A 144,179-nucleotide genomic window follows, 5' to 3' on the forward strand; every position below is an offset into this window, starting at 1 on the left:
TCATTTTTGTTTCACTTTCATCTTTTCTATGTCAGGGGTCACCACAGTGAGTCAACTGTATGATTACTATTTATTAATAGTTACTATTAATTTTAAATATGACATTGACACTGGGTTGACATTAGGTCAAAATGAGGTATAGTTACCCGTAAGTCAAGTGCTGTGACAGTGTTAAGGCTAAATGGTAGTTTTTCACTTGCACAGATGATGGCGAGCATGTAGCTAAAATGCACAGGCCGAAACGCTTGCATGTTTGTGCTGTATAGCGGGGAAAAGTTAGGACAAGTTCAAGGGTCCCTGGCTGACAGGGGCTCCCCAAAAAACAGAGCTGTGGAGACAAAAGCTTCCCAGGAGAGGCCCAATGTGATTTTTTTCATGCAGCCCAGAATGCCTGGGAGCACCCCTGTTTGGTTGTACTTCACCTCGTAAGATGCAGACTCAGCTATACTGTACTTGCATGAAGTGCTTGAAGGTGATATTCTGCACATACCGTTTTATAAGTAACTAAAATTTTGCTAATTTAATACATGACTCTTGCGTGTAGGATTAATTAGCAAAGACCCTTTTAACCGTAGTCTAACCCTGCCACAATTGTGTATCAATTATCAATGTCTGCTCGAATTGTGTGGAATGTATGCACTTAAAGAATTGTAAAAGCTTGCACATTTTTTGCACATTCCCTGTGTTCTGTGTTCTGTATTGTTGCTGTTTTTTTATTTTTTTCTGCTGATGATTATGACAGTTTCTTGTGAATTTTATTTCATGTTGGTGGATGTATTAGTTAGTTATCATTTTATTTATATTATTGAAATTGAAGTACTATTCTGTTCAACTTGCATGTCACAAAATTAAGTGAGAAATCTTAAAAGGAGTTGTTTTTGAACATGATTTGTATGTTATTCTTGACGCAACCTTGGCTGGGAATTAAACCCGTTCCCTTTGCCATTACAGGGTCTACCAGAGATAAAAATAGTAATATAGCAACGTTAATACGTGGTGTATCTGGTCATCCAGTCTATAGTATTTACAAAGCAATGTTTGACTTTGTTTTATCATTAATAACTGTATGAAAGTGGATCTTATTTATTCTTCTGAAGTATCTAGTTGAATCCAAATAAATACATCCATTACGGACTCCAAAATATGGTTTAATTGCTATAGATTTACACATTAATCATAATCAGCTAGGTAGTCAAAGATATAAGACGCCGACAACACTTGCATTTTGATTAAAAAACAGTTATCAACAGTAAAGCAAAAAATTGATCTGGGTTAATTTTGAGTTTAAGCGAATCAATTCATTTAGAACAAAACAATAATACTAGCAAATAAAAGAGTCGCCGTCAAGATCATTTCAAACAAAATAGCGATACTAAAAACAAGAGTCATCCGAAGAAAAAAAAAACTAACGAAATAAAATAAGCCATGTGTCCGAAAAGGAGCAGGAAGAATTAAAATCTTATGGTGCCCTGTCCAATCACTCAGATTACTTTTTTCCTCATAAAAACCCCAAAATATATTTATTAATGACTCTTGTCTGAGTCATAATAATATACAAAACACAATACATAATCACATGATACACAACGATACACACTGTATAGCTACAAAATACATAATACATACTGTAATTACACCCTCACGTGACCACAACAACACATTTTATTCATCATTTCACTGATTAAAGACAAATTAAGAAATGACACCGCCATTACATACAATACACTACACAATTTGTACTTGGTAAATAGATATCTTTTAGTGAGAAATAACAAAGATGTCCAAAATGCACGATTAATCCTGTTTCTAAACACACACAATGCAATACTAACACAACTTGCAGTCTTGCATGACAACTTTATGAATCATTTCCACACAAGAATTCAAAATATCTTTTAAGATTGCTACATTCAAGTGTTAAAAAGTAAAGGCTGAGTAAATTCCTAAAACCCTCTTTGGCAAGAAGACAAATAGTACGCCACCAAATTTGGTGCATTAATTGTAATCTTAGACCTGTAATATGACACTTTTTAAATCTGGGTTCCACTTTTTCCCCACTTGATGTCATGGGGTCAGCTGATGAAAGCTGACCTTTTTGTTTCAAACCGATTGAATCCACATGTGGAAAGCATAATTGCTGTGATCTGCACAGGAGGCCAGAGGTAAAGGCTCTTGAGGAGCATTAACCTTGAGATCTTACTTAACTACACGTTCCCGAGAAATATGTGCAGTAGAAGTCAAATGGAGAATTGAGATAAAATGTTATCAGCTAACACAGCGTCTCTTTTTACTTCATACACATCATTTGCAATTAGATTGTTATACTGTCTTGATAGAACACTGAAACTTGGCCATTCAGCAAGTCACGTCATCACACAAAATATTATGGCCACAATTAGCAATTAGTGTGCATTTCAATTAATTTGAAACATCAGAATCATGTTAAAGCCTTTTTAGAGAATGTTTCATTTCTATTTTTCCAGCTGTGAAATGTGTGTCTCAGTCATGTACAGGATTAATGCACACCACATGAGCCTTTTCCTGTGATTTTCCTTATCTTTTAAGGTCATGTGGCTTTAACAGGAGCCACAAGTAAGGCTCATTTCATAAATCCTGTATCGTCATCAGGGAAAAGTCTGCACTAAATGTCACAAAACCAGTGGGTCATCTCAGCCTTTTGCTTTAACAAAATGCAGTGAAATAAGAACAAAACAGGAGCAAGTAACACACGGCGCATTGTTGGAGGGCTTCACCGTACTAAAATACTTTGAAGGCTACAAATATATTCCACTATGTCAACAACAAATGAATGAAGCTGACTGTTGAGATGTGCTGGACAGACGCAGGAACATTCATTGGGCTCTTTGCTTGACAGTTTATTTGCAGAACTTCAATGTATCTTTGAAGCCCAGAGGTCGTCCACTGTCAGAGAAAGGATGGACAGGCGACGCCCAGCAAGACGCGTCATGATGAAAAGATACAACAATTGTTTCTTGATCAAGAGCATGAAGCCCGTATTGTGCAATGGCTTTTAAGATCAAATATCTTGGCTGAAAATTGGCTGCAGCGCAGACGTGTTCAGCAGCACGCTTCATAAATATTGGACTGTATGTTTCCTGTGAATGGGACATATTCACCCGAAGGTGTTTGAAGGAAGCTGACAATAAAAGTGCTATCTTGTGACTTCACTGAAGCTAAAAATAAAGGAATTGCTTTTTGCATTTATTAAAATGCTCCTTATTACATGTACAAGTTTGACTGCTGAGACACACCTGATCTTTCTCTGGCTTTGCTATCATTTTCAGGTTTATTTTCACATAACACATACGCACACACACAGTACACACACACACACACACACAAGACAGTTACTGCTGAGTGCAGTCGCATTCATAACAACACTTGTCACAACTCCGAGTTTTGGACTTGCTATTAGAATTTTTTTTAAGGACATGACATGTTTTTATGCGAAAGGGTACATGTATAGGGTAATAGGGTAAATATATATACACACATGCACCTACACATTGTGTATATACAGTATACATACATATATATATATGTATGTATACTGTATATACACAATGTGTAGGTGTACTATATATATATATATATATATATATATATATATATATATATATATATATATATATATATATATATATATATATACTGTATATATATACAGTATGTTGTGGTGGACACTAGGGGGCATGTCTCTCACCTAGTCGGGAGTCGACCTGGGGGCGTGGCTGGTAGTCCAGGTTTGGGCGCGTAAGTGTTAGCGCTATAAAGAGATGTTCCATCTTTGTCATGTAGTTGTTGTGTGCAGTTGGAGAATAAAGCTCTGCATGAGACCAAACCTTGAGTCTTTCTTGCAACTGCCTCATCGGTGACCCTGACGTGATAATAATTGCAGGCAATAACGGATTAGCATTGAGGAATTTAATTGAAAAAAACAGTATTACATTTTACCACAGCTATACTTGCATCACAGAGATCAATAGACTTGATGTCTCGGATCAATCAATAATCAGTAAAATTCTGGGTGTGACAGAGACAAATTATCGCATAAAGGGTGAAGGGACTGCAGAATGTGATTTGACCCTATTTCAAGAATGAAACACAAATAGGCATGTTACATATTATATCATTATATCATTTATATTATTTTTTTAATGCTACAGTGCCCCACCAAATGCTGTTATTATTTATACTTCTCTGACACTTTTTTATATTTAAGAACATCCATCCATCCATTTTCTATACCGCTTCTCCTCATTAGGGTCGCGATAGATTTAAAATATTGCATTACGAGAACTGAGCCTATGAACCTACAACTAAATTACTGTAAATTCTGGTGTATAAGCGCACCCACTTTGTTTGAGCAAAGCATTTCATTTGAGGACAAGCAGTATAGAAAATGGATGGAATGCAATGCTGCCTCTGTCCACCAGAGAGAGCCAGAGGAGCCCGGACCCCAGAGGCGGACGTCACTGCAGCGCCCCAATGAATGCGTTGCTCAGACGCAATGCATTATGGTAAAACTTTAAAGAAGTTATTTTTTTCATTTTAAACTCGTATTGGTATAAGTTTGTATATTGCACAGGTATACCTTTTGAGTGTTAAGTTGCTGTGTGATGAGTTTAGTTCTTTGTAAGACACCATCAGTCAGACTGTTGTATTGTTATACTATAATGACCTGCTGCAATTTCCAATGGGTTGTTGACAAGCTCCTTTTTAGTGCGCTGATAAGTTATGATTGGCTCCTGCCAAAGAAAGAGCTGCTGTTTCCTCACTGACTTACGAGTGGCACAGTATTTAAACAGTAGTAGTTCTGAAGTAAAAAAGATGTCGCAAGATTTGAATTTAGCTATAAATTAGCCGCACCGCTGTGTCAGCTGCAGGGTTCAAATTCTAACAAAAAGTAGCAGCTTATACATCGGAATTTGCTGTAGCTATCCAAAAACATTCTCTGCTTTTGTTCTAAACTTAATTAGGCAGTTGCTGGTTCATATTTGTCATTCAAGTATTGATTTGTTTCATGCACATACCCTATATCTATAAATTCTTAATTTTTGTAATGTTTAGTATACTGTGGGGAAAATTCTAAGTGCATCTCATAGGCATACCTGTCAACCCTCCCGTTTTCTGCCCTTTTTTCCAGTCGCTCACCCTTTTACTTTCCCGTAAATTTCCTGCATCCTCTCCAGTTCCTTATTTCCCTCATTTTCAAATGCAAAAATTGACATGTATGCTCATAGGATGAATAAAACTGGCATGCCTGTAACTTTTCCTATTTGCAGCCGCACTGCAGAGGAAGTGTGTGTCACCAAAGCAACAAAGTCATCACTATCCACAGCACATGCTGGCCTTATGCTGATGAATGGAAAGCCCTGCCAGATTACTTGATTTGATAAGCAGTACAACCCATCGGAAACATAATACATCACAAATTGTTTTGTCAACAATTTATGATACCATTTATCAAATGACCATCGCAGTGGGCTGAGTTATGGTGTCATAGCTGGCATAATGTCAATACTCAAGCTGAGCGGAGGGCAGTCTGGCCGCAGTGATTTAGACACTGTACACGGTGACCTCTTCGCAGGTTTTTTCTTCATTAGTGTGCTAGGAAGTCATATGATTGGAAAATGAGTTGTACAATTTGATGTCAAACTTTTTACATTTATAAGTCACAAATGTTATTATTGTTTCATAGCTAAAGAACAATCCCACAGATTTAGTAATATGCAAGGAGGTTCATGGCTGGTGAGGCACGGACTCCTTTGGAGCTGTTTTTATGTTAATACAGGTTGCTCATTAAGAGGATTGCAAGAAAAAGAAGAGAATACTGTATTTCACCTTTGTTAAAAAATGTGATTTCAAATACTTCTCAGTGCCTTCGGGGCCTCAGGGCCTTACCTTTTATTTGTACATAAAGTACATGTGCCCTATCCTTCTCCAGGAAAAGCTCAATTACTTTGTTGTAAAAGTCTGATCACCTTCTGTCTTGTCTGAAATTTCAGATTGGACAAGTCCTTTAGCTTGGCTATCTGTATAACCCTCCATCTTGGCGTCGCTCAAATTCGTTGATTCATTCAACAGAGCATAAAAATATATTTAATGCACTGACTTATTGCTAAATCTACCTTTAACTGGCACTGCTATATGTATATGTGAATGAAGTAAAAAAAAAAAAACACTTGCTGAGTACTGTGCGCCTCATCCCTCAGCATATGTCATTTCTGTGTATTTTATTGTCTGATTAGCAAGAATAATGATGTCACACTTCCATTAAAGACATCACACAGGCTGTAGACAGACATGGCGTATAATAAATGTTTCTGCAAACATTGCAGTCGTCCGACAGCAGTAATGACAGAAAACATTAATGAAAAATTACCTTACATTACATTACCTTAACACTGCATGAAGTCATGAAGCCACCCACGGCATGTCTGACATGATAAAGTGAAAAAAAAACTTCTCCTCGCATTCCATGTGGAAGCGGTACGTTTTTGGCTTCTTAATTTTAGAAGAAATAAATTCAAGGCTAACTGGTTAGCTCACTAGCGATCGACCATCTTGAGTCCCTGAAGCATGAGAGTTCCGCAATGTGATATACCGTAAACAAAGAGTAATAGTGGTGTAAAGGTGACTATAAGTGTGTTATTTCATGTCTACAGGGCTCTAATAATGTTAAAAAACATATTTAGAAAATCCTGAACAGGTTTTCTATGCTGTATCTCCGAAAAATATCCCATTTATTAACACTGAATTCTATACTGCGGAAATTCATTTATCGCAGTCGGGTCTGGAACCAATTAACCGCTATAAACGAGGGAGGACCGTTTATTGGTGACATGCTGATAACGCACCATCCGCCATCCAGTACACTCAGTGCAGTGAGTCGGTGCCTCACCAGTTAAGAACTTCACTACATGTTCTCTGACTATACATTTTATTTGATTCAAATTGCATTAGTTCGCTGGGATCAAAAGTCAAATGAGCTTTTTTGTCACTAATCAATTGCAGTTTCCCCCACTTCAAATCAGTGCTCACTCTTCTGGTTGTCGCCAACATTGGTGCATTTTCCACACTTTGCAATGACAGCCATGTAATTAATGATTTCATTGATTCATCAGCACATGGGAATCAATTTCAGCTTGGGCTCCATTGACAGTAAGAATGTAAGGCCTCCGCCAGTCAGTCTAGCTCTAGTATTGACCAGAATATATAGTGCGTGTCCAGACCACCACCGCTGGCCAATCTTAAAGGTTACGGTAACCATGACACGGTCCCACATTAACAGAACACTCACCTCTGCAGGTTTATGGCCTGTGTGATAATTTTAAGCAAAGGGAGGATCATTTAGCGAAGACAGTAACAAAAAAGTGGAGGGAGGACAAGTAGAGTATGATTGATCGTAGTGAGCAGTGCAGCAGTGAAGCTCTCACCCCCCCAATTCCAGCTCATGATCGCTCACATCTGTCTTGACAGCTCCTAAAAAAAGACTCCCCAAATATGTTACTTTCTATGCTTTTCACGTTCAATTTCTAATGGAAACAATTTTAAACACATGCACCCATCTTTGCAATATCCAACAGAGAAGGCAACATGTTCATTGTTTTATACATTCTGAAAATTAATTCACTTGTTTTTCTCCCCTCAAGTCTCTTTTTTTCTCTGCAAAATGACCCAAAATGGAACCAAAGAAAGTTGCAAATGCCAGAATTAGATAAAGAAGGCAAGAAACACTACTGAACTTAAGAAATAACTCGAAGGTGGCGTCCTTGCTCATCTCGCTGCAATATTGTGTCTGTTGCAAGAGTCACTGTACGTCTTCAACAAAGGTAAAATTAACCTTTATTCCTTATATTCATCATTTATATGTATTTATATGCATTCTGAATTGTTTTCAGCAAGTAAATCTAAAATTAAAATAAAAACATGCTTTTGTGTTGACTTTTTGGATGAATTGGATTGAAATGATTTCTTATGGGAAACATTTATTTTGTTATTTAGTTGGACATTTGGGCTGAAAAGCTCCTGTTTGGTTTGTGATGCATTATGTAAGGTGTAAATATCAAGCTGATTCACTGCATATAAAGAACACGCCCTCAGGCAAGTTTCTCTCTGACTACTTTCTGTACAAGTCAAGCTTTACCACTGTAGGGCAGTAAACGATAAACAGCCTAATTATGGAGATTATTAGCACAAAATGGTGGGTTTTTCAACAAATGAAAAAAGAATGTTATGATATTTTTTTTTAAATCTGCAAATTTGTGGGGTCACAAATGCTGAATTACGAATATGTAGCGATTCACTGTATATTTAGCTATTATAATATCAAAAACAGCACACGGTTTTATATTAAAATATACTTCTGCACTCATAGCTAAATAAGATCAGACTGTGAGGTGCTTACACGATGTGTTGGCTTGCTTTCACCAACATCTTTCATCATCATCTGCTCAGTTTCTAAGTGAAGAAAAGACAAACATCATCTTCAACACAGAACCAAATCTTCACAGAATAATTTGTGACCCCTTTGTGGACAGTTAAACAGTGTGACATTATACACCCTTAACTTACCACTTAATCTGCATTACTCTCATCACAACAGAGCAAGCCACTCTATCAGTAAATGCTAATCGGCTAATTAACAAGCTAATTAGGCAATTACAGCTTTGCTGAAGGATGCCTAAATGAAATATGACAACACAGTCACTTTGTACAGCACCTGTGGGTCTTTTCAGATGTGACGATGAGAAGCATGATGACAAAGTGTCGTCTCTACACTCCTGCATGCTCACTCCTATGCCTGCTCAGCTCGTTTCAGACATAATATCATTCGCTCTCATTTAACGTACAGTCAGCATGGAAACAGCTTGTCAAATTATCTTTAACATTCTGTATTTTTTTTTTTTTGTCTGCGCCGCTGACCTGCAGCATTTAAATGACATTTGCGAATAGTGATGTGGTCTTGGAAATTACGTGTAAGAAGGCATAGCTGTAACCGTTGAAGGGCACAGACCCACAGTGAACATTTGAACCGCTAGTGTTGTAGGAGCTGTCACATACAGAAATGAATTATGTTGACACTTGGCTGAAAACAATAGTGAACAGGCCCGCAATGCAATGCAATGAAGAATCATGCACTGCAACAGAAGAGAGGAGCCGGCTCTGTACCTTTGAGCCCTCCGTGACAGGTATGTGGTGTGACTTGACAGCTCAGTATTTCAATGATAAATGCAGCAGTCTTGGGACTCCTGTTCACTAAACTCTAGAGTGCCTTGTTCTTGTACTTCAAGGTCAAACAAATGAGCCGAAGCACACAAAGTGCCAAAGACCTAAGAGTACTCTTTTTTTTTTTTTACAAAAGAATTTTAAAAATTTGGTTTTATCGAGATTTTCAATTTTTGATATCAATCACATGAGCTGGCATTTAAAGTTGAATAGACTGCACAAGTGACCAATACTCACGCGACAAATAAAACTGTTTAAAATCCTTGAGTAATTTATAATATGCCAAACTGTACTTTCAATAATTATTTTAATAGACATGCTCACTGCTTGACCTCAAGTTTGGCTTGAAAGTTAAACAGGGTACTGTATATTTTTCACATTTTACATAAGCATTAAAGCAAAACCTCGATAATGTAATGTCCCAAAAGTTTCACAATTTGAAAGTCAACCTCACATTTCTGGAAAAATGCGCCTCAAAAGAAAAAATATAACATGTAATTTACCATCATCAAGTAATTTCATGCAAGACGTGAGCAAATCTTGTGAGACTTCGACTAACTGAGCATCTAAAACATTTAAGGGATAGTTAGGATTTTTTGACATGAAGTTGTGTGACATTCCATCAGCGCTGTAGTCCAATAACAGAGACTTACCTCCCACTCGGTCTCCTAATTCCAGTTGTCGCTGTGGAACACGTACGTTAACAAGATGGCCGCGGCGGAGTAGATGTACAAGAATGCACAGAAGACAGTGGACAGAAATACGGCAGGAGACGCTGAACGCTGAACGTTTTGTGAGGTCTGATTTTTTTGAGAAGGCATTTTTGTGATGCAAATGTATTAATCTTTCAAACGCATAGTTTTCAGAAGCCAAACTCTTTACTTAATTGTCCCCAACCACTAAGCAGAACTATGTTCTTCATCACAGAAATCTGACCAGAACTGGACTTAGGAAACCAAGCGGAGGGTAAGTCGCTGTTAATGGACTACGGTGCTGATGGGGATGTCATACAACTTCATGTCAAAAAATCCTAACTCTCTCTTTAACATGTGTGTTTCACTTTTCCTATAGCTTTTTTTTTTATAGCCAGACAATCAGCACAAAATTTGGAGTACTTGTACTTGATTAAAATTGTATTATACAACGGGTATGTATTTATTATTATATTTTTACACTTTTATGACAGATAAGAATGTTTAAATGTTAAAACATTGTCTGTACTGTCAATAAAGGCTTTATGACGGCAACCGCTTTAGTTTGGAACAAATTAGTTCACTTGAAAATGCAGTGTCAACCGGCGTCACAGAACATATTGTGTTTGGCTTTGGAGTTTGTTGTTGCTTCCTCCAATTAAGATGAAATCACTGACAAAAATGTCTGATTTACCATTTTTTGACACTATATTTTCTTGGACTAATTATATGTGAATAATTCCTCCTTAATTTCTCCATTATATAACATAAATAAACTAAAAAGATGTCAGTTATTACCACATCTGTCTATCTGTCCGTGTTTATTAGAGCATCACTATACCAGAATAAAACATACAGTATGTGTGATTCCCATTAAGCATTCAAAACAACAACATTAATTGCAGTCATATTGTTTGTGCATCAAAATTAAATGATGTTGTTTTTGAGTTTCAAATTCCTACCAAATTCCTTTTTTATGTTAATTGGCCCATCAGATGTGTCAAATTTGATCATATACAACACAGAGGTACTGAGTTACATATATCCATGTACTTTCTTTTATGGTTGATTATAGAGCGTCATTGATTTAAGCCTTTTCTGTTGTTTGTTTTTGTGTCTTCGCTTGTACTCACAGGTCTGTTGGAGCACTACATTTTCTTGCTTTTGAATCAATATAGCCATAACAATTTAAGTAAAAATTAGGGCTGTCAAAGTTAACACACTAAAAGCGTGGTAAAGCAGAAAACTTTAAAACGCCCCATTTGTGTGTAAGAGGATGAAACACCACTCCTTAGTTAGACATGGCTACAGAAAACGGCATTATCAATGCCAGTTTTAGCGTTAAAGTCCTGGCAGATGGGTATACTGACAAAAACAATGTTATTTGTATTTATTTATTGTTGCTCTAAACCAGTGACATTAAGAGGAGAACAAGAAAAAAAAGAAAATAACTCACTTCTGTTTAAAAAACAAAGTCTTAAAATAGTTTTCAAATACATCTTAGTCCCATTTCTTTAATTTTTATATTAACTGGAAAACATTTATGTTCTTACCGTTTAGCTATATATGAGCCTTTCCTTCTCCAGGAAAACTTTTGATACTTTGCAGTAAAAGTCTGATCACTGGTGAGTTTGGGTATATAATCCTCCACCTTGGCAGTGAAATTCATTCATTCATTCAGCAGAGCATAAAAATATTTGGAGTGCATTCTGCTAGCTAGAGCTGCTGCGTTAAAAAAAGCTGTCTTTTCCTCTTTGGAAGAACGGCAGCGATAAGCACCTTCCTGCTCACGCACGGCTGACTACTTCAGGATGCAGCGGTACTGCACGAGCCTCCCGTATGACATTTCTATGTATTTTATTTTCTGATTAGCAACAATAATGATGTCACTGTTACATTCCATGTCCTCGTCTGGTTCCTGCCTTCTCCTTGTTTTCCCTCTTTCTTCAGACCCCACACTCCCAGCGGGAGGCGGAGCTGCTGGACGCACCTGACTCCAATTTACACCGACCTACTTAGGCCCAGTGCTGCCAGCTGTGAGGCGTCGGATTATTGTACCTGCTGCTACACCAAACGCCTGAGCCTTGTTCTCACCTGTTTACTTTTTGCCTCCAGCAGCTACCGGCCTCTGCCAGGGTAACTTGTGTTTTCCTTCTCATGGTACGTTTTTTCACCATCGCCTTTTGTTCAAGTTTTGTCCATTAAAGACTCTGGCAAAAAACCTGCGCCTCTTCTCGCCTCTGCATCTGGGGTCCAGACAAACACACGCCACACCGTAACAGTCACACTTACATTAAAAACATTACACTTGTTGTAGAAAGTCATGGTGGAAAAAGGGGATTGTACATTGTACAGGAGAAACCTGTACAATGCTATGTCAAATGACTACTGCACTGACTCTTTATTCTTCATTTCTTATAAGACTATCTGTAGCACATTGTCTGTACTCACTCATCAACCAACAATATTTCTGTCAACTGTTAACATCATCATTTATTATGATATATTTCTTATTTATTATGAATGCTATACAATTTATTCATATCGATTTACAAGCCTTAACTTTATTGTAACACGTGTAATCACATTGTGCATTGTAACATGTGATGTATTCCAAAGTAACACATATGTATGTTCAGATAAATTAAACCATAACCATGGTGTATAATAAATGTTTCTGTAACATTGTATTATTATTGACATGCTGGCAAACACAAACTGACAAACACAAACTGGCAGGCGGCATGATCCAACTCACTGTGCAGTGTGCAGTGTGACAGTATGCACTTGATCCGGAAATGTGCAAATTCATCGATTTTTACTTAAGAAAATGTTAAAAACCATTGGACTCATACAGAAATTACATTTAGAAATGTAATAAATTTACTCATTTACTAAAATGAACAAATATTCATGTTAGTTTGATGTTATCCTTATCATTATTAGTTTTTTTTCTTCATCATGTCTGCCTCACTTGACGGCATGTCACTGCTCTAAACTAAGCAACCACCAAAGTACTTATTAGTAGTCTTGTAGCGTGTCTTACATGAGTGTGCTTGTGCCATCACTACATTGTACAGCATGGTATTGCTGCAATTCTTCTGACTTTATCCATCTAATTTCGAGTCATTCCGTTTATTGTGGAAGTTTTGCAATGACTGTTTGCATTCTCAACCCGCCTGGCTCCAGCATACCCCCGTGACCCTCGTGAGGATAAGCGGCATAGAAAATAGATGGATGGTTGTGTTCTCAACCCACTAACAATAATGCAGTAATCCATAGGTATGAATATGAGTGTGAATGGTTGTTTTTCTATATGTGCCCTGCAATTGGCTGGCGACCAGTCCAATGTGTACGCTGTAGCGTACCTCTCGCCTGCAGTCAGCTGGGATAGGTTCCAGCATACCCCCGCAACCCTAGTGAGGACAAGCAGCATAGAAAATGGATGAAGTATTTATGTACCCTAATTTCCAGCGTATAAGATGCACCAGTGTTTCAATTTAGAGAGAAAAACAGATTTGTTCAGATATAAGCCGCACCGGACTATAAGCCGCACATATTCACATCATAAAATGGCATATTGTGGTGCGGGCCTAACCCTTACTCAAACCCTAATCCTAACCCTGATCCCTAAAACGAACCCTTTCCCCAACCCTTACTCCAACCCAGTTAGGGCCAGCAAGGCCTCTGCTGGCCTAACCACTACCAGAAGCACTGACCTACATTTACAACTTGAATTCTAGTATTTGTTCCTTAAAATTGTATTAATTGATTTTTTTAAACAGTTAATTACTTTGATTTCGTAGCATGTTTCTTGGCTGCGGTGCTTCCAGGTCAGTCTGATCTGCTTCTTCGAAGTCACTGTCACAGAGTTGGCAAAATTCTAGCACTTCATTATTTCCAAAAGCTCTTCTTTCTCCAAAGATAATTTTTACGCCCTTCTGAGCAAAAAAATTTTTACTCAGTTGTGTTTAACTATTTGTTGTGTCTGTCTCACAATTTTTAAATGACCAAGAGTGTGAGAAAATGTAGGCTGCTTTAGGCCCCGTCCACACAAGAACGCACGTGCCTGGATTTTGTTTTGGCGGGTTGAAAAAAAATTGCGGCCGCACAGCGTTGGATCAGTCACATCCACACGGGAACCTTTTCGGGTCAGACGGGTGAAAACAATGTAACACACAAGGCACACCTACCTTTGGCCCTGTAAACAGACACAAACAAAACCACATAACACCAAAACTATAGAAGAAAAAAGAAGGCATGTGCATAAAGTCCGTCATCATCCAGTGCTTGTCGAGAAAAAAATAAAACAAAAACAAAAAAGTATCAGGAGAATGTTGACTGGGAGTCATGCCAGTCGATATATTCACCTATCATGGTGGCTTGTCAGCAGCGATCATCACCTTTTTCAGAAAGTAGCAGTTTGCTTGTCTACACAGCAATGGCAAGAGGGTGTTATCAGATTTTCGCACTCTGCAAGCCGTTTGAAAAAAAAAAAGTTTACCCAGATTGCCGTTGCCGTGTGGATGAAAGGCTGAAATGATAAAATACTTTGCCTTTTCGTCCTGAAAACATTCCCATGTGGACAGCCCCCTATATGCTATCAACTGAAATTTGCAGCTGCCCATATGGACAAGCCAAGTGGCTTCTGACAAAAGTTTGACAAGACAAAAATTTATGTTTGGAACAATCATGGTGAGGCTTTCAACCCTAAGAACACTGTACCGACTGTCAAGGATGGTGGTGGTAGCGTCATTCTCTGAGAGATGGGACAGTTATACCAAACACACATCAAAGCTGGTTTTGGAATGGAAAATGCAGACTAACATTAAGCTTCTGGAATGACCTTCCCAAAGCCCTCACATCAACCCTATAGAACCTTAGTGGGCTATTCTTAAAAGCTGGGTCTGTCAGAAAACCAACCAGTTTAAATGGGCTGTTTCAATTCTGCCAAGAAGAGTGGTCAAATATTCAGTGCACATAATTGCTATATTATGAAAAACACATATCACATTTAGTTTTTTTTTTTATAAACTGAAAGCAGGATTCGGTCAATTGCTGGAGAATTCTAAACCATTTAGCAACATGCTTTAATATGAAGGTTTTGTCTGTGGCTACATTTTGGGAGCAATGACATTCACAGTGAGTTTCTGCTTGTGCAGAGTGTGTGCTGCCAGTTTTATGACTGTCTGGTTTGTATCAAACACATAACACTCTGGAAAATGTCAAAAGAACACGCTGAGTGTTTAAGTGTCTGTTGGATTCCTTAAAAAGCCTACCTCATTTTATATAGTCATGGGATTAGGCGGTCACGTTAAATGTTTTTTTTAAAGGAAAAAATTAGTGTTTATCAACATTCTCTGTGGTCATACCTGACTAGATGGTTTTAAAAAAGTTATGTAGAAATTAGGCAGAAGATTTGACTGAATAGAAAAAATGTGTCCAAGTTTCCCTTTCCCTGCCAAAAGAACACTAATTCAACCTTGCCTTTCAATCTTTAAAACGTCCTTCTGGCTTATTTTATTGAAACATAATGACAAGTTGGGCAGTAACAGTTGTCGCTCACCACCTTGCGGTTTGTATTTCACGGCTTCACTCTTTTCATTCGTTTTTCAAAATAAATAAATTAATAAATTACTGTTGTTTTGTGGTTGACTACCGCCTATGATAAGTAAGTAAAAATAACATGTTCTTGGCCTAAATCAAGAATTTTCAAGCATAAAAATAGTTAAATGAACAAAAATACTAATATAAGGCATTCAGAAGATGCAATCAAAGATGTGGGTTGTAGTATTGTACACTGGTCACTAGGTGTCAGTAATGTACATTGATGAGCCAATAGCCACCAAGAAGTATGCTATCCAGAAAAAAAACAACAAACTCTAGCAATGCTAACGTGTGAGTCTATGTTATTTCTTATTTATGTCTAATATGTATTATTTTCTGTTATTATATCAATTATATTGGATAATACGAATGTAATGTTGACTATAGGGTTGTTATTTCATATTTAGAGGGATCTAATAATGTTAAAAATTGTCTTTAGAAGGTCGTAAAATAAGGAATCGTACTTTGGAAATGTACTCATCACAGTCAGGTCTGGAAAAAATTAAATGCGCTAAATGAGAGATTACTATATCATACAAATGAGTGCAATGCACACATCAGGAATAGCCACTGAGGCTCCATCTGCTGGATCTTGTGGGACACTGCCCCACTATTACCCTCTAAGGAGGGGTAAATTTATGATCTGAAATGTAAGGATGCTCAGCCCCCAACCTTGAATGTTACTCATACTTTATCTTGCAATCAGTACATTAATTAAGCAAGACTCATTAATAAATAATGAAATAACATTAGGTGCATTTAGTTGCACCAGAAATAGACAAATGTACAGTCAGCACTACTGGCACAGATAATGTTGGTGGTGCAACAAGATTGTATTACTCACAAATTCTAACAAGTTTGACTGTTAAAATGGAGCACTTTGCCCAAAAGCATTTTACCCTTAAAGGGTTTCATACCTTCTGTTCGGGCTAAGAGCTCCATATAAATATAGCTACAGTATATGTGACAATACATTTGATCTTGATTACGATATGTTTCATAAAATTACCTTAAAAAATAGAGTCAGATGCTGTACATGAATGCTAACGAGTGACTGTCCTGCCAACAGAGAGGCAGAAGAGCTATGTGACATTAGTTATTGCAGTGCAATGTGGAACTTGTAGTTTCAGGGTTACATGCCCTGTGCTCACATTAGACATTACAATATATACATATATATATATATATGTATATATATATATATATATATATATATATATATATATATATATATATATATATATATATATATATATATATATATATATATATATACATATAGCAGTCCAAATTCATATAATATATATTTATATATTCTGTATTTCCATTACAGTTTGTCACAATCTAAGAGTTTAAAATCAATTATTAATTAGGAATTAAGAATAAAAACACTATAATTAATACAATCAGCAGTGATATTTTAGGGATGCTGGTATAATATCTAAGGGTATTTGAGCAAAATGAAACATTTTGCAGGAAATAAGTAGTAATGTATAAAGGGTATTTATGTGTGACCACTACAATGACCACACCGTTCTATTGTAATTTATCCTGAATTCAGTCATTTATTATTTAATGAGGTACAGTCTATCTCTATTCCTCATTTCAATGTTTCTTTTAGCTTCATCTTTTATATATTCTGTAACAATTTACGTATTATACAATGTTTATCAGCTTTTTATACTTCTGTATTTACTTGTTCATTACTTGTTATATAAGTTATTTCTCATTGTTATTTAATAATGTGAATGTATTTGTCTATTATATACTATCCATCCATCCATTCATTTTCCTCCGCTTATCTGGGTCCGGTTGGCGGGGACAGCAGTCTCAGTAGGGAAGCCCAGACTTCCCGGTCCTCGGCCACCTACTCCAGTTCTACCGGGAGGACACCAAGGCGTTCCCAGGCCAGCTGTGAGACATATTCCCGGCAGCGTGTCCTAGGTCTGCCCCCAGGCCTTCTCCCGGCTGTGCATGCCCGGAACACCTCACCAGGGAGGCGTCCGGGAGGCATCCGGACGAGATGCCCGAGCCACCTCAACTGGCTCCTGTCGATGTGAAGGAGCAGCGGCTCTACTCTGAGCACCTCCCGGATGACTGAGCTCTTCACCCTATCTCTTAGGGTGAGTCCAGCCACCCTACGGAGGAAACTCATTTCAGTCGCTTGTATCGGCGATCTCATTCTTTCAGACCTCATGACCATAGGTGAGTGTGGAAACATAGATTGACCGGTAAATTGAAAGGTTTGCCTTCCGGCTCAGCTCTCTCGTCACCTCAACGGTGCGGTACAGTGACCACGTGACTGCAGACGCTGAGACCTTCTGCCTATCAACCTCACGCTGCAACCTTCCGTCACTCGTGAACAAGACCCCGAAATACTTGAACACCTCCACTTGGGGCAGGACCTCATTCCAAACCCGGAGGAAGCAGTCCACTCTTTTCCGACTCAGAACCATAGTCTCGGATTTGGAGGTGCTGAGTCTCATCGTAGAAGCTTCACACTCAGATGCAAACCGCCCCAGTAAACACTGAAGGTCACAGCTCGATGAGGCCATCAGGATCACATCAGTTGCAAATAGCAGGGACGAGATCTTAAAGCCCCCAAACTGGAATCCCTCGACGCCGTGGCTGCACCTAGAAATTCAGCACTAGAAACAGGCTTGACTTACTACTGGCAATGCGAACCAGGCTCCTGGTCCGGTCGTTCAAGGACGGAATGGCACGTAGTAGCGTGCCACCAATCCTGTACTCCCAGAGCACCCCCCATGGACACCACAAGGGACACCGTCGAATGCCTTTTCCAAGTCCACAAAGCACATGTAGACCGGTTGGGCAAACTCCCAAGTATCCTTCAGTACCCTCGCAAGGGTGTAGAGCGGGTCCAGTGTTCTGCGACTGGGACGAAAACCACATTGCACCTCCTGTAGCTGAGGTTTGACTAAAGGTCGTACCCTTCTCTCCAGCACCCCGGAATACACTTTCCCAGGGAGGCTGAGGAGTGTGATTCCCCTATAGTTGGAACCGTTCACCCTACTTGAAAAGTGGGACCACCACCCCGGTCTGCCAATCCAGAGGTACTGTTCCCGACTTCCACGCAATGTTGAAGAGACGTGTCAGTCAAGACAGCCCCTCAACATCCAGAGCCTTGAGGAATTCATGGCGAAACTCGTCCACTCCTGGAGCTTTGCCACTGGGGAGCGTTTTGACTCCCCCAGATTCCCTCCACCGTCCAACTATGTCCTCTATGTATGAACTTGACTGCCATGATGGAGGATTGAAAAAATGTATACAGTAACCCCCGCATGTATCATGATTAACTGGTTCCAGACCCGACCGTTATAAGTGAATTTCCGCAAAGTAGGATTTATTATTTATAAATAGAATATTTTTGTAGTTAGAGCATAGAAAACTTGTTTGCAGCCTTTTAAATGTGGGTTTTAATGTTATTAGAGCCCTCGAGCCCTCTAGAACTAACAACCCCATAGTCACTCTCGTATTACCAAATACGGGAGACATAATGAATGAGCTGAGTTTTAGCTTGGTTTGGGCTACGGCCACAACAATAGCCAATTTTTAATTAGGGATTACTGTGCCTTGTGACCTGTATAGAATACTACATATCACCACAATGCGTCTGAATTCCTTATATTTGTATTGTTGTTCATGAAGTAATTGTTATGCTTGAAATTGCCTAATTTAGGCAAAACATACCTACAAATTGCTTCTGTATATACATTTTTTAACCAAAAATAGGCCGCAGTCAACCACGAAACAGCATGTTTTATTAACAAATATATTTAGAAAAAACGTGACACAGTGAAGCCTTAAAATTCAAACTGCAAAGTGGTGAGGGACGAATGCATGGGAATAAAACATATTTGAAAACAATTTGTTAAAATGAATTAGTTTCTTCTTTTTCTTGTTATCCTTTTAATGAGCGACCTGTATTAACATTAAAAAAAACTGAGTCCGTGCCTCACCAGCCATGAACCTCACCGCACATCCTTTCCACAAACTCTGTTCATTATACTGTCACACTTTCTTATTCTTTTCTGACCTCATTAAAAATGGTAATATGTGAACACATTATACACAGGACGTGAACAGATTCCTCCGATTCCTTTTTGGACATGCTGAATTGTGCAAATGTAAACATGTGAAAAGAATTACCATTACCATGACAACGCAAACCATAACAAAGCACTGTTGATGAAAGTTCATGTTCATGACAAGGCCTTTCTTCTACGTCCATTGTCTTTTTCAAAACTTCTTTCCTAATCCAGCTCCAAAAAGTCCTCTCTATGAAGGGCTGTACAGTATATTTGCTGCCTTGCATCCTGCAGCCCAACAATGTGTCTGCTGCCATAGCAACTGCGGAGGAGCACCGAGCAGCGCCGCCTGCTTTGTGCAATGGATGTCGCTCGTAGCAACGACCAATCACAAGTTGCCATCCTTTTTTTCTTGTGTAGGGGCAGTGTGAAGATGGAGGGATTGAGTGGGTGGGCTTTGGGCATCATGCATCTGCCAAGCAATAGGACGCGCGCGTCGTCACTCTTGCTCCTTCTAGACGTGGATTGGTGGAGCCAGCTTGACTTTGCAATCATATAAACATGTCTGCCGCTCGCCTATAGTGTGAGCCAAGCCTTCGCAGGAGAGCACGCTGCTCTACATCAAACTGCATAAAAGTCTCATTATGTATTTGCCTGCCTTCCTTGCAGAAGTAAATCTTGATTACTGCGCGGGGATATGCACATAGCTGCACGTGCACGCGCGAGGACACGCACGAGGACGCTTTCCTGCAGAGGCTGTGCTTTCATCACTATAATCAGCAGCCTAACTACTCGCTCGTAACATTTTGGGCTTTTTCGCTGCTCCGTTGAGAAGTGACAGGAGTGTATAGACCCCTCCTCTGCAGGGCGGGGCGTGCATTTTCATTTTCTATTTTTTTGGCGTGTGTATTTTTTTTGCCTACTCTGACACGTCTGCACTGAGTGAGTGGCATTGGCACACTGTCAATCGCTCACTATCAAACAACATAAAACACACACAGGCACACAGGCTGCACCTCATAAATTTTAGCAAGGCGAGATATTTTTTAGTTTTATTTTTGGCGCATCGCTTTATTACACAGCGCTGCATCCCTATTCATTTACAATCCTTGTTGCATGTTTTTTTTTCTAATCAGAAATCTCAACTTTTTTGCACAATTTTTATTGTAAAATATTTGGACACTACCACATTTTTTTAACGTGGGATTCTGCACAAGACTAAGATTTTTTTTTTATAACAACTGTTCGCAACGTTGGATATTTTTGCTTCCCCCGAGGAGGATTTTTGTGGACATTTTAGTGAAGAGATGCACCGGAGCGCCAATAAATGAGAGCTCACCAAAGGAGCAATTGTGTCCAAAGCCGTCAAATCCCACAGAACGAGAGAAGACAGATTGGCGTGAAGATTCGTGCTGGATAAGATGGACAACTGTCGGCAATTTTGACAGAGAAGTTTTGCATTAAATAGTCATATTTATGAAATATTGTCCAAAAGCCGCCTCGCGTTTTGCCAATTTGGACCGCGCGTAAAGAGGCAGCGTCAATTTGGACACATTTCTCCACCACACCGCTGCTATATTCTTCCTTTTTTACGTGTGTGTTTCGGACCACACTGCCGTGCACCCTCCTTGTCTTCGGCACATGTTCTAGCCCAATTCGTATATGAGTTTTTCAATTTGTGTGGCTCAGTGCACAGACTCTTTAGCGGCTCCGATGGACGATCAAGCCCGCATCATGCAGTCGATCGGTGGTGTCAGTTTGGCCGGCCACTCGGTACAAGGGGGCATGACCCTGCCGCCTCCACACGGACACGATGGCACGGACGGGGACGGACGCAAACAAGACATTGGCGACATTCTTCATCAAATTATGACCATAACCGATCAAAGCCTGGACGAGGCGCAAGCAAAGTTGGTTGTTTTATATGAATTAGTAACTTGTATGACATCCCTATAGTTATCATTCGTATTAATACATGCCCCCATGCAAGGGTGCGTTTAATGACAATCAGGTGTATTTACTGCCTCATAAAACCTCAAGCACATGTGATGGTTTTCACAGCAGTTTTTGATTTGAAGTGTTTTGACTGCAGTGCTCAAAAAAAGTTTGTATGCACACATCCTAGGGTTGCCACACAGCAGCCTAAGTATATGCTGGAAAGATGCATGATTTGAAAAAGGTTCATTAAACACATCACATTGGTCCTATTGACCTACAGATGCTCTGACCCATTAGTGTATAGTGTAAAAAAGTGTTATTACCTTGGGCAGCCATACACCTGCAAGTAAATGCTAATTAATAATGCATAAGGTAACATATCAGTGAACTTATATCAATATGTTATCTTGTCTTATACTGAAACAGGAAACATGGACTCAACTGTCACAGAATGAAACCAGCACTCTTCAGCGTTCTCTGCGAAATCAAAGAAAAGACAGGTAAGATTGTTACTATGTTTTCAAATCGTTAACCCGTATTATATTTAACAGTAGTGCCGCAGTGCAATCGCACACTTTTGCTTGCCATGACTGCATTCCGGTTTACAGGCGACCTTTGCCCAGATAAATTAGTCACACTGTTAAATATGACTGTGTGTCACACAAGTCATATTGTACACACAGTGCGCATTTTTGATTAAATTAAAATGATTATGCTCCACTATCATTCAATGCTTTGCTTAAAAAAAAAAGCAGGTTTTAAATCACACAGCATCTGCTCTATGTAGTGGACAAAACGTATGCTTTAAAAAAGCGCTATGAATTTTTCAAATATTTTTATATATGAAGGCAACAACACACTTCAACTGCTACTCGAATTAAGCATTTTTTATTCTAATACAACAAATATGTAATTTCCAAAATGACTGCAAAAAATGCACACATCGTGGTACATGGGTATTTTAGTCTCTCAATTTGGGCATGAATGCAATATTATATTATATACAAATATCGTCACTGAGTTTTTCTTCAAAACATGTAAAACGCTGCTACATTGTATTTCAACAAAGTCATTTTCTACATACAGTACTGTTCATGTTGCATTTTTAAAAGATACACTTGCCACAGGCCAAAACACCATATCATATATATGCAATTATAAAGAAAAATAATCATACATGCAGTGCAGTTGTTACCTTTAACAACTGCTCTTGTAATTACAGTGCTTCTGCAACAGTGATATGATATTTAAACTATTGCTTCTTACATAACTGCATTTCTCATAGAAATGGAGAAATAGGAAGAAAACAATGGTGTGAGTTTGGAGTCATTTTAGCAAACCTGATAACTTGTCAGATTTGTGACCTTTGTGCGGTTTATGAGGAAATTGGCTCGGGGGAGATCATAAAAGTTTATGAACTCCCCCCACTCAGGTGGTGGCCGCAGAGGCAGACAGAGGGGTCGGTAGTCGTCGAGCCGAGGTGTTCAGCTTTGTGTCGCCTGTTAAGACAAAGCAAAAGGAGCAGAGGATGCAGCTCACACGGTGTAGAAATACTTGCGATGACTTTTACATTAACTGCAAAAAATATAGATTTTTTTTTTCTTACATTTTTACCGTTACTACTCAGGTAATGTCGTGCACTCTGTGATTTTGCTACTCCAGTATAACATATTTCGCTGAACACCTGCATGATGCAAGAGAAGCAGTTTTAACAGGCCCTCAAAAATAGGCAAAAATTACAAAAACTGTAGATGAAAAATTATAGATGCTTCTATTGTATTTTGGTGTAAATAAGTGCACGCATACAGTGACGGTTGTGTAAGTGTTTGTGTGTGTTTGTGCATGTGCATGTGGTTTGGAGTCAGTGATAGAGCTCAGCTGGTGTGGTGGCCTTGTTGACCACCTTGTTTTTGTAGCACACAGTGCACCTTTCACTGGCCCGTGTAGCATCGCTCAGAGGGATTCCGTGGCCCTTTTTATGTCTCCTCAAATGGCACATGGGGGGCTGTATGTCAGCTATGGAAATGGTCTTTAATACTGAAACTGAAAGCGACCCAAGAAAGTAATTCCTGAGTGCAATTGTTATATTGTAGGAACTCGCTGTTTCGTGCAAATACAGTATTTGGCTTTAAAGTTATACAGCTGCACATCGATGTTAAATATATTGGAGTGGAAACTACTTTAAAGCAACAGTGCGACATAAAAAAGACTTTCAGAACTTTCTGGCTTTGTCGGGCTTCAGCATATTTCTGAATTTCTAATGCACTAGAAGTATTAATTCACTTTGATATGATAATCAAGCAGTAAGCAAGAAATGACATTAAGTGGCAGCATGAAGTGATTTGCCTGTCAGTAAATTGAGTGTTTTTGGGACCACCCGCATGTACAATTTCTTTGGGTTTGCTTTCAGATAAAATACATGTCAGAGGTGTCTTTCAGTCCAACGGTTTGTTTGCTGTACGAAAAAATGTCCGTTTTAAATATCCAATTCTTTTGTTGGTACAAAGAGTACATTCATGTCACACCTATGGCCCCTTGCTGTATACAGTGAATGCATTCACAGAAAATTGCCTGCCTTTCAGATGAGTTTTGCAGCTATTCCTGTGCGCTGGGTTTATTTTAACCTGCTGTCTTGCTTTCATGCTTGGAAGAGTGGCTCACAGCGGCAGCAGCAGCGGGAGAGGCAAGAATAACAAAGGTGAAAGATTACCTCCATATGGTATTTCTGACCAGGAAAAGAGAGGTTGTGTTGCAGGACCGTTCTTTGAAGTGAGGTTTAATCAATAGAAAGAGATTACACAGAACTATTACAGGCTAAATCACGGAGCGCCACTGAGAGGCTTAGTCCTCTCCACAGCGCTCTCAGCTGCATCGCGCTGCTTTTGGCTGTGTATTGACTTGTTGTTTTGCTGACCTTTGACTCATCAGGTTCAAAATCAGTTGGGGGTCTGCAGAGGTAGCGGAGTATGCTGCAAATGAAGTGAGGCCTGCATGTATAGAATCTTGTCGTGCATGTTTGATCTGCCTTCCGCAAACAGCTAAAGATGCTTTCAGGAATGCTTATCGACTCTTACATGCTATATGTGATGTTGAGCAAGCGAGACAGTGTTAACTAAATACAGGCCAGGATGAGGCTGTAATTAACCACAAGCAAGGCAGGCTAAAAGCATTACCTGCAGTAAATAGAGTTAGGAGCAAGGAGATAAGCATTTTTGAAATCTACCGGGAACAGTCATTTCAATGTTACATGACAAACTTAATCAGGCTGCGTATTTCAATCAGACGGTCATCATGATCGATGCACACTTGATTATTATTATTGTATGTTTGTGCTTAAAGCCACGTAGTAAAAAAACATAATGCGCATATAGTGTTTGTTGCTATTGTGGTTTGACTGGTGTTGAAAAAGCTCCATTGCACTCACAGGAGAGAACAGCAAGCTATTCAGCAGCAAAGACAATTGACTTTGGCTGCTTTTTGTCTCTGGGAGCCCCAGTGATGCGGCTGCAGTGACTAGATAGTGTTGTGCCCAATGGCTCACACACAGCTGGGTTCCTGACTGTTTTCAATAGCGGGGCCGCATGTGCTTCCTCCTCTAAAGCACGATGTGGACACGGGAAGATATGGCTATTATCTACGCAGCTCCCAAACACCCGATTCACCATCAGCAAAAAAAAAAGGAGATGAAGGCAAGCCAGGCAAAGAGAGAGGACACAAAAAACAAAGCAAAACAAAGAATATATCAGTTTCATTTGGAGGGCTAAATGCTTTTGTGTCGTGTATATAGATGCCTTTGCACTGCTACTATCTGCTTTTTGCACAATGATCCAGTGGTGTCTCACCATCTGCACCCATCTTGCACATTTCTCTCTCTTTATCGCTTTCTTTCTCTCTCTCTCTCTCTCTCTCAACCTCCTCCTCCTCTGTCGCTGGAAGCGTTTTCAGCGGGCTCCTGCGCGATCAACAGCTCATAATTGTTTTTTGCACATACGTTATGCAAATGAGTCTTTATGGCAACTGGCATAACAATTAGCATCCTCCAACAATATTTTAGTAGGTTAATTGCAAAATTTCTGAATTGTACGTCTGAGTTGTTAATTAGGCATGACAGAGGTGGTGAAATAGTTATCTGCAGGCGTTGGCAGCCAGCAGAGCCTGCTTGGGATGCAAAAAGGAAGGATTGATTGAAATGAGTTTACAGCAGTTGGTGTGTGGCTGCTACATATTCTTGCTCTCTGTTGCTAAAACTAGTAATACTATCAACTTGAAGCAGAATACAGTCAATCTCCTCACACTCGCAATTCTGCAGTCATGGCCCTGGCAATTTTTGTGCAATTTTGCTGAAATTTGTAGATTTGCTGTCTTTTTTTGTACAACAATAGGCCATTTTTTTTCCCACAGAAAACACACCTCATTCCTTCTAAGTTGGTAATAATTTATAAATATGTGATTGCACAAGTAAAATGTACAGCATACATGTACCACTGTTAAAAAAGACCATCATTTTTACATGTTGATATGTTTAGGCTTCACTGATCATGTGTTTTTTGTCAAGTGTTGCGATTTCACACTTTGTTTGGTCCTTGGCTTGCTGTGAGACGTGAAAGTGAAACCTATGCATAGCTTCTACTCTGTTACTCCGATTCGGTCTTTTCATCAATCATCTTACATTATTATCTTGCATTATCATTCATTAGCGGTGAGTACCTATACATTTTATAATTGAAAATGAATTTAATAAGTGTGTGAGGCATATTGAAGAGAGAAGGAGCTAAATCTAACCTAATAACGGTCACTCTTATTGCAAGTGTTGATCTGAAATCGGAGAAGAACATTCTCATCAAGGGAGAGCCTTGTGTCAAAAATAAACATTTCTATTAGCATCTCATATAGTCACAGATTTTTGCCATTCGCTGGTGATCCCGGATCGTAACCTCCGTGAAAAGTGGGATCCACTAAGCTAAAAGTTTGGCTTCAGTATAAATATAATGCTTTGAAAAATTGATATAATTTTAGAAAAGAAATAAAAAGTTTATGTTTGCATATTACGCAGCTTAAAAAAAATAAATGACTCTATACTTTATCACAAAAAAGTCAAAGGTGGGTTTCTAAAAACACTTCCCACACTGGAGAAAAACATTTTTATTCAACACTAAGGGAAACATGACTTATGAGGAGCTGCGGCACTGCTTGTTTCCACAGTGTGCATAACGTTCCAACAGCTTTCAGCGCTGCCGTTTTACAGAATTGACTTTAAACATTACACCTCCAAAGTTTCCAGCATCAGTGTGTTTACTCCCGTGTCCTTCGATGGGCGAGCTAGAATGTATGTAATGCCAAGCAGCCAGTTATTAGTGCAAGGAGGGCTTGAGTGAAAGACTGGCGCAAAGCAAGTCCTCTCTCAGTAATGACTCTGCTATTTATAGGTCCCTATTTCATTAACTCTAGTGTTTTCTCCTGGGACAATAGACACCATGATGTTCATTTACTCTGTACACATTACACGTGGACAACTAAATGACCGATCATTTGTGAGTGCGGGAACGCTGGAAGGAGTCTGGCTGTCCTTCGCTGTTGCTCAGCTAGCATGCGTTGGTAGGTGTTCTATTTTCTTAAATGCCCTTATTCTCCAGTACTGCTGTTGTGTGTGCTCATGCACACGAGCGTCCCCCCGACAGATGATACATCTCTGTGTGGAGAGCAATGAAAGAATTACAGTTCAACAGCCATTTATAACACACATCTTTTGATATCAGTCTCTGGTGAAAATGCATCGCCGCTCTTGTCTAATGTTGTTTCTCCGAAATAGAAAAAAGGGGAATCCACGCTGTTATTTCTCTCATTTGCAAGCAAGCAAATGAAGACCCTCTCCTCATTGCTCTGCTGTTCAGCGTTTCCTACATTAGAATGATGTATCGAAGGCAGAAATAGGAAAAAGACGGCTATGCAATGAAATTTTAATCAGCGTCTTCTGCCGCTTTAATAAGGCAAATAATTCTTATTGGCTGCTGTGTTAAGATCTCTAATATTTAATTCATAACAAACCTTGCATTATTCTGTGTTAGCCGAGAGTTAAGCTCCACACTGCTGCCTGCCAGTGGGCAACTGTGGGGAAAATGAAGTGCACACTGAGCATTTTCCTATATGAGTTGAGACACACTACTATTAAATTGTTTTGATGTTGTCTCTGAAATAAAATATGCATGCACAGTGCCTTTAATTAACTATTGCACTGGGAGACTGCAATGACCCCAGCCGCTGATCACTGCATAAACACTGACTCTCCTGCCTTTGTAATTTAGCCAGCTGTCAGTAAGGTATGACCATTGGCTGAGCAAACCATCTTTTTTATTATTCTAAGTCCTTGAAGTGCATTTTTGTGTCTGAAGTAATGGAAAGATGGCAAGGGGCCAGCAGGCTAGGTGCTGGCTCATGTTACACTGAAACAGCGGGCCCTGTTTTCGTCTCTCGGTGAAATGGCTTAATTGGTGTCAGAGCCCTGGGGATAAAGGCCTCTTGCTCCGAAACACAGCCACACAGGCCCTGTCTTCCCTCAACCAGCAGCAAGGACCAGCGTCTGCTGGTGAACGAGCACTAAGCCGTGGCTTAACAATACCAAATGATGTTTGGGATGACAGAAATTAATATGCGCTTGCTCCCAGAAAGCTATGATTAATGGCGGTGAACGGGGGAATGCTGTTCCTCTTCTTCCTCCTCTTGGATTGGCTTTGAAATACAAAACAAAAAGGAGAAACAGTTTTTTCTTGCAAAAGTGGAGGTCATCCAGAGTACATAAATGTAGCAAACATGGCACAAAGCAAAGCAGACAAGGAATGTTTACACCCATACGTGCTTGTAATTAGAATGCAGACAATTAAATGTCCTCAAGATCACACTGGAAGCATTTTCATAACATTATGCAAGATGATATAAAGTGATGATATGGTAAACTGGCACACAGGAGGTGTCGACAGTGCCAAGACCAAACAATCCTAATTTGGATCAGCACCAAATTGCAGCCCCCCGCTTTCGATACCCACATCGTGCAAACTGTACGTCTGCGTTTTGTCATTAGTATTCATGCATTATTCACTGCAAAATAAGGAAAATGTCTGACAATGCCCTCTTGTGCTGTTAGCAAAAGTTAAAATCCTGGCTACACATCTTTTCCTGCACCAAAATATTGTGGATGCTACTTCGGTCTAAGCCCCATTGCTCCCCAAAGTTTTGTCAAAATCAAACAAATAGTGATTAGAGCCCCAACCTCTTTGGCAGAGTTAACAAGGAATTGGTTCTAATTTTAAAATTGGATCCAGTGTTTCACCGAAATTACACACACGCACACGCACACACACATTGAGGCAGAGCCAAGCGTGTGAACAAAATGGTGGTGTGCCGTTGCCATGATAATGATCTGTATCTGTTGTGTCCTAGGAGGAGACACATGAATATTTAATTGTGTCTGCAAGAGAGATCCCCAGACCCTTCTGTTCATTTCTTACTTTCTCTAATGCGTCCCCCCCCCCCCCAGGTCCTTCCTCACTAAGTAATGGTGGATTAAAATGATATAAATTGCAATGTAAGGGATTTCTAAGGGCATTTATCTTTGCAAAATGCAGTTTAAAATTTAAATGTTAAGTTTAGACCGCCACCATTCTGCTGACATGGTGTGTGCGCCTCACGCTGGCTTCTTGAAATAAGCACTCCCTCTGTCCCAGCATGATTGATGTGCATTAAGCGTGCACTTTTTACATCACAGCGCTCCGGAAGATGATGTGGGTGCAAGGATATGAGTTAAACAGTGAATGAGTCGCCTCCTTTATTGATCCATTGTAGTGCAGGTGCTCCGTGAAGATGGTTGTCAGCTTTGACCGCCTATGTAAGCGATGTATGCCGACAGTGAGCTCTCGTCCTCTTCATGGCTGCATTTGCTTGATGAAACACCCTCAGCGATGGTCCTGTTCACTCGTGTGGTCTTACATTTGCAGGAAGGAGACCAATGCCCCATCCTGTGGCTTGTTTTTGCTCTCTTAATGCAATTAAGTAAAAGCTTTGCATGTGAATGGAATCAGTGGTTGAGGGGCAGAAGGTGTGGTTCCTCTCCTCTAAATATTCAACATTAGATGTTAAATTGTGTTTGTGTGTGTGTGTGTGTGTGCGTGCGTGTGTTGGCAGGCCTGATAGGCTATAGTGTGAAGGTGAAGTGTGTGACGCTTGGTGATGCCTATGTAAGTATGCAGAGCACGACAAGCCTCTCCCGGGTGCTGAAGGAGAGCATGGAGTGGCAGAGTTAATTTATTTAATGACTGAGCGTCTTATATCTTCCAAGCCCTGATTAGAATCCATGCTTGATGAGGGAAGCGATAGAAGGGTATGCACTGCCCCCAGGCCCTCACACACGCACGTTCTTGGTATGCTTTTTTTTTTCATCCCCACCCCCTTCATGCACTTTTTTCTCTCGATAAAAAGAAGAAGGCAAGTTTGAGAATTTTCAACTTCTTTACAACTTTGAGGCTGTGTATGCGGTCATGCCACGCAAATACAGGTATTTTAAAAACAGGTATTTTTCCATGTTTTGAACTTTTCAACAAATGTTTTCTACAGTTTAGAAAACATATGAATGCATTTCCAAAACCTGTTTGTGTGTTTTTGACTTTGGCTTGTGTGCACGACAAACTCCTGAGTTAAGATTTCCTAGAAAGACCAAAATTATTCACACCCTAGACATGTTTTGAGTATAAAACATGAAATAAAGCCATTTTCATTAACAAAAATATAAATGACAGGAGACGATTTTATACATTTTACACACTATTTACTAACTCCAAATGAACTAGCATTTTAAATCAAGCTAAAACATGATACACACCATAATATAATCGGTCTGTCTTGTTGCAATGTGTCTTGCATGTCGCTCCACAATTCCTCTGATTTAGGCTATAGGCTGGAGTTACAGGTATTTTGAACAGTATTCCAATTTTCAAACGCAGCACAGTATGAATAGTAGAAAGAAAGAGACACACTTTAATTCTACACAATTCAATTGGGCCATTATAGCCACTGCTCTTTTTTGTGTGGAAATGCAGCATTGCTTGAATGAACTTCAGGAGTTGTTCTCACACACGGACATCCAGTGGTCTTCTATGAACTGCCTTTGTTGTGTTGATGTTCGGCGTTCGGAGTGTCAGTGAATGCACCTCGTGGTAGTGTGGTGGAGAACAAGGATGTGTTGTTCCGAGGTTGCACGGCGAGACACGTTTGTGAGTTGGAGATACATACGTATGTGGTGTTGGAGTTTAACACTGCTGTTGATGTGTTGCGGTATGAATAAAGCAAAAAAAAAAAAAAAAGAGTGTGTGTAAATTTGTGGGGACGTTGAACTTGTCTCTATCCACGTCATAACAGAGAGGTGTGGCTATTCATGTTACACATGCATTCATTACGTAATTACACAAAAAATGTAATTCATTAAATACATTTGTTATAGCCGTTAACGTGTCATTTTGGACAACCCTAATTTTGCATGTATTAATATATTTAGCACTCTTTTCAGTGTTTTTTTTTTTTTTTTACATTTTAACAAAAAAGAAGTCAAAGGACCCCTTAGAATGGTGCAAAAAATTGTTCCCTCAAAATTGTCCGATAAGGTCAGAGATATGACTAATTTTCAGAATGTAATGTCTTACGATCTTTTGCTTCTCACTCCTATTTTATTTCCAAACAGAAGAAAAATATACATTGATTTAAACTCACAATTTGGCCTGGGTATGAATACATATGAATACTGTATATTTGATTGATTTTGTAGTTGTTTATAATCAATATTTTGTTATATAATATTATATAATGAAATATATAATATATTAATATTATATATATTAATATCAATAATTATACTGTATATAAGTGTAATGTTCAGGTGTAATTACACTTCACTATAAATCAGTTGTATGGGTCTCATTTTCTTTTGTGACATTTTTTTGTTTTTGTGGCTTTTCCAGAAAATCTTTCTTCTTGGCTAATTGCGGTCTTACTGTTAAGAGTTTAGAGCTCCACCTGTTGTATTGGCAGGCACCTGACACACTGCAAATGTGTCTTGTGTGGGCAGCATTTTAAAAAATGCCGTCGGTGTGGACAGGGATTTTTTTTTGGTACACTATGAACACAGTCTAAATGTGCATTTGTGCATGTGTGAATTTGTATTGGTGTGTATGTGGGGGGTCTGTGATAAAGACAAAGTGCTGGTGTGCTGTATGAACGTGGGAAAGCCAAACAGAGTGTGTCACTTTGGCAGCACAGGCTGTCAGCAATGGGAGCTGCAGTTGTAAAAATCATGACCTTCCTCTTTGCCAGCATGTCTCTCACAGAGCCAAAGCTCTGCCCTGTAGATCTGGGCTGGCGGTGGGAGGGAATACAAACAGGAGGAAAAAAAAAAAAAAAAACCCGTAAGAACCATAATTGTGAGGGGGTGGGGGTGGTGAAGTAATGAAATACTTCTTGACGCGATTGTGAAAGCGAAGGTGAGGCAGAGAAAGCAAATGGATGAGCAAAGCAGGGGAAAAAAAAAAATACTTATTGGGTTTTTGTTTTTCGACGAGCATTGTCATGAGTAATATCACACAAAGCAGAAATTATTTCTTCAGGCGTTGCTGTCAAGTGTTATTCAAATAACACCAACCTCACATTTGAATAACAGCCGACATTTTGAATTAATTAATCAGACAAGATAGTCTGAGCCTTTTCTCATTAGTCTACAGGTCAGGCTGGGGAAGATATATGCGCTGGTGATGATATACTTGTCCTTAATAGTGATTTATGGAGATTTTGGATTGTAGTCCATTTGTCAAAGGGCCTGCGAGCTGAAAAATAGGACAATGCATATTTCATTACCTAATCTTTGATATGTTCCGTGATGCTAAAAGATACTGTCCTGTTGTTTGTAGATGCACTTTTAGTCATTCTACTTGAGTGAGACACACACACGCACACACAGTCACACACATTTCATCTCTTATCAGAGATCTCTCCCATTTAACTTTTCCTAAGCAATTAAGCTACAGCTGTAAATTATAACTGTGTCGTACTTTAATTATCACGGTGTAAAAATAGAGTTCCTGTCTTTGATGGCGTTTCATTAACTCACTCAGTATTCTATGTCAAGAGGAGACAAAATGCAGAGAGCTTTGTGTTTGATGTGCATTAAACGAGTAAAATATGTCAAATATGTTATTTGAATACTGTAGAAAAGTTCAACTGTAATTTTATCTGAACGCACTTGTTGATTTGTTCCTATAGAGCTTGAATATTTTAAATGTGTTTTTATAGAATCGATAGAACCACTGAGGTGAATGTATATTTTTGAGTGATGCTGATGTTAATTACCTAGTGTCACCTTTACAGGTGTCAGCTAATAAGCAAATGGTTATTTATGTGCTCAGGTTGCACGCATACAGAAAATGCAGTGTGCATCTGTGATGTGTTTCTAATCTGAGCGTGTGCGGTGCAAGCGTGTGCACACAATTGTCATGAAACTGCAAGCTGTTGCCATTCCGCCGAGCAGCCCACACAAAATGCACCAACAGCGGTGTGACAAAACATTCAAATAAATTGCTGTCAGGCTTCCGTAACAGCAAGTGCAGTGATTTTTATCTGACATGTGGAAGCCCCAGACATGCAGCACTGACACGTAATGTCGAAACACCTGTGAAAGACGGGTGATAAAAATCAGGATATACGCATCCTCTGCATAACAATGGCCATCATTATTTGATATTATTACTCTTCTGTAAAAGTGAGTCCAAGATAGAAATGTATGCCTGTGTGTGTGTGTGTGTGTTTTTAAGTCTGGATAATAAATGATCCTGGGTCCTTGTTAGCATAGCTTCAGTACAAATGTACAGTTCAACTGAATTATGCAGCCTTATCAACAAGTACTAAACCCGTGTTTATATTCATACAGAATTATTTATCTGTCAGAGCAAAGGACCATGTTTTTGTTTGCATGCAAACTAATTCCAAGGTTGGGGCATGTATTTATTCTGGTCCAGCATTATTATCCACAAGTGGATTGTGTTGATGACACAAATGCTTATGTATAGCCAAAATAATTACTTTGTTTTTGTGTGCCGAATGCAAAGCTTTCTTTCATTTTTCTTTATTTTTGGGCTCAAATGTTTGTCATCCTATTATTTTGTATACATTTTACTGTAAGGGAATCGGCTAATCACTTATAAAGCATAAAATGGGTGAACAAATTCATTCAAAATCCTTTTTTTCCTAAAATTGTTTCAGATACAAAGGAGCCACTGCAGGATGCACCATCTATTCTCTACTGCATTGTTATTTTCTCCCTTATAGGTTCCTAATGAGGAATCAGCCCTCATTATGATTTTAAGGATGAGAGAGGAAAGCTTTTAATTAATGATATGTAAATGGTTCTGAATTGATTATGTTACAATATCAAGAGAGATGGGTAGTAGCTGTGGTGTAATATATTTTAATTAAGAATTAATTAAAAATGATGGCAATTTTATCGAGGCGCACGGAAAATAGAAGAATTTCTTCTCTGTCACAATTAAATCGGTCCCTGATTAAACAAACAGAGCCACTTTATTCATTGAGGAGTTATATTTGAACAATTCCAGGAAGAGTTGTGTTGAATGTTAACAAAAAAAAAAAAATGGATGCGTCGTGGTTGTGAAGTGTCGTGGTCGACCACAAGCTGGGTTGTGTGGGGTTAATGGTGATTTATCTCATTCCTAATTCATGAGATCCTCCTAGTCTGTGTTAGGTGGATCAATGGTGCCGTGTCGCCCCTTTTGAATTCAGCATCTGCAATTAGATTTGGAATGTGAAATTATGACGAGGACACAAAGGTGTGTTTTTTTCACTTATGGCGTGTGAATGCGTGCCTCGATTTCGTTTATGAGGTTAAGAGATTTGTGTGAAGAAGATGAGTTGTAACTAGACTTGGATCCTCGTTAACCTTTTTAATTGCTGTCGCCTTTTCTTTCATTCATTCTTCAGGGCAGAAGCAAACAGAAGACATTAGCTGCATTAATGGTGTGAGCCACTATTAAAGGCAGCTAGGTCTTTGTTTTCTGCTAACGGTGGCATGCATGCGCTGTGCTAAACTCGCCGATCAATGGCAGAGAGGCTGCTATCACAGGACCTGGAGCAGGCGTAGCTCAGGGGGGAGGAAGAGGGTGTCCCTGGTGGTTCATTTTGATTGGAGCGCACCGTTTGGTGTTGAAAGGCGAGGGAGAGACAGGCTGTTGGAAGCAAATCCCACCGGATCAGTTAGAGCTTTGCAACAAAAACACCTTGATTCCTGGGAACGTTTGCTTTGGAAAGGGGTGAATTTAAATAAACAAGAAAACCGAGAATGCAATGATCTAAAGCATTTCTGAAGCTTTATGTGTTCACAGAGAAACATTGTAGCTCAGGCTTAAATTAATTTGGAATTCTTGCTTCTTATCACGGTAAATAGCTGCAGTGCGAAAGGGAAAATCGAATTCCGTATTGTCGACATGGTTTTTGCTAAAAAGTGCTTCTAAAACAAACAGAACATAAGGTAACAGAAGGTTACTAATGCTATAGGTTCAATGTAGAGTGTGTGTTTGTGTTTGTGCACGTGTGTGTTTGTGTCAGCTGAGGGATTTTATGAGCTAACCAATCTGTTCTGGGCAGCAGGGAGGATGTGCTGCTTGAAATGCAGGGAGTGCTGAATGGATTATTAGTCCTAGTCCCTCCTCATACCATGTCACATGTAACGGCTCGGAGACAACATGAGCATCCTCCACATGCAGGGATGTACACACATGGGGGGCGCGAGCGTATGCATACATGCATATACAGTATCGTGTGCATGCACGCTAATGTTGGGGAGAGCATCTTGTTTTTGACACCTGCAACTAGTTGCAATACATCACTGTCAGAATCGTTTTCTCCACCTCTCCACATTTGTCCGTTAGTTACCCATGGAGGCCTTTGTCAAAAAGTTGAGCAGTCTTGGCATTAGCTCCCTAGTGAGGACAGCAAAGTTCTGCTGGGAGTTGCTGTGAAGCGAGTGTCATCACCAGGTTGTTTTCGAAGCATCCAGCAGTGACCCAGAGACAGCAGAGTATGCAAAATCTGTTTTTTTTTTAATGCTCCACCATTCATTCTTACCACGAACCCATCACTGAAAACGCACCCTTGTATACACCCTTGGTTTGATGAAATTCTGCGACTTGAATGCTGCATGGAGACAGCAAATAAGGTAATCTGAATTGGTTGTACCACTTCCTTCAAGATGAGCACTGTGCTGAAGGTCCGTTATTGCTGCTGGTAGTGGCGAGCGGCCCCAGTTCCGGCCATGACAGAGATGGAAGTAAGATGGGGGGGATGGTCAGCATCTGAACTGAACTGGATGATGGGAGCCAGAACATGAAACAATGCCGGGGGAACGTCTGGTGGGTTCGCTGCACAGAATTACAAGCGAGGGAGCAGGCCTGCTGAGGCAATTACAGCTTAATGGGGTCATTTGGAAGGCAATTGCCAGGGGTTAATGTAGTATGGAGAGATGAGGTGAGATTGAAGTAAAATTTTGGGTTAGAAAATGTGTTCAAATGAAAAGGGAGCAGGCGGACCAGTAGCACAATGGCTGAGGAGGAACTTGAATGTCCGATCTTGTTTGTACCAGTGGAGCTAACACGAAATGAGTGTGTGCATACAGGTGGGTTCACAAAGGCAATACAAATGTTAACGTTGTCTCGACCGTTTGGCTGTCACACAAAAAGCATGTTGTTGTTCACTTGTGACGTATTTCCTTGCAAATATTGTACAATGCCCTACAAAATAGGAGACGGTGTTATAAATGACAGAGGAAGTTGTGATAGAAAAGCTATATGAGACACCTTAGAGAATAGCTTTAAAAGGTTCATTATACACTGTTGCGTTATCCAGTTCATTACCTTAATTGCCCAACATAATCTGGTGCTGGAAGGCTGCACTGGAGCTTTGGGATGGAGTCTTTGCCAGGACCCCCTGGCCCTGGTCTCATCTCTCTGATCCCCCGATTTGTAGCTAGCAGACCAATCATGCTAAAGCCAAACTTTGATCAAAGCCAAAGTTACTTAAGTTGAGCCATGTGAAATCCCCTGGGAGCTTGCATGTGTGGTGAAGCATAGGAAGCACTCGTGCTGCTGCTGCTGCTGCTGCTTGTGACTGTGCTGGACTATACTACATTAGAGTAGACTTATTGTAAGTTGTACGCATTTATACACGATAATGCTTAAGAAATGAACTTAACATCCTCTGTGGGTGGAAATTGTTTGAAAGTCCACTTGCTTTATTACCCTGGTCTGTGTGAATCCTGTATGTGTGTGTCTGGCTGTGTAGTCTCCCCTCCCTGCTCCTCTGCACAGGGTTTTGGCCATGAGCCGGCCACTTCACTGAGGCAGATTTTCTCAGGCTCCCCAAAGGCTATTTTACCAGGATTCCCAATTGGTCTTTACCCATTAGCAATGTTCCAAATCATTTACAGAAGACTCTGTTTGCTTTATGTGGTAATGGATTTATGGCTCGCTTTACTGGGATTGAACGGTTCAAACTTTCATTGTCCTTTTGGTTTGTTAGTTTATTCTTATGGTTTTGTTTGTTTCAATGTGACAGCATGTTTTCTCTGCATTCTCTCGCAGTTCACTATGTGAAGGTGGTGGAGCATTGTGTCAGTCCTGCAGGAAAAAAGGGGATGATGCAGCTCTGTTGTCATTTTAGAGTGACAAATAGACAGTGGCAGACCATCAGAAAGGGGGAAGAGTGAAATGGTGTCACTGACAAACTGCTATGACCTTTGGGTCCTTTGGCCTCCAGAGTGCACGGCACATACAGTTTTTACCTCCGGACAGCTACAGTGTGAACTCGATGGCTGGTGGTCCTTTCCCTTGGACAACAGCCTTTTCGATAATACTGTTTGCTCACTAATCACTGAAATAATTTACTATACTCAAATGAGGTACATGCTTTTGATAGAATATGAAACGAGAGAGATGTGAAACTCTTTTTATATGGTCAGTTTTGTTTGGGGCGGGAGGACACTTTCATTGCTCTTAAAGCTAAAGCGTATTTCGAGGCCCTCAACCGATTCATGTCACCAAAGCATCCCATCAAAGCCTGTCTCCTTCCTGTGGAAGGTAGAAAAAAATCAATGCTGCAATCTTTTCTTTTTGCCTCCTCCAATCCGTAATTGAAATGGAAAATCAAATGAACGGCAAGCAGATAATTGTTTTATCAATATTCCCTGCCTGCCCTACAAGGGTCAGTGCAGAATGATCATGAGTCGGGGATATGACGAGGACAAAATGTGAAATTGAACAGCTAGGAGGCAATAAATCAGCCTTGACAACTAAGAGTGACCAGCATGTAGCTGCAGCACACACTTCTCCCTTCAGAATATGTCCTGAAGCTGCCACGCTAAATAGGGAATATTCATCTCATTATTGCTGCACTTAATATTATTGATATGAAATATCATTCGGGAAGTCAAGGTTACTTGTGCTATAATTGTTGTCGTTCTTGGTACGTGATATTGAGGGTATAATAGAGGGCAAACAATGTGATCTGCTTAGAAAGTGGGAAAAATACGTTTGGGAAAGATGCTCAAGAAGAGCTGTGGAACCTAAAAGGTCGAACACAATCCGATCCGTTCGGGGATCCTGGTTGACCTCTAGTTTGTTTGGATTTTTCGAAATCAATTCCAGTTTTCAATTAAATGGTCAACAATGGTCAGTGCTGGAGATAATCGATATTGGCTTTCTAACCGGTATCCGATATGCCAATATTGTCCAGTACTTAATTTTCGATACCTATATAGGCAGCAGTGTCACGCTCCGCTGGACAGTTTGGTTTCGTTTCTGTAGTTCCGGTTTTGTGCTCTTATTTTGCCTTTTGTTTCCGGTTATTGTGTGTTCAGTTCAGTTTATGGCTTGATGCCAGTGTTGCGCTACAGCAAACGGCTGTAGTGCATTTGTAATTAGATGGTTACTTAGACCGAGCGTGGGCGGTCGGCCAACACCGGTTCATTGTCTATTCTACATGCTTTGCATGGTGTTATGTTTGCAGCATTGTTAGTCACGCGAGCCTAATCCCAGAAAACTTTATCACCTTTTTGACCTCCCCGTGATTTTGTTATTCCATTTTGCACGGACACCTTCTGTTCATTCTGCCTGAACCTATGAAAGACTTCTTACCTGCACTTTGAGCCCTGCCTCTGCATCATGGGGTCACGCAGCTTACCTAACCGTGACAAGTAGTTCTTCCCTAAAACTAATGTCAGTTTACATCTCGTGTAATGAACCACATTCTGTGATGCCACGGGATGTATTTCACATCATTTCAGAAATTTCAAAAACTGTTTGTCTAATTACGACATATACTGAAATATGCAGTGGAAGTTATGGAAAAAATGACACATTTACTTTTGTTTGACATTTTGTCTCCACAAAAGTCATTAAACAAATCATGACAAATAGTCAAGTAAAATAATGCGTTCTTCTACTCTCAACAATTAAGTCAGGTTAGTCTTAATAAATTAACAAATAATCTCATTGGGGCCACACGGTGGTATGGTTACCATGTTGGCCGCACACAATCAGGAAATCTGGAAGGCCTGGGTTCAAATCTTCATTGGGTATCGCTGTGTGGAGTTTGCATGTTCTCCCCGTGCGTTTTCCCTGAGTACTCTGATTTCCTCCCACATTCCAGAAACATGAATGTTAGGTCCATAAGTATGAATGTGAGTGTGAATGAATGATAGTCTACATGTGCGACTGGCTGGCGACCATTCTAGTGTGTACCCTGCCTCTCATCCAGGGTCAGCTTGGATGGGCTCCAGCACACCCTCGCGACCTTAGTGAGGACAAGCGGCATAGAAAATTAATGAATGAAGACTCTCATTAAACAATGCAGGTAACTACATAGTTTGGAAAGTTGCACATTTCTATGTGGCACAAACATCCACATTAGAACAAAGTGCAAAGTATGAAACTGTGGACTAATACAATCAGTGAAATTATAAACTGGGCGTGAAATTACACACAGCATGTTACACATGAATGCGGCATGAACGAAACATATTAGATTCGAAGTATTAAAGAACGACGCCTCACCCACCCCTTGCATAATGAGCGCTTTTATTGCAAATTGCATATTTACGATCCAAAAGTGAAATTTTGACGAAAATAATTCCAGACCGCGAACATACTGACATTGCAAGCTTGTTGCTGTGTGACGCGTGCCGATAGCATTATCCGCATTATTATGCCAGCATATACGTAGTCAGTTCAATATCCGGGTTTTCAGAATATACCGCAAATTTTTAAATGTCCTGACTTGATTTGACTTACTCTATATCAAACTGAAATGTCTATTATGCTTCTTATTATATGTAACTTTCAACGAATCCATCTAGACTTTGTAAAAACGGCAGATGAAACTGTTGCCAGAGAATTGACACCCTTAATTATATGATGCCCATTTTCATTCGGCTCCTCCAGTCACAAGTAATTGACAAAAATACGGAGCCGACAGGAGAATGTCACAAACAATGAATGGTCACAGCTCGTAGAAAAATCAATGACAAGGGGGTTGAAGTCGGTCTCGAGTGCTACTTGGCAACGTTACACTGATTGTGGAAAAAAGCTGTCTTTTGTGGGGCTCACTGATCAAAAGGAAAACTTGATTGCTTTAATGAATAAAACTGACAGGTGAAATATAGACACTGCAGAAAAGAATGTTGGCGTCGCTTTAAGTGGCTGCTATAGGCTGAACTTCATGTGAATTTGCTAGACTCGCCTCACTCCCACCTCATATGTGCATCTGCATGGCATCATAGTGGCTCCCGTTTGCTTGTACGCAGCAGTTGTCACCTTGTAAAGCCTCTCACTATAAGAACATGCATGACTGAATATTGTATTAGCGGTGCACTTTTACAATTTGAAGATCAGTAAGGACATTGTTGAGGCAATTGATGTGTATCTGCCATGTGTACGATACAAATTATGTGCATTTTACAGTGTATATATTTACCCTTGAATGGGAGGGGGGCAATAATTGGCAGTGTCTAACAAATGGCCAAAGTGATGAAAATCCCCCCTACTTTGTTAGGATTGCATTTGTAAGCTTTGCACCATATGCTACTTTCCTCTTTAGCTGGGATTATGCCATCATTATTGCTGATAAAAGCTGTTTACTGCCTTGGCTCCAAATCGATGCTCGGGGCGCTCTGAAACTGGCATTCCCTCTCCAGAAGAGTTCATTCCTTGCCAGCTGCTCAGGATTCAACCCCTTTGTTTCAAATTTCACAGTTTTTGTCATGTTTATTTTCTGTTTAGCCCCCGTTCCATCTCCGCCCTTACAGGTTTCTCCTGCATTAGCATGCGTTTGGAACAATTTGACATTTGGTTCGCTTGCAGCAGATTGAAGGTGTCTCAGACATAATTGGTGAGAAGATATTTGGACGACATTTCCTGCTGACTTCAGGAGAAAATGTAGTCAAGAAGCAATAATGCCTGTTTGCTTTCCTGACAAAATGCAATCATAGAATTGAAAAAGCTGTGAATCGAGAACGATTGCAAAGGCTCCCCTCTCACAGTGTTAACAATCAATGGCATAATCAGTCACTCCAGATTCAGCTCGACAGCTGTGTTAAGATAACAACTGGTTCTCACGACTATAGCAACCTCAATGACCTTCTGTGGCTCAAATTAATAACGTAAAACCAACACAAGACTGCCGCTCCTTAGGTTCTCATGCAGCCAGTGATAAACTACCTTTTTGCCTTACCATCAAAGACCACTCAGAGAAGCCATGCGTCAAGAAATGATCCATAATGACACATTTTTTCTCTCCTTTTTTAAAACCCAAGATCCAAGTCCCTTATATAATGTCTCCCACTCTTCCTCTGTAGCTCCCTACTACCCAGGGAAATCATGCTGATCAATATTTCCCATTTTGGAGGAACTGCTGCAGACGTTCTCATTGGATTTACTGTAGCCCTCTGTTGGACTTTAATCAAGCTATAATTTAGATCCAAGCAAACAGAACTACCCCTCTATCCGTCTTTGTCCGTCTGTCTATCCATCCATCCATTTTAGATGCGTGTTGTCATATGCATGTGCATTCATAATGTCTTCACAGCACATAAATCGCAGCATGCTATCCCACTACTTCTTAATATTGGTCAAGGACCATTGAACAAAACAGTTTAATGCACCCTCAACCATCTTGGTCGTGGCAGGAAGCAGAGAGAGACTGCTGACATGGCTGACAACAAGGATCAAACTCTTGGTGCTTTATTAGTGTGTATTTGAAAAGGAACACCACGAGAGAAGTTGTCATAGACATGGATGGATTTAGTCGAAATCATTGGGGTACAGTTGTCGGTCGCCACGTCGCAGTTCAAATTATTAGTATTTATTGATGAAGCATGCTGTGTTGTGGTTCAATACAGCCTATTATTAGTCAAGAAATCTACATATTTTTTTGCTTCAATTGTCAAGCAAAAAAATGGCAAAATTAACTAAAATACAAATATAAGGCATTTAAAAAACATATTCAAAGGCATTGATGAAATGCAGTGGTCAGGAGGTGTCAATAACTAATCCCTCATAAAAAAACAAGATAGTTTTACGATTGCTACAATGTTGAAATTTGGCTCTGAACCCCGTCACTTCGTCACTTCTTGTCCAACTCTCTTCCAGGTCCCTTAAGGAACACACTTATAGTAACACGCACAAGCACAAGGCTTATGCATGTCTTAAATGGCTCATTTACTCTTATTGTGTCTACTATACTGGGTTATACGAGTGTAAAGGCGACTACGGGGTGTTATTTCATGTCTAGAGGGCTCTTATTATGTTAAAAATGTATTGAGAAAGTTGTAAACAGGTTTTCTATGCTCTAACAACAAATATATTCAATTTATAAATAAGGAATAATCTGTATCTCTCCTGTAAAAAATGTTCCTATTCACTGCATTGATGCTGGTAGATAACATCTAAGTGCGAAGCCATAACAGATCCATCCAACTTTGATTTCTACATTCATGGAGTATATACAAACTATACCACATATCCAAAGGTTAGCATGAGAGGGTTTTTAGGAGACAGAGAGTATCCAAAACATTTTTGACTTAGTCACTGTGCATTTGCACTGTTTCTTTAGCAACGACTACCGGCCTGTTCTGCATAACAGCTTTTCTCTAGTCGTTTTTGCAGCTTTGTGTGAGTGGTAATTGTTTTGATAACATTTTCTTGGTACTTGAAACTTCTCCAAACCACACCGAACAATATTCACTCAGTAGATCTTCTCATGCTTTGTGTATGCTGATGGATTAGAATGCAGGGAGTTGTCGACTCTTCTTCATGGCAGGTGGTGACACAGCGTGTGTGTGGTCCCCATCACAGGTGTGTGCAATTAGCCTGACAGCTAGTTCTGGATAGCCATGAAATACAAGCCTCTAGTGTTTATGTGTATGTGTTTAAGTATCTGCCTTTGCCCGTCTAAGTGTGAATGCACATGTGCCTAACAGTCACACACATGTGTAAACGTGCAGCCTCACAATTGTTTCACAAAGCGCACAGTGGGTGCAGCAGCATAACAGGATGTTATGCACTATATGGGTTCTTGTTGTGAAGGCTGGGGAATCTGGATGTCATTTATTTAGCACTCTGTAGTGGGAAATGGACTTGGAAGAAAGGAGTGGGTAATGTATTGGAAAATATCCCTTTCAGCACCTCAGCATTACTTGTCATAGGTCAGGCTTAAAACGTAGCTTGATACAGTTATTAACCCTAATCCAGGCATAAACACAAATCCTCAAGCATCAGCCCAATTAATAATTAGGATAATTAACATGCATTTTAAACAGGGGCTGGTCTTGTCGTTGCCAAAGCAAGGATGGAGGTAATTAGGGCTAACGGAGCAGCGCCTAGGGCCTGTACCCGCGGACGTGCTACAGTTTTTTTCTAGTCTAGTAATTGACAAGTGCAAGACAGGTTCTCTCGGCTTAGAGCGAAACCCCCTATGACAGAATTAATAGTTGGCAAAGCGCTCTTAAAGCCTCGGCATTGTTTCTGTCACTTGTTTGGTTTGATGTCACTGTTAGACATTATAAATCAATAGTGTCAGATTTAGCAATGTTTATAGCCAGCAATGGTTTATTATTTCATGTGACTGTCATGGACAAATAGTATTTATCATAGTGGTCTATAAATTACAGCAGACAGACTGTTGGTTTACCCAAACCCACTCTGCTCTTACAGAGCCCATTCCAATGTCCGTGTACATATTTAGAGTAATTTATTTTCTCAGCCGTAGGCCCACATTAACCCTCTGTTTTCCCATACTCCTTGGAGACTTCTTGGGTCTTGGCTGCTCAGTCTCCTCTGACACATGAACATAAGGACGAAAGTCTCTTTTGAAATGACTTGTCCCTTTCTGTTTTTTCAGACCTAACATTTCAGACTCACGTCTTTCACGGATAGACACCTTCTTTTATGTTGTTGTTGCGTTATCAATTTGTCCAATTTAGGCAGACTGTATGAATGTAATGCATACAACAATTCTGTCCACTCAGTCTTTATTTTCTCATTTTTTTAGGTACTTTTTTTAACAAAGTGATTTTTTATATAAAACATTTATCTTATTTTTGATAGTTGTCTGTTCCAAAAAGTCAAAAACTGAAATGTACGAAAACCGAACCAATTTTTCCTTTAAGAAATCATGTCAATCCGATTAATCAGCCACCCAAACGTATTAACAAAAATAATTTTTATCAATTAGAAAGTAAGAAATGACAAATGAAATGGATAAATGCACATTTAACATCACCTTTATCTTTATTAATGACTCTTGCTGGCGGATGGAAGACGGCGAGGGGGGGGGGGGTATGGGGAATCCTACACCATAAGAACTTCTCGATATCTTTGATTGTTTTTGTGTGCTCTGTTTTGTTAACATGTGTACCCCCTTCACAACATTAGCTTTCTTGATTTCTTCTTTCAATGCCAAGATGGAATTTTTTTCAGACTTCACATATATCCTGGCGAGATCGGCTACAAGTACGCCACTTTCGTACTTTGGTACAAGTTCCTTCTTAAATTCAATAGTGTTTCTCATGTTCTTTATGAAAGTGGAGGCACTCACAACTTTCTTTGGCCAGATTGTGGTTCATTTAGCAGTCACACTTAATAAAAAATGCACAGAGACTGAGTCATCGACACGTGGGACGGTTTGTTTGGGCGCTCGATTTCACTAAATGATACGCGGGCAGACTATGGACAGTGAAAACCGAGGCGGATTACGAAAACTGGGACGAGATTTTGTCGATAATTGTACTCAAAAACCAACTTGTACGAAAACGGAGGTTTCATTGGACATTAGTTACCGTATATGAATTTCTCATCCGACTCTTATCCCAGCTCCCACCCCGGGAGTTTTGAGTCTCCGTATGGAAAGGACCTGATTACTTCAATTGCACATACTTTTTTACTCATTTTTCCTAACAAAAATGCAAACATGAATATGTGCTGAGCTGAAAATATCCTATATTGATCAACCGACAATAAGATTCCCGTTCAGCCGGGTGGTCATTACTTGCTCTCGTGTGCTAATTCATCCCTGGGCTGAGGCGTATACGTTAGAATACTGATTCTCCACTATGATTTGACAGCTGGGATAAAGAAAGGGCCAAGCAGGCTGCCGCAAAGGGGAGAGGAGGGTACTGCAGCGACCAAGTGCTTTGGGCTTGTGTTTTTGGTATGAGGGAGATTTCATGGTGGAGGGTGCACAGGAAAAAAGGGAGGTGCACAACTGACCCCATGCTGTCTTTGCCCCCCTAGCAGAAATGATATAAAAGAAAGATGACATTTGGTGTCCACATTTAACTTGCATTTGCAGTCCACTTGAGAGGTCCAGTATGCGTGACCTACCTTGATTAAGCCTAGGGCTGCCGAGGACTGTACCCTTTTGACTGAAACAAAAAGTGGAGGCTCAGAGGAGAAAGCGCAGCCTGTATAATTGGGCCAAGTAGAGCTGCGGGAGGCAGCCAGTCTCCGCTTTGCCTTTTGTATATTCATGACCCCCCCGACTTGATTGATGGAAGGATAGCATTTGGTGACACTGTCATTTGCAAGTTGAAAAGGTAGTGCAGTGGCTGGAGCGGTGCTGTGGCTGTGCCTTAGAAGGAGCATCGAGAGGAGGCTCATTTCTATGCTGATGATATCCAGCCCCCTCTCATTTTCTTTGTCTCCGTTAGAGGGACATCTGCTGACAGCACACAGTTGAAAAAGAACCAAGTTGAAAATGAAATGGGAAAAGCAAAACATACATATCCGTGTTCACGTCGCAAACGCATGAGCGAATCACGATTTTAATCAGTGCAAAAGTTTGCTATTCCATATCTGCATAATTGTGTCTCACATTTCAGAGAGATGGATCCATGTGGAGTAGATAAGAAACGTTACACGGAAATAGGAGTCACACCGCATGTTTTCTGATGTTATTCTGTCGAATAACTAATCAATGCGGCGTTTATTTAGACACATCAAAACAACACTGTTACTTTTTAAACGTAAAATTCACTCATACTTTCTCAAGGTATCTGAAGACATCTGCTTTAGTTTTTTTTCAAAACCTAAACATGCATTTTTGAATATAGTCTAGTATAATACTTGATGATATATAATAGGGCTGCAACTAACAACAAACTTTTAATAACCGATTAATCGGTCGATTATTATTTTGATTAATCAATTAATCAGGTTTTTAAAAAAGACACATTATTTTCCGCCGCTTTATTCAGAAATAGGGGATTTGAACTGACAGAGCAAATAAGCAAATAAGTATTCTGTAGAAATAATGTTAAATAACAAGAATTTGAAATGTTTGTGAAATAGCTTGAGTAAAGCTATTTCCACATAGCTTGTTGTTTCAATTAATGGAGTAATCGGTTAGACTGTATATGGACCAAATTAATATGAAGCAAACACCCACAGTTACTGGTTGGGTCCGCAACATATCAGAAAAGAGGCTAAAATGGCAATCACTGTTTTCCAAAGTCAAAGCTGATATGCGTAAATATCTTCTTTTGGCTAAAAAACAGAGTGCTTTCATGGATCAACAAGGAAATTTAAAAATATTCACCTTTGAGAGGCTAAAATCAGGGAATATTTATATTTAAATTAAAAAATGATTACCAAAATATTTGTCGATTAATTGGGCAATCGATTAACCGTCGATTAATTGATTAATTGTTGTCCCTTGCCACATTGCGGTTGAAATATCACAGCTTCACTCTATCAAGGTTTTTCAAAAATAAATTATCTAATTAATCATGCTGTTCCGTGGTTGAATACGGTCTATCAGTATTGTATAAAGCAATGCCGCAATGCTGCCTTTGTCCACCAGAGGGAGCCCAGAGCCCAGAGGGAGGCTGACATCATTGCAGCGCACCGGCAGGCACCAATGAATGCTTTGCTTGGACGCAATGCAATATGGGAAAACGTTACTATATATATATATAGTAACGTTTTATATATATTATATATATATATATATATACATATATATATATATATATATATATATATATATATATATATAGATTTTTTTTTAACTTGCTTTGGTACTCGTTTTGTATATTTCCTAGCTACTGTTTCAGTGTTACGTTGCTGTGTGATGAGTTTAGCGTTCTTCGTAAGATGACACCGTGAGTCAGACTGTTATATTGAGTAATGACCTCCTGCGATTTTCAGTGGGTTGATAAACTCGTTGTGAGCTCACTGATAGCTCATGATTGGCTTCTGCCAAAGAAAGAGCTAACGTTTACTCACTGACTCATGAGCGGCACGGTATTTAAACGATTAGTAGTAGTTCTGAAGTGAAGGAGATGTCACAAGATTAGAATGAAGCCATAAATTAGCCGCGTCGCTGTATAAATTGCAGGGTTTAAAGTTTAAGAAAAAAGTAGCGGCTAATACACCAGAAACGGTAGTTTAAAAATATGACTTATTTCAGCTTATGTAGCTTTAAGTTGTCTCCTTGTCTTGTCTCCTGTCTCCTCTGACTGCCGTTTAAGTACCAAAACATGGTACCTTTTTGATTTTCCATGAATCGGTGCTCGGTAGTACCGATTAAATTCGGTCAGTGCCTATAAAAGTACCAAATTCGGTACACATCCCTAATCATAATAACATAATAATCCTAATAATAGTAATCATAATGATAACACGGACTACTTTTGCAGCCGTAACCCTTGCCAGGCTAAAACTCAACTCTGAACCCCCAATGTCACTTCCTGTCCTCCACATACCCGGCTGAGTCTGGTGTCAAAATTATTGCTTTGTAGGAGACAGCGTTGCTGTCGCTGCAAGCTGCACTCATCAGAGACAATTTATAGCTCAATGTGAAATGAGTGCCTGCACCTCCCATCTTTGTACTTTATTTACACCAATTAAGACGTAAACTCTAATCACCAGGATCAAGGCATATGGGAGTCTATAAATGCAAAGCGACACAGAGAACTCACTGGCTGAGAGAAGGTGACAATAAGTATAGAAGTATCAATTACTGACGTAATGATGCATTGCATGCTGGGATGTGTCACGGTGACGGTAGTGAGAGTGTGAAATGTGTGGGGCGCTGCAGGTTCCACACCGGCTGCAGGGTCTCACATGACATAACCCCCATCCATGCCCCACCCACCGTACAACACAGTTCCTTTCCACAATTAGTCAAGTCTCAGGTCTTCTAGTGAAAAGCTATATTTATCATAGAGATAACAGTCAGCTAACAGTTTACATTGGACACGTTAAGGCAGGGGTCTCCAAAGTGCGACCCGGGGCCCATTTGTGGCCAGCAGCTGTTTTTTTTTAATGGCCTTTGGTACAGTCAAGAAAATTAAAACAAAAAAAAACAATGGACAGAAAAAGAACAGTCATTTTATTTCAAAATTTGTATTGCAAATATGGTGCCTCATGTAGTTAATACTTTACACCAGGAGATGGCAGACTTCCATCCATTCTTTTTCTATGCCGCTTATCCTCATTAGGGTCACGGGGAATGCTGGAGCCTATCCCAGCTAACTTTGGGCGAGAGGCCGGGTACACCCTGGACTGGTCGCCAGCACCAGACTATAGACAAACAACCATTCACACTCACATTCATACCTATGGACAATTTAGAGGAGCCAATTAACATGCATGCATGTTCAATCTGAGCAACATTTGTGGGCGTTTCTTTTAGCCGATATTTTGCTAAACGATGTTGGGGGTGGCAGCAGTTAATGGGGTCGCAGCATGAATGTAAAAAAAAAATGCGGAAATAGAGGTAAGGAGGAGTAATAATAGCCTTTGAGGTGTTCAAGATCCCGCTGTAAATGACAATGATGATGGCTGGGTTTGCTTAAGAGATGAGGAAGAGTATCACAAGCGGATCAGACATTTTGATGAGGCCGTATCGTGGAGACAGGGATCTGACAAATTCTGAGGCTGGTGAGGCTGGTCATAATATGCACATTAGATGAGTACATTTACTCCCATCACAAACATTGGGTCATACTGGTGATTTTTCTAATTGACAGTATGCCTGTATCACTAACCATTTTCAAGCTACAACCTTTTGAAATAGTAATATAAAATCTGAAAAAAAGTCTGCCGCCTAAAGGGTTAAACTGAAAAACTCAATAGGCGAAAATGGAGACGTCTTACACCGACTTGAGCTCAAATCCCAGGTAATCTCAATAAACCAAAAATGATCTAAGACCACAGCAATAAAATAAAATATTGCCCTGCCCATTAATCTATCAGACGTATAAAACAGGACTCGCTCAGTTCAGTAAATTAAATGCTGGCAGCGATAACGCTGATCAGGGAAAATTCTGCCAACTAAAGGCCTGAATTCTTGTTATCACACTGTCTTGATCTGGAATATGTTCCTCCCTCCCGGTGCAGCATGAATCCAGCAGGGTGACCCCATGATGAACTTACTAACTGACTTTTGATCCCTTTATCACCTAAAAAGACTTTGACAAGTGAAGTATTTAGTGCTGTTTTCCTCAGTGCGCTGTGGCTATTGGCTGTGGAGGGCAGAGTGATCGATCCAGCAGCCCGGAGCATCAATAGTGTGTTTATATATGCCTTGTATGGCAGCTTTCATAAGACATTTACCCCATGATTTGCGATGAGCTTATGTGTGAATAATTAATGGCAATTAATCCTTAATTACAGTAATTAGGCAAGTCACAGGAAATTAGGCTGCAGCTGGAGAAGCCCATGTCTAGGAAGGGGAGGATTGGGGCTGGATTTAGTGACAGTAGATCTGTGGTATTTTTGATGGCGGCCTGTCCTGTTGTCTTTTCTTGCCTGCTGAAGGAACACAACAACACACACAGAGCAACAAAACAGCCAATAAAGCCCACTGATAAAAGTCACATTAATCTGACCTCCGACCTTATCACCACTTAAAGTTATTCTGTGTCCACAAATGTTAAGAAGCGGCGATCCAATTCAAGAGGTTGTGACTGATGAGCTAACAGTAACTGGTTAATGTTACACATCCAGCTCCCCTATTCTCTCTTTTATAAATCTAATTTCTCTGTTTATTGAGTCCCTGCGGCTGCACACTTTAACACCCAGTGTGCTTTTAACACAACTTTATGAATCTGCTGTGCCTAAAAGGGACAGCCCATGAGATATTTATGTGTACCTCTAATAAAACAATTAGCCTCTTTAGAATTATTAAAGGAAACTATAGTCAGCAGAGTTGTTTGCTTTCTGATTTCATTGTTTGGTAATGGCTGGACTGATTAGGTGTGTCTGTATGGCAAAGACCGAGAAGAGGAATAGGGAAGAGGCTCGCAGTGTCTCGCTCTGAGCTCATTTGTGCTTCTCCATGCTTGCCTTGATGAATTTCCGCTTCTTTCTGCTCCTGTTGCTTTCAATTACACTCGTATTCACATTCCTAATTGATATGCCAGTCTCAGTAGATGAACCATGGACTTTTTACAGTCCATTTTTCTATTCTTAGACCAACGTTTCTCCCTTGACAAACTGGAACTATGGATATCGCAGATGTGAACGTTTTAGAACTTGAATTACATGCATTGCTTTGCTGAAAGCGTCCATCTAGACATCCATAGGCCACAACATTAGGTCTACTTGCCTGCTCAAACATGAGAGCACAGTCATCCCTTTTTTATTGCGGTTAATTGGTTCCAGACCCAACCGTGATAACTGAATTTCCATATATTCATATTATCCAATATAGTAGACATAATAAACAGAAATTAGACATATTATAGACTCACACACGTTACCGTTTTGAGAGTTCCTTGTTGTTACTTTTTTTTACTTCTGTTTATCTCCAGTGCTTCCTGCGTTGGCTATTGTTCATCAATGCAACATAATGTAACAATACTGACACTTAGTGACCCGTGTAGAATACTACACATTACAATGTGTCTTTCAATGCCTTTTCTGAATGCCTTATATTTGTAATTTAGTTCATTTAATCATTTTTATGCTTGATGATGCTTCATATAGGCCAAAATTACATCACATTTGCTTAAATATGTGTATTTTTTGACTAATAATATGCTGTATTCAAGCATAAAATAGTGATTATTTATTAATTAATATATTTTGAAAAACCGTGATAGAGTGAAGCCATGAAATTCAAAGCGCATTGTGGCAAAAGATGACTCTAAATCACAGTTAACAATGCACCAGAAGTATTCAATATTATGCTTGATATAGTGTGCTGATTAGTGTATTTTACAAAGTTTTTTTTCAGATTATCATCATTCCATGCAATGCACACTTTTCCCTCTCACACAACGGCTCTGCAGCTAAGAGGGAATGTAAGTGAGTTGAGGAGGCATCCAACTGTGATATTACATTAACCCATAGTGCTTGGCCATGTCTGTTAGTGGCTGCAGTATAAAGAGAACATGCTCTGCTCTACTATTTAGCCTTCACAAGTGCTATTAGAAATAATGAGGATTTATAGGAAGAAAAAGGGACGCTCGCCATGTTCTTCCTGAACAGCAGTCCATATTTCATTTAAAAAAAAAAAACACTGGTGATGCGTACGCAACTACACAAATAGGAAAAGTGTGTGCATGGTAATATGAATATTACACGTTCCCTACCTTTCATTTTTATTTTCATCAAAAACAAGCTAAAAACAATGCATTTTTACTTTTTAATGTGCTCGTGTTTGTTTCAATTAGAGCTCAACGGGCATGTTACACAACTCAGCGATTAAATAAGCAATGTTTCTGCTGTCATATTCAGAGGCCCTTAGTTTTCCTTTATGTGTAACATGAGCATCGAGCCTCTGAGTACCAGCAGGCCCCTTACTAGTCGAGCTGGATGCTGTTACAATGACAAGGTCAGCATGTTCTACAGGCCCGGCAAATTACATTCCTCACCATAAGTAATATAAATGAGCTTGTGTTAGTCGTAAACTCACAGTGTGTTGCCTGCAAGCTAAAGGGTAACTACACAAGTGAAACACCTCCAAATCTCCTCTTGAGCAGGTCCGACTAAACATGGGTGTCTACAGGATGAAGGATGGTGCCCCCTACTTGAATTGTATCTGTACATGTCTGTGCCATTTTAAATGGCAGGTACGCTAAAAAATGAATATACGTTATGTCTACATCCTTCCTAAATGAATTACGGTATCAATTCAGCTACAGCACCAACACACACCCGAAACCTGATGGATTTAATGTAAAAAGCTTTAAGTGGGTTGTAGCAGTAGTTTGTGTTGATTGGAGCATTCTTATATTTACCCTGGTGTTTACTTGCACTGGTAATTAATTATTAATGCTCATGCATTGCGGGGTTACAGCGATGTGGCGCTCAAGCTTTCCAAGCACAGTCCATAAATGAACAGTCAACATAGTGAGAGCTTCAAAGGAGCCCTCTGAAATGTTTCAGGCTCTCATGGAGGAGGCTTATTATTACAGTTGAAATGTTTTTCTCGCGGCCCCCAGATTCTTTGTGAATGCTATCGCCTGGAAAATTCTGGGTATATTTTTTGTCTATATCAAGAGACATGTAATCAAAGAGGCAGTCAGCACTTGGCTTTTTTGAAGTATTGCAGCACTCACAAATATGCAAAAAATAGTTTTTAAAAGATAGAGTGAGGTGTTTTCAGAAAATGCCTTTAAACAGGATATAGCATATGATTGCCCTTCAGTGTATAGTAACACGGGGGTTCCTTCCTGACCTGCCAGCAGATAGCAAAAATAGTTGGGTTGACCTTGACGTTGTCTTCCGAGATTAGAATAGATTCAGCTCCAGAACCCTCTTTCTTCAATTGCCATTGGCCACTAGCAAGAAAAGCTAAGACGCTATCCAGGTTTAAGCATTAAATATACCTCACACGAATATTAAACGCATTTTAAATTCTACGTTATAAAAATTATACATTTGATTAATGTATAGGTACTCAGAGCTAGCGGTAGTCCGAGCCTCCCCTTGGTCCGCTGGGTCGTCCTGGCAAGCTATCGGAGAAGGCGTTTTTCCAAAAGGCACCTACATAATCCATGCCGCTTGCCTGTTGTAATTCCAGTGACAAATTACGATCGTATATTAACCAGTGTTCACCTCGCTGCAAGTTTTGAGGCCAGATTTTTATACAGTATATACGTGTCATGTTTCACAGCAACTATGGTGCATTCAAGGACCGCCGAACAAAGTGTGAAATCTCAAAGCTTGCCAAAAAAAACATTATCAGTGAAGCGTAAAGACATAAACATGTAAAATTTGTAGGGAGCTGTACATGTATGCTGTACATTTGACCTGTATGAGCACATATTCACAAAGTACAGAGTAATGGTGAATGAGATGTGATACTGTAAATGCTGAATTGTGAATACGCAGGGATGCACTGTAGACATCACATATTTGAGCAGGCAATGACGTTGATGAGCCTCCATTGGCGACTGTTTCTTTTTGAGGCGTCTTTGTTCACTCTCAGTCCTTCTTGGTGACACTTCTGTGGATCCACTAAGGGAGGAGGACCTGCAAGGCTATCCCCTGGCCTTTGTTTGACCCTTTTGTGGAGCTGAATTCTTCAGATGTTTGCAGGATCAAGTCACTTAATCTGTGGCGTAGACTGGCGCTAAAAAAGGAGGACAGGGAGAGCATGGAGGGAGTGGGAGGAGGGAGAAAGGACAGCAGACAACTGCTTCTCCCCCTCTGCATGCACAGCTAAGACATGCGAGTGTCTGATGTGCACCATTGTTTCATACAAAACACAGAATAGACAGAAACAGCGCAACAGCCAATGTTTTATTACCACTTAGACATTAGTGAAAATGGTTCATTAAATAGCATGGAATGTTACAATTCTGCATCATTTCTCATGTATTGTTGTTGCAGATAAATCCTGTTTCAGCACCCCAGAATGTCCTGTAGGATATGCTTCCTCTCCTCGTAATGGCTTAGCTTGGTTGATGAGGGAAGAATGTATAGCATGCAAATAATGTATTTGGTAAGTTTTTGGAACATAAGATGGAATTCTCTCTCATCGTTATTTATTGTCAATCGCCTTGATGAAACAATCCTGAAGTGATGGCTGTGTGAATGAGACCACTGACAAGCTGATTTTCTACCCCTGGCATGAGGCTGCTTTCTCCACTTAATGTCCTCCGATAAAGTGTTACACACAAGTAGACTAGAAGAGTCTCCACTCTTGACACACGTGACAGTATTTGCATCAATTATGCAGTCTGCGGCTGTGGCAGCACCAAGTGGGTGAAAGGAGGGAGTCGATAGTCAGGAAAAGTGTTTGTGACAAGATGCAGCGGCAGAATTTGAGATATTCTCTTAAAAATGCATTCTTTAGAAAATAACATTCTAGACCATTTACATGAAAGCAGCTGCGATGGTGAACCCGACAGAGGCAGCAACAAAGTCTGTGGAGCGTTTTGACACTGAAGACTTTGCCAAACAGAGTACAGTCTAGCAAATGCTTCTTTGTCTCCTCTGCATTCAACTGTATGCTGATTATCTACCATAGAGATGCTGGGGGCCACGCTGACATGAGGACTGGGTTTGTGAATGTCACCAAAGGAATGAGGCAAATAGCAAAATAAACCCTGTAAAGGCTGGACTGGAATATAAATGAACAGGCTAGGAGGTTATGTTTTTGTGTTTTGCAAAGATAAGGATTTCCACAAAACTTTCTGAGGCTGAGGGAAGATTCTGTTTTATCACGTTCCATATGAAAGATGTGAACGTGTATAATTTAGTTCTGACCCAAGCACAACCTTGGTGGAGGTCCTGAATTCCTTGATGTGCAAATAGTTTGACGTATTTGTTAGAGGGAAGCACCGGGACAGCAGTTTAAGACGTCCTCTTCTCTGTCTAACAACCATTTGCTGAAATGTGTGTGACAAACACAATTTGTGATTGCCTTTAAAACCACAGCAGTGCAGCACAATGGCTGCTCTTTGGCAGAGAGAATAACTTTGAAACAGTGTCCCACTTTCAGCAGACTCCAGCGCAGCATTTTATTTCACTGTGCCCAACCCTATTTCACATCCTCGTTAAGCACTTCCAAATCTGCTGTGCCATGGTTTCTAGCCTCACGCACACGTACGACTTCACACTTGCACACACACTAATGCACAAACACACCGCAGCGGGCCTGTCACTGCCTTTTATCCATTGTCAACCTTCAGCTGTATGCTTTATCTGTAGTGACACTATAGCAAGGTGCTTGACTGCTTTTTGCCAACAGACTGCAACACTTTAACTGTACTTAGTCATGCATCATTATGGCAGGCTCAAAGAAGTGTGCCTGGGAACGCCTGCAGATGGTGGAGGCTGAACCGTTTAAAGAGGGAGGTTCTGAGACAATGATGCTTATTGCATGAGGACGCATATAAGGACACATGAATGTACTGTGTGTGTGCGTACCAGAATCTAAAAAAGAATAATTAAAAATGTGCACTCTAGAGAAAATGCGTTTGTAGTGCACTTTGTTAGACACAATATATGAAATGTACTTGCAAGTCTTTGCTAGAATGAGCCTTTTATGTGTGTATTGATCAGTGATTGTTTACTGCGAGGGATGCTGACTTTGTGAAATGCAGTCTCCTCTCTGTTCCTTATAGAGATTTAACCCTCTTGCTTTGCCTTTGTTCCCCACTTCAAACCCGCATTGTGCTGAAAATGTGATAACATTACTGTCACTTGTCACTTTCCCTTTATTTCAACACATGACAAAGCTTTTACATTCAGCATGCTGCACCACACGCGGGCATTTTCAACAGATCTTGTCTGCTATTGAAAGATAAACGCTACCTTCGTTCAATAGAAGCTCATGCGAGGCTCACATAAAGCTGGCTTCTTCATGCTTTAAAGAAATGAAGAAACCATTAGCACAATATTCAGTCGCTGAGAAAGAGAATCTTATCTTTGTTCCGCATGACCATGCAGAGCCATATTCCTTTTGACATCATTATGTAAAACCAATTTCTCTTTCATATCATTTCCACTGGGCTGCATTACCACATCTATATACTCACTATTCTTTATTACAAAGTAGGTGGCCTAGAGGAATAATATATGCATGTGTTCCCTATGGCATAAAATATGCATATAGGTGCCTCATTTCATCACCAATCTGTGTTATTTCTTTAAAAAAATTCACACAGCCTGCAGCTCTTCTTTAATATTTAATTTGACAACTTTTAAATCTGTCTTTATGTGATGATGAAGTAATTGTTAGCTGTCGCCGTAATGATTGAATTATACAATGCCGCTAAAGTGGCTCAGAGGTTGTAGGCTGTATTATTTGTTTAGCTTCAGCTCCACTGTGCGCTCCAGAGAAAGAATATTCCTTTCACATGTTAATTTATCTGCCGCCTTTATTCATCTCCTCTCCCAGGACATACACAAAGTAAAACAGAGTCAAATATTCATCTTTTCTAACATTAATACTAAAATAATTTTGAATTGTATCAAAAAAACAAAGCTAGTATAATAATCATTTTAAGTCAAGTAGGTGTGTCACGAGATCTTGCGAGATTAAAACGTGACGATATTTGTCGGTTGGAGAAAAGCTACCTCACGGGAAGAGGGCAGCCATAAGTCTATCAGACTGTGAGCTACGCCATTGCTGCTACGAGTGATAATACACGTAATATGGAAGCGGCAGTGCGCCAGGCAGGATTGAAACAGCACATTAAGTGCTTCACGCACCATGTCATTCTTGCAAGCCTACCTGCACTCGGCGTTCCCAGCGTCACTCGCTTGTGACATGTGACATCTGCGGCTGTGTTAAATGTCCAAGCAGAAGCTGTAGTAAGTCTACATTTGATCCAAGTTACTCAAGATTTGTCAGATCAAAACACGATTGTTGTACGTGACTTCAATCAAAACATGTGGTAGTAGAGTCTTATGAGTCTTATTCGGACCTACTTCCTGTGTCCGCACTCTAAGCATCAAAGGAACTGTAGTTCGTTTAGCATAAATATAAAGCTAATCTTCTGCAATCTATTTTACATGTCTTTACATAACTACACATCAACATAAACAATTAGTTGTAGCAGCTACAACTGCTGTCATTATTTTAACTAGCAATTTTTATTTTTTGTTTTGTGGAACGCACCGTTCAAAGCATCATGCTTAGATCAAGTTATAAAACACTTCAAAAAGGGTGTTTGCCTCCTTGTTTGTTTTTTCTCCAATAATAATAACAAGTTTCATTTAAAAACTGAATTTTGTGTTCAGTTGTGTTGTAATTGACTAATATTTACATTTGTTTGATGATCTGAAACATTTAAGTGTGACAAACATGCAAAAAAAAAGCTCAGAAATCCCACCACTGTATACATACAAACAGCATATATATACTGTATATACATACATACAATTCATTTGGTCTAAAAAATTATGTTGACAATAATAAGACATTTATATAATAATTTGGGGGACAATAAACATTTGAAAATGCTCCTGCATTGTTTTGTGACTCCATTAAATGAAAATGTTTGTCCAGTCATATTTTTTTTTCATGGTACTTTTCCTAAAAATAATGTTAAAATCTTGTCTGGTAGACTCAATCTCGTGTATCGTCTCGTCTTGTGAACTGAGCGTCTAGTGACACCCCTAAAGTCAAGTAATGTCGGCGACTCTCGAGTTGGAAATGAAACATACAACATAAAATGATGTTTGTTTTCATATTTGTTGGCTCCCCCAAAAGGGTAAAGTCTATTTCAATTTCAAAAAAACTGACTGAGTGATACGAAACATTACATTGCAGGAAAAGGAAGCGACAAAGTGTCATCAGCTTTAAAGGTGACTCATTTGTATTACAAGTGCAATTTTACAAACACTCCACAATAACAGTATCGATGATTGTAGCGCTACAAGGGAATTGTCCTGGCTGGTCCACAGGTTTCATAGACCATTAAACAAGCTGATCGAGGGTGGCTAAAGAAACACGATTCTCACTTACCGGCTATTCTACCATCAGAATTATTTTGAAGCTGTTCAAGGTGAAGAGACTACATAATGTTGCATTAATGCATATTTGCCACAGATGAATTCACCCTGAAAATCTGGAGGTCTTAGACTCCCAGTGTGGAACAGCATGGCTCTGGGAGTTGTGGTCCTCCCTATGGCCTCAGGCTGCTTTTACCTTCTGTGTGCCACTCAAGGTTAACTGGATCCCAGTTGTGTTTTTAACAGTGTCCCCTCATGTAAATCATCTTTTTTTTCCACATTTTTGTCTGCAGCGTAGCACCTGAACCCAGAAAAGTAATGTATATAGAATTGCTAACCTTTGGAAGTGTACAGTCTATCAATTTACTAGATCCTGCTGCATATCTAGTTCAGTATTCCAGCTGCAATATTTCAACAGCAGACCTTTAAATCCCTCCACTGCTGTAATGCTCTTTTAAAGTAGCAAGGGTAAGTGATTTGAATGGTGTTGCCGTGAAGATCCATACACATGCAGCTTTTGCTGACATTCATTTAGAAGCCACTCGGAGCGCTTGCGACTCCAAGTAACAATGCTGAGGGAAAAGTGCCAGCTGAGCTCTACAGTGAATATACCTCTGACCCAGACCGAGGGAAGGGAGATTTATGAAATCCACATGTTTAATACATTTCATTTTGTCCGAGGGATTTGTATTGCTTACCACAGTATTTTAGGTGGGAAACATTCTGTGTAGTCACAGCTTGTATTGTCTGAGGAGAATAAACCCTGTCCGGCTCTGGCTGCTGAAGATTTGTTTTCTAGTGCCTCCCTTTCCTCATACACATCAGTAGTGTATTTTCTCACATATTGCATTTTGTTGCACTGAGGTGTCAGGCGTACACACCTTTAATCTTTAATGCATAATCCCCCGAAAACCCGCTGCATAAATGAAAAAGATAACCCTTGTAGCAATGTGGTGACAGCATATAAGATAGCTAGGTAATTTAATAAAGGATTGGTGCTGGCCCCGGTGTGATATGGTGTGTGACCTCTGTGTATTCATTGTGTAGCACAGAGCACCAGCTTGGAGACGAGTAACTCTTCCTAGTCCACAAGACCATGCAGAGAGTCTGCGGTGTCAAACAGAATGCAGCATATGGATTAAAGAGCAGGGAGGGTAGTCACTGAAATATTTGCTTTCCCAAAGTGTTGACACAGTAAAAAAAAAAAAAAAGGGAACCATGCCTTTGCTTTCCCGTGGTAATCAGGTACAAGTTATCGCGGTGAAGTGTTTGCCTTCCTAATGGTGTTTCCATTTAGCCTCAGTCTGTGTCATCGGCTTCCCATTTGGAGTGTAGGCAGAAAGAAGCTGCCTTCTCCCCGCTAACTGCTGGCCTACTGAGGCTTGGTGTGCAATCCATCTGTGTTTGTTCTGCCTGTGAGAATCAACAAAGAGACAAACCAATGAAGTGAGCGAGAGGGAGCAGTCTCGTATAAACATCATAAGTGTGATCATATGAAACAGCTGACCACTAGAAGTCATAAATACACCTTCCAGGGAACACTTGTTTTGCATGTAAAATGTACTTGAGTGTAATGCTGACAGATATAGCTTGTGACGAGTGAGAGTCAGAATGTATGAGCACACATTAATGCCGCTGTCAAGCTCCGGTGCCAGACTGGAAATAAGCGGTTCACCTCTGTTTTCATTCAGGAAAGAGCAACAGACAGCAGTGGCTTTCCGGCTGTATTTATTGACTTGTTTTACTAGGCTGAAACGGGCTGCTTTTAAACGGGTCTGCTCGCTCTTAAGACTCTCTAGACATTTACATTATTCCTGACTGAGTTACACACACTTATAAAGGAGCACTTCCGTAGGGCCGCTTAGATATATGCTCTCCTTCCACCTCTCTTACATTCATACACACTCATGCACTTTATTGCCCTCTGCACCATTCTAGATATTGTTACATTCCGTTTTCCCTTGTTACTGCTATGTATTGCCAACCTTGAAGATTTTTGGTTTTGCGCGTAATTAAACAGCTTGCCTGATTTAGGTTCGAACATAAACAACAACAGCTTGTTTTCGCTGCTTTATGAATTGAGAATATTTGACTACGATGACAAAAAAGGAAGACTTTTTCCTCTGTTTGCGCTCAAGCTGATTCGGTACCATAAAGCTCTGATTTCACGAGGCTCTAAGAATCATCTTTCGCTGACTAATCTGCACAACTGCATTGGGAGATAATGAATGCCAACACCAAAGTCACAGCCAACACTATGATCCCTCCACCCAGCCTAAACCTCCAGCAGTATTTACATGCTATTTCATTTTAGAATAAACCTCTTTTCTCTCCCACTGTGAAGATATTGAACCCTTTCACTGAGATGTCTTCTTAACCAAAGCTTATTAAAAAGATGGACATCAAAGTTGCGGGTGCCCATTTATCTTATAGTGCTTTAATTGGCCACCACAGGCAAAGAACAACTCTGTCCAAAATAGGAGGTGTTGTGTAGTCAGACCATAGAGGAAATGTCTGAAGAACTTTCAGTGGATTTATTGCCAATGAATCCCCTGCCTTGAAAGCACAGCTTTGTATTCTTCTAGGGGGGATGGAATTTCGCAAAAACATCAGGAAACATAATATGCTGAATTAACTCCTCACTTATAGCTATAGGGTTTTTTCTTTTGTATTCTTATGGCCACAATGTCCTGTTCCTGACCTCCAACTTCACTTTAGCTTGACATCTTTGGAGCCTGACATGAGGCAATACACTCTGAAAAGGTCATGCAGTGTGATCACCGTGAGCCAACTGAGATTACATTTTGCTAACTCCATACTGTGTTGTGTTAACCCTTTTTTAAGCTCCTGTTAGAATTCATGTTTTTTTAGCACGAGACTATTTTGTAAATTAAACGTGTTAAATATATTATTCCTGCCTATTGTGGTGCCTACTGTGGTGCAACTGTGTTATTCTACTGACTTTGCTTTTATTTTGAGGCAAGATGTATCACGCCGAAGTTGCCCGAGTGTTGCCGAGCGAACCGGAAGGTGTGCTTCTCCGACAATACCAGAAATATTTTTTTGTTTTCCCAAAAGTTAAAATATAGGAAAAAATAGGGAAAGAAGGGCAAAATATAGGAGTTTCCTCAGGAAAATGGGAAGGTTGACAGGTATGAAGTTAACATATTTCTTTATGGTTCAGTTTGATTCTTATGGATCAGGATTATTGCACAGTTGCCACTTTGCGGTTCGAATTTTCACTCGATCACTTGTTTTCAAAAATATATTAATAAATCATGCTGTTTTGTGGTTGAATACGTACAATTATTAGTCAAAACATGCATATTTAAGCAAATGTTACGTATGTTTTGCCTAAATTAAGTATTTTCATGCAAAAAATTACTAAATCAACAAAAATACAAATATAAGGCATATAAAAGAAACATTACATGATGTTGATGAAATGTAGTGTTCTACACTGGTCAGTAGGTGACATCAGTAATGTTAGAGTAATGTTTGGTGAGACACAAGGATCAGACTTGATCGCCAGAACAACAGGTTTTTTTGCAGGTTTGAATGAACTCACAACAAGCACAATAATCCCTAATAAATAATAATAGTAATAATAAAAATAAAAACACAGACCACTTTTGCGGCTGTTACCCACATAAAGCTGAAACTCAACTCTGAATCCTCGACACAACTTCCTGTCCGTCTCTCCTTCAGGTCCTGTAGGGAAGACATTTATAGTAACACACACATTTATGAGTATTAAATGGCTTATGGTTTTATTTTGTCTACTGTATTGGGTAATACGAGTGTAAAGTTTACTACATGGGTGTTATTTCATGTGTAGGGGGCTCTAATAATGTTTAAAAAAAACATTTAGAAGATTGTGAACAGGTTTTCTATGCTTTGGCTATGAAAATATTCAATTTATGAATAAGGAATCCTACTTCGCGGAAATTCAATTACCATGGTCAGATCTGAAACCAATTAACCACGATAAATGAGGGATTACTGTACTTTGGAGTGAGCTGAGGAAGGAACACTTTTTGGTGTGGGGCCAGAATTTTTTCTTGAGTTTTTGAGAGAAATCATGTTCCTGTCTCACAGTAACGGCTGTACTGTCTCTGAACAATAAAGATAGCTCCTCATCCAACATACTCCAACAAAATACTGGTTCCAGTCGCTCACTTCTTCACCGTCAAAGAGTACTCAAGCTTGACTAGAATCGTGCAGTATGCTTTCCACTCAAGTGAACAGTAAAAACACAAAAACAATGTCTTTAATTGCCAACATACAGTAACTAAATGCGATCAAGAGCTCGCATTCTCATTAACCTGACACCTAATTATCTGCCTCCAATCTGAGTCCTGACAAGCCCTGCCGTCTGAACCTTCACTAGGTTGTGTTGTGTCGTGTCAGCACTCGCCAACCGCAGCCAAAGCGCCATTAGGTGCCTGGGAAGACAAAGGCGTCTTGCAGCAGAGGTTCCCCCAGCATGCAGGGCCACAGTGTTCCTCCCGTTAATGCCTTCCCTTCCAATTAAATCTGCAACTGTTAATTATTGTAATTATGAGCATGAGCTCCCAGCTCAGCCCCCCTCCAGCCCCTCTTTCACCACGTGCAGAGACGCTACGGGAGCTGTTGTGTTGCTTCAGCGCCGCCTCATCCCTGCTTCACTGAAGTCCAAGCAGGGAATTGGATTCGGAAGGGGACTCGGTACAGGGGTGACATGACATGAGGGGGACTGAATGTTTCATCTTGGGTAGCAGAACGAGCAAGTCACAGCCTATGGACACACCTCCAGTCTCCAGTCAGCCATTAAATAGTTTGTAAAATACAATCAGTGGTAATTGGCATTCAAAAATATAAGCATAGGTTACGGCATGTAATGAAATTAAACATTTGTTCCTTGATTTACGTATAAGAAGGGCATATGATACAGGTATTATTGTATATTTATGTTCATCATTAGAACGTGCACGTGTACCTCATTAAGTTGCGTCATCTGTATAGTGTAGTGTTTGAATCTTCGTTCACTTTTTTTATGGTAATGCGAAACTCTGTTTTGTCAATCTCCGAGAGACACTTGCAATGAATGTGAAGTGATGTGTTGAGTATAAGGCGAGCTGAAAAAGAGTGGATGGCAGGCCGGCTGCCTGTTAAGTCTGTGCGTGTCTCAGCATCCTCTTTGGCCTGCTTCTGTCACAAGCTGTTGTTGGCCCGGACCTGATCTGCCCACCCACTCCTCGCACTGCACTCTGCAGACCTAGTTGTAACCTGCAACATCAGGCTCTGGATGATTCCAGAAACAAGGCTGTCGTGAAGGTGCGTGCAGCCTAAGACACATGAAGTGGATGTGTTTTTGTGAGCTTTATCAGTTCTCCCTGAGAATCAGCCCATCAAGCTCAGTCGTAACCTCAGTTGCCTCACAGCAGAGTCCTTAACACGCTAGCGCGCCGAGCAAAGGCTTTACAATATAGAGCTGAATTCGTTCCTACAAAAGACACTGGGGGAAAGAGCAGCTCCTTCTGCTTCAGGCAATGCAGCCTTTTCGTGGATACACTGCAAAATCTAAATGATGGACTGTCAACTCTCTTGCAGAAATGCCACTGCAAAGAATAATCTCTGGCAGTGGATCATGGTTGGCTGTAAGTTACCAATGCTGTTTCTTTGTTTATACGTCCATGTAGCATTCACACGCACACATGGCAACATGAGCATATGCATACAGACACACACAAAATATACAACATAAAAACAAAATGCTTCGAGGTTTAATAATTGATCTTAATAATATAACAGAAACAATGATATTAATAACCTAAATGGCATTTTTTCACCCTTAGCCTTTAAAATAACGCACGCTTGGCTTGGTGTCTGGACAAAGTTGTGTCTTGCATATTTTGCATGGTTATCTGTGTGTACAAGACCTGCTGTGTGACCTGGTTTCATGCAATCTCCATCTTCTAATTAGGGAGGCTGCAGAAAGGCTGAAACGAGAGGAGGACTGATTAGTTGCCTTGGGGTATTTCATAAGTGGCTTTCAGTGCCACATTTGCATTATTTGCTTGGGGTCTGAATAACAAATCAGCCTACCTTTGCAACAAATTGTGGTAAGCAGTTCAAGACTTAACATATTAAATATACAATATGATAGAACACAATTTCATGTCACAAATTTGATTCTAGAAAAATACATCAGAATGAAATGCAGTATAACCATCAACATCCGATTGTTGTCTAGATCTTAACTCTGTGCTTAAATGCATTAGACATTTTTGACTTTCCATTTGAATACGCATTATATAGTTATATTTTTCACTGGTGTTTGGCTAGATGCTGTGCAAGAGTTTCTGTGGTTGGAGTTTATTCTTTGACAAGAGGACCTCGTGAACCATGCAAGCCCCATGTTGAAGCCCCATGCCGCATGTGTCCTGTAGGGTCAGTCAGTTTGTTGATCTGTGGCAGAGGTCCTGTCCACTCACTTGGCCAGACTCCCCGACCGCTGCGTGCGGCCGCCACCACCAGGCCTGGTCAGCCATCACTGCACCACTTGGCCATTTGCCCACAATGAGTCTTCGAGAGTAGGAAGCAAAGTGGACACTCAGTGTCCAAATATAAACACACATACACACATGTATCGTACACGTGCAAGTGACAGTAGCTGTTGTTTAGACAGCCCTCCAAGCCCCCTCCTTTTACCCTAGTTTGTCATGTCGGGTGTCACGTCACACAAATGTCAGTGCCACCACGGGACAGTGATTAATTTTGGTGTGCTTTGCAAAATGTCTTCAAGATTGTGGTTTGGTTGTTGTCCCTCTCCTTTGTGCCTACCTCAACTGCCCACATCTTTCCTCGTGGGTCACGAGCGTCACCTTACCTCACCTTCCACCACTCCTTCAGACATTTGTTGGGTGGTTAAAGGGGAAGTATTATCATCAAGGCTACCTGACCTGACAGAGATTGTTATGACTTCTTTTTACCCCTCATCCCACCTCAGCCCACCCATAGTCCCGCATGCTGTTTGCTGTGTATTGGTGGTGTTTGATGGGGGAAGACTTGACCCAGCTCTGGCACTGAAGGGCTATAACACTTCACTGTCAGAAAACGCTGATTAGCTTATCACTCAGTGTGTTGGGAGGACATACATCATCATTCTAGACAGGGATTCCCCAGTTTAGGTCACATTCGTTCTTGAATGATTTGACTATGCAAGCATGCAACTTACTAAAGGTAGCCATTTATTTTTGAACATTTTAGAATGTTCATGATGAGGCTACCTACTTAAAACCATGCTGCTTGTGTGTAGACAATAGGGATAAAGGTATTTTGACACACCTCTTAATCAGTTAATACTTAATTCAGGGATTAGCAAGACCATTTGGTTCCATTAAATTATCTATCTTACAAGACGTTTTGCAAAGAGATGCTCCATATTGGCTTTTTATAGATATCTGATATATCGATATTGTCCAGCACTTCATTACTGATACGAATATCAACCGATGCCGATATTGGCAGCAGCTCTTCCCTCAAACATTTACTGTGATTCCCCTGGATGCATTTCACAAACAAACAGTTTGTGCAACATAAGACAAATACTGCGATACAAGTTAAAGAAAAAATGCCATATTTATTTTAAACATTTTGTGTCAACAAAATCCATTAAAAATCATGAGCAGTTAAAGGAAGACGCCCTACTTCCCCTTTGCATAACCAGCACTTTCATTGAGAATTGAAAGCTGTAACCCTTATTTTGTTATATCACGAATGAGAGGATGTAATGTGCAGTGTTTTGTCTTTGGGCCCTTGACGGCTGTGTAGTGTGACGATGAGATGGACCTTCGTGCTGATAAAACGTGCCTCCCGAGCTTCGTGGTTGCTGCCCTTTTGTTGTGTTGCGCTTGCACGTCCGGGGACATCTCGGTTACACATATTTACCATCCAAAGGCAAAAATTGTAAATAATTCCAGACCGCAGACAAACAAGCAAGCTTGTTGCTGTGTGGAGCATGCCATCATTATTGCCAAAAAAAAACCAAAACATACCGATATGAACCGAAATCTAATTTGCATGCCAGTGTTGACCGTTATTCCTAATTTTGGACAATTGTATGCTTCAGTAAGAGTTTGGAGAAGGCCCTTTTCTGATGACAGTGCCCCGGTGAACAGTGTCTACTGTATAAGGACATGCGTGGATGCCCTAACCTCAACCCCATCAAACACCTTTGGGGCCATTTTGAACAAGATTGCGCGGCAGGTCTACTATCAATGACCTCTGACTGCACCAATGTTCTTCTGGATGAGTGGACACAGACACACTTCAAAATCTTGTAGAAAGCCTTCCCTTCCAAAAATTGGGATGATTTTTTAAATGTGTTTTTATTCCAATAGACAAATGTCACAGTACTTGTACAATAGTGTGAATGCAGTTCTATGCAAAATTCGCCATTTAATTGTATTCATTTTAGCTCAGTCAACTGAGGCAGTGAAACACAAAGTGGCAAATGTGCTGTGCCTCCCTACAGTGTGGTATCAGGTATGGTAATTACTCTGCCATTAACATTGGGAATAGTTAATGTGTATTAATGTGTTAATGGCATGTTAATTACTGTACGTGCAATAGAAACTCCGCAGGCAGTCTCTCAGATTCTTTGTGCCGTGTAGATGTAGGCCAAGGTTTAAGAAAAAAAAAAAGCTTTTAAGAACATCATTGAAAGAGGATCCTTATGTTTCATTTGTCAGAACAAAAGATTTTCAGTGGTAATTTGATCCAGCTCCGAGCTTCTGCAGCTGAAAGTCACTGATCCAGGCGCCACGACAAAAGAGATGATGTGAAGTCAAAGGAGACGTGGAACACGGCTGTGGTGACACTGGCCTCTTTGTGAAATGAATACTGTAAGCTCTCTGTAGTCTCTAGTGTGTTGCTTTGGCAGAGGGTTTTAATAACACGGTGGATTAGAAGCCTCCGATCCTGACTGCCAACGTGGAGTTAAAGCTCACCTTGGATGAGCCCCAGTTACAGGCTAGATGCCACGGTCCCCTTCTTTGTCCCCCTCCTCTTCCTTCACCCAGACACCTCCCTTCTCACACTGTCTACTGCACACTTTAAGAGAGATGACCTTTGCAAATATTGACAGAAAATAAATTCTGTTTCGATTAGTTAGCTTTGGGAGACCTTTCTGGATCAATGCAATTAGATGAGCACGGTGTCAATATGTGGCTGGAGCCATGCACTAAAGGCACAGGCTGGGAGCAGAGCATCAGGAGGTCAGGGTTACTGGTAATGAGCAGGATGTCCTGCGGTGGACACACAGTGTGCCATCAAACATATCCACACTGGTCAGACTAGTTTATTGCAGCAATATCTGCTGGATTTTTCAAAAAAATACACAAATCTAGACTATATCTGCAAGTGGCAGTAAATTTTCTCATCTATTGTGTGGTGTTTGACGGTGCAGTGATTGCAGCAGAATGAGGTGGAGGACCCCGATGCTGCCCCTTCTCTCCTCAGCAGGCCACATTAACCCAGCAGGGCTCTGCCTTTATGGCTCTCCTGCTCACACTTCAGTGATGAGAGTAAACAAGCAGCGGGCCAAAGGTCATCTAAGCCCAAAGAATAAAGGAGGGCACAAGGGAAGAGGCGGTGGGAGAAAAGGAGAGCAGCCCGAGGCAGTGCTCAGATCACTGTCAGGGATTCAAGCAGGGAGTGATGGACGAGACAACAGGCACAAACCGGAAATTATTGTATGGGATTAAAAGCTGCATTGTCTTTATCTCGCAAATGTGTTACTTGCTTGTATCAGATAGTAACCGTGAAACCTGAAAAAAATGACAAGAAGAGCTGACTGATAGAGATGGATTCATCATAGTTTGTTCTTTTTTTCATCCACAGAGGAGAACAACCTCACCTGTATTGTTTGAATGACAAATGAAGCTGATTAAGGGCATGTCAGACTGTTATGAGGATTTCGGATTTTTTTTCCCTTTACATCATTCAATAAGTTCTGGTAATTTAGTGAGCCAGCATCATTGGAGTTCTGTGAAGTAACCAGTGCAGATATGGATTTCTCATTCTCAAGTCGCTCTGGCAAACGGAGTGCACCAAGGTGACACGGCTCGCGCACGTTCCCTCGCACTGAGATAAATCCCACTTTGACTGCGGAGGTGGATTAACACTAACTCGGGTGCCCAAACTTGTTTTAATACCCATATCATCAGACAAAAAAAGGGATAAAGATTTGAGCAGGCAAGCAGCATTTCCGAGGTAGAATTTGACTGTGGCTTTGCAAGTTACTATACAGATTTGTCAACCACACAGCAAATTAAAGATATTATCTGACTCAAGCCTATTTGGTGAGAACCGGGTGATGATGCTGAGCTGAAACTGTGATTTTGCAATCTTAAGCTTCTCCAACAAAGGTGCAAAGACAGAGACACATTGCTCTGTTATTTTAAAATAGTTATTCTTCCATTTTTGTTGTTTTTTTTCTCCACGCTTTTCACAATTTCTGTGCTTGAACAAGGGACAGACACTTTACCCCTCCAAACATGTGTGTTATGAATGACCTGCCGTAGCTGCTTGTGGCTCAAATACACCCTGGTGGACTCCTGCGGGGCCGTTGGCTTCTCAGCATAGCCGAGTAATCATTTTTATCCTGCTGATTTCCCAAATAGAAATGGACATGTATGATAAAAATGTCACGGCCACTCCACATGTCAGCGGACTAACATGATTACATGTCACTTAATGCTTCGCTTTTTCTTTGCTGTGAATGGCCACGTTATTACACACAGGAACTTTGTGGTAATATATGGTGAGAGACAAGTAGGTCTTTATGGTCCGTGATTATTTAGTTTGAATGAAACCAGTGATTTATGCCCATTTAGTTGAAAAGCCCTTTAAATTCCCTCAGCTGCATTTCCCTTGGATACAGGAGTGAGTGGAGTAAAACTGACAACTGGGTTTGGTGTGGAAATGTACGCCGCATACCAGAGTTATATTTAATATACCTGACATGAAAAACGTGCCTAGCTACTTACAACCACCACAACCACAGAGAAAAAGTACAACGTGCCCAGCTTGCCTTGAATCCGAGAGCGAGAGTAAATACTGAATTAGGAAAATATGAGCCTCAGTGGCAGACAAACCACCAGCTATTAGAGCATGCTGAAATATATCAACATTGGAATCATGTGCCATTTTTGTGTGTGCACAACCTGGAACATCTCCCCCCACAATGAGAGCTTTGGGTGTGAGAGTTGTGCAGATGCAGTGTGATGTGGACGAGGGTTAGTGGAGCAAGCGGCATATTGTCCACATGGTTGGTTTGGCTGTGCGAGCCTGATGGAGCCTTGTCCAGCATCTCAATGTCTCCAACACAAATAGCCACATTCATCCACTCCTCTCACACCATTACACCTCAAAGACTCAAAGCCAGCCAATCCATAAATAGAGGCAAATTTGTTTTTCACTGACACGGTAGCTCAACAATACACAAGATCATTGGAGGAGTGGATAAAGATGGCGTCTCCTATTTTTGCTTCTTATTTTTGGTTACTTTATAACGCTTAAAAGGGGAATTCCGATTTTCTGGCTAGTGCTGACTGTGAGTGGTGTGCAGGGTCAGACAGTCGGTCAAATCACATCTCACATTGCATGTCTACTGGCGGACACAATAGAGCAACTGATATTCTTATTTAGAATCCAGGGGCTAGCCATATCTTAATGTCGCTGTAATGAGCTGGTGAAAATCCCTGAACTGCGAGAGCTGAAATAACTGGAAATAAGAACATTTGAGTGGACACTCACAGTGTTTACTGTCTGCTTGTTTTATCCAGTACATTTTTTCTTGTAATACTGACCCATATTTTTCATTTTACTATAAATGATGCCTGCATTGACAGTGCATCCAGGTGTGCATGAATTCTATCTACTGAGTGGTTACAACTTGCTGACAGGCTTATGAGACAGAAAACAGCAGGGTCTGATTGCTTGAGAAGAATTAATGAATGTTCCACATAGAATTCATCGGGCGCTCTTGCTACTAAGGTAACAAATGCTGCAAAATTTATTGTGCCCATTCAGATCTTCACAGCCAACAAGGAAAAGGTTAAATAGTAGGCGCACTGCAGAGTTCCTGGCATTCAATGTCAAAAACAAAGACAGTGGGGATGTACTTCTCTGTTTAGGATCTTTTCACAAAGTACGAGTGCCACTTCACCATTGAGCATTTGTCAGTTTATGGATGTTGCTGTCATGTCAACCTCCCCGTACACAGTGTGCACTGCAGTGTCTAAATAAAAGAACAGGCTTACACATTGGCGACAGGAACACAGCACATTCTCAGAAGGCGCTGACTACATACCTGCGGGGAAAACATCACGCCAAGGGAGACTATGTAGACTTAATGCGTTTAATTGTTCTCAATAGATCAGTCAGGCCTAAGGTTTGTTTTGTAAATATATTTTATTTTCCCGGTGAACTACTTTGCACACCTGCATGGAAGATTTTGCCTAATAATAATGCTCAGTTTTAGTTGGCACTGTTTACTGTTGTAGCAGTGCAAAACTGCTCTCCTTTATAGTGAAGGGTGTTGGGTGAGTGACCTCTCATCAGGGTACCTAAAGAAATGTCTGTTAAATGTATGTCACCGCATGACTTCATCTGACAGTCCCTTCCTGTGTCTTTGTTGCTTCAGGTCTCAGTATCCGGGGTGCCCAGGAAGAGGACCCACCAGACCCCCAACTCATGCGTTTAGACAACATGCTGCTGGCAGAGGGCGTGGCAGGACCAGAAAAAGGTGGCGGATCTGCAGCCGCCGCCGCTGCAGCCGCGGCCTCAGGCGGGGCGGCTGACAATTCTATTGAACATTCCGACTACAGAGCTAAGCTCACCCAGATCAGACAGATCTACCACACAGAGCTGGAGAAGTATGAACAGGTGAGGAGAGGTCTCTGCTGTACCCAGTTTAAGATCACCTGAGCATCGAGATGATGTGATCTACCATTGTGTGAAAACATTTGTAATTATAGACATTGCAACCTGATTTGTACTTTTTACTCCGTTCATTCATTCATACATTTTCTATGCCGCTTAATCCTCAATAGGATCACAAGGGTATGCTGGACCCTATCCCAGCTGACTTTGGGCTGGAGGTGGGGTACACCCTGGACCTGCATATGTAGACACTCACACACACACACTCACTTTCATACCTATGGACAATTTAGAGATGCCAATTAACCTAATATGCGCGTTTTTGGGATGTGGGAGGAAGCCGGAGTACTCGGAGAAAACTCATGCATGCACGCGTAGAACACGCAACATGCACACAGATCTTCCGGTTCTCCTGACTTTGTGGCAAACATGCTAACCACTAGTCCATCGTACAGCCACGTTTTACTCTATATTAAAGAAAAATAATGTTGGTAGTGCAAATCCTGTTATATTTTCAAAAGTCTTGGGACATGCATTTTAGTGTATCAGTTAATTCTTAATTTCACCTGAATCTCAATTTCACTAATTTGTATTTCTGAACTGTTTGTGGAAGACTGCATTCTATTTGAGTATACTGTGCCCCAGTGGACATAATAAGGTCCGTGGTTGGATGACATCATTTGGTGGTGGAACAACTTGAGAGCCTTGACCTAAACTACACCAATCATCATTGAGATGAACTAGAATAAACATCGTCCAAGATGAGTAACCTTTTTGCTCACAAATGCAGTGGTTTTCGTTAATTGGTTCCAAAATCGTACGTTCAAAAACTGAAACGTACAAACACCAAAGCAATTTTTCCCATAGAAAGTAATTTAAATCCAATAATCCATTCCAGACACCCCAAAATTTTACCTTTATTGAAGATATTGCTGACAAGATGGCAAGGAGTGGGAAAAAAGGAGGGTATTTCTTAGGCTGTGTCCACATGGAAATGCTCCTGGGTTTTGTTTTGTTTTTTGGCAGGTTAAAAAAAGTTGGATCACTAAATAGTCACGTTCACACGAGAGAGGATCACTGAGTGAAAACCATGTAATACATAAGTCACACCTACAGGTGGCGCCGTAAACGGATACATAGACAGAACCACTGGGTACCCCCAAAGTATAAAGAATGCATGTTCCGTCGTCTTCCACCTGACTTGGAAAGTGGAATTACTTCTGTGAGTCAATTTGGACTACAAGACAAAAAAATATCAGCAGAATGTCAACTGGGAGCACACACACAAACGACTTCAGCATTCCTTGGACCTCTCGGTATGACTCGCACACTGTAGTATCACACCTGAAAAAACCTGAGTTACTCCAACTTCCATTCTGTTGTATTTTGTATGAGTGGGTTCAACAAGTCGGCAAGGTGTATGTCACAATGTAGTTTTTTTATATCGTCAAAATCAGACAAAACAAGCCGTGGAACTATCTCATCCAATTAATTATCTGAATCTTGGAGGAAACCTAGTTTGTAATTAAATTTTCCGTTTACCATTAATTTTGTTATTTATGTATACTTTAATTTCCTTTCTGTTTTGCAGCAGCCTGTTTTATTTGAAATTGATGCCATTTTTGCTGTGTATGTTTACTTTTGTCTAAGTAAAAAAATGTAAAAAAAAAAATACATCTTCCGGTACTTTCGGCAGCACTTGGGCAAACTCGCCGTACAGCTTTCTGTATCCAGGAAGTCCGGTCATCAAAATAAAAGCGCAGCAGTATTACATGCACGTTTAAGCCACACATTCACCACACTTTATACTCATAAAACTGGCTTTGGCTTTGCAGCATGCTTTTCAGAGCAGCCCTTTTTCATTCAAAACAGAAAATATCTCACCCAGATTCACCTCTTGTTCTTTTGTTTGCACACACAGCCAGACCACCGTATGGTTGTTTTGCAATAATATGCGGTTAGCAAGCAGTATTTAACTCTCGTAACGCTAACCTGCAAAACAGCCGCATGTACTGTACTACATAACACACTGTTAATGAATTGACTGGCTGCGTAAGTAAATACGGACCAACAGGATCTCATCATTGGCTGCACAGTGTCCGTCATTGCGTCATATGTTGTTACCGCTTGTTGTCCCCTGTCACTCGTGGAGTTACATTGCAAAATGGTACAGAATAAATCGGTATGTATTCATTTTATTTGCAGTTTAGGTTGGATTTTATTTTGTGCAATACATAAATTTGCTGTGCGCTGAGAAGGCTGGAGCAGTACGTGATTTTACAGGGACACACCTTAGAGGGAACACTGACTGGGAGACATGCCAGTCGAAATACTCAGATATTATGTTGGCTTTTCGGCAGCAGTACACAACCAGTCACTTCTGGTCACGCGTTGGTGACAGGGCGGCGATGTCATCATTCTCAGAAACTAGTGTTTTCTTGTCCACACGGCAACGACAACGACAAATTCTCCCACTCTGGAAGCCGTTTTCCAAAAATAACGTTTCAGGGCACCCAGAACGTTGTTGCCGTGTGGATGAAAGGCTGAAACAATAAAATACGTTACCATTTCCACCTGAAAATGTTCCTGTGTGGACAGGTCCTTAGATCGTATGTGAGCTCTGTTTTGCAACATTGGCTTCCCTGTTTTCTTATTTCTTCACAAAGATTGAACTTATTGTTGATACAGCAAACTGACTAGTTTGTATAACATTCTAATTTGTGTTTGCCAAATGAGTGAACCTTACAGGATACCGTAGTATTGTGTAAACTAAGTATTGCGAGATTGTGATTCAAGATGGCTGAATAAACAAGCAATGCTGCGAGTAGTCCGTCCACATCTTTATTAATACCACAAGATTTAATGTGCCAAAGGTACAATACAACAATTCACCAATTCACAGGGAGAGCAACTCCAGATTATTTGTTTCATTTTACTTCCACTAGGTATCATGGACAGGTGTCCTAATATTTTTTGTCAGTACTACAGTACACCAAATGGTGTAATTACATGATTTCTTTCACATTTAGGTTTGTTCTAATTATTCACTTGTGCTCCATGCTCCACACATAGATCTATGAATTAACAAGTAACAGGAGGGGGAGATCACTTTAGAAATAATGTATTAGTGTCTCTGTAACTGTAAGTGATCTGTGTCCACTAAAAGTATGATGCTCTCACCTGGCACTTTGATCCTGCCATTAAACACAGAGGCATTATTGTAAAAAAAAAAGAAAAGAAATGAAAATGTAACAGTAATTCCTCATTGAGCCAGAGAGGTAAATTAGTCTAATTTACTCTCTGTGAGTGGAGGTGGGTTTGCAGGGACATGTACCACTTTGCCTAGAGTGAATGCATCTTTCTTAGGGGTATTTCCAGGTTTTAATTATCTAAATGTAAATACCTAACGAATTTTACTCAGGGTAATGAGCTAAAGTGTGCACTACATAAATGAGTTATTCTAATTAATCATGTATGAACTACTGATTTAACGGAAAGCTGTTTAAATTCTCTCTGCATTAGGGCCAAGCCAAATTGCAAATTGGCATTTATATTCATAGATGACTTCACCTATTATGTCAAAGTAATATATAAACACTGCACTCAGTTGAAGCTTTTAACAAGAAGAGCTTGCGTATAATGAAGTCATTTCTTTATGAAAAATGTGTGCAATTGTAGAGAACAGTCAAAAGGCTCTTTGGTGTTTCTAAAGAGCTCCCACTCTTGTGACATTTACAAAACTGACTTTGGCTGCTTTTGTCTCTGTTTCTACTCGACAGGCATGTAACGAATTCACTACCCATGTGATGAACCTGCTGCGGGAACAGTCTCGCACACGGCCCATCTCTCCCAAAGAGATTGAGCGCATGGTGGGAATCATCCACCGTAAGTTCAGCTCCATCCAAATGCAACTGAAACAGAGCACCTGTGAGGCTGTCATGATCCTGCGCTCCAGATTCCTTGATGCCAGGTCAGTGCATGTATTTCTCAAGTTTACTGCTTCTCTTTGCCCCATATAGCCAAACCCGGTGGGTGAGGTCTTTTTTACGTCGTGTTGCGGTTTTGTTCCTATCTCTGTCAGTGTGTTCTCACAAGAATTTAGTGGTAACTCCTACAAAAAGTTATGCACACCATTACTTCAAACTAAACTATTTCCCTTCATCTCTGCATTACTGCACAAACTTTAGGGCAGGGGTGTCCAAACCTTTTCCACAGAGGGCCACATACAGAAAAATCAAAGGATGCTGGGGGCCACTTTGATATATGTTTAGTTTATACAAAAATTAAAAAAAACACCTTTATAACAAAGGAAAAGCTTTGTGCAGCAAAATGAGAAAATATCTAAAGAAAAAAGCTGAAATGTTTTATACTAATCCTTTAATTTTATTTCTACAACGTGCAGCGGGCCAACAACAAAGGAATCACGGACTGCAAATGTCCCCCGGGGCCCACTTTGGACACCCCTGCTTTAGGGGGTTTCACAAACCTCTGTAGTGACTAGGGGTGCAACAGTACAGCAGCACACTCCTTTCATTTTATGCACCCAACTTATGCACTCAAGTTCTCATAAACAGGTGCACCGCAACGTGAAGTCGGGTTCAGGAGGCAGGGGGCCCTCTGGACACCTCCGCTGAGGAGAGCCGTCCGGAGTCGCCTCCGTGCATCGCTGACATAGAGGTGTTGCCTAGATCTCTGCTTCGCCTTTTCTGCCTCTTTTCCGCAGGCTGACCCTCACTTGAAATATGTACAGCGTGGGTAATGTGACATTATGTCGTGTGGAGGGTGTTTCGCCAGCCTGCACAGGCACGCGTGCACACACACATAGTATGATACAGCGCACCGTTGAATCCCCAGTAGTGACACACTCAAACAATAGTGGACATATTATGCTGAAAAAGCTTTGGAGTTGGGATACATCTTTCATTTCTTCATTTCTTTACCTTAACAGAAGTAATAAAACCTTAAAGTCGCCTAAAAAAAAAAAAAGAGTTTCAACTAAGCAGTACGTTTCAACAAAAATCTGACTAAATTCTTGTCAAAGCAGGCTCTTGCTGGCAGGGTGAGCAATTCTGAAATGATTGACTTTAAAATATCCATGCTACATGCATGAGGTGTTTTTAAAAACAATCCTTCCTTCACACCTGAAAATAAACTGACCACGTCATGTGTAAAACATGTTAAGAGTTACTGTAACCGTTAACAGTGCAGCAATGTTTTACCAGGCTTAACACAAATTTCGGCCTAACAATCCAAGCGGAAGCACATTTGCTGCCCACTGCCTGTGCTATGCGCAGTAAACACGGCAAAAAATAAGCAAATGCTCAAGAACGTGATAAGTAGTGCCCTTGGGAGGGACGCGGACCCAGATCTAGTTAGAGTTTGCTTGTTTCTGCTGGAGATCCCTGGGGCTGTGGCACTTAAGGAACAATGCTCAACTGTGCATGCCGTGATTTCTATAATGTACCGAGATGCACTCCGACTGGGCTTTGCGCTCCATCACGAAGCCCACCCATCCGCTGCACTAAACTCTGCACATTACACGCTTGGACTGGAAATTGGAGACCAACAGACCAAAGTTAACATTGTATGTGTTTAGAGGTTGTGTGTGTGCTTGTCAGTGTATCAGTTGGAACCTGGTCTTCTTTGTCTTGACGAGACTCGAAGCAGGACACAGTATTCTGCTCCTCGCAGCCTCAGAGCCCATTCCTCATCATTTTCACCATTTATGTGCAAGATTGATTGTGCAATTTGTGTGATCCAAATGGATGAGTTAATGCCGGTCCCACTAATAGGCTCGCTCGGCCTTTCTCTCGTTTTGCTCCCCACTCAGGCGGAAAAGGAGAAACTTCAGCAAGCAGGCGACAGAAATTTTGAATGAGTATTTCTACTCGCACCTCAGCAACCCTTACCCAAGCGAGGAGGCGAAAGAGGAGCTGGCCAAGAAGTGCAGCATCACAGTTTCCCAGGTGGGTAGCACTCATCGAATAGTAGCTGGTGGCTAATAAGGGTTGAGAAGGGGGAAGCCTAGAGGGGCCGTTACCGTGGGTTACACCACCAAGACACGACGTCCTCAGCTAACCTTGACATTGTGACTGCCTAATGATGCTTCAGTCAAGGCTGGTCCCAGTCAGTCATAGCAGGGCCACAGGGAGGGGAGGACCATCATCTTGGCCTCAATCAAGCACTATGCTGTCCTTCCTTAACTGCCCCAATGCCTGCTACCCTGCCATTCGTTCCCCCCCACAACACTCATTCCCATCCACCACATGCGCTCTCTCCTGCCTGTCATTCACTCAGGTCATAAAATGTGAAGAAATCATCAATTTCAGGATAGCAAAAAAAACAGATGTCTGGTGCTTCACAACACTGTAATATGACCTTGCTAGACTCTACTAATGCGGTTTAAAGCCTACAAGATGCGACTCTCCCACTTGAATAGCATAGCCTCCTTATTAGGTATAAACCTGAAGGCAATATCTCTCGCACCTAACCCCCCCCACCCCTCAAGTATTACTGAGCTCGCTCCCATGCTATTTCCTGCTGACTACAATGTAGACTCTTAACGCAAACACGTAATACCGTTCTATGCTCGTCCTCATGAGGCACAATATAACCGAGGCATTAATCTATACCATAACGATTCATCTGCAGTGTTTTGTTCTGTGTGGGGAGGGGAGTGTTGAGGGGTATATTGAGTGTAGTCATGAAGAGTCAGATACTGTAAAAGCCCATTCTTTTTTGCCTTCAGGGGGTGGGAAGCACCATCACAGTATCTCAGGTATGTCATAACTTCTCCTGATCCACTGTTTTCATTTCTTTGTTATCTCTTTTGTTTATGTATGTAATAGCCACTTCACTGCACAGAACCCCCCCTCCTCCACACAACTACATCAATTGCTAATGCTATTATAAATTACACTAATAAGCTTGATTATACTTTACATTTTTAAAAGAGTTTAATTCACATCCCACCTTTAAACAGCACAGTTTCATTGACTATTTTGGTCAGCTCATACTTTACAAGCACACCAATGTTCTCATCATATTTGTGTGTACTTGCTATTTTGCATTGACTATTGTTTGCCACATTGTTTTGTTTGTTGTTTGGCATCAACAGGTTGTGTGGTGTTTTGAACCTCCAAGTTTTGTTCTATTACTCCACTAGCTCATGGCCAGTCATATTACACCACTTAAAGGTACAGGCACATATGTAGCATCACCTAGTCGCAGGCTGCTGTGTACCCTTTCTCATGAGAACAAATCACTGCTTGCAAGAATTAGAATGCCTTTAAAAATGCACTTGAAGTCATCGCAGGCCCCATTACTGGCACACTCCTTGACAAACAGAGGCCACGGCAGACGTTGTTATTTACTTATTAATGCTTCAGTTTTTTTTAAGTAAGTAACACAGTCTGATGCCCACCCATTGCCCCGTGCGCCCTTAGTATGTTTGCCCTCACAGCACAACGGCCTTATACAGTCACAGTCCATTGGCAGCTAAATAAGTTGTTGATTACTCGAACAGTTCATCAAGTAAAAACCATCCATCGTGAGTGGTATGCCAATATCACTCGGCAGTTTTGCTCAATACATCATTGCTGACGAAACACTGTGCATTATTGTTGGCAAGGATGAAATGCAAATGCGGATACCTTCAATGAAACTTGTTTCATATTTTCTTTGCATGGTTGTTTAAAGGTCCATGGCTGCTCCAGAAGTCTAGAAATGTAAAGAAATAAATTAATAGTAATTGGCTGTAATTCTCTTCATTCATCAGAATCCACTATTCAGATCCCAGTGCACTGAGGGGGCTTTGCCCGCTCATTATTTATGGATCTTTCATAACTGACGGCATGGCTTTCGGAGAAAAATGAAAATGTTGTATTTGTTGGAAAGCTCACGGCTGTCAAAACTGTGGTCATAGACTAATCAAGCATTCCTTTTCATTGACTGTGGAGGATTATTGATTGAAATGGAGTATAACACAGCTACTCTGCCTCTCACAACGTGTAGCGACTCTGTTGTGTTCTTGCAAACAGTCCACATGCTTATTACACAATCACTGGCTTTAAGGCTGCTGATGTCAGGTATCCCAGTGTTAATACCCAAGCTCTGCCCTTACTTATCGGTTGACTGGATGCATGGCCTTCTCCAAGATGGAAGCGAATTAGTTCTATAGATTAGGTTGTGATCCACACCTTGCATTGCTCGATACTAGACTGACCCGCAGAACCACTAAAGCTGGAGCTCAGGGGGCAGGGGAAAAATATATGTGACATTTAAGGGTTTGCCTCACTGTGTGCCTGCTCAGGCTTATATGTAGCAGTGGACTCATATTACATGTTATTACAAAAGAACACAAACACGGCTCATGCTTTAACTGTAAACACCTCGCATTTCATATTCAGTCGGCAAACTGAATGACTTGCGTCCATTAAAATGTGCTAAAAGTGCAAGATCACGCTTGATGATTAAATGTTTTCACTACTGAAAAAAAAAAATCCCTTTTTTGCATGTTTGGATGAGACACAGATGATGGCGTGAATAAATGATGCGATTTTCACTTTGTGACCTTTATAAAAACGTGTGAAGATTACGTCATTACAATCCACTATAAGCAGGTTAAGTAAAAGGGATGATAGCCAGGGCTTTCATTGCTTCCAATTAAACCTTGCTTGTTAGTTTAACCTCTAGGTAAAGCCATCAAACAATTGATGTCAAAGAAACCCTGCTGCCGACAGTGGGTCTCGCCTGAATGGTCATTAATTTTAATTGCTTAGATATTAAAGATTTAGAGCACCGAGATGTGCAGGATAGAAATGATCTGTTGTCCTGCAAATCCAGTTGCTTTTTATGCCACAACATTGGCTGGCTGCTGGGGATATTAAAATTTAAGCGCATGGGTGGAAATTAAATAAAGCGTCATTAGGGGCAGCTGCTCTTTGGCTGGTCCAGCAGTGGGCTGCAAGGCCAGAGAGATAGAGAGGATGGGGTGGGGGCTGGGGGGCAGCAGCACAGCAATGAGACACTCTAATTTATAGAACCATTAAAAGCACGCATCATCTCATCATTATTCTGCTCTTATCGCAGAGCCAGCATCCACACAAAAGATTCATACAACTTTTTAGTGCCTGACTAATGTTACACATTCACTTCAATGAAATTAGCATTTCAAACTGCTGCAAATGTCCAGTACCCACTACTCCTTTCACCTTAACACGTGTCCTTCCCCGAAGACTTTCGTTTCTGCACAGCAAACTATGTATTTTGAAGAAAATGATTAAAATGTCAGATGTCAGATATGACATACAGTATTGTTTGGACAGTGGCTACTGTTAAATGTATTTAAAATGTTGTACTATTTTTTAAACAAACATATAGGCATTCAAACAAAAAATATATTTACGCATTGAAATAATAACAACATATTTTTAAAAAGAATTCCTCTAAATTATCAAAATAATGAAATAGTCTCTTTGCCATTAATACAAGTAAACAGAGTCGTTTTAGTAAAGCATTCCTAACGGGGGAAAAGAGTATATAGAAGAAAGGAAAATATCAAATAAATATAATTAAGTAATTGGGGCACTTCGACAAAGTTTCTACAAGTCTGTGCAGGGTTATTTTATGTATTGATATTAGCGTTGCCCTCCAATATCTGATTGCTTTTATTAAGTTGCAAAGGGTTTATGGTTTGTAATCATCTGCATTTCTTATGTCTTTTCATCTGGTATACATTTTTTTTAATTCATCAATCGTGTGTGTATTTCGGGCGGAGGTGTGTATCCTTAACAACCAGCCACACACAATAGCGTGAAGACGTGTCAAAGCAGCAGGGGCCCCTCGTGTTTGGGTTTTGTCAGGAGACGCAGCTGAGAGCATGTCAGGCTCCCATCCATGAGAAGACACAAGTGGCTCCTTATTATGGCTTAATTAGCTTGTGTACCCAGTGGACATTGCTGCAGGGGCTGGGAATTGGGTACTTGATGGACCCAAACATGACATCTTGAAACAGTCACACTGCTCAGTGCACGCTGCTGTGGCTGCTTGACGTCTGACTCCTCTGTTCCTCCCCTCTCTGCTCTTCCACGCAGGTATCCAACTGGTTCGGAAACAAACGGATCCGCTACAAGAAAAATATTGGCAAGTTTCAGGAGGAGGCCAACCTGTACGCCGCCAAGACTGCTGTAAATGCGGCACACGCTGCAGCCGCTGCAGTGCAGAACAGCCAGGCCAACTCCCCTACTACACCTAACTCTGGTAGGCACTCCTGCATAATAAACAAAAGAGATGAAAAAAGACCTGCCCTGCACCTCAGGCCTTTAACCTGCTGCCTACCTCCCTCCCTGCCTCACTCTCTCATGCACCATTCACACAGGCGAGAGTGACAGGCTCAGCTCCCAGCTTGGGGATCACAGTGTCTCCTGTCTATAAGACACTCGGTGCCAAGCAAACTCATGCATAAAGGAAGCGTTCCTGACTTGTGAACTGAGAATACATGTATTTTTGGAAAAGAACAGAAAATAAATATGAATATTGCCATGGGATTTGTTTTCCCTTGACTTTTCTGTCAAGCTTCTGTCATTTTATATGTTATAGTATGTAGTCACAAGGAATGGCTGTGTATTATTTTCTTTAATAAAGTGTAAACATTATAGCTGGGAGCATGACTACACATTATTATTTGCATTTTAGAGTCATATAACATTTTTTTTAAAAACCATAATGTCTGAAAATGAGACTAGAATGTGGAATGTGCTGAATTTGGACTGGGTTGAGCTTCATCGGGATGTGGTAAGCTTATGAAGTGGTCCCTTTTTCTTGCACCCAGGATTCCAGATGAAAGATGAAGAGTTTCAGCTGGATTCTGCAGAGAGCAAAAACAGTCTTTTAACCAACATGTTTACTGGTACTGGTCTTTTCATAAGCTTCTTATTGTTCTTGTCATTTATCATGTGATACCTCCCGCCAGTGTTAGATTGGGATTAGATGATGTGGAGCAATTGGGAGCTTTAAGCGACCAACCACATGTAGAACTGGCCCCTTGTGTTGTGTGATTCTCACTTCATTTGTGCCCATCATGTTGGTAAAAATACCAAATCCTTTTTCAGTCTTCCTGCATATCGTCCCAATGTGTTTGTTTATTTGCTCCTTTTGCTTTCCCCCTTCGCTCTGGTACTTGCTTGCTTTATAGGCGTTTTTCCTCACTATATTTGTATGTGTCTGTTTGAGTTGGCTTCCATTTATTCAGATACGTGTGTGTGCGTTTGTATGTGTGGATGTGAGCTGTGTGTATGCCTTACTTGTGTATGCCTTCCTTTTATAGCCCGCTCATGTTATTCAGCTACTTACATCTTCCCTCTCTAGGTTCTTCAGGTTCTTTTAACCTCCCAAACTCTGGGGACATGTTCTTGAGCATGCAGAGTCTGAATGGGGATTCTTACCAAGGGGCACAAGTCGGAGCCAATGTACAGTCACAGGTAGGATCAACAATCAGGGACAGCTACTCACTGCGGGTGCAGAGGGCTGTCCTTGTCTTGCCTGTGTACTGAGCCATCCACACTGCAGTCTGAAGCAGATCTAAGCAAAAGCAGAAAAACATGCCCTTGTGAGCAGAGCTCAAATTAGCAAAGTGAGGCACTCTGATACCGACAACAGTGTCTTTTGACTTATTTTGCTGGATGGAATATTTTGGCAGACAAAACATAATTATAGCACAATGCAATTAAGATGTCAGGCATCCTAAGTGAAAGATTCGGTAAATGCATTTGGCTTTGACTTGACCTCTTGGGTTGGTATTGGGTTTTTGGTACCTTGTTTCCCTCTTTTGTTATTGTCCTATATCCTCTTTTGTCTCTTTTTGTCATATTGTGATATTGTTTGTTGTTGCTGTCTTCCATTATGCACACAAATTGTGCACTTATGGCACCAGTCTATTATTATTTATGACTAAGTAAAAACAGTTAAAGTGTTTTTTTAATTGTTTCAACAAATCAAATTATAAATTGTTGCAAATCTATAATACATTTAATTGAAAGCATGTCAGTAACATTAGGAGCCAACCAATTACTAATTATGCTTAGCACATTTTTTGTCTATGGATTTGTGTTTCTTCATAGTATTTAGTGCCTGTCAATGAGCATGTGTTCAGTTAGTGTTGGCCTGCCGCCACACACCGAGTTGAACGGCCTGTCCACCTTGTCTCTCCTCAGGTGGATACCCTGCGCCATGTTATCAGTCAGACGGCAGGATACAGTGATGCTCTTGGCCGAAACACCATGTACAGTCCACACAGCTTAAATGTGAGTACGGCATCTAAGAATATTTATGCAATGCAACACTGACATGACTGAAGTTACTGTAGCAGCTGGGATTTTTAAGGTATGGTTTGCCTAAAAACATGTATCTGAAATAGATCAAAACATTTCTATATATGTAGGTCAGGTTAATAAATTGTATTACATGTGATTAGGGCTGCAACTAACGATGATTTCCTTAGTGGGTTAATCTGATACTAGTTGTTTTGAATAATTGAGTAATTGGTTAGGCCCAAATCAATATGAACCAAACACAACCAGTTAGTGGTTTGGTCTGCAACATATCAGAAAAGAGGCAAAAATGTCAATCACTGTTTTCCAAAGTCAAAGCTGACGTGTGTAAATACAGTGGGACCTGGATTAACGTCTCAACTGGTTAGCCGGTTTTTCGGTTAACGGCGAAAATTTTCACCAAGATTTTGCCTCGGTTTGCGTACATTTTCTGGTGAGTCTTGTTGTGTTATTAATGCACTGTGTCAACCCGACTGTTATTAATGCAGTGGTTCCCAAACTTTTTACAGTGGCGTACCCCTTCAGACATTTGACCTGGAGCCATGTACTGTACCACCTACTCCCGCACACTTAAAAAACATTCACCTTTTATTAATTAACTTGAAATATTGAACATAATTAATTGGTTAATTCATTATATAGCGATTCGAGGTCAAAAATGTGTATTTAGCATGGTTGCTAAAGTTTGACATGAGCACTGATAAACAGATAAGTAATCATCCTACATATCTTTTTTTCCAGTCTGATGTTGGCATGCTTCCGTTTGAATGGGTTGAATTTGAGCATCACTTTTTTTGTCAACTCACTACGACTATGGTTTAAATGTGCATATTAATGTAATACCAAATTGAAGGGGAATCATGATAAAGCAGTCTCTGAAGTACAGACGTACATTCAACCAACGATAAAGCCTGATTTTGGGTGAATCCCCACTCACAGTGACAGCTGTTTGTCACCGCTGTGCCGTGCGGGAATTGGAACACCAATATAAATGAAACCTTCAAGATTAAACACTTTTAATGTACAAAATAATCATGAAACTTACTTAGTTGTCGATATAATACACACAGAGCAATAAACAACTTCATGCTGTGTCTCCTTTCTTCTCCCTTAAGGCATTCAGGCACACTCGTAATTATGAGAGTTAGCCGCTAATTGTTTTAAATTTTTCTTCACGTATCCCCTATTATAATTGCCGTACCCCTGGGGGTACGCGTACCCCACTTTGGGAACCTAGGTTCTTAATGTATTTTTATGTATTGTTATCACAAACGTCCTTGTTAGCAGAGCTTGCAAACAAAATGGCAGCCGGAACCGGAAGTCAGCTCCGTCGCCCGTCTATGATGTCATCAGCGGTCGACTCTCCAAAATGTCAATACAAAACACATTTTTAGAGTTTTACAATTACAATTTTACATGCATAAAACAGTTCTAAATGCTTACAGTGGTGTCAAAAAGTGTTTGCTCCTTTCCTGATTTCTTACTTTTTGAATGTTTGTCACACTAAAATGTTTCAGATCATCAAACAAATTTGAATATTAGTTAATGACAACACAACTGAACACAAAATGCAGTTTTGAATTGAAACTTTTTATTATTAAGGGAGAAAAAAAATCCAAACCTACATGGCCCTGTGTGAAAAAGTGGTTGCTGGTTGGGCCACCCATAGTAGCAACAACTGCTATCACGAGTTTGCGATAACTTGCAATGAATCTCTTACAGCGCTGTGGAGGAATTTTGGCCCACTCATCTTTGTAGAATTGTTGTAATTCAGCCACATTGGAGGGTTTTCCAGCATGAAGCGCCTTTTTAAGGCGATGCCACAGCATCTCAGTAGGATTCAGGTCGGCACTTTAACTGGGCCGCTCCAAAGTCTTCATTTTGTTTGTCTTCAGCCATTCAGAGGTGGACCTGCTGGTGTGTTTTGGATCATTTCCTGCTGCAGAACCCAAGTTTGTTTTAGCTTGAGGTCACTAACAGATGGCCGGACTTTCTCCTTCAGGATTTTTTGGCAGACAGCAGATTCATGGTTCCATTTATCACAGAAAGTCTTCCAGGTCCTGAAGCAGTAAAACAGCTCCAGACCATCACACTACCACCACCGTATTTTACTGTTGTTGTGATGTTCTTTTTCTGAAATGCGGCGTTACTTTTACGCCAGATGTAATGAGACACACACCTTCCAAAATGTTCAACTTTTGTAGTATTTTCCCAAAGGTCTTGGGGATCATCAAGATGTCTTCTGGCAAAATTGAGATGTTGCTTTTGTTCAGCAGTGTTTTTCGTCTTGGAACTCCCAGTGTCTTTCTGAACGTGGAGTCATGAACACTGACCTTAACTGAGGCAAGTGAGGCCTACAGTTCTTTGGAGGTTGTTGTGGGGTCTTTTGTGACCTTTGGATAAGTCGTTGCTGCGCTCTTGGGGTCATTTTGGTTGGCCGGCCACTCCTGGGAAGGTTCACCACTCTTCCATTTTTTGCCATTTGTGGATAATGGCTCTCACTGTGGTTCGCTGGAGTCGCAAAGCTTTAGAAATGACTTTGTAACCTTTTCTAGACTGATACCTCTCAGTTAATCACAGTTAAGCAATCACATTTTCACACAGGGGAATGTAGGTTTGGATTTTTTTTCTCCCTTAAAAATAAAACGTTTCATTTAAAAACTGCATTTTGTGTTCAGTTTGTTTGATGATCTGAAACATTCAAGTGTGACAAACATGCAAAAAATAAGAAATCAGGAAGGGGGCAAACACGGTTTCACACCACTGTAAATGACGAATAAAAGCGATATCTTGAAGATTGAAGGTTTAAGGTGTCTGTTGCCAAAGACACGATGTGGCAGCGAGACACAACACGGACACCATCTTCCTGTTTTGTCATTTCTTGAATTCAATAGTGTTTCTCACCTTCTTTATCAAAATGCTGGCTCTTGCAACTTTTTTGGTTCCATTTTGGGTTACTGAAGTGAGAAACTCAAGCAGTAACTGATCATGGCAAAACAGGAAGGTGGTGCCCATGTGGTGTCTCGCTGGCACATTGTGTCTTTGAGAAAGAGTCACATCAAGTATCATATCTTCATTGAAGGTAAAAGTAAACTTAAATGTTCATGTATCCCTTTCATTCCTCGTTTATTTGGATTTATGTGCAAATTGTTTTCGCCCTGTAAAGCTATAATTGTATAACTATAAAAACATGTTTTGTGTTTCTGGAACGGATTAGCTGGATTTACACTATTTCTTATGGGAAAAATGTATTCCATTAGTGTCCGTTCTGGTGAAATCGGCCCTTCTGGAACATTAATGATGCTAACCAAGGTTCCACTGTCTGAGAATTAGGAAATTTAAAAAATATTCACATGTGAAAGGCTGAAATCAAAAGATATTTACTGTACATTTTAAAATCAAAAAACAATTAATCAAATACCAAAACAGTTGTGAATTATTTGGACAATCAATTAATCATTGATTTATCGATTAGTTGTTGCACATGTTGCCTACATGCGAAAATGAACATCTTTCAATAATTGATTTGACTCACTGTTAGATTGAATCAGAACATTAGTGCATGGTTTCTGTTTTGAAGGTGTGCCTTTTTTTGTAATTCCTTAATATTCATGACAAAATCTTGACATTTTTGCCTTTAGCTTTGTGCACCCATGAATTTCAGCCTTTTGCTGAAGTTGAATACAGCACCTTAAAGTAGTTTAGTAAAAGATGGATTTATTTGCTTTGTACATTCAGATGCATGTTTTTAATGTTATTTAAAACACAATAAATGCGTCATTTGCAGCAATGAAGTGAATTAGTGAATATCCAAAGTATTCAGCAGTAGGAAACCGTGAATAGTTGATAGGCAAGAAAATGATGTCGCCTGCACCGGCAGCTTTCGGTGTCATTTCGTCTCTGCTGAAGACTTATTACTATAAGCTTTGCAGACATGTCCGCCCCAAGCTAGATCAAGTGTTTTTCACTTTCTCACAAGGTTTCTCACTTCCATGTGCACTGTAGACCTGTGCCTAGTGGCTCAGTGGAGCTTTGCACAATCCTGACTAAAATAGCAACCGGCACTACTGAGTCAACCTTACCTTATGGGGGCGAAAAAAAGGGGAGAATTGAGACACACACACAAAAATATTATTCTTCAGTAAGTCATTGTTGCACTGCGTCTGTTTTATAACAGCAATTCAGAAAGCGCTTTATGAACATATTAGCATAGACTAACCTTTAGTGTTGTTGGTGGTGACGTAGACAGAGATCCAGTAAAGGCTAGGTCATGCCTAGAGCAAGGCAAAGTCAGGCTGGCTAAGACTGGCTCTCTTGGCGAAGCCCTGCCTTGTCACTTCCACTCAGCTCTCCCCACCTCAGCCGGGCCGAGACCTCCCTCCTCCTGACTGGCAGAAGAATATGTAGCGACAAGCTGCCGGACGTTGCCGAAATCTGCTTAGACACTGATTTGAGGCATCGCTCCCATTGGTTGGGCGCAAAACAAATTTGCCTCTTTGCTGATTCGATGGCTCAAAGGCTGGAACAAAACATTGTAACCCGTTTTTGGGTAAGGAAGCATTTTGTGGAGAGTAAACGGGTATTCACAATGGACATACCTTACTGTGAAGCAGTAAAATGAAATCCCACATATGGTTTGGTCTGGTATGGTTTATTTGTTTCTGACATGCTAAACAAATTACATTGAGGAACATGCAGTTGCATTTGCACAGTTCAACATGTCCGAAAAGAAGCACGAAGAAACAGCTTATTTAATCCTGCCCCTTTTGCATATCTATAACTGATAAATCATTCACACCATAATATTTTACGTGTTTTGTTAAGGTAAAGGAAGATATAAATTGAGGATAAAATTTATTAACTGAAATTAAAATTAAAAATGTCTTAAAATGAAATTAAAATGGCATAAAACTAATAAAACAGGAAAACATTCTGAATAATGAATAGAAAATAATTAAAATAATAAATATAGTTAGAATAAGTAGGTACATAAAGACATCGACATTGAGAATAAATACTTGAGTAAAAATTTTGACCGAATTGCACAATTCATGAGTCATTTTAGGATGCAGATTAAATAATAAGGTAAATGGTCTTGTTCAATTAATGAAATGTATTATTTAATATTGTTGACTTTAGCACAATCTATGTTGCTATTATAGAGTTGCTGTTGATTGTTGACGATTTCAGATGATTTCAACAAGTCTTTGCGTGTTGTTCCCCGTATTGTGATTCACACCAAAATAATAATCCTGCAGTTTTTGGATCAGTCTTTGATATTTTGTAGAACCTGTTGGAAACTTGTCCTGTATTTTTTTTTTACAGGTCAGTGCTCTGACCATTTTTTGTGGAGTAATACAGTATGCACAAATGCCGAAAATGGTCGTATTTTGCAATGTTAAAGAATCTTTTTTAAAAATTCCTGGATCCAGATCCGGATCAACCCCAAAATTTAATCAGTTGTTCCTTTTCCCTTTTCCACCAATTCCTGAAATTTTCAACCAAATCCACTTTTCAAATTATTTTGAACACATCAAACACTGGCAAAAACATAACCTCCGCACTGCGCTTGTGTTGCAGGGTTGTTTTTTTTTATGTACTCCAAAAATTTACACATTCACATTTAATACAGGTGTTATTCAGTTGTAAAATTCATGTGTGGATAAAAAAATATTTCAAAATCATCGTAGTTCTGTTTCTCTCTAACTTCCAGTTCCTGTCCTTCTTCTGTCTAGTTGGTCATTATTGAAATTACTATCAATATGCTAATCAGTTGTGAAATTTGAACTACCTACGAAATTTAATGTCATCCAGTGCAAGAGCTGAATAAAAACGTCTTTACATACTTTAATGCACAAACAGTTCCAATGTCTCGAACTGTGTGTACATGTACAAATGGCAAAATAAAGCATCTTAGGTATCAGGTAGCCACTGTATTACAAACAGCTTTCAGTTCTATACCACTGCAAACTACAAACACTACAACAAACATATTGGAAACTGGACATTATTATTTTTGTTAAGGCAGGATTTTTGATACAGCTCATGTGTAGAAGCCAAAATATTTGTTTTAATACTGAAATGCCACTGGTCAGATGCCATTAATGGCCTCACAGGGTGTTATTGTCTCAATTATAGCAGTCTGTTGTCATTTTGGGTGTAATATTGTCATGTGATCATATTGCTGAGAATGTGATAGTCATCTCACCCTTCGCCTCTTTGTGTCTCAGACAAATGGGGGGTGGCAAGATGCAACAACTCCGTCTTCTGTAATATCGCTGACAGAGGGACCTGGCAGTGTACACTCCGATACCTCCAACTGATCAACTCGTCATGCATTTGAGTCTTGAGCTGGGCATAGACTCTAACTGGCCGCCCAACTACAGAGGACATGCAAAACCTTTTCATGCCACAGTTGTTTTCTTTTCCTGTACATTTCTAATGTCCGATGACCACGCCACACGCGAGGATGCCATTTTCCACCATCAAGAGCCAGCATTTCTTGGTTGTCTCAGTGTTTTCTTTGTAAATCAGCTTGTTTGTTGTAGGATTAAGTCAACCCTCCAATGGTAGTCACTCAGACTTTCATTTTATCCTCTGTATTGAAAATGCAGGATGACACGTGTATTTTACATGCCATTTGAAATGTCAACAGTATGCACTTACTCCTTTTTCAAAGTTGCTTTCTCTTTGATTTCTTGTAATACGTCATTAAAGCAGCTGTTTGCTGGACTATTGGAACTCAACATCACCACTGTTGACAGCTCAACGGCAACATTGTACTTACTTGGCAGCCAATGACTATTCAAAGTCTGGAGCATAAAGACATGTAATTGATTGCTTTACCATAACATGACACCGCCCATATTTCACAATGTGATGTTTAGTATGTACATATAAACATTTTTGTACTGCTTGTGGAAATCATCAAATCCCCAACAACAGCTCCTCACTTGCAAAGGCCCGATGACACACACAAACTTGTACAACACTTCGCTTCAGAGTAATTAAACATCCCACCAATAAATAAACAGCTTTATTACCTCATTACAATTCATACAGATTCTTCCATGCCTGTAGCTTAGAGTGCTCACATACTACCTCTAAACATCATCACCATGTTTTCTGTTTTTGGTTGTTTTTTTTTCTGTCCTACTTCTGTTGAATTCCTTTACTTATTTTGATGACATCTTGTAACACTGTAAGCCTCCTCATTCTCTATGTAATGTAATGTATATTTTAATCTTTTAATAAAACGCTGTTGCTATATTGCAGCTTAAAAAAAAAACAAAACAAAAAGTGAACATGGTAACATTAATACCATGAAGAATAGCGGAGCGAGTACATTGTTGGTCTGTGGCTTTTATGAAGGAGGTGCGATTAAAATTGCGATAAATTAACAGTAAAACTGTTGTAAATACTGAAATAAAAACATTTTGAATGTTGCTCATCTTATTACTAAATCATACCCAAAAAACAAAGAAAAAAAAGTCACTATTAAAACTGTAATGCATAGAAGTTTCAGTATTCAGAACTGTATATTTCCAGCTCTGTTCAACAGGGTTCAAACTTCTTTTCTCTTTTTTCTATTGTATGTGATTCTGAAACTGAAAAGTCATGACAAATGATTTGTGGCAGTGATTCTAATGTAATAAACATGTTTAGTGTTGCTTTCTAACCGAACTACACCCTGGACTGAAAAGTCTTCCTTGTGGTAGTTGTGTAATTTCAAACATGAATAAAACTTTTGCTTTCATGACAGCATGCTGTTTTTTTTTTCTTCAACTGCAGCATAAACTACCAGCAAAGGATAGCAGCACACTGCTGCACTTATCCACTAATCGTAATTGGATATATTTTTTAAGCTAGCTCCCAACTGAACATTGATGCAATTTAATGTTATGGTTATTTGCATGAGGTTGATAATTAGAGATGCTTGACATTGGCTTTATCTGATACTGATATCCGATTTACACAGGAGCTCTCCCCTCAAACTAATGTGAGGTCACATCTTGTATAATGAATGAACACATGCTTTTTTTTTTTACTGTGATGCTCATTTCACAAATAAACACTGTTTGTGCAAAATAAGATTAATACTGCAATATGCAATGTCATTTACAGAGAATGTACCATATTGTTTTAAACATTTTATCGCAACAAAACACACTTACAAATCATGACCGAGCCTATGCAGGTGTTCTCCTACTATCAACGAGTAAGGCAGGTTAGTCTTCATAAATTCACAAATAAGAATCCAATTAAATAATGCTGGCAACAATACCACAAAAAAGCTGCGGAAAGCTGCACATTTTTATGTGGCACAAACATCTGTATAGGGACAAAGCAAAGTGCAGCGTATGAAACTCAGGACTATTACAACTATAAACCTAGCTCATTCAGCACATCTCCAAAAATGTGATAATGTATGAAAGGTAGAAGCTTTACTCGCCCCTTGCAGTGCTTTACAGTCTTTATTTATAATGCACATGTAGCCAATAAATTGTCCAATACAGAAGGTGAGGATGCAACCTGGTTGAATTGCAGCCAGTACGGAGCTGACATCAGTGCTATTCACAGAAATGCCAGCTGTCAAGTTAATGGATCGCTGGTTACAAATTCCACAAGGAAATTGACGTCCATTTATTGTCCTTTTTTTTTCTCTACACAATTCTTAAATCCAGTCCAGTCCAGCTCAGTCTTGGATGCTCCTGGTAAATCGCTTCACACTCATGCATAAAATATTTTCTTTTGGTCCAAGCCCAAGTGTATGGGAAAGGGATGGGAATGGATGGATGGGAAAGAGACAAGTGAGCTGTAACAGCTAGAGTCAAATGCAAGCGCAGTACAGTACACGGTTTCGCAAAGGAGTATATTTGTCAACTCAACCAGTGGAGAACTTAATTGAACACCTTTTCATGCAAATTACATATATATTTATGGGGATACACACACTCGTGGCTGCACGGTGGCCGAGTGGTTAGCATGTTGGCCACACAGTCAGGAGATCGGGAAGACGTGGGTTCGAACCTCCGCTTTGTGGAGTTTGCATGTTTCACCGTGTACTCCGGATGTGAGTGTGAATGGTTGTTTGTTTATGGCGACCAGTACAGGGTGTACCACGCCTCTCGCCCAAAGCCAGCTGGGAAAGGCTCCAGCATACCCCAACGACCCATAGGTAGCATAGAAAATGGATGGATAGATGGACACACACTCGTCATAGATACCCACACAAATGAATACAGCGTAACCTCGGTTAGCGTCTGCCCCTTCAGCATGTTTTTTGGTTAATGTTGAAAATTTACGCCACAATTTTGCCTCGGTTTGCGCGCATTCTCCAGTTAGCGTACGATTTGGTAGACGTCTCGTGTTATTAATACACTGAGTGAGCCCATCTGTATTCTTAATATATTTTTTGATCAGAAAATGTCCTTCCTTGAGAGTATCTTATTAGCTAGCGAACAAAATGGCAACCAGAAGTCACGTCGACCGTCTATCATGTCAACCTAGGTTGACTAAAAACTAACACAAAACACGTTTTTACAAAATCCATAATAATATTTTTACATTCACAAAACAATTGTAAATACAAATAAGTAATGAACAAAAAGGTTAATTTACACCACACTGACACCATCTTCCTGTTTAGTCATGAGTTATTGAATTCAGTAGTTTCTCACCTTCTTTATCAAATGAACTCTGCCAATTTTTAAATACATAAGAATATAATAAGGCAATATAACAATGTGGTGCAATAGCAGTCAAGGTTTATAATCACTGTAAATAAATGATATACACTCATAATAAATAACAATAAATATATAATAATAAGTGATGAAAATGTTTATAGGTGACAGAAACATAGTTTGATGTTGAATGAGTACAGACAATAATACTTACAGCATGCTTGGGGATATGATGTGCTCTTTTACACGTTCGAAAATACTGTAATCTTTATTTTATAATGGAAGATTCATGTCTACATCAACAAACATTAACCGTAGAATCGAATCATATCGAATCAAATTGGATCGTCTGTACACTGCATCGAATCGTTCTGTTTTTATAATATATCGTTTTTGAATCGTATCATAAATCGTGTATCTAGATTTGAATCGAATTGTATGTCACAAAGAGTTTTACATCCCTACTTTGTAGTTTGTTAATGAGGAAATAGTGATGAATTTTATCGAATAACTTTGTTAAATCCATGAATAATGTTGCGGCGCACTTTTAGCCTTGGTAATTTCCTCAGCTATTTTGATTAGTGCCATGGAAGTTGAAATATTAGCTCTGTATCCGTATTGGCTGTCCATAAGTAATTCATTGTTATTTATACATTTAGAAAACTGTGGTAATAAGTCAACTGGTCGGTAGTTTTAGAATTGATGTTTGTCTCCAGTTTTGAAAATGGGAACCTCTTCAGATATTTTCATTTTATTTGGAAATATACCAGTCTGAAATTACAAATTACTGATGTACTGTCAGTGGTTCTCCCAGCTCATTAATGACCTTTTTTATTGTTTTCATTTCAATTACATTACAATTAGTTGATGTTTATGTAAAGCAAAAACGCTTTACATTTGTTGACAATATCACAATGATTCCTTTTCTGTCACTTCAGTGGGGAACATGGAGTTAGGATTCCTTTCTATACTTTAATTCCCTTCCTCCACTGACGACAAATTTGGAGTCCTTTCTTCCAGATTTGGTCCAATATTTACAAAGTAGTTATTGAAGCTTTCAACTACCTTGTTCATATTGTCATTTTTGGCATTTACATCTGTAAAATAGGGTAATCTGCTTTCTTAGAACCATTCCTGAAGATACTGTTTTGGATGCCCCAAGTTGCTCTAATGTTGTCTTTGTTCTTGTCTAATAATTGACTATAATATTCTTTCTTACACACTCTTAAAATATTTGTTAACTGGTTTTCATACATCATAGTTTTTTCTGCTTCTTTAGTTTTTTTGTATTATAAATCTCCTATATAATGTGTTTGTCTTCTTACAAGGATTTCGCAGACCCTTTGTCATCCATGGCTGATTTCTCGTCTTTTGCTTATTAGACAATTCTCTCAATGGACAGTGCTTATCGTAGAACTTCATGTACGTAAATGTTCAGAAGGTTTTCATATGTTTCATCCACATCATTTCCACAAGACACACACTCCCAACTTTGTTTTTTGAGGTCTTGCTTAAAAGCGTTAATACTTTTGTCTGTGCGTAGTCTTTAATAAGTCGTTTTGTTTTCTTTCTCTTTTTGTAGTGTTTATTGTAAATTGCAAACACTGGAAGATGGCCCCTGATGTCATTAATTAGCAGGCCACTCGTTGTGTTATTATCAAAATCATTTGTGAATATATTAACAATTATATATTATCAAAATTGATTCGGTTAGCGTTTCAGTTAGAGTCAGACCTTCTGGAACGAATTAATGACGTTAACCAAGGTTCAACTCTACATGAATATGGTGTTGTGGCACAATCTGATTACAGGAGGATAATTATGGGAAATAAGTAGAGTTACAGCTTCAACTTATCCCCCACTGTTCTTGGAAGACTTTCCACAAGATTTTAGAATTTTGGTCTGTTAATCCAGAAGAACATTTGCAGGGTCAGAGGATACTGATGTACTTGCAATCTCCGTTCTTGTTCATCAAGCATACCTTTATTAACCTTGCCTAGCTTGACCTACCTGTCCCTATGCATTAGTCCACACTGTTTTTCTGTTTTTCTTCCAGTACAAAACATTAGCGATACACATTTAAGTGCTGTTTTCTAATAAAACATGCATACATACTAAACATTATGAAAGTATTATGAGTTTGAACTCCATTACTGCTCCACTCGGCCATTTGCATTACAATCTATTAGCACAATTTGCTTTATGAATAGATATATTTATGTACTTCCTCTAGTTTACCAAGTATTGGATTTTAAGTACTGCACTCTGCAAAACTGCCCCCAGAACCTTTTAAATAAAGAAGTTACATTTTCTGAGATTATGCCTATTAGAGATTTCTTGTAGGTTCATTAAAGATGACATTTTCTAAGTAAAATGCACTATGAAAAGCATGCATCATTAAATATGGAGATTTAGAATTACATTAGCAATACACACCAAGCAAGTGCTGATTAAATTAGAGAAAGATATCATTTATATTATTAAAGTAGAGTTCTTATTAAATTAGATATAAAATGTATTTTTTCATAATTTGATTTATTGCTTATTGTGCATTGTTCGCAGACCCGTGTTATAATGTATTACGTACGTTCGAGTGGTGCGTATATTGATATATAAAAGATATAATTGCATCACAGTATTGTTACATTTGCAAGAAAGGTTCAAACAGAAATGTATTTACGTACATATATATATTGATACAATACACACTACTGTATATTCCCTGTATGTTAAGGGCAGCAGATTGGTGAATCTGGCTAAGCTCTGCCGTGAGGAGTTAGTATGTTCTCCCCTTGCATGTGTGTGGGTTTTCTCAGAGCACTCCGGTTTCCTTCCATGGTCTAAAAAATGTATTCTAGGCTATGGTTGTTTGTCTACAGTATATGTGTCCTGTGAATGAATGGTGACCAGTCCACCTTTCACCCAAAGTAAACTCTGATAGGCTCCAGCTCACCCGTCACCCTGAACAGAATCAGTGGTAAATGAATAGATGTGTGTATGTTAAATGTGACTATATGTATAGTATGGAACTAATCACTTGAAACGTGTATTTGTCAGTAAATAAAAACTTTATAAACCGTGTTATTATGAGCAATGAGGAGTTGCGTGGATATGAGAATATCCACTTCATGTTTTTCTTTATCTTCCTCTATATTTACACACACACACACGCATTATAAAGCCGTTTTGTGATGTTCAAAGTGTCCCTGAATGCATCTCGCGTTCTTGTAATGAGAATGAGGGGCTGTTGTTCTCGGGATGAACAGACTTGAGACTTGTGTGAGTTGGTGATACATACAGTATGTGGTGTTGGAATTGTGCTGCTGTTGATGTGCTCAGGTCAGAATAAAGTTATAAAAGAGTGTGTGACGCTGTGTGACTGTGTGGGGACGTTCCACCGTACTTCCGTCTGGCGTCACAAAAGAGAGGCGTGCTTGCTTTGGTGCGCGTGTGTTAATTACACAAAAAAATGTAACGTAATTAATAAAATAAATTAGTTACTGCGGTTAACACGTTATTTTTGACAGCCCTGAATTTAATACAACACAGTACAATATAATGCAAAGCAAAGAATAATATATAGTCCTGTGCTATTTAGTACTGTTGAAACAGCTTGCCTTTTCTTTTTGTTTCATGCAAGAGCCATCAATTTGTCTGAGGGGAGGGGTTTGCATTAGTTGCGCTGCAAGTCTACATTATAGTAGCCCAACATACTTGCATGAGCCTTATCCAAATTGCCTACTTTCTTGATAAATTCAAAAGGTAGCCAAAATTACCTCAATTCTTCTGGACAAGCAGTGCTACCTTGTTGCCTTGATGACATTTAACTGAGATGATGAGACACAAACAAGTATCATATTTGTTTTATTCCATATATTTTTCTATCATAAAATTCTATAATGCGGAAAACTTGTTTTTCTTCTAAGCATACCAAAGTAATTGTAATTCTTTAAAACAACACATTTCAGCAAGGCTCCATTTAGTGCAATGCTGCTGGGCTTGCTGTGTGTAATGGTGAGTCATTAGATTTTGTTTTCTGTCCCTAGCTGCAACATTTATATTTCATATTTTGTGTTTCACACTGTATTTACACCTGTGTCTTATTTTCGCCATCTGCAGACATTTTAGTCGGATTTGTAATAATACCATGTTTTCTTCTTGCAACTCTCTCAATAGACAGCGCAGTGCAGATTTTTGACAGGTGCACAGACATTTGCTCAGGCGACAGGGCGAGGAGGATTATTACTGCATTATTTAGTTTTCCTGAAATAAACACACATTGCCTGCCTGGCATGATGTGTGACTATGAAGTCAGCATTATGCTGTGCATGCACCAGCAGCCAATTATTACTTACGCCGGCCACCAAGACCTCCAGTGCTTCTTATCCCCTCCAACAAGAGCCACTTAGTACTGAGGCTTTCCCGTCCATACCGTCTCATTTGCTCTGTATCTCCCCCTTTTATGACCTTTTTACATTCACCTTGGCTTGTTCTCCCACTTACTATCACCACAGTGGCTCGGGTTGCACTCCACAGTCTGGTTTCAGTATAATAACTTGACACTTCACATTGCATTAGTCTTAGTCCTGACAACAAGGTTATGTGACCTATAGTGTCAGAGAGCATACACCGTACTTGCTAGGAGAAGCTATTTATCAAGACAGCTTTGGGCCACCTATGATTCAGAGCAGAACAAATACAGATCAGTTATAAGCAGGACATATAGTATTTGTCCACAGCTGCAGATCAAAAAGACTACCGTACTGATTTTAAATCCAAATTACAAATGTAAAGTAAGTGTGTGTACGTGCATATACTCCTGATAAAAACTTTAGAACAAGTTGAAAAATTGGAAGAATTTACATTTTGCACTGTTGGATCTTAAGGAGGTTCAAAGAAGAGCTTAAAAATGCAAAAAGAAGAAACGGGAGAGAAAAAAAAAACATTTGCGTAAGCAATTTATTGCAAGCAACCACTAAATTGAAATAGGCTGTTCATCATCTGATCAAAAATTAAAGACCACAGCCTTTAAGATTCAAAATCTTGGCAAAAATGTGGATTATGTGATAAATTCATAATAAAGTTGATCAAAAAATGTTGTTATTATTTATCAATTCATACAGAAGTTCAGACATTCCATCCAAAAAGAATTCTGGTTAGCAGTTTTAAACCATGCAAATTTTTATGACCCTTACTTTTAAAATCATCAGAATCAAGAATTGTTATGAACCGGAATCGAAACAAGGAATTGGAATCGTTCAAATTCAAACGATGCCCAACCCTAATCCTGAGGGTTATGGAACAAAAACGTCAAGTGGTAGACCACAAAAATGGCACCGGCCCTGAGCTGGTGGATCTGAGTGGCTGTCCGTCAAGACACGGAGCGATCCTCGGCCCAAATCAAGTTTGTTACCGGTGCTGAGTGCAGTCCAATAACCATCAGAAGGCATCTGTGAGAGAAGGGTTTTAAGAACAAAAACATTTTCTTCAATGCCACACACAACATTACCCGTTTGGAACTTGCACAAGAGCACTAAACATTGAAACACTGAAAAGTGGAAGAAAGTTTTATTCTCTGATGAGAAGAAATATAACTTTAGTGGTCCTGATGGCTTCCAACGTTACTGGCATGACAAGGAGATCCCACCTGAGATGTATTCCACACGGAACAGTGGAGGATCTGGGGTTCTTTTTCCAGTGGACAAAACAATGGTGCTTCAGGTTGTGCAGAGGCGTCAAACGGTAGATGCCTATGTGGAGATGTTACAGGGCGCATTCCTCATGATCACAATGCCCGCCTGACGGGACTTCTTCCAGACGAGTAACGACACTCTTTGTGACCATCCTGCGTGTTCCCCTAATCTAAATTCAATTGAGAACATTTGGGAATGGATGGCAACGGAAATTTACAAAAATGGACATCAGTTCCAGACAGTGGATGCCCTCCGTGAAGCCATCTTCACAACCTGGAGCAACATTCCCACTGGCCTCCTGAAAACACTGGCAATCAAGCATTTTTGAGGTGATTAACAAGTATGGCGCAGCTACTCATTACTGAGTCCTTTTTTGAACATGTGATTTCTATTTTGGGGGGGGGTTCGGGTTTTTCAGGTTTTTTGAGCTCTAAAACTTATCAACATTTTTCAGTTAATGGTTGTTCACAATGAATTGCTTACTCAATTTTTTGTCTCACTTTCATTTCTTCTTTTTGCATTTTGAAGCTGTAATTACAACCTCCTTAAGAGCCAACAGTGCAAAATTTTGCCCACACCGTCCCTCACTTTTCTATGCATTATAAAAACAGCTAAAAAGAGGCAGCTACAGTAATTAATGCACATAATGGAACACACCTATTCTGCCTACAAAGCCCGCTATTAAAACACCTCCAAAAACCTGTTTGTTTTATATTTATGCTGGAACATGTGGAAAACAGGCACATTTATAATAACATGTAATACTTGCAGCGTTTTGCCGTACTTTGGTTGTGTTAAGCATTCCCGGAACTTCCTTCCTGGGCGCATAGATTTCACATAGCAACATAGAAATGAACGCTACACCTTGCGTAAACTTTTCTAAACTCAAAAACAAAAACACAGCAGCAGTGGTGGCAGCTCCGATATGTAGCATTACCTTTCAGTAATGGCCTGACGCATCGTGAACGCTGCGCTCTGAGCGAGTGTGTGGTGAATCTTGTCGCTAGCCGACTAGTAGCCAGCTGGTGCGGTGTGGCGAGGTGTCATTACACCAGTAACGTATTTCTATATGTAGGTCACGTCATGAAAATGGAGCGTTGTTGGCGTTTTTTGGAGGTTTTTTCAGAAGGCTTTATAGGGGTGGTAGTTGCATCTTATTACATGCATTGTTAGCTGCCTCTTTTTAGCTGTTCTTTATACCTTCAGAATATCAATACCAAAAAAGTGAAAAGTGCAGTTTTCCTTAAAAATTCAGGGGTGTATCTGTACAAAAGAGAAGTGTGTCAACACATTGCTTTAATAAATGTAAATTGTTTGTGATTGGCCGCAAATACAAAATATTTCATCAAAAATAGAGGGGAATGAAGAGCGATAAAGTTGGCCAATGCAACTGCTGGAAAGGAGAAAACGGGGTGAGGCTGGGGTAGAGACAATGGCTGACTATGAGCCTTGAGGATGTCATTAGGAGACTGGTGACACCACTGGTGCAGAAATGGAAAAATAAGCTGCCCACCGGCATGAAGTCGTATTTTACATTCCATCACTCACCCGGCCACTGCCGGCCTTCACACTTACTATGCATGCAGATTTGGGGGTTTTTGATAGTGCAGTCGCCCCTCGTTTATCGTGATTACGTAGTTGGTTCCAGACCCGGCCGCGATAAGTGAATTTCTGCAAAGTAGAATTCAAGATTAATAAACACAATATTTTCGTAGTTAGAGCCTAGAAAACCTGTTGATGACTTTCTAAATACAGGTTTTAACATTATTAGAGCCCTGTAGACATGAAATAACACCCCAGTAGTCACTTTTACACTGTTATAATGCTTTGTTTATGTCACATTGCGCAGGCGACAGGATCTCACACGACATATTCTGCTATTAAAGAAACCAGTGTTCAGTAAAAAGATTTTCAGACATGTGCCATCTTTTAACTTGATTTAATGTTTAAGTTAATGTGGCGCTGTTAATACATACAAATATATATAATCCTGCACTGTCATTTATCTTTCTTTTAATAAAATACAGTAAAAATTGGCATATTTCAGACATGATAATAGTAATGGATTAATTTATTTTGAACAAGCATACAAGTTACATTGGAATACATCACATAGTACAATTCACAGTTCTACATTTCCAAAAAGGAGTAGGAAGAAGCAAAAGTTAGTTAATCCATCTGTTTCATATCAATTGCAATACATTTGCTCACTTCCTGCATTACAAAAATGTACTCTTTGCAAGTTTAAAATACATAGGAAAATGATCAGGTAATATGATAATATGGTAAGGTAATATTAAATAACACAGTGTGACGTGGTGATTAATCATGATTAATTCATTTGAAAACCATGATTAATCTGATTTAAAAAATGTAATCATTTGACAGCCCTAACATATATATATATATATATATATATATATATATATATATATATATATATATATATATAGCTGATGTAATGTGAATTAATAGCTGCGTGGGATCCACAAAGTTCTAAACTTAGCTATCTGAGAAGATCAAATACCGTACATTGTTTCTGGTGCCTTGTCTGTTTCCCAAGTATATTAGTGCGTGTGTGAGTGTATAAACGAGAGGGATTAACTTAAATTTCTTTGTAGAAAGGTGCATTATGAAAGTCAGTACATTTATTTGTATTCACTTACAGCACAGCCTTGCCACATCCAATATGGCAGCGATATTGACGTAAGGCTTAGCGCTCGATGCAGCGTACCGGTATTCAATGTAAGTAAAAAAAACATACCGATGTTGGCCGATATCACATTTTTTGCCAATATCGGGCCGATAATTAACGGTGGCCGATATTATCGGACAACCCTAATAAAAAGGGGGATTAAATGAAAACCATCAAATCAATGTCAATCAAATGTGTCTATACATACAATTACCAAAATCATCCCAGACCTCACCCTTTTCTCGACATTACACATGCAATGTGCTTCAGAAATAACACCAATGTGTGCGGTCACTGCCGTTTTCATTTTATAGCATGAGGAATAAACCTCAATCACCATCCTACACAATTGCAGCCTTAGTCAAGGTCTTTATCTGATCCATGTCTCTCCCTTCCCTCGCTGGGTCTGTGGGGTCCAAGTGGCCCCTGTCTGCTACCTGGTGCTGTCTGGGAGTCCAAGTCTTAGCGGCACCAGGATCATTTTCCCCTCTGTAGCCGTTGTCACTAGCATGGAGCCAGCTAATTCATCTTGCTAATGGCAGGTGGGTCAGTTGGGCGCTGTAATTGTGATTTCCATGTCCTTTCCTTTTTTCCCCCTGTTGCAGTTCCTTGATCTAATAAAAAACGACAAAGACCCATAAGCGACAACATCTCTGTCATCCATCAACATATTCTCACATCTCAAATATTTCAAATACAGTCATTTTTCTTTTGTACATGTTTTAATTGCTATTTACATTTGGTCATTTTTTTGTTTGTTGGTTTCCGCAGTATTCTCACATTCTCACATCTCAAATATTTCAAATACAGTCATTTTTCTTTTGTACATGTTTTAATTGCTATTTACATTTGGTCATTTTTTTGTTTGTTGGTTTCCGCAGTTGGTGCAGTATCACTGACATGCTAACGCGTTTTATTTGTGTAACATTTTCCCCCCAGTATCAATATAATGGCATGTAGGCTATTCATAGAGCTAACAGGTATTTTAGGAGTAAGAGTTCCCAGAATGAAGTCAGCTCTCAGAGCAGTCGGAGTCGCTGGGGCATGAATCTCCAGAGAACGCTAGACGTGGAATGAGCCCGGGCTGATTTGAGTCAGGAGGAAGGTCGTCACCACACAAATGAAAAACATGAGAAGTGGTTCAAGGTCTAATCAAGTCCTCAGACTGCACTCACTGGGAGCAATTAAGTTCCTCCCTCTCGCTCAACATAGGTAACCAGATCCTTGTATTGGCATTCTCAATAAAAGGTCATTTATTGTAGATGGACAAAATCATCAGACTCCATTGCCTCACAACCTTACAACAAAAGTATAACTTGGTAATAAATTGGTGTCTTAGGGATTGCGTCTGACCCGGGATGCAGTGTCATTTACAAAACAGATGAGGACATAAAAATCATTGAATTGATTCACATCGAGGAAGATTAGCAATCATTTAAAAGTTGGCTTAGCAATGAATGAGTGTCTAGTGTATTTGTGTCTGTGTAATCAACATGCAGGGCTCTTCACCGCATGAATATCAAGACCTTGGCACAGATTCCTCCCAAACCGCTGGAATTCATTACTAGCCTTGCTCGAATGACACAAATGATGTCCTGCTACTTTCTGCACTTGAACCTATCCAACCACAATACTTTATAAAGTCATCAAGGATGTTTATGTTTTTGTTGTGGCTGATTATTTTTAAGTCATTAAGTTTTGTACAGTTGTTTTGCTTGGTTTCCACAATTTTAAATATGGCAATGTAGTATGTAAGATTAGGTAAGGCATGCAATTTTACAGTTATGATCCAACTAAATGACAATCATATGATATTGATAGGTAAATACAGGAATGTGTTCTGTAATTTGGCCGATGCACAGTAAAGAAAACCCATTTCTAGCCATAAGACATCAGGAAAATGCAGAATGGTTCCCTCATTCAACATGCAACTCTTTTAAATGGTGATTATCTATACCTACTTAGAAGCAGAAGAGATGTATTTTGTCTTCATGCTCACCAGCCAATTAATCTAAGTCTAATGTGAGTCACACATTCTGCCTGCAAAAATGAATGATGGTGATTTTAAGTTAGTTTTGTTTTATTCAGAGAGGCAATGAGTTAACTGACCAAATGTAGACTATAGAGAATGTAGTTCAAACAATAATAATAATGAAATCAAAAAAATCTAATGGTAATAATGTCTTATATGTGTCTAATAATGGCTTTCAGTTACTGAACCGCAATGCATCTTGTGTGGTTAATTTCACAGTTTGAATTTTGTGGCTTCACTGATTTATCAAAATAGATTATTTGATAAATGATCACTGCTTTGTGACTGACTACGGCCTATTTGTAAAAAAATAATGCGCATGTAAGCAAATTTTACATATTGTTGGTCTAAATTACCATAATCATTTTCAAGCATGAAAATGTCAACATGAACGAAAATACAAATACAGTCGTCCCTCATCACATCGTGGTTCTACTTTCGCAGCTTCACTCTATCACATCTTTTTCCAAAATATGTTAAGTGAAGGAAAACTTTTTTGGGAATTTTGGGTGGAAGGTTGACTATAGGGGTGTTATTTCATGCCTAGAGAGTTCTAATATTGTTAAAAAACTGTATTTATCAGGTCGTAAACAGGTTTTCTATGTACTAACCGTGAAAATGTTCTATAAATAAGAAGTCCTACTTTGCGGAAATTCACTCATCATGGTTGGGTATGGAACAAATTTACTGTATTTGATTACTGTATTTGAAACCCATAGCCTTGCCAGATTACAGATTACCATTACTATATGCTGAAAGCTTTGCTGAAAGCTTTGGTCTTTGGTTACAGATGTCTAGTATTGAACCTTGAAGCACTGTAGAATTAACCAATAGAGGCACTATTGCTTGAACTTTGTACAGACAGGTTGCTGACAAACTTATCTGCTTGCCGCAGCTTGCTTCTCTTAGAAGAGACACACATAACATAGAATGACGTGGACTGGAACCAGTTAGAAGCAAACACATATACACACTGCTGATACACGTACAGTAGGGTAGCCAAGAATAGGATATAGAGCAGTTACTTGGGATGAGCTGGATACTCGTTTATAACAAGTACGGATAATGCATTTTTGCTGAATATGAGCATGAAACGAGTACATCTCGTTATTATCTGTAATCGTGATGAAAGGAAATCCTTATTATGTATTCACTCTTCACGCTCTGTGATTGGCCAGTCACACACAGCGACCGCCCCTCCCGAGACAGCCTGAGACAAGCTGAGCAGTGCCTCATTCACGTACACAGTGCAATTGGCAAGTTGAAAACGGCTTGTGTGGCGTTGCCCACTGCCTCCGCTTTACTAGGCTTTCCTCAGCTCGCCTCTATTTCGGTTTGTATCTAAAGTTACTTGGTAAACTTGTTTCGTAATGTACACGGTGCATTTGACAAGACAGCGCTGTGCAGGCTTGTGTTGCGTCAGTCACTTATGTCACTTACTCAATTGGGGTAGCATGACCACTTTTTTCCTGTAAATGTATTTTTGTCTTATACCATGAAATCATCATAAAACAGGCCTGTTACCTACAATATAAGAATTTTGTTAATTTTCAGTTGGCAGTTCACACGCAGTGGTAACAGTAACCTGCATTGACTAGTCACAACATTAGGTACACCCGCAGAGCTGCATCAAACATTCGGCCTGTATGGCTATCATACTACATTTTATACATAAGCGTGGTCAAATATTACACCCCTCTCAATATGTTGCAGTATGCACGTTGCAATCTTAAACTTGTTTCGTAATGTATGCAGTTCGTGTACGACAGGTCGTGTGTCAGTCACTGCCGTTTCTTTTTTTTCGTCTGCTTGTTCAGAATTTGGCTGGTGATATCAAGTTGGAAAATTTTGCTTGTAGTACTGAACACGCTGCTTTTGAGAAAGCCACAGTGAACAAGGCTGACAGATTTTTTTCCCTCTTTGCTATCAAAGGATGTTTGCATGAATCACCAACTTCACACAGATCATTAGACAATGATTAAATAATAAAGTCTTACAGATCACTTACACACATACACATTACACATATAGCTGAATAATAAACAATAAATATAGCTACTTCTGATCAATCCATGTCAATTTCAGACTTAAAATAATGGACAGATTTAAGCCACACCCATTTCCGGTCAAACAACACCAACTTCCGGTTTATGTCCCGCCTTCTCCGAGTACAGATACGGATAATTTAGATCGGTAAACAGATACAGATACAGATACTGTACAGATACAGATACAGATACAGATACAGATACAGATACAGATAGTGGTGTACTTGCTCATCCCCAGCAGTTACTTCCTAGTTTGAGGTTCTTCCTCCAACTCTTACAGTGGCTGGACTAAAGTCCCATTGCTGAGCTTGGTGACATCTTCTAGACAATTGCTTCACGAAAGATTCAGTGTGATTCAGTGTGATAAAATGTCATTATGTTTCACATACAATGCCTGTTGCCTACTATACTACACATGTACCTATTCTAGCATAAAGTCTATGAAATAGAATTGCAAATAAATAAATGATAATGCACAGATGTAGAATAAATGTCCACAATCAGCATTTTTTGACATTAATACTTGTTATATTGCAACCTGCAATCAAATTAGACTTATTATTAGCAACAACCTGGCATCTGTTTGGTTAAAACATGAACTGTACAACCTGGGAAACCCTCATTCTGTCGGAAAGTCACAATTTCCGGTCGACTAATAAAGATGTTAAATCTAATTTCTTCAATCCATACAAAACTGCTTAAAAGGGAGAAGATGTGCTTTTGCAGGAGGCTATTTGTCAGCCGGCAGCTTGCTATAAGGCTGGCATCCTCAGAATGTGGCTGCACACAGCCAAGAAATTATAAAAATATTACAGCATATGACCCTGTGAAAACACTTTTTTACACTTGATTCTGATTTGCATGGATTAGGCTGCTGGATGGATTTCTTACATTCCTGCTGAGGCTTCTTGAAGCAAGCTTTAGCTTACCATCACCTACACACAGCCTCATCTATATTCCTTTAATGTAATTATTATATCAGTTCTTTCCTCATGTACATCACAGATGAATTCTAATCTATAATGTTATTTAACAGGGTCTATTCGTATTAATATCCGCACAATGTCTATGGTGTTGGAGTCTTTTGAATAAGTAAAGAGACGCTATTCCTAACACATTTATGCTGGCACTATCAGCAATGGCAATGAATCATGGATGTGGCATGGAAGAGCTGTATTTATCTGAGAACAGGACAGCGACTGGGGAGGGTTATCAGCACTTTCACACATCTATTGATTCCCATCGAAGTGAGATGTACCATAAAGAAGTAAACATGTGAACAGCAACTGTCACAGAAGGTTGGCAGCATTTTCATCCAGTGATTATTTATAGAGTAGGGCATTTAAAGTAATTGCTGCACACCAGTCTGTATGCGAGGTCTTTATAGTTTTATTGTGCACATCGAGTGCTTTGTTCTGATGGCTGCTGCAGAAAAGCTCATTTCAGCAAAAGGTGTCATGGCCATGCATGCCGTAAATGTTCATCGTGCTTACTTGCAAAGTGCCATTCTTATTCATGTCTGAGTGGGCATATGCCACACAAAGGAGCGCTCATACAGAACTGATTGCGCTGTGAGCACGCACAGTCGGACAAAAGCGCCGATGCACTGGCTTGACATTTAAAGCAAAGCTCAACACTTCTTGGCTATCTTTGGAAAGTGGTGATGATGATCTTTGCTGTGCCGCTCATCAACAGTGAGAAAGATTGCAATGTACAGCTGTCTGCAGGCCACACTCATTTGACATGTTGACACAGTAGGTCCTTAAAAGTGCATGTGTCAGGAACTTGGAACTAATAGTGCAATGTGTAACTTCAGAAGATTAGCCGAGCAATGACATGAGCCGTGGCTGCTCTGCTGTATAGAAGCAGTTTTTGAAAAATGTGTGGCAGTTGTACGTGAGGTGGGAGAAATGAAGGTAGCACTGACGGCTCTGCAAGAGTGGAAACTAAGTGAAATATAAGATAGCAATATTTTGATAAAGTAATCATGCTTGGGGAGCAAACCTCAGGCTTGGATATCGGCCTTTGGTGATTCCGCAGAGCTCCTCTGAACATGGCAGCATCACATTTACAAATTGAAAATCATTAATAATTCTAACCAGGATGTGATAAATCTGGAATCACTCCCGATGAACCTGGACACACTTTCATAAATCAAAAAGATTACTTGGAAATTTTTTTAAATCTGACGTCAGGGTGTCAGCCTTACTAATGGTTTTTGTAGATCTCTCACTGTGATATATCATTAATCGGAGATACATTTGAAGTGTGTCACCGGGGCAATATGGGATTCCTAAGAAATGCTAGTCTTTGTCAATACACAAGCAACGATGGCTCTAAGTTGTGCGAGTATGAGGTTATTAAGTCGCTGTGGGCTACAACACTTAAACTGATATGCATCTACTGTATGTAATGTGCCACTTCCTTGTCAACAATGTTTGTGCTTCTGAACATTTCTTTTCTGATGAACTTAACGCCACTGTCATGTATGAAGTACAAGTATGTCATGAACGGCTAAGCCGGAGTAAGGATCCCATTGCAGAGAGTGACGCTTGAAGGTTTAACAAACGTTTTAATGTACAACAGAGGGTAGGAACAGAAAAAGGCAGCAAGAGAGTCCAAACAAAACACACAGGCCGAGTCTAGCAGAAGTAACAAAAAACGCTACTACATAAGTTGGTAGGGAAAAGGCCTGGACAACTAAAAAGCACCACTACAAAAGGTAGCAGGGAACAGGTGAGAGTCTGGTACAGAGGCGCTGCTGGGGTTGCCAAGCAGGAAGAAGTACTCACGAAAGCTGTAGGTCAAAGACTAGGGGACCAATCGGGAATAGCTAAGAGGAGAGCTCGAGGAGCAACGTAGCTGAAGGTACGATCTGGCGACTAACAAGTCCGAGTGTCCTGCTTAAGTACACACCGCCTGTAATAGTGTGCAGGTGTGTTCAGGTAGCTCCGCCTCCGCCGGCTTGGTGGCAACTGCAAGACACAGCAGACAGGCGGCAGCAAAAAGGACAGACACAGAATTTGACAAAGTAAACAATAAACAAAGTGCGACTTTTTAGTTATTGTATACACCCAACAGTATTTGTGTGCATTTGCGTTTGTGTCACTTCCCAAATGCGTTGCGTTCACATTACACACAAATACAAGTCACTTTTTTTTGGTAATGTGAACAACTACATAAAAACATTAGATTAAAAAAAATCTGAGTTGAGCATCATTATACGCTGCAGTGTGAATGTTGCCTAAGTCATTCACACTGTACACAGAACACGTGAAGGACATATAAAATACAATAAAACAATAAAAAGATTAAAAACAAGAATTCAATGAAACAGTAATAAAAAGACAGCTCCTTACTTTTAGCCCTGTGGTTGTCTTACCTTCTTACAATATTGTTCCAGGTTATTCTGGAAGAGAAACCTCCCCTTCTCCGCCCAGATCTCCTTGAAACAGCGCACAGAATCCATGACTCCTCTAGCATTCACTACCATTCAATAATCTTTAACCCGATGGTCGTGACAGTCGGTTTAGTGGTGGGCGTGTCTCATGTGGCTGGGGTTGGGCATCGAGTCTCGAGCATCAATGGGAACCGTGACTGTCATTCCGATTCTCCCGGGATCGTTAAAATTTCTTAATTTCGATTCCTAATTTCCGGGCCGCACGTTGCATGTGGCCAACAGAGTAACAGTCTGGAGATCGGGAACGACCTGGGTTCGATTCTGCCCTGGGCATTTCTGTGTGGAGTTTGCATGTTCTCCCCGTGTGTGTGGGGGTTTTTCCGGAGTACCCGTTTCCTCCCACATTCCAAAAACATGCATGTTATGTTAATTGGCGACTCTAAATTGTCCATAGGTATGAATGTGAGTGTGAATGGTTGTTTGTCTATATGTGCCCCGTGTCCAGGGTGTACCCCGCCTGTCAGCTGGGATACGCCCCGGAACCCTAAAGAGGAGAAGTGGTATAGAAAATGGATGGATGGATTCCTAATTTTGATGCACAGTTCACCAACCAGAAGAAATATCTGTGAACACCAACAAAGAAAAAGCAGCTCAAACGTTCGGCTTTACTTCATAAAAAAAGAGCGGTCGGCTCAGCGCATCATTTGCAACAGAATGATATCATGCAAAGGAGGGTGCACGACCAAGATGATTAAACACCACCGGTTTCATGGTGATTCATAGTGTAGGCTTTGATGCACTACGTCGGACCTTCTCTAAGCAGTCAGAATCAGGGAGTCAAACAATAAATGATGTCTGTCTCATGCCAATGTAACGGAGCCTTTCAAGATGCCTGCTCATGTTGGGGTTTGGTACAAATAAAAGGACGGTTGCCACAGCTGCTGGATGCAAGTTAATACATGTATACACAGCACAGCTCATTTAGCCAAGAGACAAGAGGCAAGTCAAGAGACTCAAACCACACAACTCACTGATGCTGTCAAAATAAGAGCGATGTGCACCACATCTTGTTTACTTGTAACTAAATAAAAAGTAGCTTACACCAACTTTGGCAGCGGCAAACAAAGTATACTAGTGCTAATACGGTAGCGCAACTCTAATATCCAGCTAATGTTAGCCTGTGTGCTTTTCACAGACAAACCTACAAGTTGTATGTTTGATATTCCCAGGTTAGTGCATGTTTAAATGCCTGCAGCATCACACACTCAAAAGTAAACATGTTTTGTAAGTAATAGTAAGTATACTCCTGTGGAAATAAACTTCATGACATTTATATTCAAGCTGAATGGTTTGATATTTTTGTGCACTGGGTGAAAATAGTTCTGTGAGAAATTTACAGTAAAGCTGACAAAAAAGTTAATATGATTAAAAAATTCATAGAGAAGTTCAGACATTTCATCCAAAAAGAACTGTGATTGGCGCCCTAATTTGAACCATGCAAACTTTTATGACCTTGCCTTTTAAAAGCATCGAAATCAAGAATCGTTAGGAACCAGAATCAAAACAAGGAATCGAAATAGGAACCGGAATCGTTCAAATTCAAATGTTGCCCAACCCTAGTGATAGCTTTCTTTTTCTTTGGCACACTGCTGCTGCTCGTTTAATGTGATGAATTGATTCTAGTCCCAATCCCAAGTGATTTCCAAAGTAATATTCAATATTAGTCAATGGAATATATTCGTAGTTACAGCACATAAAACCTAATTATGACTGTATAAATATGTTTTTTTACCATTATTAGAGCCCTGTAAACATAAAAAAATCACCCCCATTGTCACCTTTACACTTATTTTCTTTGTTTGCACCACATTGCGCAGGCCTGGGATCACTGCAGAGACATAAGAAACGGCCGCCACTAATAGCATTTAGCAAGCTACCGAGCCAACTAGATAGCCTCCAATTTATTTATTCTGAATTTAGTTTTGTTTCAAACAGAGTGGGGAAGAAGGACAAAGTAAGAGGCCAAAAACGTACCATTCCACACAGAACTTTTTTTCACTCTATCATATTGGAGATGCCACTGCTGAGTCCACGCACTGTTAAGGTAATGTAATTTAAGATAATTACTGATGCCCAGCACCAGAATACTACTTATGACTTGTCTTTCAATATTTCTGGACTAATTATAGGCCATAGTCACCACAAAACAGCAACCATTTATTAATTAATTAATAAACTGGGAGCAATGGGACCGTGTTCATAACCACAAAACGTTGTAACACAATATGTCGTAAACTGAGGACCACCTGGAGAAGCAACTTTAAATAGTGGTGGTCATTTTCAGAATAAGCTCAATCGTTATGGGATTGTGTATTAACCAAAATATCGCTTTATGCACTGACTATTTCAGCCATAATGCAACGCCAATCCTTCTCACCTAAATGCAGATAATATGCACACACTACGCTTTCTGCATATGCTCCTAAGACTGTGAGGAGTGCCATTGTAAAGAAGGAGGTGTTGACCGTGATGGCGAACAGGGCGCCTCTGTAATCTAAATGTCATTCACTGAAAAGCTTCTCCCACACAGTCAATGGATTTCATCTGAACACGTCTCCAAAAGATTCAATTGCTTTTTCTCTCCTTCTGCTCCTTTCACCCTCTGATCTCCTCCCTCCTTCCCATGCACTAGTTGCTTATCTTCTGTGATTATAGTCATTATGAAGCAACCGTGTCCGACATGCTCAGCCAGCTGCCTCTGAAACCAGGGTCTGTTCAGCTAACTGGAGGGTTGTGTGGCTCTGCGAGGCTTATCCTTAAGTTGTATCGTACAAAACAGAGGAAATTCCAATTCACTATTTCTATTCAGCAATTTTCTTAAAGATGATTTACTCACTACACGAAGACGGTGAGCTCATCTGGGCAGAGGCTGTGTTCTGTCTAGAGGTGCATTCAAGGATGGTGTCAGACAACACAGATGTTCTTTTTATGTTCAAACTGTCTCTCGCTCAGCTCCGTCAGTGTTTCAGCAGAGAGGGGAGGAGTTTAAATGTGACGGAACAAAACTCATTTTTTGACAATCACATCAAAGGAGACGGCTGCTTTTGTGTTTGAAGTGGAGGATGTTTGAAGTGTTGTGAAGACAGTAGAGTGGTAGGGCAAGTTCATTGACGCCTTGCTCCGGCTATGATTATCGGCTGCTATCGGCACAGATCCCTGAAACAACTGTCAGCTTGACATGGGAATAATGATCTTCCTTTTTCAACTGCTGCCACCTTAGCAACTCTGACACCTAAATACCTACAGTGCTATACTTCAGAGAATCAACTTTTTTTTTATCAACCTTTCTTTTATTGTACTTATTTTTGATCTGTGTTGAAAATTATCAAAATGTCTGGGGGACTGTGTGTGTGTGTGTGTGTGTGTGTGTGGGTGTGTGTGTGTGTGTGTGTGTGTGTGTGTGTTTTTTAAGTGAAACTCATTTCTAGGTGTTTATTATGTGTTGCTGAAGGCTAAATAACACCCTGTCCATTTTTAAAGGGTTCAAACAACTCTGCAACCTCTACACTACTAGATCATCTGGAGCAGTTTTTTTTATTTATCTAAAAACATTAAAAAACAAAGCACTTTTAAATAAATAGATCTAACACCTGATCACATCTGAAATCTGATTTGACAAAAAAAAAAATCGAACATACACGAAAAATGTACCGTAAACAGTGCAGCCAAGACACACGCTACGAAATAAAGATAATACACTGTTGGGAATAAATTAATACAATTTCGTGGAACAAATACAATAAATTAAGTTGTAAATGTTGGTCAGTGCTTTTGATAGTGTTTAGTAGGGGCGAGCCGGATACTCGTTATAAACAAATATCTGTTACAGATAATGCATTTTTGCCGAATACGAGCATGCAACGAGTATATCTCATCATTATCCATAATCGTGATGAAACAAAATCCTCATTATGTATTCACTCTTCACGCTCTGTGATTGGCCAGTCACACACAGCAACCACCCCTCCCGAGACAGACTGTGCAGGCTGGAGCCGCATTGGAGTTGATCGGTGCCTCATTCAAGTACAAGTATCTAAAGTTACTTGGTAAACTTGTTTCGTAAAGTACGCGTTGCATTTGACAAGACAGCGCTGTGCAGGCTTGTGTTGCGTCAGTCACTTGTGCAACTCAATTGGCAGTACACACACAGTGTAACAGTAGCGTGCATTGACTGGCCACAACATTAGGTACACCTGTACAGTACAAGAACTGCATCAAACATTCTGCCTATATGGCTATCATACAACAGTATATATTTAAGCGGGGTAAAATATTACACCCTTCTCAATACCTTGCAGTATGCACATGGCAATCTTACTTACGCTATAACTTACGCTGTGCATTTCACAAGATAGCTGTATACGGCTCGTGCGCCAGTCACTGCCAGTTTTTTTTTTTCCCATCTGCTTGCTTATAATTTGACTGGTGATGTAAAGTCAGTTGGAAAACTTTGCTTGTATTACTGAACACGGTGCTTTTGAGAAAAATACAGTGAACAAGGCTGACGGATTATTTCCGTGTTTGCCATCAATGGATGTGTGCATAAATCACCAACTTCACACAGAACATTAAAAAAATAATTAAAAAATAGTCTTACATATCACTTACACACATACACAGTACACATATATTTATTGTTTATTCACCGGAATTTACGATAATAATAATATCGAACAATACAATTGGAAAATTGTGAAAAAGTTAAATATTTATAATGACTGATGTCACACTCTATTTACAAAAATTAACTACAAAGGCCTTAAATCCTCTTTCAGGCTGAACTGAACTCCTGAAATAAATCAACTTTCACACGATATTCACACATTTTTGACATATGATTGTACTTTTAAATACAGGGAGGCACAATATATATATTTTTTCAAACCTATACCGATACCAACGTATTTACAGCTACTATTTTTAAAAATGTTGATTTAACTGTGTTTGTGCACACCTGGAAGCAAGAAACTCAAAAGTGGATTAGACAGTCTGTACCTGTAGATTTTTCCTAATCAAATATGACATCACAGCTATTAAACAAAACATAACAGTAATAAAAATCAAAAACAGTTCTGTTTGTAGAAATGGACGTTTATTTTCTTTAAATATACAAAAGTGTATAGTTTGAAGTCCTTCTCCAGCCATTGCGCTGTCAGACCTAGCAGGCTAAGAGGCTAACTTTAGAGGTTCCACCAATGCTTTTGGAACAAAAGCTTTGGCAACCTGATAGAAAACTTCACCCTTAGGAATTTCACCTTCCATCACTAAGATTACACAAACAGTACATCTAAATATCTAAAAAATGAAAATTATGGAATAACCCAGGCATAGCTTTAACCTGAATCAATTTGGAAATCTATGGGATGACCTGAGGGCGGCTGCACACAGAAGATGCCCTTGCAATCGAACAGATTTTAAGTGGCCAAATTCCAAGACTGGCTGCTATAATAAAATACAACAGTGTAGACTGATGGTTTCAGTTTGGGCAGTGAATGCTGACATTTTTCTGTAGTGCCTTATATTGGTGGCAATTTTATATTACAAAAACTTGGCATTTTATCAGGGCAAGTATATTTTCCTATCCACTGTGCAGTCCTTCTTTATTCACAATATTTCTTTGAATAACTGTGTCCTTAAATATAGGTTACATTTGCCTAGTAAAACAGACAAGTTAACAGTCCTCCCAATGTGTCTTGCAAGCTCTACATTTAGTCAGGCCTCTGAAATACTCCTCTGCTAACTATTATTGTACATGGGTTGGCAGTCTATAGTCCAGCCTGTAAAATCTTTCAGGAAGGGTCATTAAGGATATTTCATTATCTCCATATTGCCAAGGTCAGGTTGTCCATATATCCACTTTACGGCTGCTGTGGGAATATGCTGCGACTGTAGTATAATAGACCAGAAAATGTCCACACCAGGAATGATGGGAAATCAATATTGGGCCTGGCTCATCAATACAAACCCCATTTTCACAAGCAGGAAGAAGGTACTCAGCTCAGGAAAGGGAGAAAAAAAAACTTGAGAAAAATAGATTAAATCAGAGGCGGAAAATAAAATAACACAGTGTTTGATTGTTGATAAAATGTTTGTTTTTTTAATGTACAATGTGCAGCAACACTTGTCACAGAAGTGGTTTAAACTGGTTTGGCGTGATTTTGTTTTAATCTGCCAGCACTGGATCAGACAGTCCATAAATGTCCCCACACAGAAGTGTAACCACGTTAAAGTAGAAAGAAACATGGCTTGTGACAATGATTTGGCCCATTTGTTACAGCTCTGGCAGCCAGGGGCCTCAATCTGCCTTTGGTTTGTTAGAAGAATGTTGATGCCTTCACTTTATTGCACAGTAATGGCAGAAGAAATGTAGGATGCCGACAAACAAAGGGACGTTTATATCATTGCGACTTAGGGAGGATGGGAGGAAGTGTAAACCGTTTAATCATTACAAAGACAATTACAGTATCATGCTGGTGTGATGCTGCACGTGTAAGCAAATAAACACACACACTTGTAAGCAGAAAAGTGTAAATAATATAACATATAAAGTAAAATTGTCAGTACATGCCAGCTATTTGTTGAATAAACACAGCAGAGAATGTTGTGGTCCAACACAGAATTCACAATGTGCTGTGATGGAGAAAAGAGAAAACAGCCTCTGGTTGTTTAACCAGCCATAAGTAGCCTTGGGTGTTGTTTGTTTATGCAGCACAGCTTCCACCAAATGAATATCATACTGGTAAATAGATGCTGGAAAAAAGATGGTACGTATTAAATCCTCTCCTTCCTATTATTCATCCACCGTATCAAAAAATACCTCAATTTAAAATGTATCATTGTCTTTCTTTTATGATAAATTATGATAAGAGTGCCAAACACTTTCCCACCACTGTTACTGTAGATACATTGTCTTTGTGTGAACATTACACATTGTGTGCTGCATGCTAATGGCTTATTGACCATGTATAGTGTAATGAGACCTTGGGTGCAGGGGCAGCCTGATATATGAGGGTGACAATTGGTGCACTGATGACCTAATTTCAATATTCAGGGACTTGGGGATAGAAATGACACTTTTCACATTTACGTGCTATGTATTAGCCCCTGGCTTACTGTACCACTGCCCAACCCCGGTACATGCACGCTGCAGTGGAGAGAGCTTGGCTAGAACAAGCCCACCAAATCGCACCATCCATTGCAGACACAGCAAGGTGTAGCAGGCGCCGCCAGCGTGCACAAAGCGAAAGCTTTTGACTCATTCTAGGAGTCACCTTCATCTTTGCCGTTCAGCTGACTTGATGCATGCATTCAGGAAAAATAAAGCAGGGGCAGATTCCAAAAGGGCTCTGTCTTCAGAGATAACCTTGAGGATGTATGGCATTTAGCATTCCGCTCAACCTCAGACATGGCTTCCTGAATGCGGTCATGGCTCCCCTAAAGCACATATTTTGATCCCTGCCCTAATGCTGGGAAACAGTAATACCTTTTCATGCTAAATGGAGGAGTTTCATATTATTGTTCTTAGGGAGGTGGCTTCAAAGTGGAATTTAAAATCTGTCATTGCATGTTAAGGCGAAAGGGGAATGAAGCTCAATGACCTATTTGCATTTCTGTCTGGGAGAGGAGATGAACACAAGCAGCTAGGTGCAGCGGGAGGTTATAAAAATGCCAGCTCACTTATCATTCATTCATCTTTTATTTCGCTTGTATTAGTGAGTCGAGGTGTCATGTTTGGTACGTTGAAACGTTGTGCCAAAGAGATGAGACGCCAGGAGAAATAGGTGTTGTTTTAACCTTGAGCAAATATGAATATATTATGTGCGGTATACCTCATACCCCAGCTGACGTGCTCTCACTGTGTTCTGGCTATGCTACTGTATATTAAGTGCAGCTTTTACTGCAGACAGGAATATGGGCTGTCAGGCTGCACACAGAGGACAGGTGAGCCACGGCATGGCAGCTTTGCTCTCTTCCTTGCCAAGAATCATGGGAAAGATGCTCTGTAAGCTTTAACCCTAAAATAAGCATCAAAGATTGATAGGAAGACCAACAGATGGAAAGATAATTTATTTTGGACACACTCAAGATGGTATACAACAGTAGATGGGACAGTGTGTTGGCCACAACTGCTGCTTTGTATTAAAAGGCTTGCAATGTGTGAGTGTGTGTGTGTGTGTGTGTGACTGTGTGCCACAGGGACAGCGCAGTAGCTCATGGTGCTCCGACAGGTCCACTGTGTGTGGTGTTCTGCAGCATCAGCAGCCGGACAGGGGCCAGACGGTGGATTTATGATGCCAGGGAACGGAAATGACCTGCTTCTGTCATTGGGTGTGTGCCCCATCACGAGAGGCTCTAAACTATATTGGCACAGCGCTGACAGACATGTTTGTCATCCAGTCACTTTTGAAGATACCAAGCAAGGAGTATTACTCCTCTGACAAGCCCTTCCACTCAATCTGTGAGTGTGTGTGCCACCACTCTTGCCACCTATGTTTATTTTTTTACTTTGAGAGTGTTTATTATCATTTGAATTGAGTATTTGAGACATTTTTCAACAAAATTCACAGTTATAGTATTACAGTACCAGCGAGGTTCATTTATCAGAGTTTACTCAACAATGCCTTATAATTTCAGTGCATTCAAAATATGCCTCCTCTGTATGGATAGTTATATTACAAAATGCTATCTATAACCAAAGACACAAATTCCAAAAAGAGAACGTTGAAAAACAGAATAACACAGCAACCTGAGGTCAGGTGCTTGTTAAATTTTAGAATGTAACAAATATACTGTATTCCAGAAAAATGTGTCCTCTAAAAGAACTTATCTGCCGCTGTGCACGACGTCCCCAATTTTACGACGGCAAGCGTCAGAGGATTAACTATGTTTTGCTGTTCCTTTGGGTTTGTGCTGCTTTTTGGCAACACCAATTCAAAAAGTCGGTCACATGGCACACTCTCAGGGATTACGTCACATGCAGCACACGTCCCCCTAATGCACGTGATGAAAACAGGACGTTTGGTCACCCTAATTATCATATTTTTAGTCGAAAATAATTGATTATCAATCGAATAACCGTATTTCCTTAAATATTGTCCATTCCTCCAATTGATGTCGTCTCCCAATTATTCACCAGGTACATCATTTACTTAAAATAGACGCCTTTTTTTGTCATCTTAGTTCATAAAGGTGCACAATGACACTAAAGAGTTAACTGCTGAGCCCATTTGCACTGTGTTACTAATCCATACAGCAGCACCTATGGAAGCACACAGAAAATCTCTCTTTAAGTAAAGAAGTTAAGTCTTGTCAATTCATTCTTTGCACAGTATTAAAAATAATCTTACCAATACGTGGAGACGCCCTATTTTCCAGTGTTAAGCTTTCCTGGAGACACATAGATAATAACATATTATTTTAAGAAATCATCAATATTTATTGATTAAAAGTTATACCAATCTATATGTAATATTAGGCAGCAGTGGAATTGTGCAGGCCAGTCTCAGAGCTCAGAGGTTCTGGGTTTGAATCTTGGCTCAGACCTCTGTGTCTGCATGTTCTCCCTGTGATTGTGTTGGATTTATCTGAGTATTCCTTTGTATTCTCTGTCCCAGCTGCACTTTCTGTTTGTCTACTGTATATATGCCCCGTGATTGACTGGCGACCCTTTCTGTAATGAATGAATGAAAAAATGAATACAAAATAAAGGAATTAAACTAAAGTTGAGTGAATAAATATCCCCAGCCAGTATATTACGAAATACCGAATTTATATTGTTAGCTTAGTAAATAGTTCACTGATGTATGATATATACATACATTTGTGGAATTCCATTCTGAAGCTGAATTTGTGTGTCTTGGGTAATTTATCACAGTGGATTATTTAACCAAATTTGTGATACCTCATAGCCTGAAATAACCTCATAATATCAATACAGAGCTAACATGTAAATATTACAAATGTGAACTCTAACAAACTTCTGCAGCAGGCAGCTTACAACTCACAACAAGTAGCAAAGTTTTGCATGAACAGTGACACCTTCTGGCATTCTGGAATAGAAAAGTAGACGGAACATACAGGGGTACAGGTACTGTACATTTCAAGCACATTCTGGTTCACACAAGACATGCTGTACATGTACAAAGTAATTAATGCTATCGAGAGTTGTATTAATTTGTGTTCTGGGGTCAACTTCAACTACTGTTAAATGTTAAATTAAAAATGACCATTAAAATTAAAAGTGAGCATTATTATATTACTAAACATAGAATGTTAGCTCCATTTTTTATTGATTCCAATTAGTGTAAACACACTAAAAACTTACAGTTAAGTCTATATAAAGTGTAAACAGCTCAAATCCACCTTTGTTCTGCAGGAATGAACTTCCTCCCCAGGACATCCCTTTAATTTATTAGTGTATTGATGATGATGTTGATCAAACATGTCACTCCAATAGGAATTCAATCAGACAGAAATTTGATGAATGAGACTACTGAATATACACATCAGTGTCATGAACATTAGAAAATAAAATACCAGTCCAACTACTTGTCTTCAAAATAACAAATTATTAGTTAGTTAAGGCATACACGGATTTGATATCAAGCATACAGTAAATTGCATAGCCAATTCTTAACAATTAGATATGTTTAGCAAAATGATTACATGAGTTTGAAACGGCAAACCCAGTGGTGTATCTTTTTCACCTTAGAAAAAAAAAGAAATCTTGACAAATAGCAGACTTAATAACAATTCAACTGTTTAATGCTGGACCCTTGAGTAACTTACATTTTAGGTAGTCAGTATTACACATTGTTATTCATAACTGACTCTGTGGACTATGATAATGTGACAGTTGAAACGCACACCCTGCCACTGACAACTCAATTACGTGTAACAAGTTCAAGTTTTACAATGGAGAACTTTGAAAAATGTCTTTTGTACGTTAAAGGCCACCTGACTTAGGGGCTAGACTAATAACTGACTAATAAGACAATACAATAACATGCCATATTGTACACTAACCGTAGAATGCATGCAAACCGAGGCAAAATTTTGGGGTAAATTTGCTACAGTAACCAAAAAACACACTAATCGGAGCGGATGCTAACCGAGGTTCCACTGTACTACAATATACTGAACTCAAAATAAAAATATATAGTATATGTATACTTCTCAGGGTGAGAAGACAAAGTTAGAAAATTTGAATTATATTGTGTACAGTAGATATACGTAGATATATTTTGCGGAAGTTACAATCCAAGGCTACCAACGAATGGTGAATATTTGCGAGTAACTGATATGCCCATAAAAATGACAATTTTTAACACGCAGCTTGCTCCTCTTTCTCCAAACCCTCCTGCTCACTTGACGTTCTCCTCTAATTTCGGATCAACAATTGCAATAAAAGTGACTGTTGCATTTATTAGATTGGATTCAGCTCCATTACCCTCTCTCTTCAATTGCCATTGTTCACTAGCGATGTACTGTAAGCGAACAAGCCAGATGCACAATACCGGTTTATGTCATATCCGGAACCACTTAACCACATTAAATGAGGGACTGCAGGACAGGAAAATCAAGCACAGTGGAATAATGTCCAAATTACACATATTCCGTAAAATATTGCACAAAGGTAGCAGAATTTATTTTAATTTTACTCTCCATCCACTTATTTGACATCTTTGGCCTTCTCGGTATTACGTCATTCGGCAGTCATTAATTTGTTTATTTTTAACATGTTTTAAAAGTTAAACAGTGTCAGAAGGGAGTACAGAACATCAAACTGTGGTACGATATGGCAGAGGGTTTTGAAGAGTGAATTTGTAATCAACTCTCTGACCACATGCATTCAGAAGCAAGCAGATGAAAAAGCATACCCGAGTTAAGGTGGGCAAAACAGAGCAAACCGCCAAGTGGATAATAAAAGATGCAGCACTAATTAAATCGCAATGTATCTTAAATCAATCTTTTGTCATGGCAAAATGGATGAAAGATCCAAAAGCAACCTTTGTCTGTGGTTGATTCACAAGAGTAAATCACTTGATCAGCTCATTTACTGCAGTATGTGCATACCAATGATTAAACAAATAGGAAAACAGCTTGTCATCAAATATATGTAAAATATATATTTCAGAGGATTTTGACAATTTTAGCATGAACTATCTGATCTACTTATGTGATATGCACAGCAGACACAGATTTCTCTATGCACCCGCTTGAACTTCCAAAGATTTCCTCCATCACCCAGCAAACATCCACGCAGCCTTGCCTCACCCATCCATGCTGATGAATATTTTATAAAGATGCAAAGATTTCCTCCTTCTCGGAGTGTAATCAAATGCACACAGAGCTGCAGGGATTTAAAGAAGAGATATAAAGTCACATCTTCAGGAAGAAATCCATTTTTCTCGAGGCTTGCATTCATTTAGGAATCAATGCGGCTCTTGAGAGACTGGCTCTTTGCATCACACACATGCACACGCAACCTTTTTGTTATTATCCTGATCTTTGAGAGCTTTAAATGTGGGTAGACAGTTGACTGCAGATACTTAGCAGTCAAAACACTGTCGTGTAGTTGTGCATAAGTTACACAGCTGATCCAGTCTGAATAAAAACAAAGTAATAATTGTGAACCCTGATTTTGTAGATGTCCATTACTGCTTAAGACTGATCTTGCTCTCAGACAAAAATGATTTTTCTTTGAACTTGATGGATTCAACTGCAGAAGGCTAGCTTGATGTATCACTCGCATTTCTTTTTATAGTCATTCTCCCTGCCAAACTATAATTCCATGAGAATATTTGATACCCTTGGAATTATTGGCACAGTGTGCAATCCATTTGGGCCCTCTTGTTATTTTTATTGTCATGTTTGAAATGCTGTAACGCTGAACTGTTTTAATTAGTACTCACTTCATGGAGATCATTGTTCACGCTTGCCTAATTATCTTTAGAGCGTCCAAATCTCCATCAAAGGAAACCATTATTCTGCATAGATGGTGAAGCAATGGGATTCTATCTTGGGCCCCGTGACAAGGCTATTACTGCTCTGCTTAAACTTGGACACGCTAAATAAACACATCAATTTCAGAGGTCTGGAAAGTTAGGGATTGAGTGCAGAGGGAAGTTATCAGCTACACATTTGATGGTATTGTATTGTATGTACAGTATATCACAAGTGTGTTAGACATAAATTGGATTAACCATTACTATTTCCTTAACATCCGTTGGACCACAAAGCTACTTACTGTAGAGAAACCATTACAAAGAAATGGTATACTTCCATGTCTGCTTTTTCCTTCCCAATGGTTGTATTAGAGAGGGGGTTTGGGGGAGTGGGGTGGGGGGACACATGATTGGTGATTTTTTTTTTTTTTTTTTTTTTTTAGCATGCATCCTCGCCGGAGAGGCTACTGAATGTGATGGTTTCAGATTTGATTAGGCAGCCCAGGGGCCTCAGCAGTCCAGCCTTGCAATGGGCCGGCAGGGGCCTTGTACAGGCGTCTCATTGCTCACCATGCCTCAGTGGTGATGTACACATCGAGTGTGACCGCCCGTTTGATTTAAACAGCAGTCCAGTCGCGATGTGGGAGTACATTCACTCAGTGCAATATTGTGGCCCATTCATCCACAAACTACTGGACATTGGTCTCTGCCAAATACATGGGGCTTGCCATCATATTTATGTTTGGAGAGAGGGAGGGCTGATGCTGTGTGAGAGCTGCATGACTGGTGCACATCATTACCTAAGATATAAACAAACCTATAGACATGAACAGACTCCTGGTAGTGTCACAGTGTTATTAAAATAGCATATTGTTGCAATTAGCTCTGAAGAAGATGGTCTCGCAGGCTAAGATGCTGAGTTGTCATGTAGCCCTGACCTTTCTGGCTACGTTAAAAGTAAAACTAGTTCATGTAATATTCCTCATACAGCTATTTTTTAATTGTACTCAATCTATTACTCATCTTTAAGTGAGCAGTTTGGCTGGACTTGATGCTACAGTGTTTTCACTTAAGACATGACGTGTTATGCCAACTGGAATGGAAAATTGAAGAATTTGTTCCCTCTTGGCAGCTATAACAATCTCCATTATTCTGGGAAGACATTCAGGCTTCTCAAGGTTTTCCACACCAAACTCATCCAGCCGTGCCTTTACAGACCTTGCTTTGTAAAGTGGGGCACAGTTGTATAGACAACAAAGGGACAACATCAATAGTAGTAACTAGTATCTCCCTGTTACTGGAGAATCATTGAGACAGTATACCTTAAAATTCAAATGTCCAAAAGGTCATACAATATATAATTTGATCAAAACATGACTTAAAAATGGAATAATAAGCAGTCAGGAAAGTAACACAGTGTTATAAAGTGATGGCAGATCAACACGCTGAAACACAAGCATTGTGTGCCATTTTAATCTACTTGCACTTTTAAAAAATTTAATATTTCTTTGCCAGTAATCATGCATTGATTCATTCTCTACCTCTTATCCTGCTCAGGGTCATGTGTAAGCTGGAGCCTATACCAGCTGACTTTGGCTGAGAGGTGGGGTACACCCTGGACTGGTCACTAGAGAACATTTCAAATTCGCAATTAGAGTCTCAAATTAATCTATAATATAGGTTTGTTAATACTACTTCAATCTTTGCACAGATAATTACAGATAATAAAGGTTTTATGATGACTAAAGTCTAACTCTGGAACATAATATTCCATTTTAATTGATTTCTATGGGGAAAAAAATGGAAGATTTAACAAACTGCATTTGAAACAGAAATAATTCAGGATTGCGTTCTACTTTAATGTTTGTTAGTTTTTTTAATCTCTACAACCTGTGAAACACTATAATGTGTATTTTCCCATGCAGACCCCAGAGGCCTTTGCTCTATCCCAAATAAGCGCAATAGGTTATTCCAGTTCCTAAACGGCATCACAGCCCAGTAGTGATAAGTGGAGCTAGTAAGGACCAGTATTTTTTCAGGAACACATTCCAAAAGGAAAACGAGGAGACAGAGAAAATCCTGAGTAGTTGTATCATTACAAAGGGCCTAATGGAGAGTTCATTAGTTTACCTGCTCTGTCCTCAGTCTTGCAGGGTTGTTGTTTATAGGTCCGTTCACACTTGTCATGTTTGGTTTGGTTAAATTGGACTCTAGTCCGTTTACTCTGCTACTGCGGTTCGTTTGGTCAAGTGTGAACGCAATCTACCAAACACAGGACTGGACAAAACAGGTGGGCCGAAACTGGCTGAGAGATGGGTGCTGAGTGAGGGTGCTGGTGGGTGCTGGGTGCAGTGATGTTCAGTCAGGGAAATCAGGTGAGGCAGAGCCTCACTTGTTATAATGAAAAAAAAACAACAAAAATATTAATATTTGTCCATTGAACTGTATTATAAACATATTTTATGTATGAGTCCAACCATTTTTTTAATTTTTTTAAAGAAAAAAAATGCACATTTCCTGATCAAAGACAGGTTAGAAACCTAAGGTGAGGCCATGTGGCTTCTTGGCTTGTGTGCAAGCTCCGCCTTCCATCTGAGTGCACACTGAGTTGGCTTATGGCACTTGCAAGTTTGTGTTTGTCAGCATGTCACTAATAATAGATTTGTGCAAAAACATTTATTATACACCATGATATTCTACAGCCTGTATAATATATAATGTCTTCAATGTAAGTGTGACATTATTCTTGCTAATAGGTCATATGGGATGCCCTTTCAGTAAGCTGGAAGGTGCTTGACACTGCTGTCCTTCCTGTTTTTTTTAACTTTATTGAAATACACAAACAGAAGTGCAGGCTGGAGCTAGATTTACAAACAAGTCAAATACAAGACATTTTTTAACTGTGCTGAAAAAATGTATGAATTTGACAGTCAAGATGGAGGATCATTTCCCCAGATCACCAGGAGGTGATCAAACTATTACAACAAAGTATCTGAACTTCTCCTGGAGAAGGAGGGGGCATGTACTTCATATACAGATAAAAAGTAAGAACACAAACTGTAAATTCCCCTGTTGTAATTTGATGTTTAGTACAGGCACCATTCAGGGCAGACTTCATGTTGTGTTTTGCGCCAGGCACCTTGCAGGGCAACTGAGGGGTCCTTATTAGGACCACTGCCAAGCCATCCAGGCCTGTTAGAAAGCTTCTAATGTCTTTATGCGTTGGTGACAAAGGTAAGTTAAATATGCTGCTAACGATCGCCCACGATTATATTCATATGCAAATTAGGCGGTGAATTTCGCCCATTGTTGTGTGTGTGTCTATGTATTTTACTGATGTCTTTGGAGTGCTGGCTAACCTGTTAGCGGCCATTTTGTGGTTAATTAGCATGTGCTCTTCTAAACTACCGATTTACATTTATGTTGATGTTCATTCAATACAGAAACCAGACTCCTTGAGACATTATACTCACTACAAATTAACCTCTTGGATGGAAATTTGGACTGTAGATAAAGTCCATCAGTTCTGTTATTGTGCGTGGACTCACTCTCTCATCAGAGTGCTGGTGTGAATGAGGTGCTCTAGCAAACCCACCGAGCACACATACAGCCAGCTCGCCCCCACACAAACGTTTTTCAGTTTCTTTAAAAAAATGGGACTAAGAAGTATCTGAAAACAATTTGATGTTAACTAAAGTGAGTTAGCCTCTTCATTTTTTGTTACCTTGTTAATGAGCAACATGTATTAACATAAAAAAAACAACTTCAAGATGGGTGCTAGCGCTGAGTGAGACAAGTGTGAACAGACAGCACCCACGTACCAAAACACTGGATATGATGTCACCAAATGGATATGATGTCACCAAATGTGACCAAAACCAGGCGATGATTAGCAAAGCCCAACATAAAGACGTAAATCTAAGGCTAGAAGGGTAAATACAGAAGTAAAACATACCTGACTTGGACTTTTCAACACAGCTCATTACAGTTGAAGTTGTCAGGAACTGCTTCTCCTTGCAGCACATCTCCTTCTACGTGTAAAACGGAGGAACCTTTTTAACGTCTTTATATAATTTATTTCAGCTGGTGTGAATTCGTGCAAATACTTTACTGACAATTGTTAACTGCGCAGAGAAAAAAAAACAAGTGTGAACACACCCTATATAATGCTCTTTTTTAAAAGTTATGGGATGTCATAACTGAGCCGCATGGTGGCCAAGTGGTTAGCATGTTGGCCACACATTCACTAGTTTGGGCCATTTGCAGCCCACAGCTTGTTTTTTGTTGGTGGGCAACACATTCTAGAAAAAAAAAACAAAAAAAGACAACAGCAACAAGCGAAATATGAACAAAAAGGTGTAATAATAGGTGTTAATAATAACACACTTTGTCATCTCAACAGAAAGCTAACACAAACTTTTATATTTAAATAAATATAACATATTTTATAACATCTTTTAACATAAGAAATCTTTTTTTTTTTAGCCTTTTACAAAATATTTTTTTACAAAATGGCCCTCACATCCTTTGGCTTTTTCATACACATCCCTTGGTGGAAAAAGTTTGGATATCCCTGCTCTAAATTGTCCATAGGTGTGAATGAGCATGTCAATGGTTGGTTGTCTATATGTGTCCTGTGACTGACTGACAACCAGTTCACGGCGTATTCTGCCTCTCATCCCAAAGTAAGCTGGGATAGGCTTCAGTTCACCAGTGACTCTAATCAGGACAAGTGGTATAGAAAATGGATGGATGGATGGGACCTTATAGCTCGCATAGACATCAGCTAAGTTCCTGGTGTAAAAACTGGCAAGAACAACTGTTTTCCCAAATGATGCAGAAAATACCCTTTGTAGTACAGCTCATTACATAGTAGACTATATTTTATGTATGCATCTACAGGCCTAGTTCATTTTGAGAATTAAAATCTAGCCTAATTCAAGTATAGCACATTCATCTGCATTGGAAGTAGAGTGCATGTAGGTGCATAGGTGTGTGTGCCACAACTGGGAATCAAAAAGCAATGAGGCTGCCAGGTGCATGATCTGTTTTTCACAGTTTTGGACTCGTCACTGCACTGCCATGATGAAGGCTGACATGTGAAGTATGACATCATGCCAGTGGGCAGCATCTTTGAGCTCTGCACCAGTGAGGTCACTGGTCTCCTAATGACTTCCTCAGGCTTCATAGGCCTCCTTCTGAGGAGACCATCAGCTCTCCCCCTCCACTCGGTGCTTGGCACACCCGACATGGGCTTCTCAGCACTCATTTGTCCTTAATCAAGGGAATCAAGAGATGCAGGCACGCAAATATGCAGCAAGTCAGTTAATGCATGCCCACTGGGGTCATTTAGGTGAAGCCGAGTGGAAAACGTCCCCTGTGCACATCCACATGTAGAGCAATTGTGCAGGGCTGCTATAGCCACTGGTTGGTTTTCTGTGAAACAATCTAATACTGTCTGTGCTTCAGCATGTACAGAAAGTTCATGAACATGATCTCTTATTGGATACAGTTGGCATGATCTCTTCACTTCCTCTCATGAACAAGCAATGCCTCCTCAGAGCACTACCTATTTTTTCTGCATTCTAAGTAATGGACCCCAGACCGAGAGTGATTTTTTTTCTTACAACTTGTGCATCTAAAGGCAGGATGAGAGGCATGTAAATCAGGCAGCCCATGTACTTCTTTAATATTTAACATAGGTTATTAGACAGGGCAAAGATTTGACCCCCAAGCGCTTCTGCACATCACATGAATAACTAATGTCGGCTGATTATGTTAATCAGTAGTACTACGCAGGGAGGGGCAGGATTGCAGCAGTGCTGAAGGAGAGGCTATAATCTCAAGCGTATCACAAAAACATGCAGCCCGTGCCCATCATTAGCTGGAAAACGTAGCCAATAACTGTGTGGCACACAGTGATTTACACTTCATTTGCTCAGCTTGAATTTTCCTTTCATATGGGATACTGGAGACAAACACACTGCATTTGTGATGCCACTGGCTGTGATCTCTCCTAACAGATAATCACATATTTGCATAATGATAAGCCAAATGGCAGTGAAAATAACATACCGGTAAATGTAATCAATCCATCTTACACACCATACACTAGGGCAAATAACCAAGCATGGACATCATTGGGAATTCCAATAGTCAAAAGGAGAATACAGTCCACTCATAGTTTTGTTTTTGTGACATTTGTTGTCTTTCAGCCCTTTCTGTGGATTTACTATATGACCTGTCAACTATTTGTGAGTATTCTGAGAGTTGTATGTGTGATGTGAGCATTCTACAGCCCACCGAGCTTTGACATTTTTATCTTATGAGTGAGTGAAATTTAGGTTCGCTCAGAGAAAACAGTTACAATTTTTTTTCAAAGACAACAGCGCTCATTTTAAAAGATTATTGCTGTGTCATGAGGCCAGTTTCTGTCTTCTCTCATATTTGTTTTGAGACAGATAAAAACATGGCTCTTGGAAACCCATTTAGAGGGAAGAAGTGGGTTGATCGCAGCTATATTCCAGCCCCATCACCAGACTTGTGTGGTCCCCCACCATAAAGAATTCCAACGACACAATTTTGTGCCATGTGGGGTGAGCTGACAGGGAGTGTTATTAAAGCACAGGGTGCTGACCGCTCTCAAAGTTATTAAAGTGCTGTGAGATTGTGTCTGTGATAGCCCCGCCGGTCGGAGTGTCCTTCACACACAGGTACATTACAGTGGGGATGTGGTCATCACTGGAAGAAGAGTGAGGAGGGAGGGTGAGGAGGAAAAGGGTGAGCACGGATAGACTATGGAGCATCGTCATTGTCTACATTATTCTGTTATTAATAAAAATCATAGCTGCCCCACTGAAGAATAGACCCCCTCAGATAACAACTAAGTTGCATAGTAGTCCAATAAAAAAACATGTAACTCCAAATAAAGCGGTACAGTACAGAAGATATACAAGTGCATATATTGTACATACCCGTATGCTTTTCATTGGGCAGCAGTGATAAATACCGCTTTTACAGTGAGCAAACTTATACAGTAGAGGCCAGTGCATAACTCTACCGATTTGGAGACATATTTTCTCACAACTTGACAGAACACATAATAGTACAAGTGAAACCTTTATATTCAAATGCCCTTAATTCAACCAATATTTCTGGGAAAAATACACCACTAAATTCTTCCAAAACTCAGTCATCACCTAAGACATGAGCATAGCTCACAAGATGATGTTTATGTTAACAGTGGTTAACTTCTTTTTACATTTATGTGACAGTTAATGTTTAAACATTATCTGCGCTGTAGCTCCACTTTTGCCCATTACACCATTGCCATTTGTCACTTTTTTAACATAGCACTCTTGCTCACAGACAGGATGTGTCCACAGTATAAGACACCTTTGCAGTACAGTTACCCCTCGCTACATCACTGTTCGAACATCGCTCCCACCCTCTATCACTGTTTTTCAAAAATGTATGAATTAATTAAATGATCTGTGTTATTAATCAAATATTATTATTAATCAAATGAAAGACAAGTCATGTAGTATTCTGTTTACTAGACGTCAGTAATGTTACATTGATGAAACATGGAAATCACTCCACACCCTGTACTGTTCCCTAGTATTACCATATCTAATGTATTGTGTGGAGATATGGGGAAATAATTACAAAAGCAATCTTCACCCACTCACTGTACTGCAAAAAAGATCTGTGAGGATAATTCATAATGCCAAGTATAGAGAACATACAAACCCTCGATTTTTAAAATCGCAGATATTAAAATTTCAACTTTCAAACTGCTAGAATAATGTATAAAGTTAATAACAACTCGTTCCCCAAACCCTAATAAAGTATTTCTCAATCAGAGAGGAGAAATATGATCTTAAAGGAAAATTAAACCTAAAACATTTATATGCGAGAACAACGCTGAAAACCCACAGCATTTCCGTGTGTGGAATTAAATTATGGAACGGATTGAGTAAGGAACTCAAACAAAGTACAGAGATGAGCAAATTCAAAAAACAATGTTTGCTAAACATAAGGCAGAAGAGTCTTGATTATCACAATGATGTTCTGTTTTGTTCTTTATTCATATTTATTTTAAACTATTTATTAATTATTATTATTATTATTATTATTAATGTATATGTGTGTGTGTATATATATATATATATATATATATATATATATATGGGGGGGGGGTCTTACCGTTATCTATTATGTATTATCCTGACTATCACAGAAAACATGACATGGAATGCAGGAAGTGAACAACATGTACTGTACTAGATGTAGAATGGATGGGGGGTAGGATTAAATAAGCTTTGCTTCTTCCTACTCCTTTTGGACATGTGGAACTGTGAAAAAAAATGATTCATGAGATGTATTCCATTGTAACCTTCATGTTCAAATAAACTAAACCAAACCAAACCAAACCATGTATTTTGTTCTACATGTTTTTCTTCTGAATGTAGTTAACGGCATCTTTTACAAGACAACACATTACCAGTGTTACAATTAACTTTAAAACAGTAATTTGCTGGTTGCTTTTCCAAAAAAGTAATTTAAGTATTAACAGAAGCACACCCTCATAATTGTAATTAGTTACCAAGGAAAGTAATTATTGCTTTACTTTTATGAAAAATTTTCAAATATCTGGCATGTGCAGTTGAGAGCTTACCATATCAGTGGATAATGGAACGGCCTGCTTGTGTTCTGTGTTGATGTTTGGAGTTCCGATGTTCATGAATGCACCTCGCATGTTATTGGTGGCAAACAAAGAAGTGTTGTGTGGGTGCGGAGAGGAGGCTGAGACAGTGTGCAAGTTGGAGATACACTCCTGATCAAAACCTTAAGACGAGTTGAAAAATTGCTAGAATTTGCATTTTGCACATTTGGATCTTAATGAGGTTTTACTTGGATTACCTGTAACTGGAAACCAACAGCAGTGTTATTTTTAACCCCATTACTCCCAACCCTGCACATTAGTAAAATACTAGTACTATAGCATTCAGTATTTCAGTCTAATTCAACTCCAAAACTGACCATTTACCATAAAACGTGAGAAGATTTCTTGTTTGGAGAATAGCCTTATCGTGAGAACAGGGAAGCCAGAAGCCAATCAGACTGTGACCTGTGGCATTGCTACTATCAATGATAATATAGTAATATGGAAGTGGCAGGGTATGAGGCATTATTGGAAGCACACATTAAGTGCTTTAGGCACACCTTGCAATCCAACCTACCTTGGTGTTCACAGCGTCAGCAAGTGACGTGTTGATCAACTTTACCTAAATAATTGTCACATCAACCCACGTAGATGTTGGGATGTGTCTGCACCCTTAATCACCGACTGGTTCTATTAATGCTCATTGCATTTGGCCAAGCGCCAACTTTCAAGCACCCGCGATCACCGGTTCAGTTTCATAACACACCTCATACATAGGAGAGTTCAGTGTTGACAATTTAGCAACATGGGCCCGGTTGTTCAAAATTTCGTTATTTATTTAACCACTGGTTAAGTAGACTTAACCGACTGTTAACTTTAGCGGCACCGTTATCTTGTTGTCCAAAACTCGGTTAACTTTAACCGACTGTTAACTTGACGTAAAGTTAACACACCTAAGGACCACCGCAAAGTTTTTAACAGGTGGTTAACTCTCAAGATGGAGTTGGCAACTAGCGCTGCCCTCATGATGCCATACGGTTATGTCTCCTAATGTGCATTGCTGATGTCCGGGTTATGCATTACTTCACTTGCATTACTTTAAAGGAAACTATTTTATTGAACTGTGTTAAGCTTGCAAATTCTATCTTAGTCATGTTTAACAACAACTATTTTGATGGAATAATTGTACATAGAGCTATTTGAGGCTTTGTCAGTGTCACAACATTATATTTTTATGAACTTGCAATTTAAGGCGATAGTTACATTATTTTTAAAGCTTTCCAGCGGAATTGTAAGTACAGTGTGTCGGATGTTGTACATTCAAGAGAGTTTTATTGTCATGTGCATGGTAAAACAGCAGTTATACCATGCAATGAAAATCTTATTCTGTTCATTCTCCCAAGAAAAGAAAGAAAACACAAGAAAGAATAAGAACATAAGAAACATAAACACATAAACATATATACCAATAAATTAAGCAACAACAGAAGAGACATTAATACAAGTAAATAATACAAATAAATAAATAAATAAATAAAGTGCTATGAGTGTGTGCGTGTGTTGCGTGCGGCGTGTGTGAGTGCTTCGTTGAGAAGCCTGATGGCCTGTGGGTAAAAGCTGTTTGCCAGCCTTGTGGTCCTGGACTTCAAACTCCTGTAGTGTCTGCCTGACGGTAGGAGTGTGAATAATGAGTGTTGTGGATGTGTGCTGTCCTTGATGAGGTTGTGTGTTCTTCGTAGGACTCTAGATTTATAAATGTCTTGCAGTGAGGGGAAGGCTGCCCCAACAATGTTCTGTGAGGTCTTGATCACCCGCTGGAGTGCCTTCCTATCACGTGTTGTACAGTTACCGTACCAAACAGTGATGGAGGCGGTAAGGACACTTTCCATAGTGCATCTGTAGAAGCAACTCAGGATTGTGGTGGACATGCCAAATTTCCTCAGTCTTCTCAGGAAGTACAGTCTCCTTTGGGACTTCTTCATAATTTGTTGGGTGTTGTGAGACCAGGTGAGGTCCTCGCTGATGTGTGTGCCAAGGAACTTGAAGGTTTTCACCCTCTCCACCTCAGTCTCATCAATAAACAGGGGTTTATGCAGCTCCTTTTCCCTTGTTCTTGGGTCGATGATCATCTCTTTAGTCTTATCTGTATTGAGAAGGAGATTGTTAGCACGGCACCAAGCTATGAGGTCCGCCACCTCTCTTCTGTATGATGTTTCAACACCACCAGTGATCAGTCCGATGACTGTAGTGTCATCCGCAAATTTAATGATGCTGGTGTTGTTCTGGGAGGCCACGCAATCGTAGGTGAAGAGCGTGTAGAGGAGTGGACTCAGCACACACCCCTGTGGGGTCCCAGTGCTCACAATTCTTGAGCTGGATGTGCGATTGTGGACTCTGACTGACTGGGGTCTGCCTGTTAGAAAGTTAAACACCCAGTTACAGAGGGAGGGAGACAGGCCAAGTGTGAGGAGCTTATTTGTGAGTCTGTGGGGGCTGACTGTATTAAAAGCAGAGCTATAGTCTATAAATAGCATTCTGACGTATGTGTCCTGGCCCTGTAGGTGAGAAAGGGCTGTGTGGATGGCAGTGTTGACTGCATCATCCGTGGACCGGTTCTGGCGATATGCAAACTGTAGAGGGTCCACAGTTGCCGCCGGGATGCTCTTTTTGATGTGGGTCATGACTATTCTTTCAAAGCACTTCATAACAATAGGAGTGAGTGCTATAGGGCGATAGTCATTCAAGCAGGTCACGTTGCTCTTCTTGGGTACGGGCACTATGGTGGTGGACTTAAAGCAGGTCGGTACAGATGCTTGTGCAAGCGACAGGTTAAATATGTCAGCAAGCACATCAGCTAGCTCTGATGAGCAAACCCGAAGTGCACGTCCTGAGATGTTGTCTGGCCCTGCTGCTTTTCGTGGGTTTGTTTTGTTTAGAACCCTGCGCACATCAGCATCAGCATCAGCTGATGTCACCATGAGAGGTGAGTCCTGTGTACTCCCCAAGTCCAGCCACCCTCTCTGCTCATCAGGAGTTTGGGTGTCAAAGCGGGCATAGAACTCGTTCAGCTCATCTGGAAATGTGGTTTGGCTGGACGTGGCTACGCTACTCTGCTGTCGATAGTCTGTGATGTGCTGGAGCCCCGCCCACATGCGCCGAGGGTCTGAGGTGGAATAGTAGCCCTCCAGCTTCTGTCTCTACTGTCTTTTGGCCTCTCGTATGGACCTCCTCAGGTCATATCTGGCCTTTTTGTAGTCATCAGCGGTGCCCATGACAAATGCAGTCGAACGAGCACGTAGCTTAGCCCTTACATCACAGTTCATCCACTGTTTTTGGTTAGGGTATTTTCTGTAATACTTGGTGGTGGTAACAGTCTCTATGCATGTGCTAATGTAGCCAGTAACAGCAGAAGCGTATTCATCCAAATCAAGAGTACAATCTTCCCTCCCCGCTGCAGTTTTAAACACATCCCAGTTTGTGCAGCCAAAGCAGTCCTGAAGTACTTGATCAGTTTCTTCCTTCCACACTTTAACTGCTATACTTACAGGGGGAGCTTTTTTGAGAAGTTGTCTGTATGTTGGATAAAGGAATATAGAGATGTGGTCAGCCTTTCCAAAGTGGGGTCTTGGAACAGCCTTCAAAGCACCTTTCATGTTGCTGTAGACTTGGTCCAGGATGTTATTTTCCCTTGTGGGAAAGCTCACATGCTGGTAATATTTGGGGAGGACAGTCCTGAGGTTACAGTGGTTGAAATCGCCAGATATAATGAATACAGCGTCTGGGTGTTTGGTCTCGTGTTTATCAATGATGTCATGCAGGAGGCCTAGTGCATTAGCAGTGTTAGCTCGTGGTGGGATGTAAACGGCAGTTAAATACACAGCGCTAAACTCACGAGGTAAATAAAAAGGTCTGCATTTCACCATCAGCAGCTCAATGTCCTGCGAGCAGTGCTTTTCCATCGTCTGTACGTCTGTGCACCACCGTTTGTTTACGTAAACACAGACGCCGCCACCTCTGTGTTTACCAGACGCTAAAGTCCGATCTCCCCGGTAAGCAGCAAATGATTCCAACTGGATCGCCGAGTCCGGTATATCCTCCGTCAGCCAGGTTTCTGTGAAGGTGAGGACACAGCATTCCCTGATCTCACGTTGAGCTGTAATCCTTGCACTAGTTCGTCCATCTTGTTTTCAAGAGAGCGGACGTTGGCTAGCAGCAGGCTTGGTAGCGGTGGCCTAGTCGCTCTAGCTTTTAGCCTAGCATGCAGGCCGGCTCGCTTGCCTCGTTTACGCCTCGGATGCTTTGCTCGCCGGGTATTCAGCTCACCAGGCCCGCAGGCTGCTGCGTTCAGAAGAAAGGCAAAGTCTGAGAGGCTAAATGAAAGTTCATGGTGAACCCTGCCGACATAGTCTTAGTACATAGTACATAGTCTTGCCTTTGCAATGTACTGAAAGCTAAGTTCTGTACACGTGTGTAGCAATAACAAATAAAACATACATTTGATAAATATTGCTCGTAGTTCGTTTATACATGAATAGCTATGAAACGTATTATTATCTTGGAGCCGATATTAGGTTGAACCCTAAGACTCTTATTTTGAAGGTGGGCCGGCTTTCAGTATTTTTTCAAACTACTGTATAACAGCTTGTGCTGAGCAAAATGTTTTTAACCCAAAAACATTTTTATTTAATTGTGTCGTTCATAAATTGCTTGCTTGTTTTAATTTGTAAAAAAAACATTTAGCTTAATTTGTTGCAGAATACAATTTGAACATTTTTAGGTTAAGCGCGTCTTTTTTTAATTTGTTAAATCATTTTGCTATAAATTTTTATATATTGGCACTGACCAGTGACGTCAACCACATGGTTAACTTTGACAGTGCCATTAACTAACAACGTAACTAACCATGTTTTGAACAACGCTTTAACGGTCGGTTAGCTAACGGCGGGTTAAGAATTTACCGAGTTTTTAACAACCGGCCCTGGTGTATATGTTTAGCAAATAAGGGTGCGCATTTAAGTGTTACCTGCATCATGCATTTACTCGGTAATTAACTGCAAGCCATCAACAAAGGTGAAGCATCTGTCGAGCAGGCGCGTGGGAGTGAACTCCACCTCCGTAACGCCGTGCAATGTACGTCTGAAAGCTGTAAAAAAAACCCTCCATAATGCAACCCAGTCCCTGACCAACATCGCCAAGAGGGTAGAGCTTGGGCACAATCGCCTTCCTGGCAAAACACACGTGGCTGTCCAAAGTGTGCTGCAGGGGCCTCTTTCAGTTGTATTCAGTGGGGGTTTTAGATATGGGCCACATGGGCAATAGCCCAGGGTGGCATTCTGTTGGGGGCGCCGCAAGGGTGTGTGGGGAAAAAAAAGATCATACTGCTCACATCAAGTGGATAAAACCAAACCAATGAAAGACGATGTGAAATTATCATCACAAGTCATCATCCCCTTCAAGGTAACCGAGAAAGTGAGGACGTTGGTGCGCGATGCAGGGACACATTTGAATTTGAATTAGCGCTTTCGCAACTTCGCGAAATCATGGAGGCAGAACCACCACTGATTGTATTACTGTTAAAAATGTTACAATATTACGTAAAACGATGCTGCACATTTAAATAAAGAAATATTTTTATTTTGTGACAATTTTTATGTTGCCAGGATTAGCCAAAGTTTGTCTTATAGTCTTAATAAAATTCATGCATCAGCATTCAAGGAGGTTAGGAGATGGACAGATGAAAGAGGGTTTTTTTTTTTTTAAACTTTTTGCTATTTTGAGTCACTATGCCATCTAGGGATGCATCAAATGTCCACCATTCATTAGCTGGGTTTTTGTTTCTGTCTCTGAAGCTTCCATTTCCTTCAGCCTCAAGTTAGCAGGTAAAACGCAGGTAAAAAAGGAGCCAGAGAGGTTAAAAAATAAAATGGATAAAACAAAAAGTTATCCCTCCCTGTTACGCCATTGCTAATCTTAATTATATGAGCAAATTGAGGTGAGCCACAATAACACACAAATGGTAAAACAAAAACCTGAGTGGACTGGAGTGGACTCACACTTTGGAATTCCTTCCCAAATCTGCTTACCACACACAACTGTAAATATGTGTGTTTCGCAAAAAAGTATAATTTCATCATTTCATACATGCCACAGGGCTGTTTTATAATATTTTTAAGGAGTGGCAAGATTCCTTCAACATCAATCAGCTGTCTGACCCTTCTCAATCTGTTTCAGCTCTACACTGACATGACAGCATGGGGGACTGCAGCACTCAATTCATCACCAGGTCTGAATATAACGGTTTGTCATACAAGATTAGTTTGTGGTCCGTAACCATCATCCCTAATAGAGTCCCATGTGTTTTATCCGAGATGTCCACCAGACCACCATTTTAGACTTCAGAGGGAACATATACTGTAGGACATATTGACATCTCTTGCACTTGTTCATGTGTGACAGTGTTCTACTCTCAGTTATGCAATGATCTACTGTAAAGGCAAGAGAACCAGTGCTATTCAGTGTTTCTGTTCACAAAGTTTTACTCCTTTATATGAATCTTTGATGGCACTTACAAGTGAGTTTTAATTCTGTAGGGCTGCCTGGATACTGCACATAAAATCAATTGATTGCAATATATAATATTTCTTAATTGGTGATTAGCTGTTACTTTGTGGATCACAGGTCCTGGCAGTAGAATTAGCCTCAGTCTTTAATAAGTGCTTGACCAGTCAGTGGCGAAATATAATGGACAGTGTGGGGTTAGGCCAGGACTGTGATAGCTCCTCACTGCGTCCCCTCTCGACCTTGACTGGCAGTATGGCTCTTTGAAAAACTAAGTGCCCATCTTAGAGTATGCCTGAAGCAATTTACGAGTCCATACACTTTCCCGTAAGTCCTACTTATTGATTCTTTTGCTACCGTTCACACGAAGCCCAGCGATGTAGAGTTCCAATTATTACAATGCGGCCTGTCATTGTCTGGGGAAAATGTGATCGATTGCCAAGGAATATGAACATTTGCAGAAAAATACCTTTATGAAACATCAATGGCTAAAGCAAGTATTATTTTATCTCAGAGGGTAGGGCTGCTGTCTTGTGGTTCGAAGGTTAATGTATAGGAGAAAAAATTGTCCCTATTTCAATTTCTGCTTTGGAGATATAACATAGAAATGGCTCAATAATGAAGTCCATGGACATTTAAAATACAAAGTTGTGTTTAACTACAAAATGCACAGTATGAAATATCATAAGCGACATTTTTGATTATAGACGGCGTATGTAACAGAGTCCCAAATGCAAACAGGGCTGCTGGGGTTGCTTATTTAGTCTGAGGTGATGTGTGCTTTCTCTGGCTCCAGAGGCTGCTCTCTAGCTGTTTACAGGGGGAGTCCTCTGGGGTGATAGTTGAGCTGAAAAGCCCAGTCAGAGCCAGTCAAAGGGAGCGTGGCGCAGTCTTGACCCTGGCTCTCCACTCATTGTGTAGTGCAGCGGTGTAATGAGGCCCTGTGTGGATATTGATATGACAGAACAAAAGGCCAAGGTGCAGTAAGGACAGCAATCCACACGTTTCACACCATTTGTTTTTCACACCGTATCCATCACATTAATGGGTCACCTTTCTGTGACAGCTCATGATTACCTGCTTACCCATGAAGAGAGAAAGGGAGAGAGAGACACAGAAATAGACAGAGAAAGAGCGAGAGGGGCCGAAAGATAAGGAGCAAAGGGTGCTCCACTGCTGAGGGTAAAGGGTGAGCTGTGGTGGGAAGAGGGCTTTGGCAGTGGGGGAATGGGAACCAAGTACCTTTTTTTCAAAAAAATTCTTTCATGAAGATTGGCTATGGCCCTGTCATCATCCCCACTCATGAATTTATGACAGGTCAGCTCTCCATGTATACCTGATGGATGGTGAACATCCAGGTTTATTTGGGGCACAGTGGAAATAGAGGGACAATTCCCAAATTATTTTCTGAAAGCAACACATTTTATATGTCATAAGAAAAAAAATATCCATAATTTAGCATGTATTTTCTGGTCAATTTTTATGCAACCTAAAGATAGATTTTCATTGTCTGGTATATTAGGATTTCTATCAACAAAATACATCTCTTATGCTTGCTGAATGAATAATAGAATTTATCATTTAACAGTTTTCTCGCAAAGTAGGACTCCTTATTCCTATTGTTGTATTCCATATTTTTGTCTTGAGAGCATATAAAACCTGTTTACAACCTTCTAAACCTTCTTTATTAGCCCTCTAAACATGAAATAATACCCCTATAGTAAACTTTACACTCATATTACCCGATGTAGTAGACAAGTAAATAAGTCATTTAAGACTCAAGCTTGTGTGTGCTGCAGTAAATGTGTTCCCTGTGGGACCTGTGTGGCAGGTGGACAGGAAGTGATGTTGGGGGTTCAGAGTTGAGTTTCAACTATTATTAATTTAATAACAATTGTTGTGCCTGTTGTAAAATAATTCAAACCTGCAATAAAAGCCTGTTGTTCCGGCAATCAAGTAAGATCACTGACACCTAGTGACCAGTGTAAAATACTATTAAATTATATAAACATCTTTGAATGCCTTATATTTGTATTTTAGTTCATTTAGCCATTTTAAGCTTGAAAAAGCTTACTTACTGTTTGGACTAATAATAGACCGTATTCAACCACAAAACAGCATGATTTATTAATTATTATATTTAGGAAAAAACCTGATAGAGTGAAAGTGCAAAATTCGAACTGCGAAGTGTTGCGGGACGACTGTACATATATTTTTTTATGACAAATGCTATGCCAGCCGTAGCCTTGGCCTCACATGCATTTTCAAGCATAAAAATGGCAAAATTAATGAAAATATAAACATTAGGCCTTCAGAAGATGTGATGGAGTGAAATATTTGTGACTTGTCTTTGCCTTTAAGGACATGAGAAGTGACGTTTGTGTGTGACGTTAGCTAGCTAGAGCTGACTGTGTTTAGCTGAGTGTTAGCAGCAGGTTAGCAGTGTTGAGAGTGCAGTGACTGGCATGAGTTGTGGCCGACAGCATCTCTGGTGTGGATGTTCACTGCAAACGTGCTCTCTGCTTAGCAATTTAAGTGCATCGGGAGCCTCTTCTTAACCACAAACAGTGGCATTACAGTAGTATTCTACTCTGGCCACTAGGTGTCAGTAATGTTACATGAAACAATAGCCAACAGGAAACAATAGGAAGTACGCTATCAGTGCTAACATGTGAGTCTATTTTATGGCTTGTTTATGTCTAAGATGTCTTATTTTCTATTATTATGTCTACTCTATTGGATAATATGAGTGTAAAGGATACTAAAGGATAAGGTAAACGTAAAGGTTACTATATGGATGTTATTTCATGTCTAGAAGTCTCTACTTATGTTAAAAACTGTATTTAAAAGGTCAGAAACATGCTTTTTCTATGCTCTAACTACGAAAATATTATATTTATAAAGAAGGAATCCTACCTTGCGGAAATTAACTTATCATGGTCAGGTGTGGAACCAATTACCTGCTATAAACGAGGGAATGCAATACTGTATTTGTTAAACAAAGAGTATATGTATAGCATTGCATTAAGGCTGGGTTATACTTTCTGCACAAACGAGAAATCTGCTCGATAGACCGTGTGTGACTTTATACTCCGTGGGCCGTCTGCTCCCAAACTGCAGGGGGAAGTGTATCAAAAACACACGTCTACCACGGTACTAAACTAGAGTGTAAGAAGTTTGCCATTGTTAACTCAACTTCCAACATGGCATAACTTGCGCGTCTACTTCTTGAGGAAGAGGAATTGTGTTGTATTTATTTGCTGCTGCGACAGAAAAGGAAGAGAAGTTGGTCCACTCGTCCTTTGAATAGGAGGCGAGATGAGGGGGAGCAAAATGTACTCATGAGGCTGATGCGTGGGATGGACGAAGAGGTACACTTGAAATATTTTCGGATGTCATCCTACAGATTCGATGACTTGTTACATGGAATTCAACCTTACATCAGACATTCACGCAAGCATAGATGCCCTATTACACCACAGGAGAGATTTGCAGTTACCCACCGTGTCCTTGCCTCTGGGAATAACCAAAGCGTATGTCTGCGAGGCAGTTTGGACTACCAAATGCTGTACAGTGGTCGGAAACTTCAAAGGAATTCTGGCAAGTATGGAATTTCCCGAATTGTCGAGGTTGCATTGATGGGAACCATGTAATAATAAAAGCACCCCCAAAGGCAGGAAGTGACTACTTCAATTACAAAGGGACACATTCCCTCGTCCTGATGGCAGTGTGCCATGCGACCTACAGATTCACCATGGTGGACATAGGAGCCTATGGCAGCGAAAGTGATAGTGGAATTTTCCAGGAGTGCAGATTTGTGAGGGATCTGCTTCTCAGAAATTTGGAACTAGTACCCCCTGCCAACCTTCCAGGTTCCTCGGTGAATGTACCACATGTGTTCTTGGGCGATGGTGCGTTTTCTCTGCCCCATAAACTGATGCGGCCATTTCCAGGTATGATATACAGTATATGCAAAGGGGGGATATTTGCAAATGTTTTGTTTTTTGTATAAAAGCCTAAACTCTTTTCATTGCATTAAGGAAAAAACCTTGATGATGCCAAGCGGATCTACAACTACGTACGTCCATTCACGTGCCAGGAGGGTGGTAGAGAACAGCTTTGGCATCCTGGCAGTGCAATGACCCATACTGGGACGACCAATGAAGTTCCACCCACAGAAGACAGTAAAGGTTGTGAACGCCTGTGTGTCACTGCATAACTATTTACGCAGCACAGATGCTGCCAACACCCCAGCCACCCGCTACATCCCACCCAGGCTCACAGACTCCTCTACACCAACGGGGGATTCTGTGAGTGGAGAGTGGAGGCCAGTGGTGGCAGGTGACAATAACTTCTTGGACATTGCATGGTGTTTGTTGCATGTGTATAGCTTCATTTGTTGTCTTTGTATGATAACAATTCCAAAGGTCCCTTATTTTTTAATATTCTGGATCATAGTTTCCAGATTTATTCCATTATCTAGATCAATCTGTGATATTTTGTACAACCTGTTGGAAACTTGTCCTGTATTTTTGTTTCTAAGTGCTCTGACCATTTTTTGTGGAGTTATATGCACAAATGTCGAAAATGGTCCTCTCTCGCAATGTTAAATAAACCTTTAAAAAAATCCTGGATCCAGACAGTGATCCGGATCACCCCTCCCAAAATGTAATTAGTTCCATATCCCATTTACGACAATTCTTGAAATTTTCATCCAAATCCAATCAGAACTTTTCAAGTTATTTTGAGCACAAACAAACAAACATGACCTCCTTGGCGGAGGTAATGAATTCATGAAGTTGCAATACACAAGTCAGTGAAATAATTAAATAACGAAATAATGTAATAAATGATTAAATAAATAAATAAATTAGTAATTTATTTAATAATTAAATAAATATTTAATAAACAAATAAAATAAATACTGAAATAATTAATTTTATATTGAAATAATTATATATGATTTTACATTAAATGAACTGGTAGTTTATTTATTTAATGACAGATTTAAAGACACATTCAAGTAATTAATTAATGGTGTATTTATTTAATTAATTACATACTTAAGAAATTATTTAATGGTGTATTTGTTTATTTTAATTAATTAATTGCACATTTACATAATTCTTTAAAGATGTATTTATTTTTGTCATTCTTGTCCGATTTGGTCCTCAATATGCTAATGGCTTGAGATTAAACGTGGGACGTGGCTTATGTGCTCGGAGCAAGAATGCTAGCGCCCACTAGGCAGCCGTGTAACAGTTGCAAACAGCCCAGTTAAGTTATTTAGGAGAAACTTTAAAACCTCCAGTCAGTGCCTGCCACTCTCAAAATTTAAAATTAGAATTATTAGATTTTTAGATTTTTTTTTTAGATTTTTTTTTAGATTAGATTTAGAATTATGCTTTGATTATCTATTGCAGGAAAATTCCTTAACTCAGCAAAAGGTGCTTTGGGAGTGGAGAATAAAAGAGGAGAAAGGAAGCTCTTTGTCCTACATTATAAGTCAAAAGAGTGTCATCTTGTAGTCCTATGGTGGAGAACCATTTGTGGACAATCCAAAGACTAGTGTCAGCATATGCATTTAGTTTGTAATTTATTCATGCACCACCACACAGTCTATAGAGCTCGTGCAAACATGCAGTTTTTCTATTAATGGAGAAAGGATGTGTGTCTGTACTCTAGACAGACAGACAGACACTTTTCCATATGTCACTGCAATGCAGTACATATGAGGTGATGGTGTCAATACATCTTGTCTACCCAGTGAAGGCTTACTCTGCATTACACTAAAACATGAATTATATGAGTGGAACAACAGTGTTGGGCTGGGAAGTAAATCAGAAGGGAGAGACATTGCTGACAAGTTTTGCTATTAAAAGATAATTGCAATCAAGGTGCAAGACGAGCAATGGAGTGGTGATAGCAGATAGATAGACAGCTGCAAAAGATGGATTGTTTTAATTTGCACCAATTAAATTGAAGTTCACTGGATCATCTTCAATCTTCATGAATACTTGATTTTCTGGCCACTATAAAGCTATTAAAGAGACTGATTGGACTTTAAGACATGGGATACCAAATTTCATGCTGCTGTACTTTCATTAACAGAAATAACACAGAGGTGTGCACAAAAAGTAAACCATCACTGTATTATGTACAGTTACACTATACGTTGACTGTCTTATTATAAATTACATACAGTGGTGTGAAAAAGTGTTTGCTCCCTTCCTGAGTTCTTATTTTTGTGCACGTTTGTCACACTTAAGTGTTTCAAATCATCAAAAAATTTAAATATTAGTCAATGACAACACAACTGAACACAAAATGTAGTTTTTAAATGAAACGTTTTATTATTAAGGGGAAAAAAAAAATCAAAACCTACATGGCCCTGTGTGAAAATGTGATTGAACACCCCACCCGCCCCCAGAAAGAAAGTAATTGAGATCTACTGTATCAGTCTGAAAAAGTTCATAAAGCCATTTCTCAAGCTTTGGGACTCCAGCAAACCACAGTGAGAGCCATTATCCACAAATCGCGAAAACATTGAAAAGTGGTGAACCTTCCCAGGAGTGGCCGGCCGATCACAATTACCCCACGAGTGTAGCGACGACTCATCCTAGAGGTCACAAAAGACCCCACAACAACATCCAAAGGACTGCTGACCTCACTTGCCTCAGTTAATGTAAGTGTTCATGACGCCACAATAAGAAAGACACTAGGCACATATGGCCTACAGAGTTCTAAGACGAAAACCACTGCTGAACAAAAATAACTTGAAGGCTTGTCTCAATTTTGCCAGAAAACGTCTTGATGAGCCCCAAGACCTTTGGGAAAATACTTGATGAGACAAAAGTTGAACTTTTTGTAAGGTGTGTGTCCCATTACATCTGGTGAATAAGTAACGCCGGAATTCAGAAAAAGAACATCATACCAACAGTAAAATATGGTGGTGGTAGTGTGATGGTCTGGGGCCGTTTTGCTGCTTTAGGTCCTGGAAGACTTGGTGTGATAAATGGAACCATGAATTCTGCTGTCTACCAAAAAATCCTGAAGGAGAATGTCCAGGGTGTACCCCGCCTGTCG

The 144,179-nt window shown here is 39.9% G+C and overlaps 2 protein-coding genes across 15 annotated transcripts; both read left to right on the forward strand.

Annotated features, from left to right (window-relative positions):
* The first annotated feature begins 20,187 nt into the window (after window positions 1–20,187).
* On the forward strand, window positions 20,188–91,067 carry pbx3b (pre-B-cell leukemia homeobox 3b). 7 transcript variants are annotated; one of them, XM_054773160.1, is made up of 11 exons: window positions 20,188–21,510; window positions 21,965–22,038; window positions 70,739–70,980; window positions 74,757–74,947; window positions 76,808–76,943; window positions 77,726–77,755; window positions 81,072–81,237; window positions 81,809–81,886; window positions 82,345–82,457; window positions 83,190–83,279; window positions 89,537–91,067. In XM_054773160.1, the coding sequence occupies exons 1-11, from the start codon at window positions 21,263–21,265 to the stop codon at window positions 89,627–89,629; spliced, it is 1,461 nt and encodes a 486-aa protein (XP_054629135.1). In that variant the 5' UTR covers window positions 20,188–21,262; the 3' UTR covers window positions 89,630–91,067. The 7 variants fall into 7 exon arrangements, with proteins under 7 accessions (XP_054629135.1, XP_054629130.1, XP_054629131.1 ...); XM_054773155.1 differs by lacking the exon at window positions 82,345–82,457 and having other exon boundaries at window positions 21,959–22,038; XM_054773156.1 differs by lacking the exon at window positions 82,345–82,457.
* Window positions 91,068–125,029: 33,962 nt separating this feature from the next.
* LOC129179981 (uncharacterized) lies at window positions 125,030–141,680 on the forward strand. 8 transcript variants are annotated; one of them, XM_054773907.1, is made up of 6 exons: window positions 125,071–125,101; window positions 128,083–128,121; window positions 136,767–136,818; window positions 140,500–140,697; window positions 140,771–141,046; window positions 141,134–141,680. In XM_054773907.1, the coding sequence occupies exons 2-6, from the start codon at window positions 128,104–128,106 to the stop codon at window positions 141,310–141,312; spliced, it is 723 nt and encodes a 240-aa protein (XP_054629882.1). In that variant the 5' UTR covers window positions 125,071–125,101; window positions 128,083–128,103; the 3' UTR covers window positions 141,313–141,680. The 8 variants fall into 8 exon arrangements, 7 of the variants coding, with proteins under 7 accessions (XP_054629883.1, XP_054629886.1, XP_054629889.1 ...); XM_054773913.1 differs by having other exon boundaries at window positions 140,775–141,046; XR_008570077.1 differs by lacking the exon at window positions 128,083–128,121 and having other exon boundaries at window positions 125,030–125,101; window positions 140,767–141,046.
* The last annotated feature ends 2,499 nt before the right edge of the window (window positions 141,681–144,179 follow it).

The sequence above is a fragment of the Dunckerocampus dactyliophorus genome, chromosome 4, assembly GCF_027744805.1.
Source record: "Dunckerocampus dactyliophorus isolate RoL2022-P2 chromosome 4, RoL_Ddac_1.1, whole genome shotgun sequence".
In the NCBI taxonomy this organism is placed as follows: Eukaryota; Metazoa; Chordata; class Actinopteri; order Syngnathiformes; family Syngnathidae; genus Dunckerocampus; species Dunckerocampus dactyliophorus.

Coding starts and splice junctions, on each gene's coding strand:
- pbx3b (XM_054773160.1), top strand. CDS start 21,263: ATGAGTTTTTCAATTTGTGTGGCTCAGTGCACAGACTCTTTAGCGGCT. Junction 76,944..77,725: donor GCAGCATCACAGTTTCCCAG/GTGGGTAGCACT, acceptor TTTTGCCTTCAG/GGGGTGGGAAGCACCATCAC. Junction 82,458..83,189: donor GAGCCAATGTACAGTCACAG/GTAGGATCAACA, acceptor GTCTCTCCTCAG/GTGGATACCCTGCGCCATGT.
- LOC129179981 (XM_054773907.1), top strand. Junction 136,819..140,499: donor AGCACTCAATTCATCACCAG/GTCTGAATATAA, acceptor GTCATCCTACAG/ATTCGATGACTTGTTACATG. Junction 140,698..140,770: donor CTTCAAAGGAATTCTGGCAA/GTATGGAATTTC, acceptor CCCCAAAGGCAG/GAAGTGACTACTTCAATTAC.